General features: G+C 42.2%; 6 protein-coding genes and 1 pseudogene across 13 annotated transcripts; all 7 read left to right on the forward strand.

The window, feature by feature from the left end:
* Positions 1-256: 256 nt before the first annotated feature.
* PCDHB4 (protocadherin beta 4) lies at positions 257-3,471 on the forward strand. The gene has a single exon (XM_060179637.1). It carries the CDS (start codon positions 469-471, stop codon positions 2,929-2,931), a length of 2,463 nt encoding a protein of 820 aa, XP_060035620.1. The 5' UTR covers positions 257-468; the 3' UTR covers positions 2,932-3,471.
* A 7,421-nt stretch (positions 3,472-10,892) lies between these two features.
* Positions 10,893-13,936, forward strand: PCDHB5 (protocadherin beta 5). Its single transcript, XM_060179638.1, has one exon. It carries the CDS (start codon positions 11,205-11,207, stop codon positions 13,665-13,667), a length of 2,463 nt encoding a protein of 820 aa, XP_060035621.1. The 5' UTR covers positions 10,893-11,204; the 3' UTR covers positions 13,668-13,936.
* A 15,973-nt stretch (positions 13,937-29,909) lies between these two features.
* PCDHB6 (protocadherin beta 6) lies at positions 29,910-32,813 on the forward strand. The gene has a single exon (XM_060179641.1). It carries the CDS (start codon positions 30,097-30,099, stop codon positions 32,566-32,568), a length of 2,472 nt encoding a protein of 823 aa, XP_060035624.1. The 5' UTR covers positions 29,910-30,096; the 3' UTR covers positions 32,569-32,813.
* Positions 32,814-42,614: 9,801 nt separating this feature from the next.
* Positions 42,615-70,683, forward strand: LOC103108551 (protocadherin beta-17-like). Of its 4 annotated transcripts, none has more exons than XM_060179661.1 (2): positions 42,615-45,224; positions 70,085-70,683. In XM_060179661.1, exons 1-2 carry the CDS (start codon positions 42,800-42,802, stop codon positions 70,147-70,149), a joined length of 2,490 nt encoding a protein of 829 aa, XP_060035644.1. In that variant the 5' UTR covers positions 42,615-42,799; the 3' UTR covers positions 70,150-70,683. The 4 variants fall into 4 exon arrangements, with proteins under 4 accessions (XP_060035644.1, XP_060035639.1, XP_060035647.1 ...); XM_060179664.1 differs by lacking the exon at positions 42,615-45,224 and adding an exon at positions 67,708-69,198 and having other exon boundaries at positions 69,250-70,683; XM_060179670.1 differs by lacking the exon at positions 42,615-45,224 and adding an exon at positions 67,708-69,192 and having other exon boundaries at positions 69,250-70,683.
* LOC103108615 (protocadherin beta-7-like) lies at positions 60,452-62,835 on the forward strand (annotated as a pseudogene).
* Positions 70,684-80,920: 10,237 nt separating the features above from the next.
* Positions 80,921-103,048, forward strand: LOC103108614 (protocadherin beta-16-like). 5 transcript variants are annotated; one of them, XM_060179708.1, is made up of 2 exons: positions 80,921-83,223; positions 83,263-84,547. In XM_060179708.1, exons 1-2 carry the CDS (start codon positions 81,151-81,153, stop codon positions 83,617-83,619), a joined length of 2,430 nt encoding a protein of 809 aa, XP_060035691.1. In that variant the 5' UTR covers positions 80,921-81,150; the 3' UTR covers positions 83,620-84,547. The 5 variants fall into 5 exon arrangements, with proteins under 5 accessions (XP_060035691.1, XP_060035674.1, XP_060035682.1 ...); XM_060179691.1 differs by lacking the exon at positions 83,263-84,547 and adding an exon at positions 93,090-94,054 and having other exon boundaries at positions 80,922-83,233; XM_060179699.1 differs by lacking the exon at positions 83,263-84,547 and adding an exon at positions 100,560-103,048 and having other exon boundaries at positions 80,923-83,233.
* A 3,238-nt stretch (positions 103,049-106,286) lies between these two features.
* LOC103108611 (protocadherin beta-15-like) lies at positions 106,287-110,401 on the forward strand. The gene is given in 3 exon segments (XM_060179717.1): positions 106,287-107,967; positions 107,970-108,913; positions 108,915-110,401. Coding segments are annotated over 3 exon segments (1,566 nt in total). The 5' UTR covers positions 106,287-107,582; the 3' UTR covers positions 109,152-110,401.
* Positions 110,402-144,179: the final 33,778 nt, after the last annotated feature.

A 144,179-nucleotide genomic window follows, 5' to 3' on the forward strand; every position in this document is an offset into this window, starting at 1 on the left:
CTACTGGCTTGGGTGTAGGGAAATGTAGACCTCTGTCTCACATTATGCTAATAATTACCCTAGAATATATTTATAAAGAATACTATTTATTTAACGTTTTATGGAATATCAAAGTTTGTCAAAGTTCTGTACACTGTATAAAAAAGCATATATTTGAAGATTTCAAGGTATGTTTAGATTGGAAAATATTGTTGATAGTTTCTCAACCCAGACACGGGGTGGCGCTGCAGGCTAAGATTAGAGATAAATAGCTCTAAAAAAGCTTTCCTTTGCTGCATTACGAAATTAAAACACTCAGAAGAAGCTCTGACAACCGTGCTGGGTCACCTATAAGTTTGGGCAGCAATAAACTAAATTAACTTAATATTTAAAGCAACAACGTGAGGATTACAGCTAACAAGAAATCAAAATAGAATACCCTAAGCCTTTTTGTGGTTACTGAGAGGATTGCAACACAAGGACTCCAACATGGAGATGCTGGAGAAAATTCATCCAAACAGGCAAGTGATGTTCTTTATGTTGATGGTGTTCTCTCAGGTTTGTCCTGAGCCTGTTCATTATTCTGTGCTGGAAGAATCAGAGAGCGGCTCCTTTGTAGCCCATCTGACTAAGGACCTGGGCCTGACAATTGGGGAGCTGGACAGCCGATCTGCTCGGGTGGTGTCTGATGACGACAAGCTGCGTCTGCAGCTGGATCACCAGACTGGAGATTTGCTTTTGATGGAGAAATTGGACCGGGAAGAGATATGTGGTTCCACTGAACCATGTGTACTACATTTCCAAGTGGTCCTGGAAATTCCAGTGCAGTTTTTTGAAGGCAAATTATCAATCCAGGACATAAATGATCATTCCCCAGTTTTCCCAGCTAGGGAAATGATCTTGAAAATACCAGAAAACAGTCGGCCAGGGACTCTGTTCCCACTGAAATTGGCTCAGGATTTGGATGTGGGCAGCAATAGTCTTCAAAAATATACTATCAGCCCTACTTCTCATTTTCACATAGTCACTAGAAATAATAGCGAGGGCAAGAAGTACCCAGATTTGGTGCAGGATAAATCACTGGATCGAGAAGAGCAGGCTGAGTTCAGTTTAACTTTGACCGCGGTAGATGGTGGGTCTCCACCCAGGTCTGGCACCCTCACTATACAAATCGTGATCATGGATGTTAATGATAATGCTCCTGAGTTTGTGCACAGTCCATATAAGATTCAGGTCCTGGAAAACAGTCCTGTAGATTCCCCAATACTTACTGTCTTAGCTAGGGATATAGATGATGGAAACTTTGGGAGTATTTCGTACAGTTTGTTCCAACCATCAGATGACATTAAATTGATTTTCTCAGTAAGTGCACTCACAGGAGAAATCCGACTGACAAAGCAATTGGATTTTGAACAAGTTAAATCTTATCACTTGGAAATTGAAGCTACAGATGGAGGCGGCCTTTCTGGAAAAGGCATTGTAGTCATAGAGGTTGTGGATGTGAACGACAATATTCCTGAACTGATCATATCTTCACTTGTCAGCTCCATCCCAGAAAATGCCCCTGAAACTGTAGTTTCTATCTTCCGAATACGAGATAGAGACTCCGGAGATAATGGGAAAATGATATGTTCGATACCAGATAATGTACCATTTATATTAAAACCAACTTTCAAGAATTTCTACACCCTGGAAACAGAGAGGCCGCTAGACCGAGAAGAGAGAGCCGAGTACACCATCGTGATCACGGTGAGCGACCTGGGCAGCCCGCAGCTGCAGAGCCAGCACCAGGTGACTGTGCGCGTGTCCGACGTGAACGACAACGCCCCCGCCTTCAGCCAGCGCGCCTACACCCTGCGCGTGCGCGAGAACAACAGCCCCGGGCTGGCGCTGGGCAGCGTGCGCGCCTGGGACGCGGACGAGGGCGCCAACGCGCAGCTCAGCTACTCGCTGCTGCCATCGCCCTCGGCCCCGGCCTCGCCCTCGGCCTCGGCCTCGACCGGCCGCCCGCAGCAGCCGGCCCCGGGCGCGCTGGTGTCCATCGACACCGACAGCGGGCAGCTGTTCGCGCTGCGCGCCCTGGACTTCGAGGCGCTGCAGGCCTTCGAGTTCCTGGTGGGCGCCACGGACCGCGGGTCGCCGGCGCTGAGCAGCCAGGCGCGGGTGCGCGTGCTGGTGCTGGACGCCAACGACAACGCGCCCTTCGTGCTGCACCCGCTGCAGAACGGCTCCGCGCCCTGCACCGAGCTGCTGCCGCGCGCGGCCGGCGCGGGCTACCTGGTGAGCAAGGTGGTGGCGGTGGATGGCGACGCGGGCCAGAACGCCTGGCTGTCGTTCCAGCTGCTCAAGGCCACGGAGCCCGGGCTGTTCGGCGTGTGGGCGCACAGCGGCGAGGTGCGCACGGCGCGGGCGCTGAGCGAGCGCGACGCGCCGCGACACCGGCTGGTGGTGCTGGTGCGGGACAATGGCGACCCGCCGCTGTCGGCCAGCGTCACGCTGCACGTGCTGCTGGTCGATGGCTTCTCGCAGCCCTACCTGCCGCTGCCCGCCGCGCCCGACGCCGCCGCCGCCGCCGCGGGTGCCGCCGCCGCCGGAGCGCGGCCCGAGCGCCTGACGGTCTACCTGGTGGTGGCCTTGGCCGCCGTGTCGTCGCTCTTCCTGTGCTCGCTGCTGGCCTTCGTGGCCGCGCGCCTGTGCCGGCGGGCCGGGCGGGCTGAGGCGGCGGCGGGGGCTCTGGCGGGGCCCGAGGGACACTTTCCGGGACACCTGCTGGACGCGGGCGGCGCGGGGACCCTGTCGCACAGCTACCAGTATGAGGTGTGTCTCGCGGGGGACAATAGGAATGGTGAGTTTAATTTCCAGAAGCCAGTATTCCCCAAACTCTTTGTTCAGGACACTGAGAGAGACATTAAAGAAAACCCTGATAGCAGGAATAGCTTTATATTTACGTAAGTACTGTAGTTGGCCAGTTTTGGCAGTCTTAACTACCTTTGCCTTTCCAATCTTTTAAATACTGTATTGTCTAAATGTGTATACCAAGTCCAAATATGCATGTAACCGATTATACTAAATTTCCTCTGTAATAATACTGCGCTTTACATTTTAGTTGTACTGGCTCAAATATATATATATATATATATATATATATATACATATATATATATATATTCGATTTTTCCCCATGTCATTCTTTCTATAAATTAGTCAACTAGGCTTTGAAGTCATTTTACTTAAACCAACTTCTTAGTTAATACCAGCTTATGAAACGTCTTAAAGCTAACTTATAACCTGGCAATTTTAAATATAGTGGTACTTTCCTTTTCTTTAAAGTTTTATCTTTGCAAATTGAGATTGTTTGAAAGTCTTTGTAACAACCTTTTTTCTTGTGGATTTTCTTGCTATGTCTCCTAATAGCTGAGACCATATACATACACATACTTATTTTTCCCAACTTGCATTGAGCATGTATTTCATTAAAGTATTACTACACAACAGGATTGTGATTTTCTCTTATCGTTAACAGCAAATTAGTGACAGATTAACATAGTTATTTAGTTGATATTTACCTAGTACATTGTTAGTATTCCATATTTACTGATATTAAATGTTTCTTTTCATTTATTAATGGAGAGAGGGTCTTTTGCAATGGCATGTTCACCAAATGAATTTGTCAATCCATTAATAAAACTATTTTAAAAATCTTAAAACTTGGGTTATGGAAGAGATAGTAGTGGTTATACAAAGAGACTCATGCTTGAGGCACCAAAGTCTCAGGTTCAGCCCCACACACAACTATAAACCAGAGTGGAGAAGTGCTCAGAGTAATAATAAAGTAATAATAAAATAAAACAAAAAAGAACTAGGTCGGCAAAATACCTCACTTGTATAGTACATTGCTTTGCGTGTGGGAGTCCCAGGTTTGAGCCCATTCTCCACTGCATTGAAAGAAGCTTAGGTTCTGTGGCTTCTTTCCCCCTTGCTGCCTCTCTCTATTTGAAGAAAAGTCAGTATGGAGTAGCAAAGCCTTAGAGATATCTCTCTCACACACACACACACACACACACACACACACACACACACACACACACACACATCATACTGCTTTATAATAAAGATTAATTTAATGCAAGGGAATGAACCACACCTAGAGCATCATTCTGGCATATGTGGTACCGGGTATTGAACTCAGGACCTAGTGCATATGCACTCTATACATTGAATGACCTCACTGGCAGCAAGATTAATTTTAGACCTTTAAAAGCTAAAGGCTTCAATACTCTGGAGGGGATTATATTTTCTTTTGCCGTATTAACAGCAATTCAAATGTAGCTTAATATATTCTCTTGATTTTCCTGTTACTTCTTCCCATGTTTCAAAAGAAACATAATTTCTTCCAAGTTTATCCTAATCTATTCATATTTGATTATCAAGTGGTAATATAATTTCACCTTAAACTATTATGCAAATATGGACAGCCTTTTATCAATAAAATGATGTTTTTTAAAGATAGATAAGAGGCAGAGAGTGAGAGAGACAGAGAGCATACATCAAAGCTTCCGTCTGTGTGGTGCAGGCCACGTGAAACTTATGGAAAAGCAGCACACTATATAAGTGAGCTATTTCACCAGACTACTGGTGATGGTGATGATAATGATTTTGCCACTAGGGTTATTGCTGAGACTGCATTTCAGCATTAGGAATCCACTGTTATGGCTGCAATTTTTTTTCTTTTTTTTGTTTTCATTTTTTACAGCTTTCTATTATATCTGATAGGACAGAGAAATTGAAAGGCAAGTAGGAGATAGAAAGGGAGAGAGCACTTTAAAAGGATGCATTACCAGAAATAGACAATAAAATGTTCATGCCTAAGTTGTCTGAAATATATTCATTATCCCTAAAAGAAATAATAAGATGTACAAATTTAAACTGTGGGCTAAAGAGGTAGGTAGCAGTTACTTGTGGGAGGGACTCACATGTGTGAGTTCCCAAATTCAATTCCTAGTAGTACCACAGCTGAGTGGTGTTTTGGTAAAAAATAGTTAAACTGAGATATCATAGGTGAGAAATAGGCAAATTAACAATCAAAAGGAAACTTGATATAACTTTCTTAATTCCTTTATAAAAAACATGCATTGAAAATATAGAAGATATGAACACACAATTTATTTAAGATAAATACAATGTAAAAGATATAAACAATATGCAAACTCACATATGTAACACATCAGAGAGAACACACATCATTTCATGTTTATATAGAATATATAAGTAATAGATATTCTGGGTCATAAAGCAAACTTGAAAACATTTTTAACAATTGAAATTTTTCAGAATGTGTCTTTTAACTACAGTGATAATAAAAAAATAAAAATATTGTAAATCCCAAAATGTTTCAAGACTAAATGCTATATCCATGGGTCAGAGAAGTCATAGAATAGATTTCATATATGGTCTTGAATTTATCAAAACAGAACTTAGAGGGAAATTTTAGATATCGAAATGCCTGTTAATAAAAAAAAGACTAAAAATATCAATAATATAATATTGCATCTGATGAGATTAGGAAAGTAACCAATCAAATGCAAATAATGAAGGAAGATAATAATACAGAGCATGTGAGTATGAATAAGTAAATACACCAGAACTGGGCCTTGGAGATAAAACAGTGGTTATGTGAAGACCCTTATGCCTAAGGCTCCAAGGTCCCAGGCTAAATTCCTGGAACCACCATAAGCCAACGCTGAGCATTGCTTTGGTAAATAGAATAAAAAAATAAAAAGACAGGGTGGGGGAGAGTCAGCATGATTGTTATACAAACAGACTCTCATGCGGGCCGGGTGGTGGCGCACCTGGTTAAGCATGCATGTTAGAAACAGACTCTCATGCCTGAAACAACCAAATTCAATCCCCCAACCACCATAAGCCAGAGCTGGGGAAGAAAATAATTATAATCATAGGGGGCCAGGCAGTGGCACACTCGATTAAGGTTAAGGGCGCATAGTGCTAAGAGCAAGGATCGAACGCAAATATCCGGGTTTGAGCCCAGGCATCTCCACCTGCAGGGTGCTCGCTTTATGGGCAGTGAAGCCAGTCTACAGGTGCCTACCTTTCCGCCCTCTCTCTCTCTTCCCCATCCCTCTCGGTTTCTCTCTGACCTGTCAAAAATGGAAGGAATGACCTCCAATAGCAGTGGATTTGTGGTGCCAGCACTGAGTGCTCCAGTTGTAACCCTGGAGGCAAAAAGGATATATATAGAGAGATTATATATAATCTATATACATATCCTAGAGGTGGTGGTGCATCAGCTTAAGTACAAATATTACTATGCACAGGGAGTCGGGAGCGGTAGTGCAGCAGATTAAGCTCACGTGGCGCGAAGCGCAAGGACTGGCATAAGAATCCAGGTTCGAGGCCCCAGCTCCTCACCTGCCGGGGAGTTGCTTCACAGGCCGTGAAGCAGGTCTGCAGGTGTCTTTCTCTCCCCCTCTGTCTTCCCCATCTCTCCATTTCTCTCTGTCCTATCTAATAATGACAACATCAATAACAAAAACAATAATAACTACAACAATAAAAAACAAGGGCAACAAAAGGGAAAATAAATAAAATTTAAAAAAATATATTACTATGCACAAGGACTTAGGTTCAAACCTCTGGCCCCCCATCTATTGGGGGAAGCTTTATAAGCAGTGAACTGGAAATGTCTGTATCTGTCTTTCTCTTTATCAATTTCTCAATGCATCTATTCAGTATATATATATATATATGTCTATATATATATATAAATAAAAGGCAATTCCACCAAGTCACAATTATACACCAAGAATATCATGTGTCAACAACTGTACTGTAAACCGTTAGCCTCCCAGTAAAGTGATATTAGACAAAAGAATATCAGTAAGACTGAACACTGGATATTTGTGGTAATTATCAGAAGTAAAAACTTAAGTGGCCCAGGAGGTTGTGAAGCAGGTAGAGTACTGGGCTTGCAAGCATGATGTCCCAAGTTTGACTTCTGGCACCACAAGTGTCATAGTAATGCTCTGGTTCTCTCTTTTCTCATGTTAAAAATATATACCTATTTTTAAAATAAATCTTGTAAGATTAGTAAAGAAAAAAAAAGTAAACACCAATATCAGGATAAGAAAAGAATATCCCTAGCAATCCTGAAGAAATTAAGAAAACAAGAAAGGGATACTAGGAACAACATCATATCAAAATATTTGATTATTTATGGAAAATGGAAAACATGTCTTACAGCACAAATTATTAATCTGAAATAAGAATATAGAAAACCTGACTAGTAATATTTACTAAGTAAATATTTCACTAAAAGCTTGACCAGTCCAATTGACACTGTAAACTCTTCGAAGTACATTTGGGATATCTGGTAGAAAATTATATGAACTCTCTTAGAATAAAGAAATGTCTCAAATAATTTTTGTGCTAGCCTAACTTGAAGTAAGTCATGACATTTAGACTTGAATAGGACATTATAGTAAAGGAAAATGTAGATCTTTATCTTTTATAAACAGGTGAAAATTTTCTAAATAAAACAGAAGGTAGTATTATTTGGAAATATATAAAATGTAAGTAGTAAATAGGAATTCCACATTTTGAGAATACAAATGCAATATTTGAAAATGAATAAGTATACTCCATCAAACTAACAGATAATGGAAAAATAATATGATAATCTGAATGCATACAGAAAAAGTGATTTGATAAAATTCAGCATTCATTCATGGTAAAATTGTTAGCAAAAAATGAAAGGAAAGTTTGAAAATATATCTGAAACCTGTATTAAATATTATTCTAATGGTAAATTGTTGAATTTACCTCAGTCAAACAAGGAGCAAGTGTTCTTGTCTCTACTATTTGACTTCAGGATTTTACTATGGGTCCTACCAGTGAAATAAGGTAAAGAATAAATAATAACACAATTGTTAGAAAGGAAGACTTGAGAATGTCTTTTTAAAATGACATGATGTTATACATAAAGTACAATGAACCTATAACTTTGATCTAGTAGGATTAATAAATGAAGTTAGCAATAGCATGGGATATAAGGTGCATTTGAATACAAATTATATTTCTGTTTTTAATATTTATGTATTCCTTCTTGTTGCCCTTGCTTTATTGTTGTAGTTATTGTTGTTGTTATTGATGTCCTTGTTGTTGGGTAGAACAGAGAGAAATGGAGAGAGGAGGGGAAGACAGAGAGGGAGAGAAAGATAGATACCTGCAGACCTGCTTCACCGCCTGTGAAGCGACTCCCCTACAGGTGCTGAGCTGGGGGTTCGAACCGGGATCCTTATGCCGGTCCTTGCTCTTTGCACCGCTTTGCGCCAATTGCGCTTAACCCACTGCACTACTGCCCGACTCCCACAAATAATATTTCTCTATAGTAACAAATACCAGAAAGTTTAAAAGTCTCAATTGCCATATAATTGCTTCAAAAACATAAAATACCCAAATTCAACATAAACCACATCAGACTTTTACATTGAAAAATAAAGTATCATTGAGAAAATGCCCTAAATAAATATATGTGTATATGTTTCCTACTTATAAGACTCAGTGTTGGAACTAAGTCAGTTCTCTTCAACCTATATATGTAATTACATCCTAAGTTCAGCAGATATTTCTTTGTGAAAATTCACACGCTCAATCTAAAGTTTATATGAAAAAAAGGGACAACAATAACCAAAATGATCTTGTGAAAAATTTACAAAACTGGAGGACTTGTTTGCCAGGCAACAAGACTTTTCATAAAGTTATAGTAATTAAGACAACATGGTATTGCAGATCAAGTAGAGAAATGGAAAATGTATTGAATAAGGTTACTTAATACTTCAGAAACAATGAGGAGAATGGACTGTCTTTTCAATAAGTGGAAAACAGTCATTTGAATATTAATATGGAAAAATGATTACTTTTTCAATCATATGGAAAAATTAATTTCAGGAAGATTATAACTCTAAATGTGAAAATTAAAATAATTATTTTTTTCAACACACACCAACCCAGAATGATTTTGTTATCTGAAGGTACAAGTACTTAAATAGGACACATGATATCCTAACCATAAATTTTAAAAAAATTGACAATATTAAAAGTTTTATTTATTGGGAGTCGGGCGGTAGTACAGTGGGTTAAGCGCAGGTGGCGCAATTGCAAGGACCTGCAAAAGGATCCCGGTTCGAGGCCCCGGCTCCCCACCTGCAGGGGTGTCACTTCACAGGCAGTGAAGCAGGTCTGCAGGTGTCTATCTTTCTCTCCCCTTCTCTGTCTTCCCCTCCTCTCTCCATTTCTCTCTGTCCTATCCAACAACAATAAAAAAGTTTTATTTATTAAAGATACGTTTATGGAGTTCAAATATAAGCCATAGAATTGGAGAAGATATTTGTAACACATACATCTAAAAAAAAAAATCTATATCAAAAGTATATAAGAAATTCTAGAGATCAGTAAGGAAAAAAACCAAAAGTCTTAAATACACAAAAGGCTTGATAAGCACTTCATAATTCTTATCACATTTATGGGACAAAAAATAATATATTCAGTTAATTAGTGATGGAAATGCTATTCCTAATTAAAGTTATAATATATAACAGGGGAGCTAGCATAATTGTTATTCAAAAAGACTTTCATGCCTAAAGCTCCAGAGCTCCCAGTTTCAATCGCCTGCACCACTATAAGCCAGAGCTGAGCAGTGCTCTGGTAAAAAAAATTTTTTTAAATATATTATTCTATATATGTTATATTGTACATATGATATTACATATATTAAATTATATATATATATATTACTACCACACATCAGAGTGCTTAACATTAAAGACAGTATTCAATTTTGACAAGGATATGGAACAGCTTAAATTTTCACTCCTGGCTTATTTTCACAAAAATGGCATGTGAAATATATGTAAACATATTAATCGACAATAATTTAAGTCCTAGAAATATATTCTACATGAATGCACACATAGACACTGAAAGATCTGTACAGGAATGCTGCAGTGGGGCACAGCAGAGGCACACACAGTAGAGCATACACATGACCATGAGCAAGAACTCAGGTTCAAACTCTAGGTGACCACATGCAAGGAGGAAACTTCACAACCAGTAGAACAGTTCCACAGGAGTCTCTCTTTCTCCCTATCTCTCTCTGTGTCTTTATCAGAAAAGAAAGAAAAAGGAATAATAAAAAGACTGCAACAGCTTACTTCTTGATATAATCAGCATGCAGGCAGAGTCTCAGCCATAACTATAGTTATGGTTACATAGGATGATATAGCAGCATTATATGTATACCAACTGGATAATGGAGAAGTAAATCATGGCTAGTCATAAAATGGAATAATACTAAGCATGAGTATAAAATAAACAATAATATGCAGCAGGTTGTCTCCAAATACAGTACTGAGTGAAAGAAGCCAAATTCATACAAATTCCATTTGTATGAAAGCTTACAAAACTCACAAACCATACAATAACTGCAGTCAGGAGTGTACTTACTTTTAAGGGGGATGCCAGTGATCAGATGCCAATGGAAGGGTTTCTGGGGCTTTGGTAATGTTTTTGTTTTAATTTCATAGTGTGATACAGGAAGGTGTTCAGTCCTTGAAAATTCATTCAGTTGTACACATGAAATTTGCACTTTTTTGTGATATATGTTTCTAAGCAAAAATCATTCTATTAAATTGTAAACAAAAAAAAGCTTCTTACTATAATCAAATAAGAAATCCACAAGATAAAGCTTATTTCTATACTCAAAAGACACTTCTGTGAGGAACACTAATTTATTATTTGTTTATTCTGAAAAGTATTCTTTCACCGAAAGTTAATTTGACTGATGATTATTAGAACACTCCATAAAAAAAAACTTTTAAAAAATACTGATACACACTGAGGTTATAATTTGGAGTGAAATGACAAATGCTGTTTGCACTAGTGAAAAAGCAAACGCCTGGTGGCGCTGCAGGCTAGGAGAATGAATGAAGGGGCTACTCCGTCGCTACTCCGGACGCCATTAAGCTGGAAATTAGAACACTGAATACTTCCTAGGAGAAGGAAACATTTTAGGAATCATCTAATGACAGAAATCTTCAGAAAAGCATCCGTCTAGTACAAAGGGCAGAAAGATTTAACTTCAGATTATTTAGCAGATGATCTAGGCTGATTATGCACCTAATTTCCACACACACGTGGATCGGGTCTGAACAATGGAGACTGCGCTAGCAAACATGACATGGAAAAGGCAAGTTATCTTTCTTGCTATATTGTTGTTGTTGTGGAAGGCTGACTCTGCAACAATTAGATATTCCATGCCAGAAGAAATAGAAAGTGGCTCCTTTGTGGCCAACTTGGCAAAAGACCTGGGGCTCAGGGTGGCGGAACTAGCCACCCGGGGTGCGCGAATTCACTACAAAGGAAACAGGCAGCTCTTGCAGCTAGATACAAAGACCGGGGATTTACTTCTCTTTGAAAAACTAGACCGGGAGATCCTCTGCGGGCCAAAAGATCCTTGTTTACTGCATTTCCAACTGTTATTGGAAAACCCAGTGCAGTTTTTTCAAGCTGATTTGCAGCTTACAGATATAAATGACCACTCTCCAGAGTTCCTAGAGAGGGAAATGCTCCTCAAAATTCCAGAAAATGTCTTACCAGGGTCTGTGTTTCCTCTGAAAATAGCTAAGGATTTTGACATAGGCAGTAACACTATTCAGAACTATACAATTAGCCCGAACACCTACTTCCATGTTGTCACTCATAATCGTGGAGAAGGCAAGAAATACCCAGAGCTGGTGCTGGATAGAGCTCTGGACCGGGAAGAGCAGTCTGAACTTAGTTTAACCCTAATGGCGCTGGATGGGGGGACTCCCCCCAGGTCGGGGACCACTGCAGTCCATATTGAAGTACTAGACATCAATGATAATGCCCCTGAGTTCTTACAGTCGCTCTATGAGGTAAAGGTTGCCGAGGACAGTCCGCTAAACTCTTTAGTTCTCGCTGTTTCTGCTAGAGATTTGGATGAAGGGACAAACGGGAATTTAGCCTACACTCTCTTTCAAGGTGATAAAAGTCAACCTTTTGCAATAGACGAAGTAACAGGAGAAATTCGACTGAAAAGAGCATTAGATTTCGAGGCAATTCAATATTACAGCTTGGAAACTGCAGCAACAGATGGCGGGGGCCTTTCAGGAAAATGCACTGTGGCTATAGAGGTGTTGGATGTGAATGACAATGCCCCAGAATTGACTATGTCTACGCTCAGCAATTCTACTCCAGAAAATTCCCCAGAGACTGTAGTAGCTGTATTCAGTGTTTCAGATCCTGACTCCGGGGACAACGGGAGGTTGACCTGCTCCATCCCGAATGATCTTCCCTTTCTCTTGAAGCCCAAGTTGGAAAATTTTTATATGTTAGTGACAGAGAGGCCGCTGGACCGAGAAGAGAGAGCCGAGTACACCATCGTGATCACGGTGAGCGACCTGGGCAGCCCGCGGCTGCAGAGCCAGCACCAGGTGACTGTGCGCGTGTCCGACGTGAACGACAACGCCCCCGCCTTCAGCCAGCGCGCCTACACCCTGCGCGTGCGCGAGAACAACAGCCCCGGGCTGGCGCTGGGCAGCGTGCGCGCCTGGGACGCGGACGAGGGCGCCAACGCGCAGCTCAGCTACTCGCTGCTGCCATCGCCCTCGGCCCCGGCCTCGCCCTCGGCCTCGGCCTCGACCGGCCGCCCGCAGCAGCCGGCCCCGGGCGCGCTGGTGTCCATCGACGCCGACAGCGGGCAGCTGTTCGCGCTGCGCGCCCTGGACTTCGAGGCGCTGCAGGCCTTCGAGTTCCTGGTGGGCGCCACGGACCGCGGGTCGCCGGCGCTGAGCAGCCAGGCGCGGGTGCGCGTGCTGGTGCTGGACGCCAACGACAACGCGCCCTTCGTGCTGCACCCGCTGCAGAACGGCTCCGCGCCCTGCACCGAGCTGCTGCCGCGCGCGGCCGGCGCGGGCTACCTGGTGAGCAAGGTGGTGGCGGTGGACGGCGACGCGGGCCAGAACGCCTGGCTGTCGTTCCAGCTGCTCAAGGCCACGGAGCCCGGGCTGTTCGGCGTGTGGGCGCACAGCGGCGAGGTGCGCACGGCGCGGGCGCTGAGCGAGCGCGACGCGCCGCGACACCGGCTGGTGGTGCTGGTGCGGGACAATGGCGACCCGCCGCTGTCGGCCAGCGTCACGCTGCACGTGCTGCTGGTCGATGGCTTCTCGCAGCCCTACCTGCCGCTGCCCGCCGCGCCCGACGCCGCCGCCGCCGCCGCGGGTGCCGCCGCCGCCGGAGCGCGGCCCGAGCGCCTGACCGTCTACCTGGTGGTGGCCTTGGCCGCCGTGTCGTCGCTCTTCCTGTGCTCGCTGCTGGCCTTCGTGGCCGCGTGCCTGTGCCGGCGGGCCGGGCGGGCTGAGGCGGCGGCGGGGGCGCTGGCGGGGCCCGAGGGACACTTTCCGGGACACCTGCTGGACGCGGGCGGCGCGGGGACCCTGTCGCACAGCTACCAGTATGAGGTGTGTCTCGCGGGGGGCACCGGGACTAATGAGTTTAGGTTTCTGAAGCCCATTCTACCCAATCTCCCATCCCAGTGCCCTGGCGAAGAAATAGAGGAAAACGCAGTTATTCCAGTTAATTTTGGGGTCAATTAAAGAATGTGATCATGATGCTATGTATTTTGACAAATATCTCTATTTTACCCCCTAAATATACAGTTTGAGACCATCATAGATAACATTCTCATTTATGATATAATGCTTATTTTCCTCTTGTATTGAGTATGTCTTCTATACTTTATAGTGCCTTTTTCACTCAATGCTTTTAATCACACAATGCTATTCTAAATCCATGCATGCTCTTGATTCTCCTTAAAACTCTGTTGCTTTTATTATTTGTTGTAATAAACTGTCTTGAAATCAAATGTTAGTTCTCTCTCTTGTGGCAATGTGGTCATACCACTCTGGGTTTTTTTTTTTTTTTTTTTTGGGGGGGCGAGTCATTCGAGCCCTGAATCTTCCTCTTGTGACATATACCCTCCCTTGGTTCTATGGGACTTCCTTCAGGTACCTTACCTAATTATGCAAATATAATAGAGTATAATGAATGTTTTGTGTCTAGCTACTACCTCTCAAAGATCACCAGAAACACTAACAGAATAAAGTTGGGTTAACTGATTTGTAATGAGTTCTGTGGGACACTATAGGAACAAGAAGTTTTGGCCAGGAGTTTGCACAACTGGTAAAGCACACGTTACAGCAAGTTCCAAGTTCCCTGTTCTCAACTGCAGGGAAGAGGCTTCACTACTAACAAAACACTGCTGCAGGTGTTCCTCTCTCTCCCCCCATCTCTTTCTCTCTCTCTACCTCTTCCCCTCTCTCCTCAATTTCTTTTTGCCCTTATCCAAAATAAATTAATAAAATATTAAAAGTTACAGAAATTGAGGGCGGGTGGTGGTGGTGCATCTGGTTTAGCACACATATTACCATGTGCAAGGGCCCCAGATGGAGCTTAAGGAATTATGTTAAATGAGACAAGCCAAAATGAGAAGGATGAATATGGGAAGATTTCACTCGTGAGCAGAATTTATGAAACAAGGAAAAAAAAAAAAAAGGAAAACGTAAAGTAAAACTTGGACTAGTTTGGTGTATTGCACCAAAGCAAAGGACTCTGGGGAAGGAGGACAGGGAGAAGGAAAGGGGGTGGGAGGACTTTTCAGGCCCAAGTACATGATAATGGACCTAATTTGGGTTTAAAGTGTTTTGAGACACCTATCTTGGTGAAATGAGAAATTGTACTCATGAAGGCTGGGTACCTGGTTGAGCGCACTTGCTACAATGTGTAAGGACCCTGGTTTCAGCCCCCAGCCACTATCTGCAGGGGGAAAGCTCTGCGAGTGGTGAAGTTGTGCTGCAGGTGTCTGTCACTTTTTCTTTCTGTCACCCTCTTCCCTCTTGATTTCTGCTTGTCTATCCAATAAATAAATAAAGATAAAAATTATATAAAAGTTGTACCCATGTGCCAAAAACTGTACTGTAAACCATTAATCTCCCAATTAAAAATACATTAGATTTTACTTTAGGTTACACTGAAATAAATGGTCAGAGAACTAATTCTTTAGGATGTGGCTCTGATAATGGCAGGATACATATTTTCATATACTTTGTTTTTATATTTGTTTCAAGGATGTATCTATGTTAACTTTTTTTAAAAAATTACCATTTTTATCTAGACTATATTTTAAGCATATACTATTTAATGCTCAACATTATGGCACAACTAGTACTCCCATTTTAGATATAAACAAATTGAGACATACAGTGTTAAAATAACTTGCCTAATGGTAGTGGAAAGAATAGTCATAATGCAAAAGGCTTTCATACGCGAGGTTCTGAGATCCCAGGTCCAATATCCAGCACCAGCATAAGCCAGAGCCAAGCACTGCTCTAGTTTAAAAATAAATAAGTAAATAATTGGTCCAAGGTCACCATGCTAGTAAGTAGCAGAATCAGGATCAGGATCAGAATCCAGACAGCCTAACATAAAAACTACTGTTTTTTTTAAAAAAAGTTTTAACTCTGTTTTGAAATATATTCAATATTTTTAAAAGTTATATAATGTATATGTGCAATTTATCAAAAAATATTCACCCATTCAGAATGTTTAGCAGAAAAAGGAGAAATTCTACACATGTACTAACAACTGTATTTGTTGTTTATTGTAAACCATTAATTCCCCCCCCAAAAAAAACTAAAGGAGTTTGCCACTTGCAAGTTACTAGTGCCACAGAGAAAGAAACAAGGAGAATTTAACTCTCAACAAGGAGAAACACAATAAAGTAGACGCAGAAACACAAGCCATAGAAATATGAGACAACCTTAAAATATGAAAGTGGAGAAAGAAATGAAAATAGGATGTTCAAGCAAAGAATGGTGAGACAAGAATTGTTTAAGAAAGACTCTTTTAGATGCATTTACATATAATAATATGTATGAATTATATGTATATACCTTTATATATAACACACTTATATGTAAAAATATTTACCCAGGTACCTATTGCCTTGTCTAAGAGTTCCAGCAATGCCAAGGCCTTGGAAATCCTTATGTGCGTCTATTATAACATCTCTGATATTCATGAAAAGCATCAACTAGCCTGAATGTTTATTAAGTATTTGTTCTTCTTTACATCAGTAACATATATACATTTGTTTCTAAACAACACATTATTTAGTTGCTTTTAAAAATTTTTTATATTTATTTTTCCCTTTTGTTGCCCTATTTTTATTATTGTTATAGTTATTGTTGTTGATGAAGCTTCCTCCCTGCAGGTGAAGACTGGAGGCTTGAACTGAGGTCCTAGAGGATGATAATATGTGTGCTCTATTGGGTGTGCCGGTCGGTATACCCTATATGAGTGTATATTATTACTAATTCGTTTTGGCTTTCTGAAGAGTTTTGTTACTATGAACAATGCAGTTATAAGCATTATTGAATATATTTCCTCATGCTCTTGGAGAGGAATTCCTTTTGAGTACATTGACATCTAGGAAGGCACTCTGTACTAAATCAAGAACAAAACAGTTAGAAAAGCATTCTGCCAGTATTTTCTTCTAAGTATTTTTTTCCCTTCAGGGTTATTGCTGGGCTCTGTGCCTGCACCATGAATCCACTGCTCCTGGAGGCCATTTTCCCCCCTTTTGTTGCCCTTGTTCTTGTAGCCTCCTTGTGGTTATTATTATTGCCATTGTTGTTGTTCGTTGTTGGCTAGGACAGAGAGAAATGGAGAGAGGAGGGGAAGATAGAGGGGGGCAAGAAAGATAGACACCTGCAGACCTGCTTCACTGCCTGTGAAGCGACTCCCCTGCAGGTGGGGAGCTGGGGGCTCGAACCTGGATCCTTACGCCCCTCCTTGCGCTTTTTGCCACATGTGCTTAACCCACTGCGCCACCGCCCAACCCCTTCTTCTAAGTATTTTATCATTCCTGGTCTAACATTCAAGTTCTTGATCTATTTAGAGTTTGCTTTTGTGTGTGGTGAAATGTAGTGGTTCAGTTTCGTTTGTTAGCATGTTTAAACCCAATTTTCCCAACACAATTTGTTAAAGATACTGTTCTTTCCCCATTTAATTCCCCTTTGTCAAAAAGTCCATAGTAGTGGAGGCCTACTTCTGGGCTCTCAGTTCTATTCCATTGGTCAATGTGTCTTTTTTTGTTCCTGTTCCAGACAATTTTCATTACAATGGCCCTATAATACAGTTTGAGATATGGGAGTATGATATCTCCAGTTCTGTATGTTTTTCTGAGGATTACTTTGGTGATTCTAGGTATTTTCTAGTTCCAGATAATCTTTTGTAGTTTTTGTTCTATTCTCTTAAAAAGATAGGTGGTATCTTGATGGAGATGGGATTTAATTTGTATAGGGCTCGTTTGATCATGTTAATTCTTCCAATCCATGAACATGGGATATATTTCCATTTTTCTTTTGTTATCTTCTTTTTCCTTGAATAGTGGCTCATAATTTTCACTATATAAATGTTTCATTTCTTTTTTTTTTTTAAAAAAAGATTTACTCTTAGATATTTTTTTCTGCTGCTATAGTGAATGGGACTGATTTCTCTATATCTTCTTCTTCTGACTTAGTGTTCAAATAAAGGAATGTCAAATTTTCATATTAATATTGTTGCCTGACACGTTAACTATATTGCTTGACACTTTTCCATCTTTAAAACACCAAGTTTTATAGGCATTTCCAATGTCCAATTGCAAGGATGACAAAACCAGAAATAAACCAATGGGACTATATCAAATTGAAAAACCTCTGCATAGCAAAAGAAACCACCACACAAAGAGAATCCTTACAGAATGAGAGAAGATCTTTGCAAGCCATATATCAAGACAAAAAGCTAATAACCAAAATACATTAAGAACTCACTAACTCAGCAATACAATAAACAAATGACCTCCTCCATCAGTGAGGAGGTGCTATGAATTAAATATTCACCAAAGAAGAGACCTAAAAGGCTAGTTGACATGAAAAAATGCTCCAAGTTATTGATTATTAGAAAAAAATGAAATTTAGACACCAACAATATTCACTCCTATGAGAATGTCATACATCAGAAATGATAACAAATGCTGGAGAGGTTGTGGGAGCAAAGGAACCCTCGTGCATAAATTGGTGGCATTTAAAAAATTTTATTTATAAAAAGGAAACACTGGAAAAAAAACATAGGATAAGAGGGGTACAACTCCACACAATTCCTATTACAAGAACTCTGTATTCCATCCCCTACCCTGATAGCTTTCCTTTTCTTTATCCCTCTGGGAGTATGGACCCAGAGTCATTATGGGGTGCAGAAGGTGGAAGGTCTGGCTTCTGTAATTGCTTCCCCGCTAAACATGGCATTGACAGGTCAATCCATACTCCTAGCCTGTCTCTCTTTCCCTAATGGGGTGGGGCTCTGGGGAATCCGGACTCCAGGACACACTGGTGGGATTGTCTGTCCAGGGAAGTCTGGTTGGCATCATGCTAGCATCTGGAACCTGGTGGCTGAAAAGAGAGTTAACATATAAAGCCAAACAAATTATTGATTAATCATGAACCTAAAGGCTGGAATAGTGCAGATGAAGAATGGGGGAGTGTCTCCATTTTGTAGATAGCTAGTAGGCGTATTTTAGATATATTCCAAAGGGCCCCTGACTGTACCAGTTTTTTTTCCCTGATCCTGAAACCTGGTATGTAGGTGGATCCAAGTTATTGACTGGGGAGTTGATGTCATGGCTGGCAAAAGTACCAGAAAGCGAGTGCTCAATGTGAAGAGCTTTCAACAAAGACTACTGTATCCTGCTAGGCTGTAATTGAGACTAGATGGAGGCATAAAAATCTTCTCAGACAAGCAACAGTTGAAAGAATCAACTATCACCAACCCTGCTCTGAAAAAATTTCTGAAAAGTCTCCTATAAACAGACCACCATAAATAAGCCATATGTCAGAACACATTAAAAATCTATAAGAATGGCATTAAAATATCTACAATCTTTGACATCAATGTTAATGGCCTGAATTTACCTATTAAAAGGTACAGAGTAGAAAGATGGATCAGAAAACACAACCCAACAATGTGCTGTCTACAGGAAACCCATCTAACTTAACAAGACAAGCACAGACTCAAAGTGAAAGGACAAGCACAGACTCAAAGTGAAAGGATGGAAAACTATCATACAAGCCAATGACCCACAAAAAAGGGCAGAAACATCTATTCTTATATCTGACATGATACACTTTAAAATAAATAAAATTTAAAAAGATAGGGATGGACACCACTTAATGCTCATTGGATCATTCAATCAAGAGGACTTCACAATTGCTAACATCTGTGCACCCAATGAAAAGCCAACTAAATACATCAAACATCTACTGAAAGAGCTACAGCAATATATTAACAGCAACACAGTCATACTAAGGAACTTCAACACCCCACTCTCTCAACTTGACAGAATATCCAGGCAGAAAATCAATAAAGACATAAGGGAGCTAAATGAGGAGATAGATAAACAAGAACTATTGGACATTTTCAGAGTCATTCATCCCAAGAAACTGGAATACACATTATACTCAAGTCCACATGGGTCATTCTCAAGGATAGATCATATATTAGGCTACAAAGACAGCATCAGCGAATTCAAGAGCATTGAAATTGTCCCAAGCATCTTCTCAGACCACAGTGGAATTAAACACTTAACAATCAACAAAGGACTAGGAATAGTCCCAAAATGTGGAAGCTCAACAGTATACTACTTAACAGCTACTGGGTCAAAGAGGAAATCAAGGAAGAAATCAAAATGTTTCGAGAGTTCAATGAAAGTGAAGACACAGCTATCAAAATATTTGGGACACAGCTAAAGTAGTTCTGAGAGGGAAGTTCATAGCCATACAAGCACACAATAGGAAACAAGAAAAAGCACAAACAGCCTGATTGCACATCTTAAATACCTAGAAGAAGAACAACAAAGGAACCCTAAAGCAACCAGAAGGACAGAAATCACTAAAGTTAGGGCAAAAATCAATAACATTTAAAATAAGAAAACCACACAAAAGATCAATGAAAGTAAATGTTGGTTCTTCGAAAAAGTGAACAATATCGACAAAACTTTAGCCAGACTCAAAAAAAAAAATGGAGAAGACCAAAATAAATTGGCTTGTAAATGAAAGAGGAGATATCACAACAGACAACACAGAAATTCAACATATCATGTGAGGCTTCTATGGACAACTATATACCACCAAGCTAGAGAACCTGGAAGAAATGGATGATTTCCTAGATACCTACCAATTTGCAAAACTAAGTAAAGAGGAACTAGATAACATGAACAGGCCCATCACAGCTAATGAAATTGAAACAGCTATCAAAAACTTTCCCAAGAATAAAAGTCCTGGACCAGATGGTTTTACAAATGAATTCTACAAAATCTTCAAAGAAGAACTAATATCTCTACTTTTAAGTTTTCCAGAAGATTGAAGACACTGGAATACTCCCTTCCAGCTTCTATGAAGCCAACATCACTTTGACATCAAAAGCAGACAGGGACACAACCAATAAAGAAAAGTATAGACAAATATCTCTGATGAACATAGATGCTAAAATATTGAACAAAATTCTAGTCAATAGGATACAGCAGTATATTAAAAAGAGTTTTCATCATGACCTAGTGGGGTTTATCCCAGGGATGCAAGGTTGGTTTAATATATGTAAATCAATCAATGTGATCCACCATATCAACAAAAGCAAGACCAAAAGCCACATGGCCATATCAATAGATGCAGAGAAAGCTGACAAAATACAACATCCCTTTATGATCAAAACACTACAAAAAATGGGAATAGATGGAAAATTCCTCAAGAGAGTGCAGTTTATATATAGTGAACCTACAGCCAACAACATACTCAATGGTGGAAAACTGGAATCATTTCCCCTCAGATCAGATACTAGACAGGGCTGACCACTATCACCGTTACTATTCAACATAGTGTTGGAAGTTCTTGTCATAGCAATCAGGCTGGAGCAAGGAATTAAAGGCATACAGATTGGAAGAGAAGAAGTCAAACTCGCCTTATTTGCAGATGACATGATAGTATACATAGAAAATCCTAAGGAAATCAGCAAGAAGCTTTTGGAAAGTATCAGGCAATACAGTAAGGTGTCAGGCTACAAAATTAACATTCAAGAGACAGTAGCGTTCCTCTATGCAAACACTAAGCTAGAAGAAATTGAAATCCAGAAATCAATTCCTTTTACTATAGCAACAAAAACAATAAAATGTCTAGGAATAAACCTAACCAAAGAAGTGAAAGACTTGTATACTGAAAATTATGAGTCACTACTCAAGGAAATTGAAAAAGACACAAAGAATACTTAGAGGACAATATTGGCAGAACTCTTTTCCGCATAAATTTTAAAGACATCTGTCGTATGCTTTACATCGGTTTGTTCCAGCCCTCCCCCGCCAAGAGAATTGGATCAGTCCTGTTAATTTCGCGGGCCTGCTTGGCCCCGCCCCAAGGAACCCCGAGAGAGGGTTCCTGAGTCTGAGAGTTCCTGAGTTCCTGAGTTGGAGAGTTTCAGGGTTACAGAGTAAGAGAGAGTTCCACAGTGGAAGAGTTTCAGAGGGTTCCCCAGTACGAGAGTTCCAGAGTTCCAGAGTTGGAGAGTTCCCGAGTTACAGAGTAAGAGGGAGTGCTTGTGCCGCCGCAAAGAGACAGCAGAGTTCTGTTTGGTGATTAGTTTGTCTGAGTTTATGAATCGTTGTTCCTGAATAAAGAAATACAGCTTCCCTGCCCAGCCGTTGTCTCCGCGTCTCTGTTACCCACCCGTGAAGCTAGCCAGCCAGAGCTTCCGAGAATTTTAACAACAAATGGCGCCCAACGTGGGGCTGACCTGCGCATCTCTCAGATAAGTAAAGACAATTTGGCTACCTATGCACGATGGCCTTCTCTTCTGCTTGTGAAGAGATCTCCAAAGGCCTCTGCTCTTTCTTCACGAGACTGTTTTGCTGTTTCTGGAACATTTATCTCTGGACCACTCTGTGGTTTCCACTCGCTCGGACGAACTCAGAACAGTCAGCGGGAAGAGCCAGCGGGAGGGAGGCGAGGCGCGGAGCTGCCGTTTCCACCTGGTTAAACAGCCAGCCAGCCGGCTGCGCCCAGACAACCCCGCGCACCACGCTAGCAGCCCCGCAGCCCGCAGGAGGCTGATGCCAGCCCGCAGGAGCCCGATGCCACCATGCAAGAGCCCGATGCCAGCACGCTAGAGCCCGATGCCAACACGCTAGAACCCGATGCCAACACGCTAGAGCCCAATGCCGCCACGCAAGAGCCCGAGGCCAGCCCACAGGAGCCGGCTCTCCACCGCGTGGATGCATGATCCCTCCACGCTGCTCACCCACTGCGAGCAGGGCAGCAGACATGTCAGGGCCATGGGGCAGGGCCACGGCGGCCTATCATGGCCGCCACCCCTGGGCACCTAGGCTCACGCCTTCTATAAAGATGGCCTGCCTGCCCTCTTTCTATGAATTCTGGAACCATCCCGGGCCTCCCGGGCCCCCGGGCTCCCTGCCGAAACTGGGCACACGAGATCTCCAGCCACTGGTCCGGTCTAAAGGCAGACAAGCTGGAGTACGCAGAGATTTGTGCAGAGATCGCAACCTGCAATTCCTAAAAGTGAAGCTGCGCGGGAAGCCACCTCCGGATGGTGAACCCCCCCCCCCAACAACTAAGACAGTACAGATTTAAATTCGTGTTTAAAATGACATGTCTTCGTAACAAAGGTTTCTCTCCTTGTGTATTAATGACCATGTTTATGTGTATGTTTAAAGTTTGGTAAACAGTAACTTTAAGGCTAAATTCTTACTAGACAAAGTTAAATGAAAAAGGTTTTCAACGTAATTCTCATAAAGATAAAATTAACTTACATTTAAAGTCTGAGGTAAAAATTAGTTAACAAGCAATATATTTTGACTAAGTTAGGCTAAACAAAAGGTTAAATAGACTTGTTGATGTGTAAAACTCGCCATTACCTTCTCTATTAGAAATGGTAGATCGAACAATGGCTATGCTAATTATTCTCATGCCTGAGGTTTCCTCTCCGGCCCACACCTAGGGTGTGTCTCCATCTTGAATGGGTGTAACAAAAGGTTAAAAGACGTTGTTGATAGGTAAAAGTCTCAAATTCCTTCTCTATTAGAAACGTTGGATCGTGCAGTAGATATGCTAATAACAAGTTTTGTTTCATAAGTAAGTAAGTTGCAGCCAGCTGCCTGTGGGACTCTAGGCCGTTCCCCGCCCCCATGCAAATGCCCGTCAAGGCAAGTAGCCCCCCAGAGGCAAGAAATGTTTTTTTTTTTCAGATATGGCCCCTCAGGCCTTCCCTTGGCAACATGCTGGTTTTTGTTATATATGTTTCTGTTCACCCCACACCCTTGATACTATAGTCATTTAGTTAAAAAGAAAAGGGGGAATTGTCGTATGCTTTACATTGGTTTGTTCTAGCCCTCCCCCGCCAAGAGAATTGGATCAGTCCTGTTAATTTCGCGGGCCTGCTTGGCCCCACCCCAAGGAACCCCGAGAGAGGGTTCCTGAGTCCGAGAGTTCCTGAGTTCCTGAGTTGGAGAGTTTCAGGGTTACAGAGTAAGAGAGAGTTCCACAGTGGAAGAGTTTCAGAGGGTTCCCCAGTACGAGAGTTCCAGAGTTCCAGAGTTGGAGAGTTCCCGAGTTACAGAGTAAGAGGGAGTGCTTGTGCCGCCGCAAAGAGACAGCAGAGTTCTGTTTGGTGATTAGTTTGTCTGAGTTTATGAATCGTTGTTCCTGAATAAAGAAATACAGCTTCCCTGCCCAGCCATTTTCTCCGCGTCTCTGTTACTCACCCATGAAGCTAGCCAGCCCGGCCAGAGCTTCCGAAAATTTTAACAACAGACATCTTCAATGAAACAAATCCAATTACAAGGAAGACTAAGGCAAGCATAAACCTATAGGACTACATCAAATTAAAAAGCTTCTACACAGCAAAAGAAACCACTACCCAAACCAAGAGACCCCTCACAGAATGGGAGAAGATTTTTTACATGCCATACATCAGACAAGAGGCTAATAACCAGAATATATAAAGAGTTTTCCAAACCCAACAACAAGACAACAAATAACCCCATCCAAAAATGGGGAGAGGACCTGGACAGAATATTCACCACAGAAGAGATCCAAAAGGCTGAGAAACACATTTAAAAATGCTCCAAGTCTTTGATTGTTAGAGAAAAGCAAAGACAACAATGAGTTACCACTTCACTCCTGTGAGAATGTCATACATCAGAAAAGGTAACAGTAGCAAATGCTGGAGAGGATGTGGGATTAAAGGAACCCTCCTGCACTGCTGGTGGGAATGTAAATTGGTCCAACCTTTGTGGATACCCACTTGGAGAATTCTCAGAAGGCTAGAAATGGACTTACCCTATGATCCTGCAATTCCTTTCCTTGGAATGTATCTTACGGAACACAACACACCCACCCAAAATGATCTGTGTACACATATGTTCTCAGCAGCACAATTTGTAATAGCCAAAACCTGGAAGCAACCCAGGTGTCCAACAACAGATGAGTTAGGCTGAGCAAGTTGTAGTATATATACACAATGGAATACTACTCAGCTGTAAAAAATGGTGACTTCACCGTTTTCAGCTGATCTTGGATGGACCTTGAAAAATTCATGTTAAGTGAAATAGGTCAGAAACAGAAGGATGAATATGGGATGATCTCACTCTCAGGCAGAAGTTAATAAACAAGTTCTGAAGAGAAAATTCAAGTAGAATCTGAACTGGAGTTTACATATTGCACCAAAATAAAAGACCATGGGGTTCATTGGGGAGGGGGAGAGAATACACATCCAAAAAGGATGACAGATGACCTAGTGGGTATTGTACTGTTATATGGAAAACTGAAAAATGTTATACATTTACAAAGTATTGTATTTACTGTCGAATGTTAAACATTCATTCCCCAATAAAAATTTTTTTTTAAAAAAGGCAATTTCAGTGACTGGGAGAAGTTACCTGCACATCTGACAAGAGGTTTATATCAAACATTATAAAAAATCATACACTTCAACAACAAAAAATAAATAACTCAAAAGTGGACAAAAATATAATAGCAGTTTTCTAAAGAAGGTATGTAGATGACCCACAGACATGTGAAGAAAATGTTTCACTTCACTTATCATTAGAGAAGTGCACATTAAAACTACAATGAGATACTACCCCACACCTCTGAGAATGGCCAACATCAAGAAAATGGGAAATGACAAATGCTGTCCAAAATTTTAAGAAAAAAGAAATATATTACACTATTGATGGAAATGCAAGATAACAGAGGACCATTTGGACAAGAAGAGTATGGAGAATCCTTAAACAAATAAAAATGAAAATACCTTATGATCATGCAGTTCACGCCTTTACATATATCCAAAAGACATGAAAGCACTGATTTAAAGGTACAGATGTACCCTTATGTTAATGCTGCTTTATTAACAATTGCCAAGGAGTGGAAACAACCTAAATCTCCTTCAACAGACTACTGAATGAAGAAATTATGGAACATATATTCAATTGGGGATACTACCCTGCAATTAAAAAATTTATAATTCAAAGTGAATAGAACTGGAGATGTTTTTGCTTAGTGAAGTAAGGAATGACAACTACCAAGTGGTTTCACTTACATATGTAATATAGGAATTGAAATTCATAAAACCACAAAAAAGGTGACTGAACTATCTCTAAGTCTTTATGAGAAGTAAGGTGGGTTATCATGGAGTGGGAGTATACTGGGTGGGTCACAGAATTTTGTTAGTGGTGTGGTGTGGAAATATAACCCTGTGCTTTTGTAATTTTGTTTGTTTTAAAATACTTTAATTTACTTACAACTATTTGAAGACTCATTTTTCAGCTTTTAGAGAATTTGTAAGATGACCTAACTTCACTGAAAAGAAAGACCTTCTACTGCTACTTTCCAGAGAGCAGCAAGTGATTGGCAGGTGTTATCAAAATTTACTATAACTTTAAGGTGAAATGAAAATATTCATTTCTCTCCTTGGTTAATCAGTTCCCTGAGCATAAATATGTCAGCTTGAAGAAAAAGTAACTTGTCTTAAAACATCAAAATGTTCTTTCAGTGAGGTAAGCTTACAATAAATATTCACTATCTTCTATGTGCTGATAAATTTACTGGGAAACCCAAATGTGCTTAATTTATAAAGCGGTATTAATACCTGGAACTCTGGTCGAGGGTTGGTGCAACTGGTTGAGCGTGCATGCTACCATGCAGGAGGATCTGGGTTCCAACCTTTGGTCTCCACCTGCAGGAGAAAGCTTCACAAGTGGTGAAACAGGTCTGCAGGTGTCTCTCTACCTCTCTGTAACCCCCTTCCTTCTTGATTTCTGGCTGTCTCTATCCAATAAATGAAAATAATAAAAAGTTAAAAAATACTTTATTTTTAATAAGAAAGAAAGTGGTCTGGGAGGTGGCAAGATGGATAAAGCATTGGATTCTCAAGCATGAAGTCCTGAGTTTAATCCCTGCCAGCACATGTAGCAGAGTGATGTCTGGTTCTTTCTCTCTCTCTCTCTCCTTCTTTCTTCATGAATAATTAAATAAATTTGAGAGAGAGAGAGAAAGATACAGAGAGAAAGACCAGAGCAATGCTGAGCTATGGTTTATGGTGTTGCTGGGGATTGAACCTGGGACATCAGAGCCTCAGGCATGAAAACATCTTGTATAACCATTATGCTATTCACCCAGCTCAAATCTTGTAAACCATTATTAAAGCACTAATAAAAAAAACTATTGTCGGGGCTGGGTGGTGGCACACCTGGTTAAGCACACACATACTAGCGTGTACAAGGATCCAAGTTCCAGCCCGCAGTCCCCACCTTCAGGGGGAAAGCTTCACAAGTGATAAATCAGGGGTACAGGTGTCTCTTTGACTCCTCTCTCCTCTGTCCCCCCTTCCTCTCAATTTCTCTCTGTCCTATCAAATTAAAGTTAAAAAAAAACTATTGTCACTTCAAATAAACATATATAAGCATAAAAATGGGTTGTGATGCTGTTTTTACATTGTTTGCCTTTCCATATTGTGTCCAGAGTAGATCAAGATTTTTCCCCTTAATTTAAAATTAAAACTAAGCTAAAATGGGATAAATACAACTACCAGTGAATGATGGAAATATTCTATATCTTGAAACAGGTATGGGTAACATGGATAAATCTATTTGTTCAAATGGTACCATTAAAATTGGTGTATAGCTAAATTCTAGCTATGTAAGCACTATCTTGAGAAAATAATCACATAAAATCACCATTCATTGTGAGGAACAGAATAGAGAACTGATAAAACTGAAAAGACAGCATAATGGTTATGCAAAGAGACTCAGATGCCTGAGACTCCAAAGTCCCAAATTCAATCCCCTGCACCACCATAAGCCAGAGTTGATCAGTGCTCTGGAAAAATAAAAAAGAAATTATTTCCTAGAACTGAAAAAGATAGATGCCCAAAATTGGAAACTTCAACAGCTTTTATCAACAATTGATAAACAACTAGAAAACAAGCAAGGAAACAGAAGAACTCACAGTGTGGGAAAAACAAGTCCGAATGTTATAAAGTTGAATACTGTATACACAGAAATTTGTGTTGTGGGGGTCGGGCGGTAGCTCAGCGGGTTAAGCACACGTGGCGCAAAGCACAAGGACTGGCATAAGGACCCTGGTTCCAGCCCCTGCTCCCCAACTGCAGGGGAGTCACTTCACAGGCCGTGAAGCAGGTCTGCAGGTGTCTATCTTTCTCTCCCCCTCTCTGTCTTCCCCTCCTCTCTCCATTTCTCTCTGTCCTAGCCAACAACGAATGACATCAACAACAATAATAACCACAATAAGGCTACAACAAGGGCAACAAAAACGGGGAAAAAAAGGCCTCCAGGAGCAGTGGATTCATGATGCAGGCACTGAACCCCAGCAATAACCCTGGAGGCAAAAAAAAAAAAAAGAAATTCATGTTGTTTGGTTTGCATATGTTGAACTTTTTTCACAATAAAAATATTTTAAAGTCAATGATTTCCTGTAAGATATGTCCATAAAAGCAAAATCAGTTCAACTCTAAGCAAAGTGAATAAAACAGAGAAGCATTCTCCCAAGGAATCAATTATACCCTATTTTACATAAAAGCCAGTTTTTTTTGTTTACTCAACTGAGCCCTTTTGATATTATTAAAATATTAGTGTCTGTCATAACAACCAATAGTCTCAAGACATTTCAGTAATATAAACTTTTCTTTAAAATTAAAAACAATTCAATGAACTGTATTTGAAGGTACCCCCTGGTGCTGAAGGCAAAGAGAGTGAAGGAAGGAGTCTTCGGATGCAAGTGATATTAAATAGGGTCAGACTGTCCACTGAAAGACGTGAAGCATTTAGAACTGAGGTGAAAATAGCTTTGTTTTAGAAAAGAAACTAAACTTACTCAAGGTGCCTATGTGTTCATCATTTATTTTGCTATTCATATCAACTAGTAAGTTATTCTCACTAACATTTAACAAGTGAATCATAGAAGTTTGTCAAAGTGATATTTTTCTTTCTCAATAGAGGTACTTTTTAAAACTATTTTTAAAATATTTATTTATTCCCTGTTGCCCTTGTTGTTTTATTGTTGTAGTTATTGAATAGGACAGAGAGAAATAGAGAGAGGAGGGGAAGATAGAAGGAGAGAAGAATACCTGTAAACCTGCTTTATCGCCTGTGAAGGGACTCCCTTGCAGGTGACTCCCCTGCAGGTGGGGAGCCGGGGGCTCGAACCAGGATCCTTACACTAGTCCTTGTGCTTAGCGCCACCTGTGCTTAACCCGCTGTGCTACCGCCCAACTCCCAACTTTTCAAGTATAAAATTAGGTAATGTTTAAGGATTAAATTTAACTTTATGTACCCCTCCTACCTTATGCTAATCCTTTCTTAAATAAAAAATTTAAAAAAAATAAATAAATTTAACTTTATTTTACCTAGAGTAGAAGTATTCTGGAAATTACTCTCATTATTAACCTATCGTTTTGGCTCTTACTGAAGTGAATTTTGAACTCAACTGATCTCTTGTCTCAATAAATATAAACTCAATTATATCTGGCATAGCCCATCTTCTTATGTATTCACTAACCCATTTCCTGTTTTCAGCACATTTAGAGATGTTATTCCCAATTTATCTGAGCTAATACTAGTCGTAACCACAATGTCCCATCACTGAATTTCATGGTAATCAGGCAAATGTAATTCACATTACTTACTAGGCTAGGTGTAAATTTTTTGCCATATTTTGAGGCATGTAACTTAGAGAAATTGTTTATTTTACCACTGGTGTTACTAATCAACCTGTTAATTTTATGTAATTTGTGGATGATGTTTGTTGGGACATTTAACCAATGGACTTCCAGGATTCACATAAATTACATTAAGATAAAATTCACTGTTAACAAAGATTTGATAATAGGATATTTACATTAGGTAAATTCATGTTCATAAACAAGAATATGTGTGAGAATCCCTTAGAAACTGAAGTGCAGATTTTTGTTAGCACTACCAGGTGGTTTCATAAAATCTCAAGGGGGACCAGAAATTGACTGTAGAAAAAAGAACAATATTTCAGGCAAATACTATAGTTTGAGAAAAACTGACTTGATCTAATAATACTTAGATCTTGTAAGGTTTTGAGAAAGTGCCTCATACATGAAGTTATTTGTTTGAACACGTGGTGGCAGTGCAGGCTAAGAGAGCGAATTGGAACTCTGAAGATTGGGTGGAGTCCATTTTACCGAGAAATTCAAGAAACAAAAATAGTACAGAACGCATTTCCAGCTGAAGGGTGGATAGAAATGTTTATGAAGGCAGCTGTCACAAGACAACTTACAAGAACCAATTTGAAATTCTATAGCAAGAACGATTCAGAAGGGCAACAATGGTGATTAGGAACTAAAAGGACTCCCTCTCTGGAATCAAGCATAATAGCAGAGATGGCACAAGCAAAAGCACACTGCAAGAAAAGGCAAGTGACAATCTTCATTATATCGCTGTTTTGGTGGGAGACAGGTTCAGAATTGATTCAGTATTCTGTTATGGAGGAGACAGAGAGTGGCACATTTGTGGCCAACTTGACAAAGGATCTGGGTCTTAGAATGGGAGAGTTAGCTACTCGGGGGGGCCGGGTTGTTTTCAAAGGGAATACACAGCATTTACAAATTGATCCACAGACCTATGATTTGTTGCTAAATGAGAAACTGGACCGGGAGGCGCTGTGTGGTGCCACCGAGCCATGTATGATACCTTTCCAAGTGTTATTGGAAAATCCCCTGCAGTTTTTTCAGGCTTCACTAAGAGTGGAAGATGTAAATGATCATGCCCCAGAGTTCCCCTCCAGAGAAATGCTACTAAAAATATCAGAAATTACTATCCCTGGAAAAGCATTCCCATTGAAAATGGCGCAGGACTTAGATGTTGGTAGGAACAGTCTTCAGAGCTACACAATCAACTCCAATCTTCACTTCCACGTTCTCACTCAGAATCGCAGCGATGGCAGGAAGTTCCCTGAGCTGGTACTGGACAAAGCCTTGGACCGCGAGGAGCAGCCCCAGCTTAGGCTAACCCTCACAGCCCTGGATGGCGGGTCTCCACCACGGTTAGGTACTACAGAGATTAAGATCCTGGTTCTAGACATCAATGACAACGCCCCTGAATTTTCACAGGAACAATATCAGGTGGAGATCCCTGAAAACTACCCCCTTGCCTCTCTGGTGATCACAGTTTCAGCAAAAGACTTAGACGAAGGATCCTTTGGGGATGTATCCTATGCCCTTTTTCAAGTCGATGACATTAAGCAACCCTTCGAAATTAATACAGCTACAGGAGAAATCCGACTGAGAAAGATGCTGGATTTTGAGGAATTTCAATTTTATCACGTGGATGTTGAGGCCACAGACGGTGGTGGACTATCAGGAAAATGCTCTGTACTTATCAAGGTCTTGGACGTGAACGACAACGCCCCAGAGCTGACCATTTCATCTATCATCAGCCCTGTCCCTGAAAACATGCCCGACGTCATGGTGGCAGTATTCAGTGTGTCAGATGCAGATTCTGGACAAAATCAGCAGGTCGTTTGTTCCACAGATGACAATATCCCCTTCCTCTTAAAATCATCTGAACAGAATTTCTACACTCTAGTCACAAATGGACCGCTGGACCGAGAAGAGAGAGCCGAGTACACCATCGTGATCACGGTGAAGGACCTGGGCAGCCCGCGGCTGCAGAGCCAGCACCAGGTGACTGTGCGCGTGTCCGACGTGAACGACAACGCCCCCGCCTTCAGCCAGCGCGCCTACACCCTGCGCGTGCGCGAGAACAACAGCCCCGGGCTGGCGCTGGGCAGCGTGCGCGCCTGGGACGCGGACGAGGGCGCCAACGCGCAGCTCAGCTACTCGCTGCTGCCATCGCCCTCGGCCCCGGCCTCGCCCTCGGCCTCGGCCTCGACCGGCCGCCCGCAGCAGCCGGCCCCGGGCGCGCTGGTGTCCATCGACGCCGACAGCGGGCAGCTGTTCGCGCTGCGCGCCCTGGACTTCGAGGCGCTGCAGGCCTTCGAGTTCCTGGTGGGCGCCACGGACCGCGGGTCGCCGGCGCTGAGCAGCCAGGCGCGGGTGCGCGTGCTGGTGCTGGACGCCAACGACAACGCGCCCTTCGTGCTGCACCCGCTGCAGAACGGCTCCGCGCCCTGCACCGAGCTGCTGCCGCGCGCGGCCGGCGCGGGCTACCTGGTGAGCAAGGTGGTGGCGGTGGACGGCGACGCGGGCCAGAACGCCTGGCTGTCGTTCCAGCTGCTCAAGGCCACGGAGCCCGGGCTGTTCGGCGTGTGGGCGCACAGCGGCGAGGTGCGCACGGCGCGGGCGCTGAGCGAGCGCGACGCGCCGCGACACCGGCTGGTGGTGCTGGTGCGGGACAATGGCGACCCGCCGCTGTCGGCCAGCGTCACGCTGCACGTGCTGCTGGTCGATGGCTTCTCGCAGCCCTACCTGCCGCTGCCCGCCGCGCCCGACGCCGCCGCCGCCGCCGCGGGTGCCGCCGCCGCCGGAGCGCGGCCCGAGCGCCTGACCGTCTACCTGGTGGTGGCCTTGGCCGCCGTGTCGTCGCTCTTCCTGTGCTCGCTGCTGGCCTTCGTGGCCGCGCGCCTGTGCCGGCGGGCCGGGCGGGCTGAGACGGCGGCGGCGGCGGCGGGGGCGCTGGCGGGGTCCGAGGGACACTTTCCGGGACACCTGCTGGACGCGGGCGGTGCGGGGACCCTGTCGCACAGCTACCAGTATGAGGTGTGTCTCGCGGGGGGCACCGGGACCACCGACTTCAAGTTCCTGAAGCCGGTTGTGACTGACTTTCCTCCCCAGGCTAATGGAGCTGAAGTGGAGGAAAACCCCAACTTTCAGAATAGCTTCCTATTTAGTTAAGTACTTGACCATGCTAGTAAACCCTATTTAATCCTTTGGAATCTTCTTTATTTTGGCACTATATGTTATTGATGATAGTTCTCGTTCACTTTATTACTGTAGCTAGGGTGTGATTATTTAAAAATTACGCTGTTTACCAACAGTTTTTTTTTTCTTAATCACTACTTGGTAGATCTTACTGCTCTTTAAGCTCTATTTGATAATCTGAACACATTTTTATGTACATAATTAAACTGCGAACTTCCTTCTCTTGTGTTTTTTTTTCAAATATGTATACCTTATATTTCTAATCTATGGTCCTCACTACTACCACGTAGATAAAAAGTTTAAATAGGGGGCCAAATGCAGTAACACATTACTATGAGCCTATAATCTCCACCTGCAGGGAGGGATGCTTCACTAGAGGTGCAGCAGGTCTGCAGGTGTCTTCCTCCCTACCTCCTCCTTCCCTCTCAATCTCTGTCCCATCAAATAAAAATACAAAGGAATAAAAGAAAAAGAGAAGAAAAATGGCCGCTATGTGCAGTGGATTCTACCTGCAACCACGGAGCCCCAGCGACAACTCTAGTGGCAATTTAAAAGTGTAAGTAATAATATTTAATCTGCCCATGTCTGTCTGTCTGTCTCACTGGTATATTTTGTAAACACAATATTAAGAAAAGTGTAATAATAAGTATGTATTTTCTGTAGGTTTGTACAAGTGTCAACACCTAGTTGTTGAGACTATAAAAAGAAAATTTTGGTCTGTTAACAACATTAGGTAAAATGTGTACTCAATTGTAACATTCCAATATTGATTAGGGAAAATTCAAAATAGAAAGATGTTAATAGCTCTCTTTTAAAAATATTTTACTTATGTCTTTATTATTGGCTAGAACAGAGAGAAGGTAAGAAGGAAGGGAGAGATAAGAGAGGGAGAGGGACAGAGAGAGGCACTTGCAGCCCTGCTTCACCACTCGTGAAGTTTTCCCCTGCAGGTGGGGACCAGGGGCTTGAAGCTGGGTCCTTGTGCACTGTAATGTGTGCAATCAACCAGGTGCACCACCACCTGGATCCCAAGATGTTAATATCTCTTTATTTTACTTTTTCTTTCTTGTTTTAATATTTTATTTATTTATTTGAAAGATAGGGTGAGAAAGAGAAAGAACCAGTCATCACTCTGGTACATGTGCTGCCAGGGATAGAACTTGGGACCTCATGCTCAAGATGAGTCCAATGATTTTTTTTTAATTATTCATTGGGGAATAATGGTCTACATTATAAAGTAAATAAAATAGATTGTACATACATAACATTTCCCAGTTTTCCATATAACAGTACAACGCCCACGAGATCCTCTATCATCCTTTTTGGGCCTGTATTCTCTACACCACCACCCAGTCTTTTACTTTGGTACAATATACCAACTTTTGTTTTCTCTTCTGATCTTGTTTTTCAACTTCTGCCTGAGAGTGAGATCACCCCATATTCATCCATCTATTTCTGACCTATTTCCTTAACCTCATTTTTTTTCAAGCTCCATCCAAGATCTGCTGAAAACGGTGAAGTCACCATATTTTACAGCTGAGTAGTATTCCATTGTGTATATATACTACAACTTGCTCAGCCTAACTCATCTGTTGTTGGACACCTGGGTTGCTTCCAGGTTTTGGCTATTACAAATTGTGCTGCTGAGAACATATGTGTACACAGATCATTTTGGGTGGGTGTGTTGTGTTCCGTAAGATACATTCCAAGGAAAGGAATTGCAGGATCATAGGGTAAGTTCATTTCTAGCCTTCTGAGAATTCTCCAAGTGGGTATCCACAGAGGTTGGACCAATTTACATTCCCACCAGCAGTGCAGGAGGGTTCCTTTAATCCTACATCCTCTCCAGCATTTGCTACTGTTTGTTACCTTTTCTGATGTATGACATTCTCACAGGAGTGAAGTGGTAACTCATTGTTGTCTTTATTTGCTTTTCTCTAACAGTCAAAGACTTGGAGCATTTTTAAATGTGTTTCTCAGCCTTTTGGATCTCTTCTGTGGTGAATATTCTGTCCAGGTCCTCTCCCCATTTTTGGATGGGGTTATTTGTTGTCTTGTTGTTGGGTTTGGAAAACTCTTTATATATTCTGGTTATTAGCCTCTTGTCTGATGTATGGCATGTAAAAAAATCTTCTCCCATTCTGTGAGGGGTCTCTTGGTTTGGGTAGTGGTTTCTTTTGCTGTGTAGAAGCTTTTTAATTTGATGTAGTCCTATAGGTTTATGCTTGCCTTAGTCTTCCTTGTAATTGGATTTGTTTCATTGAAGATGTCTTTAAAATTTATGCGGAAAAGAGTTCTGCCAATATTGTCCTCTAAGTATCTGATAGTTTCAGGTCTGACATCCAAGCCCTTGATCCACTTGGGATTTATTTTTGTGTTTGGTGAAATATAGTGGTTCAATTTCATTCTTCTGCATGTTTCAACCCATTTTTTCCTACACCATTTGTTGAATAGAGTCTGCTTTCCCCATTTAATAATCTGGGCAGCTTTGTCAAGGAAGATTAGATGTCCATAGGTGTGGGGGGCTTACTTCTGGGCTCTCAATTCTATTCCACTGGTCATTGTTTCTATTCATGTTCCAGTACCAAGCAGTTTTGATGACAATGGTGACCCTGTGATACAGTTTGAGATTTGGGAGTGTGATGCCTCCAATTCTGTTCTTTCTTCTCAAGATTATTTTGGCAATTCTAGGTCTTTTCTGGTACCATATAAACATCTGTAGCATTTGTTCTATTCTTCTAAAAAAATGTGGTTGGGATCTTGATGGGGATAGCATTAAATTTGTATATGGCTCTGGGTAATATATTCATTTTGATGATGTTAATTCTTCCAACCCATGAACATGGAATATCTTTCCACTTCTTTGTGTCTTTTTCAATTTCCTTGAGTAGTGACTCATAATTTTCAGTATACAAGTCTTTCACTTCTTTGGTTAGGTTTATTCCTAGACATTTTATTGTTTTTGTTGCTATAGTAAAAGGAATTGATTTCTGGATTTCAATTTCTTCTAGCTTAGTGTTTGCATAGAGGAACGCTACTGTCTCTTGAATGTTAATTTTGTAGCCTGACACCTTACTGTATTGCCTGATACTTTCCAAAAGCTTCTTGCTGATTTCCTTAGGATTTTCTATGTATACTATCATGTCATCTGCAAATAAGGTGAGTTTGACTTCTTCTCTTCCAATCTGTATGCCTTTAATTCCTTGCTCCAGCCTGATTGCTATGACAAGAACTTCCAACACTATGTTGAATAGTAACGGTGATAGTGGTCAGCCCTGTCTAGTATCTGATCTGAGGGGAAATGCTTCCAGTTTTCCACCATTGAGTATGTTGTTGGCTGTAGGTTTGTTATATATAAACTGCACTCTCTTGAGGAATTTTCCATCTATTCTCATTTTTTGTAGTTGTTGTATTTTGTCAAAGGCTTTCTCTGCATCTATTGATATGACCATGTGGTTTTTGGACTTGCTTTACTGATGTGGTGGAATTAAATCAACTGATGTGGTGGAATTAAATCAACCTTGCATCCCTGGGATAAACCCCACTTGGTCATGATGAACAACTTTTGGGACTATGTATAAGCTTGATAGAGCTTAGGGAGAACCACCCCCGTCTTTGGATGGAGGTCTGAGAAGATACCCTCTTGGTTAGTCTCTCTCAACCGAGGTGAGCAAAGGGGAGAAGCTCAGACTTAGTTCTTTCCTTCTTGACTCTCAGGCCCACAGAAACTCCAATACTTCTCCCCTTTAACTGTAGGCTACATGGCCGCCTACTTTAAGATTCACTTACTCAAAGTCACCTTACCTTCTGATCACAGAAGAACACAACTTATCACATACTCCATCTAATACCTCAGACCCCAGACAAGAGAAATTCCAAACTATATGGCCTTTTGATATCCATCTTCTCTCTGTCTCACCCTACTGGTTTTACCCCTATGCTTCTCTCAAATACCTTTGGATAATTAAGTTGCTTGTGTTATGGAGAATAGCTGTCTTGTATCTTATCAATTCCTGTCATACCAACCCCCTACCATAAAGGCAAGCTGATCTTTAAGAAACCTGTAATTTCTGACATATTTCAATAATTCCCTTTGTTTGGTTTTCTATTTAACTCATGTCCACCTGCTAATAAACGAGACCTGAGACTTGAGATCTGAGGTCTGAGCACGCTGCAGGTCTCCCTGGTGTCTTTTACTTCGTGTCGTCCTCTTAGTGAGTGAGAAAGAACTGGTCCATTACCTTTCCCCTGGAGATCACCCCGCCAGAGACACGACAAAAAGCCTTTTTATTTTTTATTATTTTTTAATATTTTATTATTTATTAATGAGAAATATAGGAGAGAGAGAAAGAACCAGATATAACTCTGGTACATGTGCTGCCAGGGATTGAACTCAGAACTTAATGCCTGAGAGTTTATTGCCTTAGCCATTGTGCTTCCCCCTGGACCACTGAACAACATTATTAATACTGTTGTATCCAGTTCGTTAGAGTTTTGTTCAATATTTTAGCATCTATGTTCATCAGAGGTATTGGTCTATAGTTTTCTTTTTTGGTTGTGTCCCTGTCTGCTTTTGGTATCAGACTTAGTTTCATATAAGGTGGAAGGGAGTCTTCCAGTGTCTGGAAGACTTTTATAAGTAGAGGTAGTTGGGGTCAGGCCGTAGCACAGTGGGTTAAGTGCACGTGGCGCTAAGCCCAAGGACCCGTGTAAGGATCCTCGTTCGAGCCCCTGGCTCCCCACCTGCAGGGGAGTCCCTTCATAGGTGGTGAAGCAGGTCTGCAGGTGTCTGTCTTTCTCTCCCCCTCTCTGTCTTCCCCTCCTCCTCTCCATTTTTCTCTGTCCTATCCAACAACAACAGCATCAACAACAATGATAACCACAACAAGGCTACAACAACAAGGGCAACAAAAGGGAGAAAATGGCCTCCAGGAGCCCTGGATTCATAGTGCAGACACTGAGCCCCAGCAATAACCGTGGAGGCAAAAAAAAAACTAGAGTTATTAGTTCTTTGTTGAAGGTTTTGTAGAATTCATTTGTAAAACCGTCTGGTCCCTGACTTCTATTCTTGGGAAGATTTTTGATAACTGCTTCAATTTCATTAGCTGTGATGGGCCTGTTCATGTTATCTAGTTCCTCTTTACTTAGTTTTGCAAATTGGTAGGTATCTAGGAAATCATCCATTTCTTCCAGGTTCTCTAGCTTGGTGGTATATAGTTGTCCATAGAAGCCTCATATGATATGTTGAATTTCTGTGTTGTCTGTTGTGATATCTCCTCTTTCATTTACAAGCCAATTTATTTTGGTCTTCTCCATTTTTTTTTTGAGTCTGGCTAAAGTTTTGTCGATATTGTTCACTTTTTCGAAGAACCAACATTTACTTTCATTGATCTTTTGTGTGGTTTTCTTATTTTAAATGTTATTGATTTCTGCCCTAACTTTAGTGATTTCTGTCCTTCTGGTTGCTTTAGGGTTCCTTTGTTCTTCTACTTCTAGGTCTTTAAGATGTGCAATCAGGCTGTTTGTTTGTGCTTTTTCTTGTTTCCTATTGTGTGCTTGTATGGCTATGAACTTCCCTCTCAGAACTACTTTAGCTGTGTCCCAAATATTTTGATAGCTTGTGTCTTCATTTTCATTGAACTCTTGAAACATTTTGATTTCTTCCTTGATTTCCTCTTTGACCCAGTAGCTGTTAAGTAGTATACTGTTGAGATTCCAATTTTTGGACTATTCCTAATCTTTTGTTGATTGTTAAGTGTTAGTTTAATTCCACTGTGATCTGAAGAGATGCTTTGGATGATTTCAATGCTCTTGAATTTGCTGATGCTATCTTTGTGGCCTAACATGTGGTCTATCCTTGAAAATGACCCATGTAGACTTGAGTAGAATGTGTATTCCAGTTTCTTGGGATGAATGACTCTGAAAATGTCCAGTAGTTCTAGTTTATCTATCTCCTCAGTTAGCTCCCTCATGTCTTTATTAATTTTCTGCCTGGATGTTCTGTCAAATTGAGAGAGTGGGGTTTTGAAGTCCCCTACTATGACTGTGTTGCTGCTACTATATTGCTGTAGCTTTTAGTAGATGTTTCATGTATTAGATGGCTTCGCATTTGGTGCATAGACGTTAATAATTTTTAAATCCTCTTGATTGACTGATCCACTGAGCATTAAGTAGTATCCATCCCTATCTTTTAAAATTTTATTTATTTTAAAGTCTGTCATGTCAGATATGAGAATAGCTGTTCCTGCCCTTTTTTGTGGGCTACTGGCTTCTATGATAGTTTTCCATCCTTTCACTTTGAGTTTGGTTTTGTCTTGTTGAGTTAAGTGAGTTTCCTGTAGACAACATATTGTTCGGTTATGTTTTCTGATCCATCTTCCTACTCTGTGTATTTTAATAAGTGAATTCAGGCCATCGACATTTATTGATATCAAAGATTGAAGATATTTTAACACCATTCTTGTAGAGTTTTAGAATGTTTTGATATATGGCATATTTATGGTGGTCTGACTGTTTATAGGAGACTTTTCAGAACTTCTTTCAGGGCAGGCTTGGTGATAGTTGATTCTTTCAACTGTTGCTTGTCTGAGAAGATTTCTATGCCTCCATCTGGTCTCAATGACAGCCTAGCAGGATACAGTAGTCTTGTTTGAAAGCCTTTATCATAGAGCACTTGATAAATATCTTTCCATTCTCTTCTGGCCTGTAGTGTTTGTGTGGAGAAGTCTGCTGCTAATCTTATGGGTTTTCCTCTGTAGGTGACTCTTTGTTTTTCTTTTGCAGCCTTCAGGATCTTTTCTTTATCCTTATTCCTTTCCATTTTAAATATGATGTGTCTTAGTGTCTTTAAATCTGGGTTAATTCTGTTTGGGATCCCCTAGGCTCCTTGAATCTTTATATCTTTTATGTTATCCAGACTAGAGAAGTTTTCAGCTATTATGTCCTGAAGAATGCTTTCTTCCCCTCACTCTCTTTCTTCCTCTTGTAAGCCAATAATGCGCATATAATTTCTTTTGAAGTCATCCCATAGGTCTCTGTTGTTGTTTTCCATATCTCTTAATCTCTTTTTGAGATCTCTTACTTCTTTTTTAGTTGTCTCTAATTCATCCTCAATCTTGCTAATTCTGTTTTCAGCCTCATTTATTCTATTCTCTCCCCTCTACTGTTTTTCTGGAGTTCATCTATTTTGTTACCCTGTTCTGTTACTATTTTAGCTTGTTCAGCTAACTGTGTTTCAGCCTTCAGCTCTTTAATAACCTTGAGTAAATTAGTGTTTTTTTCCAGAGTCTCATTTGTTGTTTCTGCATTTCTGATGACAATTCTTTCAAACTCTTTATTCACTCTTGTGATTATTTCTTTAACTAGCATTTGGATGTTGACCTCATTATTTTGTGCTTCAACCTTTGAGGGGCTTTTAGGTGGAATTTTTGTCCTGGTTCATTTCGCCAATATTTCTTCTTATTGGTTTAACCATTCTATATAGTAGTATGTTATGAGGTCCCTCTTTCAGTACTTTTCAAATTACTGATCACTCTTGCTTGGCTTATCTTGTGTCTAAGTAAGGTAAATAAAGTGTTCACAGTTTTGGAAATTGACAGTTGTTTCAATATTATTTTAATCCCTGAGTTGGAACTCAGTGGCTTAAAAGCCTCTTTCATTCTTTTTCTTCCCTGTAGGCTATGGGAGCCTGAGGGCTTTTAAACCATAAGTAAACTTCTTAGCTTAATCCCTTACTCCTGACCAAGAGATAAAGTAGGGTGTGGCAGAGATAATCCAGTGGTTATGCTAAGAGACTCTCACACCCCAAGGATCCAAAGTTTCAGGTCAATTCAGGTTCTCTGCCAAGTGGGGCAGCACTGCTGGGCCCTGTGAGTTTCTAATGAAGTCCTGTATATAGTCTGTAGTTTCTAAGGAAATTCACCATATTCTCATCAGGAGAACAACATGGAAAGGCTCCCACCACAGCCCAACTGCTAGGCCACCAAAGTGTAGATTTTATCCTGAGTTTCCTCGTTCATTCTCTGTTTCCTGGTGTCAGCACAGGGCCTTCCCTCTGCTGCTCCAGACTCTCAGGGGAGTAGCAATGGAGGCTCACAATAGCATTTGGTGACTCTTAGGGGAGTCCTCTCCTCCCTTCAGCCATCTTTTTGTTGGTAAAACAGACTGGAGGTGGTGCCTCAACTGGTAAACTGTGGGACTATTACCAGCCACTTAATCTCTCTGGAGGCTCCTCTCTGTTCAGGAGCCACATGTATTTGCACTCACTGGTGATTTGGTGGGTTCCTGAAGTCGTTCTTGTCCTGACTTTTGTGGTACAAGATGATCTCCTTTGGTATTCCTAGTTGACCCAGGAGAGGAGAGAAACACAGGTCAAGAGTCCAATGCTTTATCCACTACACCTCCTCTACTTTTTCTAATAAGTGAAATAATTCAATGTAACTTATACTGTCTCTCTAAAAAGAAAGCAACTTCCATTCAAACTAATATCTTACAGAATTTAAATACTTGAGACAATATTTTATCTCAATTTGAGAAGAAAATATATTCTTTAGTCAAATCTAAATTATATATTTCAATTCCTCATTCAAGTTATGAAACTCCTATACATGTGAATATGTGCCATGACATAAATATGTTACTACTGACAAGCTATTAGTTAAGATGAGACTTTGCTTTCTAGTGCTGTGTATTCAATATTTTTGCCTTTATTAACCATAAAATTTCCTTTCGCAATTTACTCACAGCTGATTTTATTTGTGCTGGTTTCACTGTAAATTTTGTGAATAATTCTGGGTTCAAGCCCCTGGTCCCCTTCTTCAGGGGAAAAGCTTCACAGGGGAAAAGCTTCACAAAAGGTAAAGTAGGGCTGCAGGTATCTGTCTCTCTTTCCTTCTTTAGCTCCCCTATCTTCTCAATTTCTCTCTTTCTCCAATAATAAATAAAAAAGTTAAAATGGAACTGATATTAACTACAATATATTTGTCAAATAAGTGAACTATAACCGCTCTTTTGTCAAAAATGATTGCCAAGCATCAGTGACTGTAGGGAATATTTAAGGTTCTGTATTCTCACACATTTACCCTTCTCTCCTTAAAATATCATTCTTTGTGGAAAATACTGATTTTTATATTATCATTCTAATTACATGGTTTTAGCTGGTTGGTTTTCAATAAGTCCATCTCAGTAGTTCCAGAGAATGTACAATAAATGCCCCCCAACCTAAGCTGATGTGCCAAAACTATTCCCTAGGAAGTGGATCTTTGATTTAATTTACTTTATTACATTTTTTCAGAGCACTGCTCAGCTCTGGATTATGATGGTGCAGGAAACTGAAACTAGGACTTTAGAGCCGGAGGTATGGAAGTCCTCTGTATAGACATTATGCTATCATCCATGCCCTTTATTACATTACACCCTTGTTTGTAGGAAAAAAACACACCAAATTCTGAGTTTATACTGGTTTTCTATTCAAATGACCATTTACTTTCCACTTTACTTTGCACATATCAAATTTATGAAAAAAAATTACAAAGTGCTATGTAGCTAAGAAACTAAGAGGAAATCACTCTTTTCCTTCCAGGCATTACAAATACATGAAAAGTTCCAGTAGTATCGACTGATTCTAAAAATAATAATTTCTTTCAAGGCAGTAATAAATTACTATTTTTTCTAAGGGCACGATTCTTTTTCACTATTTTACCTCCAGAAGCTAGAAAAATCTATTCTCAGGGAAAGATTTGTTTGACGAATAAATGAATTTATCTAAAGTCAGGTTTTATGTACTGCGCTTGTATCTTTATAAGTATCATGCATGTAAAAATAAGTATACATTACCTTCACTTTCACAACTATATGCTAGCTAAGTAAACAACAAGAAATATACATTAAGAGGGAACACTATAACATGCTACTGTCCCAAAGGCATTCAATTTCATGAAAGCTGCCTGAAATTGTAAAGCTGACCGCTTGGTGGCGCTGCAGGATAAGAGTGAAAAAAAAACCGGCAGCCTCCATAAAACCTGAGCCATTTCTGGAAAATAACAAAGGAAACATTTTCTACAACTGGGGCTAGGTTTCAGAGAGGCAGCTATCCCTATGCCAATATTCAGATGAATAAATGTAAGATTATTGAACAAGACGGGTCCATTGGCTGAGAAGTAATTATTTTGTGATTAAATATTGTATCTTTTGGACTGGGAGAACAATGGAGACCCTGCTACCAGAAACCTGGCTACCCAAAGCGCCACAAAAAAGGCAAGTTACTGCCATTGTTATTCTATTATTATTGTGGGAGGTGGGCTGCACGACCATTAAGTATTCTGTTCTAGAGGAGAGGGAAAGCAGCTTTTTTGTGGCCAATCTAGCAAAAGATCTGGGGCTGGGACTAGGGGAGCTCACAGCACGGGGCGCCCAGATTGTCTCCAAAGGGAATAAACAGCATTTTCAGCTCCAGCAGAAGAGTGGGAATTTGCTACTAAAAGAAAGACTGGACCGGGAGGAGTTGTGCGGTGACACAGATCCCTGTATACTGCATTTCCAGGTGTTACTGAAAAGTCCAGTACAGTTTATTCAGGGTGAGCTACAGCTCCAAGACATAAATGACCATGGCCCAGAATTTATGGAAAATGAAATCATCCTGAAGATTTCAGAAAGTAGTCTTCCGGGGACTGCATTTCCTTTGAAAATAGCTCAAGATTTAGACGTGGGCAACAACACAATTCAGAACTACACCATTAGCACCAACTCCCATTTCCACCTTTTCACTCGCAGTCACAATGGCGGCAGGAAATACCCTGAGCTGGTGCTGAACAGAGCACTGGACCGGGAGGAGGAGCCAGAGCTCAGACTAACCCTCACTGCACTAGATGGTGGATCACCACCAAGAATTGGGACGTGCCAGGTTCTTATTACGGTCCTGGACATAAATGACAACGCACCTGAATTTGTTCAGATGCTTTATGAGGTGCAAGTCCCAGAGAATAGCCCTATAGGCTCCTCTATCTTAACTGTCTCCGCTAGAGACTTAGATGCTGGGACATATGGAGAGCTCGCCTACTCATTTTTTCAATTGTCAAATCAAGTTATTCAGGCTTTTGAGCTAGATGCATTCACGGGAGAAATTCGCCTGAAAAAAAAATTAGATTTTGAGGAAATCCGAGCATACCACATGGAAATAGAGGCCTTAGACGGTGGGGGACTTTCAGGAAAATGCACGGTAGCCATAAAAGTCACAGACGTAAATGACAATGCCCCCCAACTGACAATGTCTTCACTCATCAATGCTATCCCAGAAAATTCCCCGGATACGGTGGTCGCTATTTTTGGAATTTCAGATCCAGACTCCGGGGACAATGGCAAAATAATGTGTTCTATCCAAGGCAATCTCCCATTCCTTCTGAAACGTACCGTAGAGAATTTCTACACGTTAGTCACGGAGGGACCTCTGGACAGAGAGAAGCAGGCTGAGTACACCATCGTGATCACGGTGAGCGACCTGGGCAGCCCGCGGCTGCAGAGCCAGCACCAGGTGACTGTGCGCGTGTCCGACGTGAACGACAACGCCCCCGCCTTCAGCCAGCGCGCCTACACCCTGCGCGTGCGCGAGAACAACAGCCCCGGGCTGGCGCTGGGCAGCGTGCGCGCCTGGGACGCGGACGAGGGCGCCAACGCGCAGCTCAGCTACTCGCTGCTGTCATCGCCTTCGGCCTCGCCATCGCCCTCGCCCTCGGCCCCGGCCCCGGCCCCGGCCTCGGCCCCGGCCTCGTCCGGCCGCCCGCAGCAGCCGGCCCCGGGCGCGCTGGTGTCCATCGACGCCGACAGCGGGCAGCTGTTCGCGCTGCGCGCCCTGGACTTCGAGGCGCTGCAGGCCTTCGAGTTCCTGGTGGGCGCCACGGACCGCGGGTCGCCGGCGCTGAGCAGCCAGGCGCGGGTGCGCGTGCTGGTGCTGGACGCCAACGACAACGCGCCCTTCGTGCTGCACCCGCTGCAGAACGGCTCCACGCCCTGCACCGAGCTGCTGCCGCGCGCGGCCGGCGCGGGCTACCTGGTGAGCAAGGTGGTGGCGGTGGACGGCGACGCGGGCCAGAACGCCTGGCTGTCGTTCCAGCTGCTCAAGGCCACGGAGCCCGGGCTGTTCGGCGTGTGGGCGCACAGCGGCGAGGTGCGCACGGCGCGGGCGCTGAGCGAGCGCGACGCGCCGCGACACCGGCTGGTGGTGCTGGTGCGGGACAATGGCGACCCGCCGCTGTCGGCCAGCGTCACGCTGCACGTGCTGCTGGTCGATGGCTTCTCGCAGCCCTACCTGCCGCTGCCCGCCGCGCCCGACGCCGCCGCCGCCGCCGCCGCGGGTGCCGCCGCCGCCGGAGCGCGGCCCGAGCGCCTGACCGTCTACCTGGTGGTGGCCTTGGCCGCAGTGTCGTCGCTCTTCCTGTGCTCGCTGCTGGCCTTCGTGGCCGCGCGCCTGTGCCGGCGGGCCGGGCAGGCTGAGGCGGTGGCGGCGGGGGCGCTGGCGGGGCCCGAGGGACACTTTCCGGGACACCTGCTGGACGCGGGCGGCGCGGGGACCCTGTCGCACAGCTACCAGTATGAGGTGTGTCTCGCGGGGGGCACAGGGACTAATGAGTTTAAATGTCTGAAGCCCATTCTCCCTAACTTCGTGGATGTAGCAGTTACTAAGGACACTGATGAAAACTCTCAGTTTGGACATCAGTTTGTGTTCAATTAAGGTGTAGGCAGTATATACATTTACTAATGTTAATCCTCAATCTGTCCATTCATATGAAGCTTATACTTTGCCCTCTTTCATAATTATTGTATTTATAGTTATGCTAACTTTTTACAATGCTTTACATTGTGAATGTCTAGGACTTTTTCTTTTTTTTCCCCTCCTTTCAGTTTAAGTCCACCACATTTTGCATGTTTTCATCATGACAGATAAATAGTTTTTCTCAGGTTTTGCGGGGCGGGTGAGTTTTCTGGAAGTCACAAATACTTTCAATTTTCTGAAACTTGTTCAATGATATCTTGTTATTACTAAAAAGAATTGTTTATTATTAGTAGTAGTCATTGCATGAGTATTAACCATAATCTCTGATGATTTTCAGTCTTCAAATATTACATTGATGCAAAATGGTTTTCTTTTTTTTTATTTAAGAAAGGATTAATGAACAAAACCATAGGGTAGGAGGGGTACAACTCCACACAATTCCCACCACCCAATATCCATATCCCATCCCTTCCCCTGATAGCTTTCCCACTCTCTATCCCTCTGGGAGCATGGACCCAGGGTCATTGTGGGTTGTAGAAGGTGGAAGGTCTGGCTTCTGTAACTGCTTCCCAGCTGAACATGAGCGTTGACTGGTCCATCCATACTCCCAGTCTGCCCCTCTCTTTCCCTGGTAGGGTGGGTCTCTGGGGAAGCTGAGCTCCAGGACACATTGGTGGGGTCTTCAGTCCAGGGAAGCCTGACCAGCATCCTGATGACATCTGGAACCTGGTGACTGAAAAGAGAGTTAACATACAAAGCCAAACAAATTGTTGAGCAATCATGGACCCAAAGCTTGGAATAGTGGAGAGGAAGTGTTAGGGGGGTACTCACTGCAAACTCTAGTGTACTTCTGCTTTCAGGTATATATTTTGCAGTAGTTTACGGATACGTGTGAACATATGCTCTCTCTCACAGAAACTGGTGTATGTCTAGGTTTTGGGACTTTGTTAGAAAGTGAATAAGATGGAATTAGAGTATACTATGAAAGGAAAGGTCTCACCCGAGTAATGAAGCTGAAAGGTTGTCATTCCAAACGTGAAGTCTCTGGACACAGTCTGAAGTGAAGCATGTTGAGGTGGCAATCGTTGCGTTGGTGCAAAAATGGTTTTCTGATTCTGTAAGTTATCAGATTTTTTTTGTAGTGCTCTCCAGAAAATCCTTGTATTTCTTCAAACAAACATATTTTATCTGAATTTTTTCTGAGTAATTTCTTTTAAAATTAATATACAATTTAAAATAGCTATTATTATTTTTTCTTTCTTTTTTTCTTTTTTATTTATTTAAGAAAGGAGACATTGGGAGTCGGGTGGTAGCCCAATGGGTTAAGCACACGTGTCGCAATGTGAAAGGACCTGCGTAGGGGTCCCGGTTCTAGCCCCCCCCAATTGCAGTGGAGTCACTTCACAGGTGGTGAAGTAGGTCTGCAGGTGTCTATCTTTCTCTCCCCCTCTCTGTCTACCCCTCCTTTCTCCATTTCTCTCTGTCCTATCCAATAATGACATCAACAACGATAAAAACAACAAAGGCAACAAAAAGGAAATAAATAAATAAACATTTAATTTTTTTTAAAAAAGGAGACATTAACAAAATTATAGGATGAGGGGTACAACTCCATAGAATTCCCGTCACCCAATCTCCATATCCCATCCCCTCCCCAATAGCTTTCCCATTCTCTATTCCTCTGGAAGCATGGACCCAGGGTCCTTTTGGGTTGCAGAAGGTGGGAGGTCTGGCTTCTGTAATTGCTCTCCCACTGAACATGGGCATTGACTGGTCCATCCATACTCCCAGTCTGCCTCTCTCTCTCCCTAGTAGGGTGGGTCTCTGGGGAAGTGGAGCTCCAGGACACATTGGTGGGGTCTTCAGTCCAGGGAAGCCTGGCCAGCATCCTGATGGCATCTGAAACCTGGTGGCTGAAAAGAGAGTTAACATACAAAGCCAAACAAATTGTTGAAGAATCATAGACCCAAAGGTTGGAATAATGGAGATGAAGTGTTGGGGGGTACTCACTGCAAACTCTAGTGTACTACTGCTTTCAGGTATATATTTGCCCTAGTTTATGGATACGTGTGAACATATGCTCTATCTCCTGGAACCTGGTCTATATCTAGGTTTTGGGACTTTTTTAGGAAGTGAACCACCAAGGATGGAATTAGAGAATACTATGAAAGGAAAGGTCTCACCCGAGTGATGAAGCTGAAGGGTTGTCATTCCACACCTGAAGTCTCTGGACACAGTCTGAAGTGAAGCATGCTGGGGTGGCACTCGCTGCGTTGATTAGGTTGCAATCAGCGGATGCAATATTATTTGGATAAGAATTGGGAGAAGCATACTGGCAAGTGGGCCCTACCCTAGGGTCCCAGGACTGGGGAAACTTTTGGCTTTATAGTGGAAATGTGAGGTTCCTGCTGTTTTAGGGTTCAAGAAGACAATGGGTGGTAGCACAGCGGGTTAAGCACACATGGCGCAAAACGAAAGGACAGGCATGAGCCCCTGGCTCCCCACCTGCAGGGGAGTCGCTTCACAGGCGGTGAAGCAGGTCTGCAGGTGTCTATCTTTCTCTCCCCCTCTCTATCTTCCTCTCCTCTCTCCATTTCTCTCTGTCCTGTCCAACAATGACAACATTAACAACAATGACAACTACTACAACAATTAAAAAACAAGGGCAACGAAAAGGAAATTTAAAAAAAGAATAGTGAAGCTTTCAAGGTAGGGGACAGGATACGGAATTCTGTTGGTGGGAATTGTGTGGAATTGTACCCCTCTTATCCTATGGTCTTGTCAATATTTCCATTTTATAGAGAAATGAAGGCAAATTGACAAATATTCTACATTTCAGAAATAATTCACATCAAAATATTGTTTTTTAAAGATAGGGAGATAAAGAGAGAGAAAGAGAAAGAACAACACTGAAATTTCCTTCAATATGATGTGAGCCAAGCCTTTAGACTACTTTAGTAGGATTACACATATGGCAAATCAGCATACTATTAACATATTCTAAAGATATTTCTATAATTGTATGTAGTAGATGAAAATAACTTGAAAAATCAACCTATAGTAAATTAAAAGTCATTTGAATCATTAGAATTTGCATAAACTTAGATAAATAATCCTCCTAGGATTAGAGAGCAATATTTTGGTGCACATTTACAATGTTAGCATAAATTCATTGCCTATACAATATGAATAAATATTCTATACTTCCTTTCCTCACTTTATACCTTTTGTTATCTATAATTACCTTTTCAATATCTATAACATGGTGATGCATTTAAATGCCATAATTGTATGAGGGTAGTGTGTCTTTAACTTTTAAGTTAAAGTTATACCCGAATATATATATATATATATATATATATTTACTTCAGGATTGTAACTGGGGCTCAGTGCCAGCACTATGAATCCACTGCTCCTGAAGCTATTTTTCCTATTTCATTGCCCTTATTGTGGTTGTTATTGCTGTTATACCTGTTCTTGTTGTTGGATAGGACAGAGATATGGGGAAGACAGGAGGAGAGAAAGACACCTGCAGACCTGCTTCATGGCTTGTGAAGTGACCTGTTCCTTATAGGTGGGGAGCTGGGGGCTCCAACTGGGATCCTTTCTCTGGTGCTTGCACTTTGTGTCATGTGTGCTTAACCTGTTGCGCTACCGCCCAACCCTCCCCTGCTATATTTTTTCACTTTATTCAAGTGTGATTATTCAGGGACATAAACCTTTAAAACTATTTTTTATGCTAAGATCCTTTTTCTCAAAATTTAATGTTTAGATATAGATTTACTACTACTACCACTACTTCATTTTTGCTATCATCACTGTGACTTCACAGCTTTTGGCCAAAGTTTTCAGGTAGAAACAGAGACCATGGCACTGAAACTTCTTCCTGTGCAGTGGGGGCTAGACTTGTACCTGGGTCACACATATGGCAAAGCAAGAACAGTATCTAGGTATGCTATTTTGTTGGTCTAATTTATTTCTCTCCTATGAGGCATAAATGTAGATGCATGCACACACATTTCCTCCTTTTAATAATCTATTGGCAATATAATTTTGCATATTTGACAGTACATACTGCTATTACTGAACTTCCTGATACACTATTTTTTTTTCTGATACACTATTTTGTTTCACTACCTTTAATAATTACCTATCTCTCATTACATTTCTTTGTACATATTTTAAGCCATGCTCATTGTTTTTTTAAAACTTAAAAAAACTTTATTCCTTTTTGTTGCCCTTGTTTATCATCATTGTTGTTATTGCTGTCGTTGTTGTTGGATAGGACAGAGAAAAAAATCAAGATAGGAAGGTAAGATGGGGGAAAGAAAGACACCTGCAGACCTGCTTCACTGCCTGTGAAGCGAACCTCCTGCAGGTGGGGAGCAGGGCCTAGAACCAGGATCCTGATGCAGGTGATGCGCTTTCTGACATGTGCGCTTAACCCACTACACCACCATCCAGCTCCCATCGTCATTTTTTTTTAATTTGTTTTTTGTTTCCTCCAGTGTTATTGCTGGGGCTCGGTGCCTGCACCATGAATCCACTGTTCCTGGAGGCCACTTTTTACCATTTTGTTGCTTTCACTGTTGCCCTTATTGTTGTTTTTGCCATTGATGTTGTTGTTCTTGGATAGGACAGAGAAATAGAGAGAAGAGGGGAAGACGGAGGGGGAGAGAAAGACAGACACCTGCAGACCTGCTTCACTGCTTGTTAAGCAAACCCCCACCCCCACAAGTGGGGGGCCAGGGACTCTAACCTGGATCCCTATGCCAGTCCTTGTGCTTTGTGCCACGTGTACTACCGCCCAACCCCCGTCAAATCCTGGTCAACCCTCCCATCATTGCTTTTAATCCCTTCATTGTGTTACTAAACTCACAAAGAAATCTCTCCTTTCTGTTCTGCTTTTTCTTGCATCTATCCAGATTCCTGCTCAATTATATTCTATTTTCTTTCTAGATCCATTGCACAACTGGTAGTTTGGACTTGATTTACCTATCACATTGGACATTTCTTCACTTTCCTGAATTTTCTTTCTTTTTTAAAAAATATTTTATTATTAGTATTATTATTATTTGCTTCCAGGGTTATTGCTGGGGCTTGGTGCCTGCACCACGAATCCACTGCTTCTGGAGGCTATTTTTTCCCTTTTGTTGCCCTTGTTTATCGTTGTTACTGTTATTTGTATTATGGCTGTCATTGTTACATAAGACAGAAAGAAATGGAGAGAGGGGGAGAGAAAGACAGACACCTACAGACCTACTTCACTGCTCCTTAAGCGACCCCACTGCAGGATCCTTACACGGTCCTTGCACTTTGCGCCACTAACCCACTGCGTTACTGCCCAGCCCCCCTGAATTTTCTTTCAATTTGAGGACCTTTTGTCTTCTTATTTTGTTTACTTCCTTTAATTTTTGGAAAATATTGGTATTACATTCATTAAGAACTTGGAAAAGTTTTCAAGTAAGATAAAACCCAATGTTGACTTGATTTTGTTAGTATGGAATTATAGGCCAGGTATTATTTACTGCTAGTATTTTAAAGTCATTATTTCATATGTTTTAATTGCTAGAGTTAAGATATCCAACATTCTGACCCACTTTTTTGAGATCTGCTTTTTTATCTCTAGTCTTTGCTTCTCAGTAAATGACAATATTTTCACTCAGAAATTTTTTATCATGTCTGATTGTTACAGTTGGAGAACAAGGTGCTACTGGCATCTGGTGGGTAGAGACCAGGTGTATTTTATCATCTTATATCATTATTTCTTTAAATGTAATATTCCCTTTAAATCTGTCCAATTTGGATAATTTCATTTTGTTACATAATATTTATTTATTTTGTTACATAATATTCATTTTGTTACATAATATTTATTTATATATTGTAAGTAAAATTGGTTACTTTATAGAATGCATTTATTGTTATTAGGTAGAAGAACACACAGATAGACAGACTGAAGCACCAGTCAAGTCTGGCATATGATGGTACTGTGTTTTGAACCTGGGGCTTCAGTTATGCAAGTCATGTTTTTTTTTTTTTTTGACTTATTGCTTGGGCTCAGTGCCTGCACCACGAATCCACTGCTCCTGGAGGCCACTTTTTCCCATTTTGTTGCCCTCATTGTTGTCCTTATTGTTGTTTTTGCCATTGATGTTGTCATTGTTGTTGGGTAGGACAGAGAAATTGAGAGAGGAGGGGGAGAGAAAGACAGACATCTGCAGACTTGCTTCACCTGGGACTGCAACAAGACAGGATTAGAACGACTTCAGGAACCCACCAAATCACCAGTGAGTGGAAACACATGTAGCTCGTGGACAGAGAGGAGTCTAAGGAGAGATTGAGCTGCTGGTAATAGTATGGCAGTTTACCAGTTGAGGCACTACCTCCAGTCTGTTTTACCAACAAAAAGATGGATGAAGGGAGGAGAGGACTCCCCTAAGACTCACCAAATGCAACTGTGAGTCTCCATTTCTACTGTTCTCAGAGGCTGGAGCAGCAGGGGGGATGCCCTGTGCTGACATCAGGAGACAGAGAACTAACCATGAAACTCAGGATAAGAGCTACACTTGGGTGGCCTAGCAGTGGGGCTTTATAGTGGGAGCCTTTCCACATTGTTCTTCTGATGAGAACATGGTGAGTAATTGCCTCAGAACCTACAGACTATAAAGGAGACTTGTTTAAAAACTCCCAGCAGTGCTGCTACACTTGGCAGAGAAGCTGAACTGAGCCTGGAGCTTTAGATCCTTGGGTTGTGGGGGTCTCTTTGCATAACCACTGTATTATCTATCCCCTACACCCTGCTTTATCTCTTGGTCAGGCATGAATGACTAAGCTAAAAAACCTACTAATAGGTAAAAAGCTCTTAGGCTCCCATAGCCTACAGTGAAGAAAAAGAACAAAAGCAGCTTTAAGAGCCACTGAGCTCCAACTCAGGGATTGAAATAATATTGAAATAACTGTTAATTTCTAATACTGTGAATTCTTTAAGTACCTTATTTAGACACAAGTCAATCCAGGCAAGAGTGATCAGTAACTTGAAAAATACCAAGAGAGGAACCTTATAACATACTATATAGAATGGTTAAACCTACAGGAAGAAATACTGGAAAAATGAACCAGGACAAGAGTCCAGCTAAAAGTTCCCCAAAGGTTGAACCACAAAATAGTGAGGTCAATATCCAAACACTAGTCAAGGAAATAATCACAGGAGTGAGTAAAGAGTTTGAAAGAATTGCCATCAGAAGTGCAGAAACAACAAATGAGACACTGAAAGGAAACACTAATTATCTCAAGGTTATTAGAGAGCTGAAAGCTGAACTAGCTGAGCTAAGAACACAACTAGTTGAACAAGCTAAAACAGTATCAGAACAGGGTAACAAAATAGCTGAACACCAGAAAACAGTAGAGGGGAGAGAGAATAGAATAAATGAGGCTAAAGACAGAATTAGGAAGATCGAGGATGAACTAGAGATAACTAAAAAAGAAGTAAGAGGATATGGGGAGTCCTGAGATTCCCAAACAGACATGATGGGCCTAGACCTCAAATAAATCCCTCTCTCCATTGATACAGGTCATCTCTATCAGGAAGAACAAAAAAGACCACTTTGTGGGCCCCCCATAGGACCTTGCCCTCACCTTGGATCAGCAACAGTAGAGAATGTTGAGGATGGACAACATACTCTATGCTACACCTGAGGAAGATGGGTTGATACTGGGGCAGCTTGGAATGTTCCTACTCATGACCACAGAATGCGAGCTCAGATCCATAGGGATGCAGAGACCATATAAGCTCCTAAACTGAATATGGGCCCCAGACCAAATCAAATTGATGGGGTTTACAGTCAACAATATTTATACCCCTTCCCCATATTAGGGAGTCTTCCCTGATCCAGCTTTCTGTCCCTTTTCCAGCCATGACATCAACTCCCCAGATAATAATTAGGATCCACCTGCATATCAGATTTCAGACTCAGAGAAAAAAAAAGAAACTAGTATAGCTACAGGCCCTTTGAAATATAACTAAAATATGCCTACTACCTATCTACAAAATGGAGGACCCCCCTAGCACTTCATCTGCACTATTCCAGCCTTTAGGTCCACAATTGTTAAAAATTTGTTTGGCTTTGTGACTTAACTCTCTTTTCAGCTACCAGCCTCCAGATGTTAGCATGATGCTGACCAAGACTTCCCTGGACAGAGGACCCCACCAGTGTATCCTGGAGCTCTGCTTCCCCAGAGCTCCACCCTTTTAAGGAAGGAGAGAGACAGGCTGGGAGTATGGATCAACCAGTCAATGCCCATGTTCAAGTGGGGAAGCAATTACAGAAGCCAGACCTTCCAACTTCTGCATCTCACAATGACCATACTCCCAGAAGGATAAAGAATACGAAAGCTGGGTGCCGGGTGTTAGTGCAGTGGGTTAAGCACATGTGGTGCAAGGACTGGCGTAAGGATCTCACTTTGAGCCCCAGCTCCCCACCAACAACGGAGTCGCTTCACAAGTGGTGAAGCAGTTCTGCAGGTGTCTATCTTTCTCTCCCACTCTCTGTCTTCCCCTCCTCTCTCCATTTCTCTCTGTCCTATCCAACAATGACAACATCAGTAACAACTACAACAATAAACAACAAGGTAAACAAAAGGGAATAAATAAATTTAAAAAAACAAAGAATAGGAAAGCTATCAGAGGAGGGGATGGGATATGGTGTTCTGGTGGTGGGAATTGTGTGGGGTTGTACCCCTCTTATCTTATGGTTTTGTTAATGTCTCCTTTTTTAAATAAAGAAATTTTTAAAAAGAAAAAAAGGAAGAGGGGGTTCAGGTGGTAACACAGTGGGATAAGCTCACAGGGTGTGAAACTCGAGGACAGGCTCAAGGATCCCGGTTTAAGCCCCCCAGCTCCCCACCTGCAGGGGGATTACTTCATGAGCAATGAAGCTGGTTTCCAGGTGTCTTTCTTTCTCTTCCCCTGTCTGTCTCCCCATCCTCTCTCCATTCCTCTCTATATTATACAACAACAACAACAATAATAATAATTACAAAAAAGATAAAACTACAAAGGCAACAAAAGTGAAAAAAATAGCATGCAGGAGCACCGGATTTGTGTTGCATGCAAAGAGCCCCAGCAATAACTCTGGAGGCAAAAAAAAAAGTAAGAGATTAAGAGATACTGAAAACAATAACAGAGACCTATGGTATTATTTGAAAAGAAATAATATATGCATTGTTGTCTTACCAGCGGAAGAAAGAGAGGGAGAAGAATGCATTCTTTAAAATGTATTTTTTAATTTTTTTATATTTATTTTCCCTTTTATTGCCCTTGTTGTTTTTCATTGTTCTTGTAGTTACTATTGTTGTTGTTATTGATGTCGTAATTGTTTGGATATGACACGGAGAGATGGAGAGAGGACGGGAAAGCAGAGAGGGGGAGAGAATGATAGACACCTGCAAACCTGCTTCATGCCTGTGAAGTGACTCCCCTACAGGTGGGGTGCTGTGGGCTTCAACTGGGATCTTTGGGCCAGTCCTTGGGCTTTGCTCCACATGTGCTTAACCCGCTGTGCTACTGCCTGACTTCCAGAAGAATGCATTCTACAGAACATAATAGCTGAGAACTTCTCTAGTCTGGACAACATAAAAGATATAAAGGTACAGAATCCCAGAGGATCCCAAACAGAACCCAGACTGAAAGACACATAATATTTAGAATGGAAAGGAATAAGGATAAAGAAAGGATCCTGAAAGCTGCAAAAGAAAAACAAGCGTCACCTACAGAGGAAAACCCATAAAATTAGCAGCAAACTACTCCAAACAAACACTACAGGCCAGAAGAGAATGGCAAGATATCTATTGAGTGCTCAATGAGAAAGGCTTTCAAACAAGACTACTGTATCCTGCTAGACTGCCATTCAGACTAGATGGAGGCATAAAACCTCTGCAGACAAGCAACAGTTGAAGGAATCAGCTATCACCAAGCCTGCCCTGAAAGAAGTTCTGAAAGGTCTCCTGTAAATAGTCAGACACCATAAATATGCCATATATCAGAACACTCTAAAAATCTATAAGAATGGTGTTAAAATATCTTCAATCTTTGATATCAATAAATGTCAGTGCCCTGAATTCACCTGTTAAAAGGCACAGAGTAGGAAGATGGATCAGAAAACACAACCCAACATTATGCTGTCTACAGTAAACCCACCTAACTTAACAAGACAAGCACAGACTCAAAGTGAACAGATGGAAAACTATCATACAAGCCAATGGCCCACAAAAAGGGGCAGGAACAGCTTCTCATATCTGACACGATAGACTTTAAAATAAATAAAATTTTAACAGATAAGGATTGACATTACTTAGTGCTCAGAGACTCAATCAATCAAGAGGACTTAATAAATGCTAACATCTATGCACCCAATGAGAAGCCATCTAAATACATAAAACATCTACTGAAAGAGCTACAGCATTATATTAACAGCAACACAGTCATAGTAGGGGACTTCAAAACCCCACTCTCTCAACTTGACAGATCATCCAGGCAGAAAATCAATAAAGAAATGAGGGAGCTAAGGGGGTCTGGCAGTAGCGCCCCAGGTTATGCACACATGGTGCAAAGCACAAGGACCGCACAAGGATCCCAGTTGGAGCCCTGGAATCCACAACTGCAGGGGGTCACTTCACAAGCAGTGAAGCAGGTCTGCAGGTGTCTATCTTTCTTTCCCACTGTCTGTCTTACTCTCCTCCATTTATTTTTGTCCTGTCCAACACAATGACATCAATAGCAACAATAATAATAACCACAACAATGATTAAAATCAACAAGGGCAACAGATGGGAAAGAAATAGCCTCCAAGGGCAGTGGATTTGTGGTGCAGGCACCGAGCCCCAGAAATAACCCTGGAGTCAATAAATAAATAAATAAATAAAAGAAATGAGGGAGCTAAATGAGGAGATAGATAAACTAGAACTATTGGACATTTTCAGAGTTATTCACTCCAAGAAATTGGAATACACATTCTACTCAAGTCCACATGGGTCATTCTCAAGGTTAGACCATATGTTAGGTCACAAAGACAGCATCAGCAAATTCAAGAGCATTGAAATTGTCCCAAGCATCTTCTCAGACCACAGTGGAATTAAACAATTAACAATCAACGAAAGATTAGGAATAGTCCCAAAATGTGGAAGCTCAACAGTATAGTACTTAACAGCTACTGGGTCAAAGAGGAAATAAAGGAAGAAATCAAAATATTTCAACAGTTCAATGAAAGTGAAGACACAAGCTATCAAAATATTTGGGGCAGTACTGAGAAGGAAGTTCATAGCCATACAAGCACACAATAGGAAACAAGAAAAAGCATAAACAGCCTGATTGCACATCTTAAAAACCTAGAAGTAGAAGAACAAAGGAACCCTAAAGCAACCAGAAGGACAGAAATCACTAAAGTTAGGGCAGAAATCAATAACATTTAAAATAAGAAAACCACACAAAAGATCAATGAAAGTAAATGTTGGTTCTTCGAAAAAGTGAACAATATCGACAAAACTTTAGCCAGACTCAAAAAAAGAAAAATGGAGAAGACCAAAATAAATTGGCTTGTAAATAAAAGAGGAGATATCACAACAGACAACACAGAAATTCAACATATCATGTGAGGCTTCTATGGACAACTATATACCACCAAGCTAGAGAACCTGGAAGAAATGGATGATTTCCTAGATACCTACCAATTTGCAAAACTAAGTAAAGAGGAACTAGATAACATGAACAGGCCCATCACAGCTAATGAAATTGAACCAATTATCAAAAACTTTTCCAAGAATAAAAGATACAAAGAAGTAGAAACATATTCCATGTTCATGGGCTGGAAGAATTAACATCATCAAAATGAATATACTGGGAGTTGGGCTATAGCACAGTGGGTTAAGTGCACGTGGTACAAAGTGCAAGGACCAGTATAAGGATCCCGGTTTAAGCCCCTGGCTCCTGACCTGCAGGGGAAGTCGCTTCATAGGCAGTGAAGCGGGTTTACAGGTGTCTGTCTTTTTCTGTCTCTCTCTCTCTGTCTTCATTTCTTTCTTCATTTCTGTCTTCATTTATTTCTTCATGTCTCTCTGTCTCCATTTCTCTCTGTCCTATCCAACGACATCAACAACAACAATAACTACAACTACAAAACAACAAGGGCAACAAAAGGGAAAATAAATAAATAAATAAATGAATATACTACCCAGAGCCATCTACAAATTTAATGCTATCCCCATCAAGATCCCAACCACATTTTTTAGGAGAATAGAACAAATGCTACAAATGTTTATCTGGAACCAGAAAGAACTAGAATTGCCAAAACAATCTTGAGAAGAAATAACAGATTTGGAGGCATCACACTCCCAGATCTCAAATTGTATCATAGAGCCATTGCAATCAAAATTGCTTGGTCACAAGGACTGGTGTAAGGATCTCAGTTTGAGCCCCCGGCTCCCCACCTGCAGGGGAATCACTTCACAGGCGGTGAAGCAGATCTGCAGGTGTCTATCTTTCTCTCCCCCAGTCTTCCCCTCCTCTCTCCATTTCTCTCTGTCCTATCCAAAACAACGACATCAATAAGAACAATAGTAATACTACAACAATAAAACAACCAGGACAACAAAAGGGAATAAATACTTTTAAAAACTGCTTGGTACTGGAACATGAATAGACACACTGACCAGTGGAATAGAATTCAGAATCCAGAAGTAAGACCCCACAACTATGGACATCTAATTTTTAAAAAAAACTATTTATTCCCTTATGTTGCCCTTGTTGTTTTATTGTTGTAGTTATCATGATTGTTGTTGTTGTTATTGAATAGGACAGACAAAAATGTAGAGAGGAGGGAAAGACAGAGAGGGGGAGAGAAAGACAGACACCTGCAGACCTGCTTCACTGCTTGTGAAGCGAACCCCCGCAGATGGGGAGCGGGGGACTCAAACCGGGGTCTTTATGCTAGTCCTTGCACTTTGTGCCACCTGTGATTAATGCACTGAGCTACCGCTGGACTCCCTTATGTCTTTTTTTTTTTCCTGGAACAGTGAACCACCAGCTTCTGGGGAGAATAGGCTTTGAACATGAAGCCCTGTCTGCCTACTTCAGAGTCCACTGGCAGAAGCACTACAGAGCCAGCTTGGAAGTCTGGACATCTAATCTTTGACAAAGGTGCCCATACTATTAAATGGGGAAAGCAGAGTCTCTTCAACAAATGGTGTTGGAAAAAATGGGTTGAAACATGCAGAAGAATGAAACTGAACCACTGTATTTCACCAAATACAATTTGTAAATTTACAAAAAGTAAATTCCAAGTGGATCAAGGACTTGGATGTCAGACCTGAAACTATGAAATACTTAGAGGAAAATACTGGTAGAACTCTTTTCCACATAAATTTTAAAGACATCTTCAATGAAACAAATCCAATTACAGAGAAGACTATGGCAAGTATAAACTTACTTGCCATAAAAAAAACTTCTGCACAGCAAAAGGAACTGCTACCCAAACCAAGAGACCCCTCACAGAATGGGAGAAGATCTTTACATGACATACATCAGACAAGAGGCTTATAACCATAATATATAAAGAACCTGCAAATCTCAACAACAAGAAAACAAATGAACCCATCCAAAAATGGGGAGAGGACATGGACAGAATATTTACCACAGAAGAGATTCAAAAGGCTGTGAAACACATTAAAAAATGCTCCAAGTCTTTGATTGTTAGAGAAAAGCAAATAAAGACAACAATGAGATACCACTTCACTCCTGTGAGAATGTCATATATCAGAAAGGGTAGCAGTAATAAATGCTGGAGAGGTTTGTGGGTCAAAGAAACCCTCCTGCACTGCTGGTGGGAATGTAAATTGGTCCAACCTCTGTGGCTCTGTGGAGAACTATTTGGAGAACTCTGAGAAGGCTAGAAATGGACCTACCCTATGATCCTGTAATTCCTCTCCTGGGGTATATCCTAAGGAACCCAACACATCCATCCAAAAAGATCTGTGTACACATATGTTCTCAGCAGCATAATTTGTAATAGCCAAAACCTGGAAGCAACCCAGGTGTCCAACAACAGATGAGTGGCTGAGCAAGTTGTGGTATATATACACAGTGGAATACTACTCAGTCATAAAAAATGGTGACTTCACCGTGTTCAGCCGATCTTGGATGGACTGTGAAAAATTCATGTTAAGTGAAATAGGTCAGAAATAGAAGGATGAATATGGGATGATCTCACTCTCAGGCAGAAGTTGAAAAACAAGATCCTAAGAGAAAACACAAGTAGAACCTCAACTAGAATTGGCATACTGCACCAAAATAAAAGACTATGGGGTGGGTGGGTTGGGGGGAGAATACAGGTCCAAGAAGGATGACAGAGGACCTAGTGGGGATTGTATTGTTATATGGAGCAGTGAAAAATGTTACACATTTTCAAACTATTGTATTTACTGTCAACTATAAAACATTAATCTCCCAATAAAGAAATTAAAAAAGAAGTTTCCGAATAAATGACATGTCCTCCATCAGTACTTGTTGAGTTTTTAATGGAAATTTCATTTTCTTGTATAATCTTTACTAACAATTTTAAAAGCAGGAGCTTTTTCTCTTTAACCCCCTGCTCTGGTTTAAGACAAATCAACAATTTTGTTACTTACAAACTAAGATTATGGGTAGGGAAATGATGTTAGCGGTTACCAGCAATACTGTGACTATTTGAAGCAAAAGATGAAATGGAATAACAAAAATCACTCTTTGCAGTTCTTTTAATCTGCCATCTTTATATTCTGGTTTTTAAAAATAGGAATGGTAGTCACAAAAACAAGGTGGCACTGTTGACTAAAGAGAAAAAATGCTCCCATAGAGGATATAACAGATTTCATTGTAAAGGAGAAAAGTGGTCAAACAGGAAGAGTGGGAGAAAGGAAACCATGGTTATAGCAGTTGGGGAAAATGTAGATCCCTTTCCACATCACTATTATAAACTCATATCTAAGGATTCTTTTGCTGCCATTTCTGAGAGATGCCTGAGAACAGTGCGAGTGTTTGATAAACTGGCTAAATGAAGAATGGGAGCTAGAGTGGACCATGTAGTGCAAAAAATGGCAAGTCCTATTCCTCTGTGTATTCCTGGGAATGTCTTGGGCTGCTGTGGAGCCGCTTAGATATTTTGTGATGGAGAAAAAAGAGAGAGGCACCTTTCTAAGCAACCTAGCAAATGACCTGGGGCTGGGGGTGGGAGAAGTAGCAGCTCCAGGATCTAGAATTGCTTCAGGCCAAAACACACTCCTTTTTACTACTCAGCCCGCTTAAGGGTGACTTACTTCTAAATGAGAAATTAGATAGAGAGGAACTCTGCAACTCCAAAGAGCCTTGTGTATTGCCTTTCCAGATGTTACTAGAAAAAACTTTTCAGATATTCAGTGCTGAACTATGGATAGGAGACATGAATGATAATTCTCCAATCTTTCTAGAGAAAGAGATTCCATAAAATATTAGAAAATATTAGAAAGCACTGCTCCTGGGGCAGTATTTCTCCTAGAAAGTGCACAGGATCTAGATGTTGGAAGTAACAATGTGAAAAATTATACAGTAAGCCCTAATGCCTTATTTCCATATTAATGTCCATACCAGTGGGGAGGGGAGTATTTACCCCGAATTGGTGCTGGATAGAGTGCTGGATCTAGAAGAGTTGCCAGAGCTCAGTTTCACCCTCACATCTTGGGATGGTGGCACTCCAGTCAGATCAGGGACTGCCATGGTGCATATCCAGGTGATGGACATATAAACACACTGGAATTTGTGCAGTCACTCTACAAGTTACAGTTGCCTGAGAACACAGCAGTTGACTCCCTGGTTCACACTGTGTCAGCTAGAGATTTAGATACCAGAAGTTACGGGGGAAATCTTTTGTGCTTTCTTTTATGCTAGTGAAAGAATTCTCAAAACATTTCAAATAAGCCCAACGTCGGGCAGTCTATCTTAAGGCTGAAATCAACTATGAGAACATACAAACTTACAGTTTAACAATTCAAGCAAGAGACGGTGGAGGACTCTCTGGCAAATGTATTGTGGTGGTAAATGTCATAGACATAAATGACTATCCAACAGAAATGCTTATGTTAAAACTCATTAGCCCAATCCCAGAAAACATCTCCGAGATTGTCGTGCCTATTTTTAAGATAAGAGACAGGCATTCAGGGGACAATGCAAAAATGGTGTGCTCCATCCAAGACAACCTCCCCTTTGTCTTGAAGCAATCTGTAGAAAATTACTACATAGTGGAAAAGACCTCTGGACCGAGAAGAGAGAGCCGAGTACACCATCGTGATCACGGTGAACGACCTGGGCAGCCCGCGGCTGCAGAGCCAGCACCAGGTGACTGTGCGCGTGTCCGACGTGAACGACAACGCCCCGGCCTTTAGCCAGCGCGCCTACACCCTGCGCGTGCGTGAGAACAACAGCCCCGGGCTGGCGCTGGGCAGCGTGCGCGCCTGGGACGCGGACGAGGGCGCCAGCTACTCGCTGCTGCCATCGCCCTCGCCCTCGGCCTCGGCCTCGACCGGCCGCCCGCAGCAGCCGGCCCCGGGCGCGCTGGTGTCCATCGACGCCGACAGCGGGCAGCTGTTCGCGCTGCGCGCCCTGGACTTCGAGGCGCTGCAGGCCTTCGAGTTCCTGGTGGGCGCCACGGACCGCGGGTCGCCGGCGCTGAGCAGCCAGGCGCGGGTGCGCGTGCTGGTGCTGGACGCCAACGACAACGCGCCCTTCGTGCTGCACCCGCTGCAGAACGGCTCCGCGCCCTGCACCGAGCTGCTGCCGCGCGCGGCCGGCGCGGGCTACCTGGTGAGCAAGGTGGTGGCGGTGGACGGCGACGCGGGCCAGAACGCCTGGCTGTCGTTCCAGCTGCTCAAGGCCACGGAGCCCGGGCTGTTCGGCGTGTGGGCGCACAGCGGCGAGGTGCGCACGGCGCGGGCGCTGAGCGAGCGCGACGCGCCGCGACACCGGCTGGTGGTGCTGGTGCGGGACAATGGCGACCCGCCGCTGTCGGCCAGCGTCACGCTGCACGTGCTTCTCGCAGCCCTACCTGCCGCTGCCCGCCGCGCCCGACGCAGGTGCCGCCGCCGCCGGAGCGCGGCCCGAGCGCCTGACCGTCTACCTGGTGGTGGCCTTGGCCGCAGTGTCGTCGCTCTTCCTGTGCTCGCTGCTGGCCTTCGTGGCCGCGCGCCTGTGCCGGCGGGCCGGGCGGGCTGAGGCGGTGGCGGCGGGGGCTCTGGCGGGGCCCGAGGGACACTTTCCGGGACACCTGCTGGACGCGGGCGGCGCGGGGACCCTGTCGCACAGCTACCAGTATGAGGTGTGTCTCGCGGGGGGCACCGGAACTAATGAGTTTAAATTTCTGATGCCCATTGTACCTAATAGGCAGTCCCAGAGCATAGGAAAGGAAGTAGAATAATATCCCTCAGTTGGAAATGAACTGGGTTTCTGATAAAAGATCGAAAAAATAGGGAGTTGGTGGTAGCGCAGTGGCTTAAGTGCAGGTGGTGCGCAAAGGGCAAGGACCTGCATAAGGACCCTGGTTTGAGCTCTAGGTTCCCCACCTGCAGGGGAGTTGCTTCACAAGCAGTGAAGCAGGTCTGCAGGTGTCTATCTTTCTCTCCCCCCTTTGTCTTCCCCTGCTCTCTACATTTCTCTCTGTCCTGTCCAACAACGACCACATCAATAACAACAATAACTACAACAATAAAACAACAAAGGCAACAAAAGGAAATATTAAAATTTTTTTTTAAAGATCAGAAAAATAGAAGCCTGCCTTTGTCTACAAATTATTCCTATTAAGAAACTTACTCTGTCTGTTGAGGGTTGCTTTTATGTTATTAAATTTTTTTCTAGTCAAAAGACAAAACATGCTTAAAAGAATCCAGAGTTTGCCCAGCATGAAATGCATGTATTTTGTTTTGTGTCAGTTATGCATTTGTGCCTACTAGTACAGGGCAGATATTGCTTCATATATTTACATTGGTTTTCACTACCTTCAAATGTTATTTCTACTGATTAGAGTATGCTCAGTGTTAGAAAAATAACACTTGTTATTTGTCATTTATGATTCAACCCTAAATCTTAGAAGTAACTTATAAGAGAAGTTCTTCTAAAAATGAGCAAATTGATACTAATAGAGCTTCAGTGAGATTTCAGTTTTCACTATTAAATGGCAGGGCAAGCATCTCTCCTCGATCAGTCTGATTCTGGGACTATCTATTTATGTTCGGTCTGTCATTGCATAACATCGTTGCATGTTCCTCTAAGAAGAAATATTTCTTGTTAAGGCATCTTTTGTTCTCTACTTGGAAATAATAGTATGTACATTAGTGTGTGGCTTCCTTAGCTTCCAAGATCAGAGGAGATCGGGCGTATTCAGGGTGGTATGGCCGTAGACTGTGTGGCTTTCTTTTCTTATTAACCAGTCTAGCTTTTCTGGGTTTTACTTCATAGTTTGTTTATGTTTTACTCCATTACTCATTATGCAGTTTATTACTATTAAAGCACCCGCCTAGCCAAAATCTCAAGTTAAAAAGTTTAGGGGGTTGGACGGTAGGGTTAAATGCACATGGTGCGAAGCTCAAGGACTGGCCTAGGTATCCTGGTTGGAGCACCCAGCTCCCCAACTGCAGGGGGTCCTTTCACAAGAGGTGAAGCTAGTCTGCAGGTGTCTATGTTTCTCTCCCCCCTTCCCTTCCTCTGTCCTATCAAACAACAACGACATCAATAACAACAATAATAACCACAACAACAATAAAAACAAGGGCAACAAAAGGGGGAAAATAGCCTCCAGAAGCAGAGGATTAGTGGTGCAGACACTGAGCTCCAGCAATAACCCTGGAGGCAAAAAAAGAAAGTTTAAAAAGCCATCTGTACTTTCTCCTTGTTTTTGTGAATTTATTTTACAAACAAGACTAGTGGCCCTGAATAGAAATGTTACAAAGTTTTGATTGCTTCAGTTAATCATATTTCTAACATTGCAGCAACTTCCACATAGTTGCCCCGATTTACTTTTTTAAATAATCTCTTTACTGTATGGAGAGATATCAAAAGGGAAGGAGATAGGGAAAGAAAAAGAGAAAGACCTGCAGCACTTCTTTCCCTTTGCAAGTGGGAACTGGAAGCTTGAACATTGATCCTTGACCATTGTAACGTGTGTTCCCACTGGGTGTGCCACTGTCTGCCCTCCTCCCCACCTACTTTCAAAAGCAGCTTTCCTCCTTTAATTTGAACATTTATTTTTAAAGTTTTCTATTCAATTTAGTGTAGTGAAAAACCTAAAATATTTTTTAAAATTTATTTATTGGGGAATTAACGTTTTACATTCAACAGTAAATACAATAGTTTGTACATGCATAACATTCCCCAGTTTCCCATTTAACAATACAACCCCCACTATGTCATTTATCATCCTTCATGGACCTGTATTCTCCCAACCCACCCACCCCAGAGTCTTTTACTTTGGTGCAATACGCCAATTCCATTTCAGGTTCTACTTGTGTTTTCTTTTCTGATCTTAAAACCTAAAATATTTAAGAACAGTTTTAAATGTGTAAAGTTAAAGAATAGTAAATTGTCATTAGTCTACTGAGAGATTCTGGGGAGTAATTTAAGCCTTCTTAAGCTAATCTGTAAATTATTTCTCCACATTTTTAAAAAAATTATAGTTGTATTGTCAAGTGTTTGGTAGCTCTTAAACTAATCCTACTATCGTTAATTGATAGTGGGATAGTTCCCAAGGACTAAAGAAGCCCTCACAGCAGTAAAATCTTAAGCTGTTTTCATGGTGTTATGATGAAATTCTTCATTTTTTCCAAGAAATCAGTGACATGATAAAAGGGAGGGTGGGGTTGGTAAGTAGCTTACCTGCATAGTGTGTTGCTTTACCTTGTGCCTAAACCAGGTTTAAGCCTGTCCCTCACTTCATTGAGGAAATTTTGCTGCTGTGGTCTCTATATTTCTTCTGCTCCCTCTCCATCTTTCTGTCTCTGGGGAAGGAAGGAAACAGGATGAAAAAACTTTGGGACCTTGTTGTGTCTCCTAGATGCCAATCAAGGAGGAGTTGGAGGTTGTGTATATGTGTTAAAGACTATAGTGTAAACCATTAATTCCCTAATTAAAAAAAAATTGGGGGTGGGGAAGAGTGGCACTTTAAACAGTTGAAATAATAAAGAGACATGCCAAATGTCTTATGCATGAAAAAAAATGTATGACTTATCTCAGTTGAATCTTGATGCAAATGACCATAACTTTGAAAGAGTTGGAGAAATGTGAATACGATATTCATAAATATAAATACCACTAATTAATTTCCACAATGTAATGGCTTTGTAGTTTAAGTCACTAAAAATTTGAGATGTATCACTAAGTACTTGTGTGAAATTTTAGTTTGTGATAAGAAAATATTTGAGGGCGTCAGGCAGTAGCACAGTGGGTTAAATGTAGGTGGCGCAAAGTACAAGGACCACCATAAGGATACTGGTTTGGGCCATTGGCTCTCCACCTGCAGGGGGGTCGCTTCACAAGCAGTGAAGCAGGTCTGCAGATGTCTATCTTTTTCTCCTCCTGTGTCTTCCCCTCCTCTCTCCATTTCTCTCTGTCCTGTCCAACAACAAAGACATTAGAAACAACAACAATAATGATAACTACAACAACAATAAAACAACAATGGCAACAAAAGGAAATAAGTATTTTTAAAAGGTGAATATTTGATAGATAACTACTATGTGCAGTACTGATGGTTGTTGAAGCTGGTTGAAAATGTTCAGAGTTCAATATACTAACCTACTTTGTTTAATGGAAGACCAGAGCCCCGCTCTGCCATTTACCATGTTCTATTTGAATTTTGCATTTCTTGTTTTTAAGCAGAGCTGGGATAGAACACATGTTCTCATGCACCCAATACATACATCATACTGCTCAGTCAATTCACAGGTCTTAATCTCCTTCTTTGTTGGTTTTGTAAATGTTCAAATAAAAAGAAAAGTGGTGAGATAACATAATGCTTATACAAAACACATTCATACCTAAGGCTCTGATGTCTCAGGTTCAATTCCCCACACCACCATTACCCAGAACTGAACAGTGTACTCTGGTTAAAAATAAAATAAAGATAAAATTTTACAACAGAGAAGTGTAGTTAACAAAACTATAGCATTCTTCTCAGATAGGATCACCACTGCTGTCATACATACCTTCATTAAATAAACTTAGAAACTAGACAGCATTTTCTTATTTAATAACTTTACATAATAACTTCTGCATTCATCTACCAAATGAATCTTGAGGGCTGGGGAGACAGCATAATTGTTATGCAAATGACTCTCATGCCTGAGACTGAGTTCTCAGGTTCAGTCTCCAGCACCAACATAAGCCAGAGCTGAGTAGTCTCTGGCCTGTCACTTTGAGTATCTTTTTCATGAAAATAAATAAGTAATATCCAAATGAATCCTGAGTGTTTTTCTAGTCATGGCAATGAGCTTATTCAAACTCAACTACTTGGAAACATCAAATTACCTGCAAGGTATGCATGTATGTCTGTATGCACATGTATTTATAAGGTTAATTTCTCTCTTCCTCCATTCCTCACCCAGAAGGTGGGGAACTCTCAGTAGCAATACCTGGTAGGTAGTGTTATTACCTCCATTTTACAAATGAGGGAATGAAGTCAAAGGTTAAATAATTTGGCCAATAAAGAAATTTAAAAAAATAATTTGGCCAAACTACTGATTATCTCACAATTAATGGCAATAAAGTATGTAATTCTGAAAGCTTTCTATGCGGCATGTATATGCATTTTATGCATAATTTTTTCCTTAGCCAAGGTGCTTCATATTTTCTTTTTGCTCTAAAAACAACACTGGCTGAAGACAAAAGTGCCTGGATATAGCATCCCTTCTGTGTGTCCCTCACATAGCTCTTTTGTATCACCAGCTATGTAAAGCCTTCTGAGAGTATGGGTCCTGTTTTAAGTTTGGTGGTACTTGTAAACAAGAGAAGAATCTTGAATCCCTTTTCATCTCCAAAAAGTGTGTGATCCTGTGAGGACACATGGTGGCGCTGCAGGATAAGAAGGTAAATTCCAGACCTCAACTGCAGTACCACTAACATGCAAAATTTATGACAAAGCCTGAAAGCCATGGGGGACCTGGGACCCGAATAAACTGGATATCCTGAAAAGGACTGCTCATTGGAATTTGGGGCATCTTGATAGTAAGCTGTCTTTAATACTGAGGTCTTAACAGATCAGGAGAAAATTTCTCCCAGTAGGCTAAAGCAAGCAAGAACAATGGAGGCCAGCGGGAAGGTCCTTTATAGACAAAGGCAAGTCTTCTTTTTCTTTCTTTTGGGTTTGTCCCTGGTGGCGGGCTCAGAACCCAGACGCTATTCTGTGGTGGAGGAAGCTGAAGGAACCTCCTTTGTAACCAATTTAGCTGAAGACCTAGGTCTGGGGAAGGAAGAGCTCTCTAGTCGGTGGCCTAAGGTCATTTCCAAAGGTAATAGATTGCATTTCCAACTGAACCATGAGACTGGGGATTTAGTGCTAAATGAGAAACTGGATCGGGAGGAGTTTTGCGGTTACACAGAACCCTGTGTGTTGCGTTTTCAGGTGTTGCTAGAGAATCCTTTAGAATTTTTTCAAGCTGAACTACAAATAATAGATAGAAATGACCATACTCCAGTGTTCTCAGACAAAGATATAGTGCTTAAAATATCAGAAAGCAGTGCTCCTGGGACTACATTTCCTCTGAATAACGCTCAGGATATGGATGTAGGCCAAAATAATATTGAGAACTATATTATCAGTCCCAACTCCTATTTTCGGGTTCTCACCCGCATACGCAATGATGGCAGGAAATATCCTGAGTTGGTGATGGACAAGGCATTGGATCGAGAGGAGGAAGCTGAGCTCAGGTTAACCCTCACTGCTCAGGATGGCGGCTCTCCACCCAGGTCTGGTACCACTCAGGTCTACATCAAGGTCATGGATGTGAATGATAATGCCCCTAAATTTGAGCAGCCTTTGTATAGGGTGCAGATACATGAGGACAGTCCCATAGGTTCCCTGGTCACCACAGTGGTTGCTACGGATGTTGACATAGGAATCAATGGAGAGGTTTCCTACTCACTTTTCCAGGCTTCAGAGGAGATTACAAAAACCTTTGACATCAACCAAAAGACAGGGGAAATTGTATTGAAAAAACAACTTGATTTTGAAATAGCTCAGTTCTATGAGGTTAATGTAGAGGCTAGAGATGGTGGAAGCTTATCGGGAAAATGTACTGTTCTGACCCAAGTCACGGATGTCAATGACAATGTCCCAGAAATCACTATATCTGCATATACCAAAGAAGTACCTGAGAACTCGCCTGAAACTGTGGTGGCAGTTTTTAGTGTTTCAGATGTGGATTCCGAAGAAAATGGGAAAGTAATTTGCTTCATTCAGGACGGACTCCCCTTTTTCCTGAAATCGTCCTCGGAAAACTTTTTCACCCTCCTAACAGAGGGGCCTCTGGACCGAGAAGAGAGAGCTGAATACACCATCGTGATCACGGTGAGCGACCTGGGCAGCCCGCGGCTGCAGAGCCAGCACCAGGTGACTGTGCGCGTGTCCGACGTGAACGACAACGCCCCCGCCTTCAGCCAGCGCGCCTACACCCTGCGCGTGCGTGAGAACAACAGCCCCGGGCTGGCGCTGGGCAGCGTGCGCGCCTGGGACGCGGACGAGGGCACCAACGCGCAGCTCAGCTACTCGCTGCTGCCATCGCCCTCGGCCCCGGCCTCGCCCTCGCCCTCGGCCTCGGCCTCATCCTCGTCCGGCCGCCCGCAGCAGCCGGCCCCGGGCGCGCTGGTGTCCATCGACGCCGACAGCGGGCAGCTGTTCGCGCTGCGCGCCCTGGACTTCGAGGCGCTGCAGGCCTTCGAGTTCCTGGTGGGCGCCACGGACCGCGGGTCGCCGGCGCTGAGCAGCCAGGCGCGGGTGCGCGTGCTGGTGCTGGACGCCAACGACAACGCGCCCTTCGTGCTGCACCCGCTGCAGAACGGCTCCGCGCCCTGCACCGAGCTGCTGCCGCGCGCGGCCGGCGCGGGCTACCTGGTGAGCAAGGTGGTGGCGGTGGACGGCGACGCGGGCCAGAACGCCTGGCTGTCGTTCCAGCTGCTCAAGGCCACGGAGCCCGGGCTGTTCGGCGTGTGGGCGCACAGCGGCGAGGTGCGCACGGCGCGGGCGCTGAGCGAGCGCGACGCGCCGCGACACCGGCTGGTGGTGCTGGTGCGGGACAATGGCGACCCGCCGCTGTCGGCCAGCGTCACGCTGCACGTGCTGCTGGTCGATGGCTTCTCGCAGCCCTACCTGCCGCTGCCCGCCGCGCCCGACGCCGCCGCCGCCGCCACTGGAGCGCGGCCTGAGCGCCTGACCGTCTACCTGGTGGTGGCCTTGGCCGCAGTGTCGTCGCTCTTCCTGTGCTCGCTGCTGGCCTTCGTGGCCGCGCGCCTGTGCCGGCGGGCCGGGCGGGCTGAGGCGGCGGCGGCGGCGGCGGGGGCGCTGGCGGGGCCCGAGGGACACTTTCCGGGACACCTGCTGGACGCGGGCGGTGCGGGGACCCTGTCGCACAGCTACCAGTATGAGGTGTGTGCGGGGGCCACCGGGACCACCGACTTCAAAGTCCTGAAGCCTATTTTGCCATATTTCCAGGGCCATACTCCAGGGCCAGAAATACAAGAAAACTAACGTTAGTAGTGACCTCAATTTCAGTCTCCAGTGATTACACAGGAAACCCTTTCCCACTCATTTGTTATACCTGGCTTAGAAAAGCCAGAACCAGCCTGTTTTGTAAGAGTGCAGTTTACGTTTTATTTTAAGACTCTGAAAAAATAAGTTGATTTTGCACCAGTCCTCAGCGAGGCAGCGCACATGAAACTGAGGCAGTGGTACCAAACTTCCTCCCTGGAAAGTACTTTCATTGGTCTTTGTTTCTGTATCATCCTGAATGACTGTATGGTAATGCTGTTCTAGGTTTTTTTCCCTGGTGCTTGGTGTGACTTAATAGGGCATTTTGATGTCGGAACAACAATAGTTTTTCATACAAAATAGTGGTAATTATTTTCATGTCATTTTGGCTTGGGAGATTATTCATTTGTGTTATACTTTTGGGTTAGAACAATTTTTTTTTAAGTTCTAAATATTTAAAACTGAAAAGTTCTAGGTTATGGTGTTTCTGGAAACTGATGATTTTTAAAAATTAAACTAATCTTACTTGCAGAATTTCTTGTTGTATTTTTGCTTTTAAAAAATACAAAGTAAGCTTAAGAAATGAGAGTTGAGTCTCATTGGTGGTAGTGCAGCGGGTTAAGAGCACATGGCGCAAAGCCCAAGGGCTGTCTTGTAAGGATCCGGGTTCCAGCCCCAGGCCCCTCCCCCTGCAGGAGGTCGCTTGGCAAGCAGTGAAGCAGGTCTGCAGGTGTTTATCTTTCTCTCCTCTCTGTCTTCCTCTCCTCTCTCCATTTCTCTCTGTCCTCTCCAACAACAACAATAGTTATGACAACAATAACTACTACAACAAGCACAACAAGGGCAACAGAATGGGAAAAATAGCCTCCCGGAACAGTGGATTCGTAGTGTAGGCACCGAGCCCCAGCGATAACCCTGGAGGAAACAAGAAAGAAAGAAAGAAGAGTTATTGATGATCACAGTCAGTCATGCCATATCTGAACTTTTTGACATATCTTTTGACAATATTTTTATTAAAAATTCTAATTTTATTCATTTCTTGAGAGAGAAAAAGAGGGAGATGCCAGATCTAACTTAAGACCTCATGCTTCCAAGCTCAGAATTGTAGCATTGTTTCACCTCAACCCCCCAGTCCAAAATTTTGAACTTTATTTTTTAAATTTTTTTTTATTTATTTAAGAAAGGAGACATTAACAAAACCGTAGGATAAGAGGGGTACAACTCCACACAATTCCCACCACCCAATCTTCATATCCCATCTCCTCCCCTGATAGCTTTTCCATTCTCTATCCCTCTGGGAGTATGGACCCAGGGTCCTCGTGGGTTGCAGAAAGTGGAAGGTCTGGCATCTGTAATTGCTTCCCCACTGAACATGGGCGTTGACTGGTTGATCCATACTACTGGTCTGCCTCTCTTTCCCTAGTAGGGTGGGTCTCTGGGGAAGCAGAGCTCCAGGACACATTGGTGGGGTTGTCAGTCCAGGGAAGTCTGGTTGGCATCATGCTGGCATCCGGAACCTGGTGGCTGAAAAGAGAGTTAACATATTTTAAACTTTCTAACTTGAGGAGAAAAAGAAGCCTCTAACTCATTTAAGTTACCAGTGTTTTTGGTGTCAGTGCTATGTTGAGTGAAATCCAGTCGTAATATTTCTAAAAGTTATATTGAGCATTTTAAACAGCTATATTTACTTTAAATGAGAGAAAAGGGAGAATCAGAGCATCACTCTGGAATACACAATGTTGGAGATCTAACCTGGGACTTATGGTTGAGAATCCAACTCTCTTTATGCACATGTGTGTGTGTCTGTGTGTGTCTGTCTGTGTGTGTGTGTGTGTGTGTGTGTGTGTGTGTATGTGTGTGTTTACTTTTGCCACCAGTGTTAGGTGGGCTCAGTGTCAGCATGAAGAATCCAGCACACTGTGACTATTTTGCCTTCTTCTTCTCCTTCTTCTTCTTCTTCTTCTTCTTCTTCTTCTTCTTCTTCTTCTTCTTCTTCTTCTCCTCCTCCTCCTCCTCCTCCTCCTCCTCCTCCTCCTCCTCCTCCTCCTCCTCCTCCTCCTTCTCCTCCTTTTTGTCTTTCTATTTTATTTGATAGTACAGAGAGAAATTGAGAGAGGCAGGGGAGATAGAGAGGGAGAGAGATAGACACCTGCACACTTGTTGCATAACAGGTAGTAATGGTGGCTTGAACCCAGGTCTCTGCACATGAAAACATGTGTGTTTAACAGGTGCATCAACACCTGCCCCTCTGAGAGTCCAGCTCTTTAGCTGCTGCGCTACCTTCTAGGTTGCCCAACTTTCATGCTTTAATGGTATGAATTTTACATTAAATGTTATATGATGCATCAAAATGTACAGATTGTAAGTGTATAGCTTCGTCTAACAGATCATAGTTGAAGCTTACTTATTTTAAACTCAGTTTACAGCACTATACAAAGTGTTTTACATTTGTTATTTTACCTTTTTTCTGCCCAACCCTCAGGGAATTGGCAATGTTATCCCCTTATTTAAATATAATATAGGCTTAGAAAATTTAAGTAACTTACTCAGAATTTTGATAACAAAAGAAAAAATTAAGTATATCCTAAATCTATTTATAATCCGCAGATTATATTTGTTCCTCTACCAATGGCTACAGTGCACTTCACCAGTGAACCCAATGTTCTTACAGAACCCTAACCTAATCTAAGTTATTGAGTCAGACTCTAGAATTGAGCTTCGAATAAACTTGAGAATATTTCTTTATTTTCTCAACATATTCATTATATCTAAATTCATGCATATATAGGCAGTAGAATTAAGCTATGATTGTATTTCTTGAATTTCTATTTTTATTAAATCATTTTATTGGGGGAAATAATGGCTTACACATGGATATAATTTCTTATGTCCCCATAATAGGTGTCTGCACACCACTCTCCCACCACCAGCTTAGTCCCTCTTAAGGATCATGCAAAGGTCCTCTAATGCTTTTTTTTTTTTGCCTCCAGGGTTGTTGCTGGGACTCAGTGCCAGCACTTTAAATCCACTGCTCCTAGAGGCCATTTTTTCCTCTGCTTTGTTGCTCTTGTTGTTACTCTTGTTGTCATTATTATTGTTGTTGTCATTGCTGTTGTTGCTGTTGTTAGATAGGACCGAGAGAAACTAAGAGAGGGGAGACAGAGAGGGGGAGAGAAAGATAGACCCCTGCAGACCTGCTTCACTGTCCAGAAGCGACCCCCCTGCAGGTGGGGAGCTGAGCACCATGTGTGCTTAACGTGCTGTGCTACAGTCAGATCCCCCTCTAATGCTCTTTTAACCCCCACCCGTCTCCCCCTAGCTTAGAAGTCTTTGCTTTGCTGGAATACACGAAACTCAGTCCAAGATGCACCCTGTGTTTCCCTTTTCTTTCCTTATTTCCTAAGTTCCACCTAAAAGTGACATCATCTTGTATTTGCGTGGCTCCTTCTGGCTTATCTCACTTAACATGATTCTTTCACGTTTCCTCCAAGATATAAAAAGCAAGATTTCATAATGTATATAGCTGAGTGGTATTCCACTGTGCATATACACCGAACTTTCTTTTTTTCATTTTTAACGCTGATTTTTTATTAGTGGTTTAATACTGATTTACAAAATTATAAGACAACAGGGGTAGAATTCTACACACTTCTCATCCCCATTCCTTCCATTAGAAACGGCAGCAGTTCTCCTAATATGGGTTAACTATTATTTCTGTAACTATCTATTTATATTTAATTATTTGCTCGTTATCTATGGCCCTGCATTCTCTTCCTTCCTTTTTTTTTTTTTAGAAAACCCGTTCTTTTATTTTAAATTTTTTTCCCTTTTGTTGACCTTGTTGTTTACCATCATTGTTGTTACTATTGTTGTTGTTATTGATGTCGTTGTTGGATAGGACAGAGAGAAATGGAGAGAGGAGAGGAAGGCAGAGAGGGAGACAAAGACACCTGTAGACCTGCTTTCACTGCCTGTGCAGCAAACCCCATGCAGGTGGGGGAGCCAGGGCTCGAACCCCCCTCCTTCCTTCCTTCCTTCCTTCCTTCCTTCCTTCCTTTTCTTTTATCAAGGGATTAATGATTTACATTTGACAGTAAATACAATAGTTTGTACATGCATTACATTTCTCAGTTTTCCACATAACAATACATCATCCACTGGGTCCTCTGTCATCCTCTTCTATGATCTGTACTCTCCCCTCACTCCCCCATCCCAGAGTCTTACCTTGGTGCAATACACCAACTCCAGTGTAGGTTCACACCAGAACTTTCTTTCTTTTTTTTTTTTTTTAATTTTTTTTATATTTATTTTATTTATTTATTCTCTTTTGTTGCCCTTGTTGTTTTATTGTTGTAGTTATTATTGTTGTTGTCGTTGTTGGATAGGACAGAGAGAAAGGGAGAGAGGAGGGGAAGACAGAGAGGAGGAGAGAAAGACAGACACCTGCAGACCTGCTTCACCGCCTGTGAAGCGACTCCCCTGCAGGTGGGGAGCCGGGGTTCGAACCGGGACACCAGAACTTTCTTAACCACTTGTCTGTCATTGGACATCAGGGTTGCTTCCAGGTTTGGAAATTGTGCTGCTGTAAGCTTAGGTATACATAGAACTTTTTAAAAAAAAAATTGTATTATCTTTATTTATTGGACATACAGCCAGAAATTGAGAGGGAAGGGGGAGACAAAGAGGGAAAGAGACAGGAGACACCTACAGCCTGCTTCACCACTCATGAATCTTTCCCCCTGCAGGTGGGGACCAGGGGTTCGAGCCTGGGTCCTTGCACACTGTAATGTGTGCTTAATCAGGTGCACCACCACCTGCCCCATAGATCTTTTTAGATAAGTGTTTTTGTGTTATTTCAATAGATACTTAAGAAAGGAACTTCCAGATCAGAGTAGATTCATGTGTAGTGGTTTTTGTAACCTCCAGATCATCTCCCGGCACCACCAACAGTGTAGAATTGTTCATATTCTCATATCTTTTTTATTATATTTATTTATTTTCTCTTTTGTTGCCCTTGTTTTTTTATGTTGTCGTTGTTGGATAGGACAGAGAGAAATTGAGAGAGGAGGGGACGACAGAGAGGGGGAGAGAAAGACAGACACCTGCAGACCTGCTTCACCGCTTGTGAATTGACTCCCCTGCAGGTGGGGAGCCGGGGGCTCAAACCGGGATCCTTACATGGGTCCTTGCGCTTTGCACCAAGTGCACTTAACCCGTTGTGCTACTGCCCAATTCCCTTTTCCCATATCTTGGTAGCTTATTATCCTTTCTAGTGCATTATTACAGGTATGAAGTAGTATCTCTTTGTTGTAAAGATGTGCATTTCTCTAGTAGGCAGTGTTTTTTGAGCACTTTTTCATATGTTGATCATATCAACATTTTTTCTTTTTTAAATTTCTTTATTGGGGAATTAATGTTTTACATTCAACAGTGAATACAATAGTTTGTACATGCATAACATCCCCCAGTTTCCCATATAACAATACAACCACCACTAGGTCCTCTGTCACCCTTCTTGGACCTGTATTCTCCCCACCCACCCACCCCAGAGTCTGTTACTTTGGTGCGATACACTAATTCCATTTCAGGTTCTACTTTTTTTTTTTTTTTCTGATCTTGTTTTTGAACTTCTGCCAGAGAATGAGATCATCCCATATTCATCCTTCTTTTTCTGAATTTTTTCACTTAACATGAATTTTTCAAGGTCCATCCAAGATCAGCTGAAAATGGTGAAGTCACCATTTTTTACAGCTGAGTAGTATTCCATTGTGTATATATAACACAACTTGCTCAGTCACTCATCTGTTGTTGGACACCTGGGTTGCTTCCAGGTTTTGGCTATTACAAATTGTGCTGCCAAAAACCTATGTGTACACAGATCTTTTTGGATGCATGTGTTAGGATATATCCCCAGGAGAGGACCCTTCTGAGAGTTCTCCAGACTGTTCTCCACAGAGGTTGGACCAATTGACATTCCCACCAGCAGTGCAGGAGGGTTCCTTTGACCCCACACCCTCTCCAGCATTTTCTGCTGTTACCTTTTCTGATATATGACATTCTCACAGGAGTGAAGTGGTATCTCATTGTTGTCTTTATTTGCATTTCTCTGACAATCAGAGACTTAGATCATTTTTAAATGTGTTTCAGCCTTTTGGATCTCTTCTGTGATGAATATTCTATGTCATCCCTCCATTTTTGGATGGGGTTATTTGTTGTCTTGTTGTTGAGTTTGGCAAGCTCTTTATATATGTTGGTTATTAAACTCTTGTCTGATGTATGGCATGTAAAGATCTTCTCCCATTCTGTGAGGGGTCTCTTGGTTTGGGTAGTGGTTTCTTTTGCTGTGAAGAAGCTTTTTAATTTGATGTAGTCCCATAGGTTTATACTTGCCTTAGTCTTCTTTGTAATTGGATTCGTTTCATTGAAGATGTTTTTAAAATCTATGCAGAAGAGTTCTGCCAATATTGTCCTCTAAGTATCTGATAGTTTCAGGTCTGATATCCAAGTCCTTGATCCACTTGGAATTTACTTTTGTATTTGGTGAAATACAGTGGTTCAGTTTCATTCTTCTGCATGTTTCAACCCTTTTTGTCCAACACCATTTGTTGGAGAGTCTGCTCTCCCCATTTAATAGTCTGGGCACCTTTGTCAAAGATTAGATGTCCACAGGTGTGGGGGGACATTTTTTCATTAACGTTCTGTTCATATCACCTCCCAATTTTAATGGTTTTTTTCCCTTGAGTTTTATATTTTGGTTATTATCCCTTTGCCTGATATATAACATGTAATCAGTCACCTCCTCCCATTAAATAGGACATCTTTCTGTTTAGATAATGACTCCTTTTGCTGTGTAGAAGCTTTTCAGTTTTATGTAGTCCCATTAGTCTATTTTTGCTTTTGTTTTCCTTGCTGTTGGGCTCAAGTCTTCCAAGACATTTTCAAAGGAAATATCATGGAGTGGTCTACACTTTTTTCCTTCTCTATACTTGGTGCCTTCTAGTTTCCATGTCTCTGATCCATTTGGAGTTGACTTTTGTGTAAGGTGATTTGTGGTGGTCCAGTTTCATTCTTTTGTACATTTTAACTAATTTCCTTCCCAGCTCCATTTGTTCAAATAATTCATTCCACCACTTAATGTATCTGGTCTACTTGTCATAAATTATTTATTTGTACATTTCTTAAATTTCTTATATTACCCCTATACCCTTTTCCTTTCATTCCTAATGCAAAAATTTCATGCCTGTGTTTATACAGGAATTACTCTCTAGGTATAGTTTTGTAATAGTGTTGTTTAGATTAAACATACTGTATTTTACCATATTATTTGTTTAAAAGTTGTACAATTCTAAGTAAAATAGTTTCAAAAAGTATAGGCAATATTGTAGAAGAATTTTATCATCAAACAGTTCAGAAAACCTGGGAATGTAGCAGGAGAAAACTGATGGACTCCAGTTACATTCTGTTGAGAGTAACCCTCTGTTTAAAGTAACTATTCTTTTAAAAATATGTGAAAATGGGAGAGGTCATCATTGAAAGCATATCTTACTAGAACTGAATAAATCACTTTTCAGCACTTGCTATAACAATGTCATTATGACAGAATGACAAAATTTTCTTGACCTAGATGCTGTGTGCATGAGTACCTATGCTTTTATTCTGTATTGGTTTTTAATTGCTGCTGTTGAAAATACCAAGGGGAGGCTGTGTGGTGGTGTACCTGGTTAAACACACATGTGATAATGTGCAAGGACCAAAGTTTGAGCCCCCCACTTCGTACTTACAGAGGGAAATCCTTGCAAGTGGTGAAATGGTGCTGCAGGTGTCTCTCTGCCTCTCTCCCTCTCTATCCCCCCACTCTTCCTTCTTGATTTCTGGTTGTCTCCACCCAATAAATAGACAAAGATAATTTAAAAAGCAAAACTACCAAAAGGTAGTTGCTTTAAAAACAAAATTATTGGGGGGGAGGGTGGGCAGTAATGCACCTGTTAAAGGGCAAAGCATAAGGACCAATGCAATGAACCCACCCAACAGGGATGACCCTTTGCTAGCTGTGAAACAGGTCTGCAAGTCCCTATCTTTCTCTCCCCCTCTGTCTTCCCCATCTCTCTCAGTTTCTCTCTGTTCTATCCAACAATAACAACAGCAGCAACAAAACAACAACAATAATAACATCAACAACAATGGGAAAAAAAGATGCCCGCCAGGAGCAGTGGATTTGTAATGCAGCATTGAGCCCCAGTGATAACCCTGGAGGCAAATAATGATAATAATAATAACAATAACAACAGTGATAATAAGTATTGGGGTGTGGGTGGTGGCACACCTGGTTGAGTGTTATCATGCACAAGGAACCACATTCAATCCCCCAGTCCCCGCCTTCAGGGGAGAAGCTTCACAAGTAGTGAAGTAGTGCCTTAGGTCTCTCTTTTTCTCCTTCTCTTTATCCTCTTTCCCTCTTAGTTTTTAATGTCAGATTAAAAATAAAAATAGATATTTTTAAAAGAAATAAAATGTCAATGGCCCAGGGGGTAGTGCAGTGGATAAAACATTGGATTCACAAGCATAAGGTCCTGAGTTTATCCCTAACATCACATGGTCTGGTACACTCTTCATGAAATAAATATTAAAAATTATAAAATAAAAATTTCGGCCAGGGAAATAGGTCAGCCTGTTAAAATCCAGTAATTATATGCTTGAGACCCCAGAAGCCCCATGTTCAATCACTCTTATCATTTAATACTAGATCTTAGAGGTGCTCTGGTCTCTCAGTCTCTCTCTCTGTCTCCTTTCTCCTCAAATACTAAATAAATAAAATTTAGAAAGAAATGTGAGGATGAGATGGTAGCTCACCAAGTAGAGTACACATGTTACCCTGTACCAAACCCATAGTCCCTACCCACTGAGGGGTAGCTTCATCAGTAGTGGACAGTACTGCATGTGTCTCCCCCTCTCTCTGTCTCTTATCTCTTTATCATCCTCTATAGAGAGGGAGAGGGAGAGGGAGAAGGAGAGCGTGAGAGAGAATCAACTGGGAGTGATGTCATGTAGCCACTGAGTACCAGTAATAATTGGTGTCAGGCAGGTAGGCAGGCAGGCAGACATCTGATATATGAGTCTTATAGGTTAAGTCAAAGCATCAGAAGAGATGCCTTCCTTTATGGTGGCTAAATAGGAAAATCCATTTTTTAATCTTATTCACCTTCTGGATGCTGTCTTTATTAGTTTACTCATGCTACATTGCACTCATTTTCTAAGGCAACTAATTGTTACCTCTTTGACCAGTTATTCTTCTATAGCCATAGCTCCCTCTGACCCTAGACAGTTCTGGCCTACTCTGATACTCCAGGGTTCTATTTTCTTCACAAAGTCTTGTCCAATTATATCTATGAATTACATACATATATGCATAAATGTGTTTTTAAATGAATGATAGCATGTTTATAGACTTTGGGAATTAGGCCTTGCACATATTTGAAGGATGGGCCATTGTTTCTCCTATCCTATACTGTCTGCTTGGATGAAATTATCCAGTTTAGTAGTATCACTTATAGCCAGAGGAATTCTCATAAATGCCCAGTGTATGAAGGGTTTATGCCTCATTGATCATGTCATTTAACTTCAGGCAAAGTAATAAAAAAATCTTCTTAAAATTACTAGCAAGAATGCTGAATTTTTACTACAGTTGAAGTCAAATTATAGAAATGGGAAATATAAATAATACAAATCTGATAAAGGACTGGGATATATACAGTATACTCTTACAACTGAATTATATAAAGACAACCTAATTTGAAAATGAATGAAGGTATGAACATACATAATTCTCTAAGAAAGAAATAATTAGTAGTCACAGTATACATAATAGCCAAAAAGGTGAAAACAACCCATATGTCAACCAATATACAAAGGGATTATCAAATACAATGTACATAGCACAACTTAGATGAGCCCTGAAAAACAAGCTAAGTGAAAGAATCCAGTGACAAAACTCCACATATTATATTTCTCCACTCAAATGAAAATAGATAATAGGGAGTTACATAGAGATGAAAGGAATAGAGGGGTGGTAGCTAAGGAGTATAGAACATTTTAGATAAGGGAAATGTTCTAAAATTGACCTAAGTAATGGATGCACTATTGTAAATATGCTGAAACCACTGAATTACATGCTTTAAATGGGAATTGTATGGTATATGAATTATATAATAAAACAGCCATGATTTTAAAAAAGGAATCTAAAATACTGAGGCATATTTTGGGAAAATGTGTTCAGCCACTTGAAAATACTGAAAATCCACAATTGTCAGGCTTATATACTGGAAAAGAGCAAATAATATACTCTTTAATAAAGTGTTGGCTAAATACTTTCTTTAAAGCTACCATTGATGGTGATTTTGCAGTGCCTACTCATTTGTAATTCTGTTAACATATATGTACCCAAAAAAGGAGAGGCATTTGTGAAACTTTTCCCATATTATTTAGGAAATATGTTGCTCCAAGAAGTGTATTATTTTACCTGAAATGTTAATTAAATTATTTTATATAACCATCAATCCTTTACAGGTTTGAACAGTCAATAACGTATAAATGACTTGTCAATTATGTTTGTACTTGTCCTGTTTAATAGCGCAATTCTCTCTCTCTGAACTCACAAAATTTACACCAACACAGAACTTAGTGTTTTATATTTGTGAAGACAATTTACATAACCAGTTTGGTACTTGGTGAAAACTTTTGCATCCTGTTGAAACATAATTTGTAAGACAAAGCAGGGACACATGGTGGCGCTGCAGGTTAAGAGGACCAAAAACAGATTTACTGTATGCCAGAACCTAGCCAGTTTCACACTGCCAGGAAGCTTTGTCAGAACAAAGGTGAGCAAGAAGCCTCTTAAACTCTATTTCACAGTGTAGTTCACGGCCTTCTGGACTAAAGGACCAGGATTACTAGAATTCATGGCATATACGAAGTTCCTGTGATCTGAATTTTAAGGAAAAAGCAATGGAGATCGGATGGGTGCATAATCAGGTACAAAGACAAGCCCTGGTTCTCTTTATTCTGCTCAGCATGTCTGGGGTGGGCTCGGACTTGGGTCCCTATTCAGTCGTGGAAGAAACCGAGCGAGGATCATTTGTGGCAAATCTAGGGAAAGACCTGGGGTTGGGGTTGACTGAGTTGTCCACCCGCAGAACCCGGGTAATTTTCCCAGGAGACAAAGAGCATTTGCACTTAAGTACGAAGACTGGGGATTTGCTCATAAATGAGAAACTAGACCGAGAGAAGCTATGTGGTCCAACTGAACCTTGTGTAGTGCATTTCCAAGTGTTAATGGAAAAGCCCTTTGAGATAGTTCAGGCTGAACTAAAGGTGAAAGACATAAATGACCATGCTCCCGTCTTCTCTGAAAGAAAAATGACTCTAAAAATACCAGAAAACAGTCCTCTGGGAACTGCATTTCCTTTGAGCAATGCTGTGGACTTGGATGTAGGCAGTAACGATGTTGACAACTATAAGATCAGCTCCAGCTCCCACTTTCGTGTTCTAACTCGCAGGCGTAGTGATGGCAGAAAATACCCTGAGCTGGTGTTGGACAAGGAGCTAGATCGGGAGGAAGAGCTTGAAATCTCTTTAACTCTGATAGCTCTGGATGGCGGTTCTCCGCCTCGCTTTGGTACTGCCCAGGTGTACATTGAGGTGGTGGATATCAACGACAATGCCCCCGAGTTTGAGCAGCTGCTTTACAAACAGCAGATTCCTGAGAACAGCCCTATAGGATCTATGGTTGTCACTGTCTCTGCTAGAGATTTAGACAGTGGAGTCAATGGAAAGATATCATACACACTCTTTCAACCTTCAGAAGATATTAGCAAAACTTTGGAGGTGAATCCAGTGACAGGAGAAATTCAATTGAGAAAACAATTAGATTTTGAAACAGTTCCCTACTATGAAGCTGACATCAAGGTCACTGATGGGGGAGGTCTTTCCGGAAAGTGCACTCTTATGTTGGAAGTGGTGGATGTGAATGACAACCCCCCTGAAGTGACCCTGACCACATTTACAAGTCCCATCCCAGAGAACTCCCCAGAGGTTGTAGTTGCCGTTTTCAGTGTTTCAGATAAGGACTCTGGAGACAATGGGAAAACTATTTGCACCATACAGGATGACCTTCCTTTTCATCTAAAACCCTCAGTCAAGAACTTTTATACCTTGGTTACTGATAAGCCACTAGACCGAGAAGAGAGAGCCGAGTACACCATCGTGATCACGGTGAGCGACCTGGGCAGCCCGCGGCTGCAGAGCCAGCACCAGGTGACTGTGCGCGTGTCCGACGTGAACGACAACGCCCCCGCCTTCAGCCAGCGCGCCTACACCCTGCGCGTGCGCGAGAACAACAGCCCCGGGCTGGCGCTGGGCAGCGTGCGCGCCTGGGACGCGGACGAGGGCGCCAACGCGCAGCTCAGCTACTCGCTGCTGCCATCGCCCTCGCCCTCGGCCTCGGCCTCGACCGGCCGCCCGCAGCAGCCGGCCCCGGGCGCGCTGGTGTCCATCGACGCCGACAGCGGGCAGCTGTTCGCGCTGCGCGCCCTGGACTTCGAGGCGCTGCAGGCCTTCGAGTTCCTGGTGGGCGCCACGGACCGCGGGTCGCCGGCGCTGAGCAGCCAGGCGCGGGTGCGCGTGCTGGTGCTGGACGCCAACGACAACGCGCCCTTCGTGCTGCACCCGCTGCAGAACGGCTCCGCGCCCTGCACCGAGCTGCTGCCGCGCGCGGCCGGCGCGGGCTACCTGGTGAGCAAGGTGGTGGCGGTGGACGGCGACGCGGGCCAGAACGCCTGGCTGTCGTTCCAGCTGCTCAAGGCCACGGAGCCCGGGCTGTTCGGCGTGTGGGCGCACAGCGGCGAGGTGCGCACGGCTCGGGCGCTGAGCGAGCGCGACGCGCCGCGACACCGGCTGGTGGTGCTGGTGCGGGACAATGGCGACCCGCCGCTGTCGGCCAGCGTCACGCTGCACGTGCTGCTGGTCGATGGCTTCTCGCAGCCCTACCTGCCGCTGCCCGCCGCGCCCGACGCCGCCGCCGCCGCCGCGGGTGCCGCCGCCGCCGGAGCGCGGCCCGAGCGCCTGACCGTCTACCTGGTGGTGGCCTTGGCCGCAGTGTCGTCGCTCTTCCTGTGCTCGCTGCTGGCCTTCGTGGCCGCGCGCCTGTGCCGGCGGGCCGGGCGGACTGAGGCGGCGGCGGGGGCGCTGGCGGGGCCCGAGGGACACTTTCCGGGACACCTGCTGGACGCGGGCGGCGCGGGGACCCTGTCGCACAGCTACCAGTATGAGGTGTGTTTGACTGCAGGTACAAGGAACAGCGATAGTGAATTCAAATTTTTGAAGCCCACTATTCCCAGTGTACATGCACAGGGTCCTGGAGAGAATATTGAAGAAAACCTCACCTTTGGAGAGAGCCCTGCATTTAATTTTCATTAAATATTATTATTTCTCAGTTATTTTTCAAGTAGTATGTAACCTTATTTAGGGTATCTTAATATTAAGTTTTAAAGATTTTTAAAGATTATTATGCAAATTCCAGCTTAATCACCAATTACATTTCTGTTTTGTATAGTTATATGTCACAGTAATTAACAGTTTCAATTACCACTCTTCTAAGTAACAAACTTACAGTTTCATCTTTCAAATTATAGACTTAACTTTTTAATTCTGAAAGCTGAGCTTTTGAGTTTTCTTCTATTATCTGTCTTGACCTGCATTTTATGACACTACCCTTTTGTACTCCACGCCTGCACCTCTGACCTACTTTAGCATTTTGTTAATCATGTTCACACTTAATATTTATGAAGTATTTCTCTATTGGACACACATAAAATGATACATCATTATCAACATTTAAAACCCCAATAATACTCTATCTTATTTATTTTTCTAAATGCACTTTCTTAGTTGATATTTTTCTAATCACGTGACCTGATATATAAAACACTCCATTTATGTCAACAGAAATGTAACAACCAGCATGACAATGAATAAAAATTAAAACATTTCAAAATCAGAGAATTCTGGTAGAGTGAAGAATATTCGCTTTTATTTTACTTTGTAAATTCAGTTTATCAAACTTGAAAGTCAAATTGATATAGTCATAAAGAAAATAAGTTCAGGGCGGTGTCCCACCTGGATAAGCGCACGTTACAGTGCTCAAGGACCCGGGTTCGAGCCCCCGTCCCCACCTGCGGAGGGAAAGCTTCTCGAGTGGTGAAGCAGGGCTGCAGGTGCCTCTCTGGCTCTCTCCTCCCTATTCCCCCCTTCCTTCTCGATTTCTGGCTGTCTCTATCCAATAAGTAAATAAAGATAATTAAAAATTTTTAAAAAAGAAAAGTTTTTCAGTCTCCAAATCTCTTCTATACAGTGATTCCTTTAGAATTTACCTCAATATTTCTATTTTATTTGTTCTATATTTTATTATTATACATGTGCTGCTATGTCTTGACATTCAGTTTTATACTTTAATTACTTCTTGTGATAAGAGTGAACTTTCTTACTGTACAACAAAATACACATCACATTGTATATACCTCCTTTGTCTTATTCTTTCAACGGTGTTATCTTTTGTGCATTTTTTTAAATGTTAAACTAGTAATTTTGCTCTATATTGCCAAGACTACTTCAAAATACAAATTTGTGTTGAAAAATCTTTACTAAAGATGGCCATTGATTTTATGTGGTTCTTTTTATATCTAATTTGTTGATTTTTTCATATTTCTCATTTGACTATCAATTTTTTAAGTATTAAAATGCCATACATCTACTATTTATTTCCTTAAGATCTTCATACTTATTTTTTCCTGTCTTTGTTTCATTTATATAATTGCTCTAAAAGCTGTCACATTATGACTTTTCCTTTAATAAACATGGTCCAGGGCATTTTTCTTTCTTAGTTTTCCCCATTATTTAGCTTACACAAATGTCTCATCACCTTCATAAAAATATAAGCAGAGGAGGTAACTTTTTAAAGATTTTTGCTCTGAAATAGTCTTTTTATTATCCCTTGATAGCTTTATGGGATATAAAATTCAGAACTGAAAACAGTTTTCCCAAAAATTTGGAAAACAGCATTTATTTTTCTGATTGCATATAAAGTTGCCATTATGTAGACTGACGCCACTCTAATATTTGTTTTTTCTTTCTTTTTTGATTTAATTTTTCTTAGTGATTTACAAAATTACAAAATAACACTGTTAACCACCACCAGAGTTCTTTCTATCCCCATTCCCTCCATTGGAAACTACAGTCATTCTCCCATGATCGCAGATACGGGTTGGCTAGTCTATAATTGTCTATCTATTCCATTTTCCTCTGTGGTTCTGCTTTTCTTCCATTTAAGTCACAGGTATACCTATTACTATTTCCGTGTGCCTTTCCTTTTTTCCTCTTATCTCGCTGGGTTCTGATAGAACTGAATTTCAGAGCGCTGTAGTCATCATCTCCTAACACCCCTTTCCCCCCACAGGAGTATGGACCAAAATTATTTTTAGGGTGCAAAAAGTGTCTGGCTTCTGTAATTGGTTCTCTGCTGAACATGGGCTTTGGCAGATTCTGTTTTTCTTCTTTTTTCTTTTTGTTGCTAGTACTTCATCACCCTAGACTGACTTTACCAGATAGAAAGAGACAAAGGGTGAGAGGGGGAAAAAAAGGGTGAGAGAGAAAGGCATCACACAGCACCTAAGCTTTCCCCAGTTCAGACTCAAATCTAGGTTTTGCCAGCCCTGATTTCCACTTTAATGTAGCTCCCCCCCCATTTTGGAAGCATGGAAACCTCATATTAAAAGATAATGTGTCAGAAATTTACATATATATGCATGAATTTGGTCATATCAGTGTATCATGTTAATATCTAAATCTTTTTCAGTTCTGAGGAATTTTCTTATTTTTTATCATAATGTAGCCCTTGAATTTTTCCATATTCTCACTTTAATCAGAGATTCATCAGGTTACTGTTAGATCTTCTGAACTGAAGTTTTCCTAAGATTCTGATTTTCCTTCCTTTTTTCCTTGCTCTCTGTCTCTTCTACTTATTCAATAATTTGGATAATTTATTATATGGTCTTTATATCAAGATTTTTTTTTACTGGCAAACATATTAAAAACTCTTGGTTTTTTCAGTGTTTTTCATGCTGATAGCATGCTTTTTTATTTAAAAAATAGGTTATAAGATTTTAGGATAACAGAGTATAGTTCTACACCACACCCGCCACTAAAGATCTGTGTTCCCATCCTCCCACCTCCTAAAGAATACTACCATAGTTTTCAAAAGTCAAGAACAGTTTTCTTACTTTTTTTAGTGATTTAATATTGATTTATAAAATTTTGAGATAATGGGTATAATCCCACACCTTTCTCACCACCGAACATCTGTGTGTCTGTTTCCTCCATTGGAAACTGCAGTAGTTCTCCCAAGGTCATAGATGTGAGTTGGCTATTGTATATATATTTGCTCATTTTAAAAAATATGATCCTGCCTTCTCTTCCTTTTTAAAATTTCTTTATTGATGAATTAATGTTTTACATTCAACAGTAAATACAATAGTTTGTACATGCATAACATTTTTGTTTTCCATGTAACAATACAACCCCCACTAGGTCCTCTGTCTTCCTTTCTAAGTCACACCTACACCTATTGCTACTTCTTAGTGTCCTTCCTTATTTCATCTTCTCTCTCTGGGTCATGATGGAATTGCAGTTCAGAGCCTCCTGGCCATCTTCAGCTAACATTTCTCCCCCTCTGGATTGAGTTTTTTTGATAGCCTCCTGTGACATATGCAAAAGTAACACTTTCTTTCATCAATAATCAATCCATTAATTATTTTAAATGCATCTTATGAAAATGCCATGCAGTAAAAACTAGTATGTGCCTATTTTAGAAATAAAAAAGTTGATAATCTGCCCAAAGTGTATTAACTAGTGAGGGGGCACTTAAGTCTCATCTTATAGCAAGAGCATGTATTTCAAACATTTACTATTCAGATTAAATGGGTGAACAATGGAAAGTACAGAATTCTCAATGATTGTTAGCGCTTAACATATTTCACTACTCTGGGGATATTACTCAGTAATTTTAAAAGACTTTTTTCTTTTTTCTCAATTATACCAGTTTCCTGATATTCCTTTTTGTTTTGGGTTTTACAGTGATGGTTTTGGCCTTTTTAATGTTACATTGTAGTTGTTTGCTTAAACATCTATAATCTTTGGCTATCTCCTCATATTCAACAATAATTAGATATTATAGGGCAGTAGTCTTGGGGTTTTTTGTGATTAAATGGGGCATGTTGATTACAGGGTTTCACTGTAATGTAACAATTGTAGAATAGGGATATTAACTTGGAAGTCCTCCAAATATCAGTATTGTAAATTTTTACCTAAGCATTTCACATTGTATTGGCTAGAATTGTACAGTATTTTAATACCAGGGAGAGAATGATACATAAAGTTTGTAACTTCCAAAGAATATTGCTATGTGGAGAGCTAGAAATATCACAGTTCAAGATATGTAATTTTGCTCTATTGCTTTTTTTAAGTTTATACATCCTACTTCACTCAATTCTGTATAGAACCTTCTGTAAAAACTAGTACTAGAGATAGTACTATTTAGATTTTCCATAGAATAAACTTCCTAGTCTCTCATCTTGAATTATTTTTCTGTCCACAGAGGATGATGTGATGATCAGAGAATTCAGTTTTCCTCCTTTAGTTATTAACTAAAGGATACTTCATTCTTACATGCTAAATCCCTTTGAATCTTGCATTTAAATGGGATAATGTGGGGAAAACCCACTAATACTTGTAAATGCATTCAGTACAGAAATTTTAGCTGTTTATTAAACTGCTAGCTCAACTGCTTTTCCACCTGTTTTCTGTCATCTAACGTGTGTTTATTTGTGCATTTAAGTCTTTGTGAGCTTGTACAGTGTTACTATTTTCTGTAATTTGTGGGGTATTTTAAAGGGGAGAGGATAATTGGGCAGTTGATTTATTTACATTTTAAAGTCTACCATTTTGAATGACTGACTTCCTTTTTAAAATTCTTATTTATTCATTTATTTGTATTATTATTACTTATGAAATTATTGCTCAGCCCCAATGGTGGTGTGGGGGATTGTACCTCGGACCTCAGAGCCTCAGGCATGAATGTCATTTTCCAAAAACATTATGCTATCTCCCCTGCCCCATTTTTTTTATTGCCACCAGGGTTATCATGGACTCTGCCTGCATGAGGAATTCACCACACTTTGACAGCCCCTCCCCCCCTTATTTGAGAGAACAGAGAGAAATTGATAATAGAGGAGATAGGGAGCCAGGAGGTGGTGAACCTGGTTAAGCACGAACATTACAGTGCACAAGAACCCAGGATCAAGCCCTTGGTCCCCATCTTTAGGGGGAAAGCTTCACGAGTGTGAGGCAAGACCACAGGTGTCTCTTTTTCACTCTACCTTCTTCTCCCCTCTCAATTTCTCTTTGTCTCTATCAAATAATAGATAAAATATAAAAACAGAGGGAGAGAAAACAAGAGACAACTGCAGCACTTGTTTCACCACTTCTGAAGCTTCCCACCTTCAGATGGGTCTTTGAGCATGATAACATGTATACTCAAAACAAGTGTGCTATTGTTGAGCCCCAAAAGTGAGATTTTCAACTCTGTATCTTACTTTTTCAGGCATGTAATTTGAGTTTAACATTTTTAATGTGAATACATTAGATTCCCTCACATATTTTATTTGCCACCAGGGTTGTCACAGGCTAGGTTTCTGCATGACTTCACCATCCTCACAGCCATTTTTTTCTCTCACTTTTTAAAAAAAATTTTATAAAAAGAAAACACTAACAAAAACCATAGGATAAGAGGGGTACAACTCCACACAATTCCCACCACCATCTTTTTAAAGTGGTTAATAAAATGTAAGTTTATCCATGGCAAGTGGTTGTGACCCTATAGGATAGCAGAAAAATGTATGTAATTATTCTTTGGAATCATGAAATATGCATAACATTATTGAATGTCTTTGCTCAAATGGGCTTTAGGGATCACCTTCATTTTTTAAATTTCTTTACTGGGGCATCAGTGGTTTACAGTCAACAGTAAAATACAATACTTTGTACATGAGTAACATTTCCCAGTTTTCCACATAACAATTCAACCCCCCCACTAGGTCCTCCTTTCTTTTACTTTTTTTTTTTTTGGAGGTTGAGAGATAAAATTTGAGAGCAATGGAGATAGAAACACCTATACTGATTTACCACTTGTGAAGCTTCTTTCCTGTAGATGGAGGCCAGGAGTATAAACCTGTGTCCTCACACATAGCAATATGTATTCTATCAGGTGAGCCACCATATGCTTCCTATCCATTCTTGAGAGTATTTTTAAAATTTCTTATAAAAGACATAATTGGTGAGCCCCTATCATCAATTACTGTCTTCCCCATTCTATAACAACTATGTACTTTGGTTAGGGCTACAGCTACCTAAAGATTAAGATGTGGTCTCAGGTATGATCAAAATGATGCAAAGGCCTAAGATGGATATTTAGATTGAGAAACTAAAATTTTGTTATACCATAGCATGGCTCAGCTTTGGCTTATGGTGGTGTTAGGGACTGAATCTGGGACCTTTGGAGCCTCAGGCATGAAAGACTTTTTGCATAACCATTATGCTATTTCCCCAGTTCTGAAACGAGACTCTTCACCTATAATTCTAAAGCTCTAGAAACAGTGTAGTAGATACATGATCTTGGTTTAGTTAGAGTAAAATTAAGTCTTTGATCTATAACTGGGTAAGAGAATATGTCTCACTTTTCATTCCTATACTCAAATAGAATATGGCCATTATTATAGCTGGAATAAATCTTGTAAGTTTCAGCAAAGCCATTTTTAGGAGTAAGCCTGATTTAACTGAGGATAAAATGTTTGTGTTTGAGTAATACAGAATATTTTTGCAACTTATGAGAAACTGGAACTAAATTCTGGATATAATGTGTTCCACCCAATATTTTACTTACCGCTGTTCACAGTTCATTGGTATCAAGGAAATGCACAGAAATATCTCCTTGTGCAATAATACACACACACACATTCATTTCCTTGTTAATCAGATTGCACATCCTCTGAGAGGACTTCTGAAATGAATTGTTTCATTTCTCTTATCACCCAACAAAACCAAGTCATGATGAAATTTTGTTCATTTTTACAGTCATTTACATGCATTTTCTCTCAAATTCTCAACCCTTTCTGAAAGATTACAAACCTTTGGGACCCAGGAGTTACATTTTATATTTCTATTTTCACCACAACTGAGCACCTCTGGTTACGCTAAGATTGGAGAGGGATACTTAGATGTTTTAGAAACAAGTCTTAGAGTATCACAAAATACAATAAATAAATAAATAAATAACAGTTTTATGGAAGATAGATTATATGTCTGATTAACTAAACACAATATGTAAAAAAAAAAAAGATTTGCTTCTGGAGGACACTTATGCAAGTAGAACTTAGGTAACTTTCACCTAAACCTGAAAATCTGTAGAGACACATGGTGGCGCTGCAGGATAACACAGAAGAAAACACCAACTAGGTGACATTCTGGGCAGTGTTATCCAGTGCACAAAGAGCATTGGGAAGACTGCAAGAACAAGCTTTCAAGAGGCAAACTAGTAGCTAGTCAACAGAGGCCTGAAGATTCAGTGGCTATTATCTGTGGTTATATCGGAGCCAAGGTTCCCTGAACTGTGGAGTGAAGCTTTTCTGCCTTTGGAAAAGTGGCTATGGAGATCAGAGGGGCAGATACTCGAAGGATAAGGATAAGGATAAGGCAAGTCTTGTTTCTTTTTGTCGTGCTGGGGTTGCCTCAGGCAAGCTCCCACATTGGGCAATTTTCAGTGGCTGAGGAAATGCTGAGTGGGAGCTTTGTTGGTAATTTGGCGAAGGACCTGGGACTGGAAGTGAGTGAGCTGTCTAGTAGGGGAGCACAGTTGGTCTCTACTGATAATATACAGTGTTTGCAACTGGACATAAATTCGGGGGATTTGCTCTTAAGCAAAGCTCTAGATCGGGAGGAGCTCTGTGGCTCCACGGAGCCCTGTGTGTTGCACTTCCAGGTACTAATGAAAAATCCCTTGCAGTTTTTACAGATTGAACTCCAGGTCAGGGATATAAATGACCACACCCCTGTCTTCTTAGAGAAGGAAATACTCCTAGAAATCCCAGAAAACAGTCCCATTGGTGCTGTGTTCTTACTAGAGAGTGCAAGGGATTTTGATGTAGGAAACAACAGTGTGAAAAGCTACACACTAAGCAGCAACTCTCACTTCCACATGAAAATGAGAGTCAATCCAGACAACAAGAAATACCCAGAGTTAATTCTCCACAAGTCACTGGATTATGAAAAGCAGCCGCAGCTCAGTTTCCTCCTCACTGCTCTGGATGGAGGGTCTCCACCCAGGTCTGGGACTGCATTTGTTAGGGTCCTGGTGGTGGACATTAATGACAACTCCCCTGAGTTTGAGCAGTCATTTTATGAGGTGAAGATTCCTGAGAATTGTATAACAGGCTCACTGGTTCTTAATGTGTCAGCTTGGGATTTAGACTCCGGAAAAAATGGTGAAATATCATATAGCTTTTCCCATGCCTCAGAAGATATTCTCAAGATATTTGAAATAAATAAAAAATCTGGAGAAGTCCGTTTAAGGGCATCCTTGGATTTCGAAACCACTGAATCATACTCCATAATAGTTCAAGCAACTGATGGGGGCGGACTCTTTGGAAAATCAACAGTAAGAATTCAGGTGATGGATGTGAATGACAATGTTCCAGAAGTCACTGTGTCATCAGTTACCAGTTCAATACCAGAAAATTCACCTGAAATTGTGGTTATGGTTTTTAGTACCCGAGACAGAGACTCTGGGGACAATGGAAGAATGATTTGCACTATCTCAGAAGATAATCCATTTGTGCTAAAGTCTTCCATTATGAATTACTACACATTAGAAACAGAGAGGCCACTGGACCGAGAAGAGAGAGCCGAGTACACCATCGTGATCACGGTGAGCGACCTGGGCAGCCCGCGGCTGCAGAGCCAGCACCAGGTGACTGTGCGCGTGTCCGACGTGAACGACAACGCCCCCGCCTTCAGCCAGCGCGCCTACACCCTGCGCGTGCGCGAGAACAACAGCCCCGGGCTGGCGCTGGGCAGCGTGCGCGCCTGGGACGCGGACGAGGGCGCCAACGCGCAGCTCAGCTACTCGCTGCTGCCATCGCCCTCGGCCCCGGCCTCGCCCTCGGCCTCGGCCTCGACCGGCCGCCCGCAGCAGCCGGCCCCGGGCGCGCTGGTGTCCATCGACGCCGACAGCGGGCAGCTGTTCGCGCTGCGCGCCCTGGACTTCGAGGCGCTGCAGGCCTTCGAGTTCCTGGTGGGCGCCACGGACCGCGGGTCGCCGGCGCTGAGCAGCCAGGCGCGGGTGCGCGTGCTGGTGCTGGACGCCAACGACAACGCGCCCTTCGTGCTGCACCCGCTGCAGAACGGCTCCGCGCCCTGCACCGAGCTGCTGCCGCGCGCGGCCGGCGCGGGCTACCTGGTGAGCAAGGTGGTGGCGGTGGACGGCGACGCGGGCCAGAACGCCTGGCTGTCGTTCCAGCTGCTCAAGGCCACGGAGCCCGGGCTGTTCGGCGTGTGGGCGCACAGCGGCGAGGTGCGCACGGCTCGGGCGCTGAGCGAGCGCGACGCGCCGCGACACCGGCTGGTGGTGCTGGTGCGGGACAATGGCGACCCGCCGCTGTCGGCCAGCGTCACGCTGCACGTGCTGCTGGTCGATGGCTTCTCGCAGCCCTACCTGCCGCTGCGCGCCGCGCCCGACGCCGCCGCCGCCGCCGCCGCCGCCGCGGGTGCCGCCGCCGCCGGAGTGCGGCCCGAGCGCCTGACCGTCTACCTGGTGGTGGCCTTGGCCGCCGTGTCGTCGCTCTTCCTGTGCTCGCTGCTGGCCTTCGTGGCCGCGCGCCTGTGCCGGCGGGCAGGGCGGGCTGAGGCGGCGGCGGTGGCGGCGGGGGCGCTGGCGGGGCCCGAGGGACACTTTCCGGGACACCTGCTGGACGCGGGCGGTGCGGGGGCCCTGTCGCACAGCTACCAGTATGAGGTGTGTCTCGCGGGGGGCACCGGGACTAATGAGTTTAAGTTTCTGAAGCCCGTCCTCCCCAATCTCCCATCCCTGTGCCCTGGTCAGGAAATGGAGGATAATCCTACCTTTCAAAGTAGCTTTGAGTTTAATATTAAGTGACCATAACTAGTTTTTAAATTCCGTATTGTACTTTACTGATAATGCTTTCAAACTGATTATTTCCTCCATATGGAACTGAAATTCCTTTTATATTTTGCATGTTCTACCTTTCTTTACTTTTTACTAGTGAACTGTAATTTGTGGCTTTAATGAATTGGTGATCTTTTATCCCATAGCAGGGATAAAAAATCTGTAATATTGGGCGGTAGCACAGCGGATTAAGCGCACGTGGAGCAAAGCGCAAGGACCTGCTTAAAGACACCCCCCCCCTGCTCCCCACCTGCAGGGGAATCGCTTCACAGGCGGTGAAGCAGGTATGCTGGTGTCTTTCTCTCCCTCTCTCTGTCTTCCTCTCCTTTCTCCATTTCTCTCTGTCCTGTCTAAGAACGATGACATCAATAACAACAACAACAATAATAACTATAACAACAATCAAAAACAAGGGCAACAAAAGGGAAAATAAATAAAAGTTAGAAATCTAAAATTTTAAATATTACAAAATATGTAATATTTTGCTTTCTTAAAACACAACACCATGTCACTTTTAGTCCTACTTATACTTATGGTAAAATAAAGAATTAGAAGAATGTCAAATGTTTTAGCATCTTTTCCATTCGATTTATTTATGTACTTTTTTGTTGTTAAAGCTCACTTAAGAAATGTCGTTTCCATTCTTTTTTTAAAGGATTTGTTGTAGTTATCACATATGTAATAGAAAATTTCGCTATAGAGAGAGGAAGAGGAGGGAGGGAGGGAGAAAAGAAAATGCTCTGCTACCTGGGACATCAGGGATACATTTGGATTCTCAGATATGCAAGTCTGATATTCTACCTGATAACCTATTTATCCACCTTCATAATCTTAATTTAACATTTTATTATCTTTATTTATTGAATAGAGAGCCAGAAATCAAGAGGGAAGGGGGCTATAGAGAGGGAGAGAGCAGACAGACACCTGCAGCTCTGCTTCACCACTTGCAAAGCTTTCCCCCTGCAGGTGGGAACTGGGGGCTCAAACCCGGGTCCTTGCACACTGTAATGCATGCACTTAACCAGGTGTGCCACCACCCGGCCCCTTGATTTAAGATTTAAAATGTGTTTATTATTTTGAAAGTAATCCTGAAATGCTGTATCCTATTACACAGCCTTGTTAGAGTCAGAAAGCAATTTTCTTAGCATCTCTTCTTTATTTATCCTGGAAAATGTTTGTGAAGGATATTACTATTGTGTCCACCCACAGAATCTTGGAATATGCAGCTGTTTTTCCATATGTCTCATTAATGCTGTGCACTTACAGCACAATCCAGCTAAGTTCATTTTATATTCATGTGTTCTCCAATTAAGTTATAATGTAGTACTTATAAATACAGTATAATGTTTATTTAAGGACTAATTTATTCATTTATTTATGAGAGAGGTGGGACACAGAAAGAGAAGGAGAGAGAGGGGGAGAGAAAGAATACACCAGAGCTTTACTCTGGCACATTCAATGCCAGGGATCAAACCTAAGATATTATCCCTGAAAGTCCAACACTTCATTCATTGCACCACCTCTCCTGCCAGGATACATGTTTCATGAACAATGCTTAGCTTTTTAACTGTGAACTAGCCATAATTATAAAATTAACAAATGTGATTCCTATGTACTGGTTATAGTTAACTTTAAATTAGGTATTTAAAACGCCCAGGTAGGGGTGGGGGTAGATATCATAATGGTTATGCAAAGAAAATCTCGTGCCTGAGGCTCCAAAGTCCCAGGTTCAGTCCCCCACACCACCATAAGCCAGAGCTGAGCAATGCTCTGGTTAAAGAAGGAGAGAAAAGAAAAATAAATAAAACACCCAGGTGGTGTGGTACACTCTGTTGAGTTCACACATTACCATGCTCAAAGATCTGTGTAGTTCACTACCAACTCCCCACTTGCAGGAAGGAAGCTTCATGAGTATTGGAACAATGCTGCAAGTGTCTCTATTTCTCTCTGTATCTCTCACCCTCTATGAAAAAGAAAAAAAACTGACTTGCAGGGACAGGGGCACCATGCTGACATGATGGGGAAAAGATAATATATATATATATATATATATATATATATATATATATATATATATATGTATATATATATATATAATAGCATTTGAAACATAAGAACAATTTGTGTATAGCAATACATTTTTTGCCACCAGCATTATTTTGGGGGCTCAATGTCTGCACTATTGTACCATGCCTAGAAGCTATTTTAAGATAAAAGTTGAGAGATAAAGAGAGTCTTGACACCATTGTACTGCTCTATGGCCAGTGCAGAGATTTCCGTCTCTTATAAAATAGAATATATGTACATTGCCATAAGGTAAATGTACATTTAGAAGAAGATAATATGTTAGAATTATAATATTTAAAATTTTAGGGGCTTAATAGGTATCTCAACATATAGAACATGTCTTTTATGAGTGAGGTCCTGGGTTAGATTCCCAGTGTACTTAAAAATGTACAAGTAAAATTCCATGGATGGTGAAATAGTGTTTTGTTGATTCTTCTCTTTTTTCTACCCCCATAAGTACAATAATCATGATGAGAAAATAGTAAAGTAGTAGAGTACCACTCTACTGTAACTGCTACATAAAGATCATCAAGAGTTTCTATTTAATGACTTTCATGCCTGAGGTTCTGAGGCCCTAGGTTCAATCTCCAGCATCACCATAAACCAGAGCTCAGCAGTGCTCTGGTAATCAAAGAAAAGAAAGCTTCTATACACTATGTAATACTCAGCAGTTAAGAATGATGGCACCATCTCTTTTGCTTCATGTTGGATAAAGTTTGAAGAAATCATGTTAACTGAGATAAACCAAGAGGAGAAGGATGAATACAAACCAGATTATTTCACTCATAGGTGGAATTTAAGAAACAAGAAAGGGAAAACAAAGCTCAGACTGGATTTTGTGTGTTGCACCATAGCAAAGAACTTTACTAGAGTGTAGGTGGGGTTTGGAATCCTGGTGCACGATGGTGGAAAGGACCTAAGTTGGGAATGAGAGTGTTTTATAGGCACCTATTGTGGGGAGATAAAAAATTGTACCCCTGTTTCAACAACTATAGTGTAAACCATTAATCGTCTAGTAAAATGATTAAAAAGATGTGATTCCATGGTCATGTTATCAGAAGGAATAATTTCCTTTTTTAAACATTCTTTTAAATTTATTTTTTATTAGGTAGAGATAGAAATTGAGAAGGGAGAGGGCAATAGGAAGAGAAACAGAAAGACATCTGCAGCCTGCTTCACTACTTGTGAAGCTTTCCCCCTGCAGTTGGGAACCAGCGGTTTGAACCCCAGGCCCTTGTACACTGTAACATGTGTGCTCAGCCATGTGTGCCACCACCTGGCCCCCCAAAATAATTTCTTATATGCACTAATTTTGTAAGCGATCTTTATGGATGAATAAAAGAATTTTATTTCATTTAGATAAGGTTATACTGCTGACAAAGAGGTGCGATTATACAATGACTTATAAAAGACTTGTATAGTATTCTAGTGTAAATGAACAGATAGACAAGACAGCTTTGCATCTCATGACTCCTCTGTTACCAGTTTTTATTCCAAGCAATTGCTTCAGCGTTTCCTATTGCAATGTCTTAAGCCATATTACTTTATCTGGGTCATAACTCATTTGGAATCTTGCTGGATGACATCCACTTGTCTCTAGTCTAGGCCCAGTAGTGGCACACAGACATTTTGTTTACAAACCGTCTGTGAGAACTTAATTCAGCTGCCACCACTAACAACAAGGAATGCTCAAATAGGCAATCTAAGTAGCCCAGTATCTAAGTATAGTCTGATTATTATGAAGAATGAGGGACAGGTCTTGACAAATATCTATCAGAATATTTCCCAAAGACTATCTTCTTGAATTCATTTTAATACTGTTTTCTTGACTTTTTTTCATAAGGATTTGCTACTGTTAATCTTACCTCAATGAAATTCTATTATTTTGATTACAGTATATACTTAAATGTACAAGTAGAAAAACTCATGACATTAATATTACTGACTGAACTCAACAAGTATTTACAAGAGTGGAGGAGAAAATATATTTGTAAATTACTTGAGAAATTTTCCTGAATTAATATTTATTCAGTTTAGGACATTTAAACAGATTCTTTCAAACATTTTTTAAAAACCTTGATTAAATGCACTTTATACACCCTGTTTAGATCTTGACTGAAATAAGCCAGCAGTAAAAATATATTTTGGGGAAGTCAAGCACAAATTTAGTAGAAATTATATTGTGTTATTGCTAAGTGTGTGGATTAGGATAATGGATTACTGTAGTTATATTTTTTGTATTTATTTATTTACCCTTTTGTTGCCCTTGTTGTTTAACATTGTTGTGGTTATTGATGTCATCGTTGTTGGATAGGACAGAGAGAAATGGAGAGAGGAGGGGAAGACCGAGAGGGAGAGAGAAAGACAGACACCTGCAGACCTGCTTCACCGCTTATGAAATGACTCCCCTGCAGGTGGGGAGCTGGGGGCTCGAACCAGAATCCTTACGCAGGTCCTTGTGCTTTGTGCCACGTGCGCTTAACCTGCTGTGCCACCACCTGACTCCCACTGTAGCTATATTCTAAAATTCCTTTTCTACTAGAGATATTTTGTGAAGTATTTATAAGTAAAAAATATACTTAATCTGGGAGTTGGTTCAGGACATTCCCAGTATATTCATGAATTACTTGCTCAAAGGCAGGAAAAAGTTACTAAAAAAGTAAAAATTCACAGAGACACATGGTGGCGCTGTAGGATAACAGTAGCACAGTGCCTGAGCTGTGGGCTCCATTATTCAGGAAAAGAGAACACCCAGCCAATAGGGGAAATATAAAAAGGTCTGCAGAGAGAGCTGTCTGAGTTACACACTACAAGAGCTTCCTATTTTTAAATCATAGATCCAGCTTTCAAAATTAGGACTGGGCTTAATTTTTTTTTTTTCCACAAAAGAGGCTGCTGGAAGGAACCATGGAGATCATTGCTCAACTGAAAAGGCAAGTCCTAATTCTTTTTGTTTTACTGGGATTATCTCAGGCACGTCCTGAATCTATTCAGTATTCTGTGGCAGAGGAAACAGAAGTTGGCTCTTTTGTGGCCAATCTAGCTAAGGATCTGGGGCTAGGACTGAAGGAGTTGTCCTCACGGGAGGCCAGAGTAGTGTCTGATGACAATGAAAAATATTTGCACCTCAGTTTGCTCACTGGGAATTTGCTTGTAAATGAGAAATTAGACCGAGAAGAGTTGTGTGGCTCCACCGAACCTTGTGTGTTGCATTTTCAGGTGGTATTGGAAAACCCTTTACAGTTTTTTCAGGCTGAGCTGCATGTAAAAGATATAAATGATCATTCCCCTACATTCTTTGACAAGGAAATGCTTTTAAAAATATCAGAAAGCACCACTATTGGAACTACATTTCTAATGGAGAGTGCTCAAGATTTGGACATAGGAATTAACAGTCTCCAAAACTACACAGTCAGCCACAATTCTCACTTCTACATTAAAATTCGAGACAAAGGTGATGGAAAGATATACCCAGAACTAGTCCTGGATAGAAACTTAGATCATGAGGAGGAGCCGGAAATCAGACTAACACTCATAGCACTGGATGGTGGGTCCCCACCCAGGTCTGGGACCACTCTGGTTCTCATCAAGGTCTTGGACATCAATGACAATGCTCCAGAGTTTCCACAGAAGCTCCATGAGGTGCAGCTTCTGGAAGACACACCCATTGGTTCCTTGATTACCACCATCTCTGCAAAAGATGTGGATGCAGGAAATTATGGGAAAATATCTTACACATTTCTGCATGTATCAGAGGATACTCGTAAAACATTTGAAATCAACGCAACATCTGGGGAAGTTCATTTGAGATGGAGCCTGGATTTTGAAGCTATACAATCCTACACTATAAATATTCAGGCAATAGATGGTGGAGGACTTTCAGAAGAATGTACTCTTTTGGTTAAAGTAATGGATATAAATGACAATCCACCAGAAATTACCATATCCTCAATTACAAAGACTATTCCAGAGAACACCTCAGAGACACTCGTGGTCCTTTTTAGTGTCCGAGATATAGATATTGGTGAGAATGGGAGGATAGTTTGTTCTATTCAAGATGAGATCCCATTTTTTCTGAAACACACCTTCAAAAATTTTTTCACTGTAGTTTCTGAAAAAGATCTGGACAGAGAGAAGCAGGCTGAGTACACCATCGTGATCACGGTGAGCGACCTGGGCAGCCCGCGGCTGCAGAGCCAGCACCAGGTGACTGTGCGCGTGTCCGACGTGAACGACAACGCCCCCGCCTTCAGCCAGCGCGCCTACACCCTGCGCGTGCGCGAGAACAACAGCCCCGGGCTGGCGCTGGGCAGCGTGCGCGCCTGGGACGCGGACGAGGGCGCCAACGCGCAGCTCAGCTACTCGCTGCTGCCATCGCCCTCGGCTCCGGCCTCGCCATCGCCCTCGGCCTCGGCCTCGTCCGGCCACCCGCAGCAGCCGGCCTCGGGCGCGCTGGTGTCCATCGACGCCGACAGCGGGCAGCTGTTCGCGCTGCGCGCCCTGGACTTCGAGGCGCTGCAGGCCTTCGAGTTCCTGGTGGGCGCCACGGACCGCGGGTCGCCGGCGCTGAGCAGCCAGGCGCGGGTGCGCGTGCTGGTGCTGGACGCCAACGACAACGCGCCCTTCGTGCTGCACCCGCTGCAGAACGGCTCCGCGCCCTGCACCGAGCTGCTGCCGCGCGCGGCCGGCGCGGGCTACTTGGTGAGCAAGGTGGTGGCGGTGGACGGCGACGCGGGCCAGAACGCCTGGCTGTCGTTCCAGCTGCTCAAGGCCACGGAGCCCGGGCTGTTCGGCGTGTGGGCGCACAGCGGCGAGGTGCGCACGGCTCGGGCGCTGAGCGAGCGCGACGCGCCGCGACACCGGCTGGTGGTGCTGGTGCGGGACAATGGCGACCCGCCGCTGTCGGCCAGTGTCACGCTGCACGTGCTGCTGGTCGATGGCTTCTCGCAGCCCTACCTGCCGCTGCCCGCCGCGCCCGACGCCGCCGCCGCCGCCGCCGGAGCGCGGCCCGAGCGCCTGACCGTCTACCTGGTGGTGGCCTTGGCCGCCGTGTCATCGCTCTTCCTGTGCTCGCTGCTGGCCTTCGTGGCCGCGCGCCTGTGCCGGCGGGCCGGATGGGCTGAGGCGGTGGCGGCGGGGGCGGGGTCGGGGCCCGAGGGACACTTTCCGGGACACCTGCTGGACGCGGGCGGCGGGGGGACCCTGTCGCACAGCTACCAGTATGAGGTGTGTCTCGCGGGGGCCCCTGGGACCAAGGACTTCAAATTCCTGAAGCCGGTTGTGACTGACTTTCCTCCCCAGGCTAATGGAGCCGAAGTGGAGGTAAATCCCACCTTTCGAAATAGTTTCCTATTCAGTTAGGTATTTGATCATTCTAGTAATCTCTGTTTAGTCCTAGTAATCTCTGTTTAATCCTAGAAATCGCCTAGTATTTTTATAATATTTTTATTTTATTTCTTTACTATTGGATGGAGTTAGAGAAATTGAGAAGGGAAGAGATTGGGGTCCTGTAAATTGTAATGTGTGCCCTTAACCTGTTGCGCCACCTCCTGGCCTCCAGTAGTATGTTACTGATAATCTGTTGTTCACTTCTTATGGGGAAATTATTCTAAAGTTACATACTGTGTCTACAACAGTGGTTTCCCTATAATTTCTTAGTAGATTTTCTTACACTCACTCAACTCTCTTTGACAATCTGAATAAAAATTATGTATTAGCATGGTTAAATTTGAATTTCATTCATCTATCAGTTTTTACAAATGTCTTGAAAGTCTTAATTATGCTGTGTTTCTAACCAATTGTCCTTATTACAGTTATGTTGTCATGTAAACATATTAAAATATTATAATGATATTTAATCTTCCAGTTCCTGGTGCGAGTCACTCCTGACCTTCCACCCAAAGAACCTTTTTATTTTCTTTAAGATTTTTAACTTTATTTAAATACTTTGACAGGACAGAGAGAAGTTGAGCATGAACGGAGAGGGGGAAGAGAGAGGCATCTCTTATGTTTGGTAAAAGAGAATGGTATCTAGAGAGGAAAGAAAGTAAAAGTGAGAAGGGACAGGAAATTGAGGCAGAAAACTAATAACACTAAGAATTGGTTATAAATTTATCAGTTTGGTTTGGTGGTGTTGCCCACCCCCATTTTATGGTGATACTTGGGTTTGAACTTGAGACATTTGGTGTGTCAGGGATGGAAGTCTTTTTGCATAACCGTTATATTATTTCCCCAGCTCTTAGACCTGTCAGTTCTCAATGTCAATGTCTTCTAAGTCCACAATGTAATTATCTTTGACTATAACAATAAAGCTTCTGTTTTTTATTAATACAACTTCTTTATTTAACCAGTCTTGAAGAGGGAGATCTTTCTTGAAACAAAAAGACAGGAAAGATACAGTCTTGACTATTTATTAGACTATATGCCATCAAACCTATCTTCCATTTACTCTTTTAAATAATAACTCAGTCAACAAATGGAATAAAAGATTCTTAAGTTAGTATCAACTAATTTATACTAGGGGATTTTGTTATGGACTTGATTTTGTATATGACAGCAAAAGGTGACAAGGTTTTATGAAATGTATTGATGTTAAAAAGATTTCCTTTAATTTTTCTGCCACAGGGTCAGTTAAAAAGTACTTATTTGCTTTTATAAAGGACAGGGTCACCAGAACATCACTTAGTTCTGACATATGGTGGTGCCAGGAATGGAAGCTGGGGTCTCTGGCATGCAAGTTCTATGCTTTAATAATGCACAGTTTCCCTTGCCCCGGTACTGATTTCTAATAATTTTATTTATATTTTAGTAGAGCAGGAAATTTGCCCCAAAATAACTGATGGAAATAAAAAACTAACTTTGTTCTGTTTGCTTACTGACACAGATATCAGGTTTATGTAATATAATAAAGCACTGTGTAACACAATCTTTACACCTTGGTCCATGCTATTTTCCTAGTCAGTCAGGTAACTGCTATGTCAGGATATATAGTACAGTGTATTACTTAAGTTTTATTATTAAAATAGAGGCTATAGTTTGTTTTTATCCTTAGGAATAAATGATTTTCAGTTCCATGTTAAGATATCAGGATTCTATAATCACAAGAGGTATATGCACTGCTTGCTAAGAATGAGTTGTGGTCTTTCCTAATTGATAATAAGTTTAACCTGCTGTCAGAAGAATCTTATTTTCTTTGCTGTTTAACTTTTTTTCTCTTTAACTTCAGCCCTTTATCTTTGTGGGATTTAATGACTTCAGTAAATCTCAGCTTCTATGTATAGAACTTGCATATTAAATATGTATATTTAAATTAATTTTAATAATGTAATTAGTAACAAATGTGGGTGCTTCTTACAAGTTGTCTTGGATAATGGAACAAAATGCATGTACACAGAGCTACAGAGGCATTCTTCTTAGATAATCTTTTCAAATGAGTTATCTACAACTCCTTAAGCTGTCTATTGATTCTGTTGAGTATGTATAATAAACTGATTCTCACTATTCTATCACTTAATTTTATACTGCTGAAGCATGTGAATGATCTCTTTATCTAATGTCCTAGCAGTGAGTTAGGAGTGTGTTCTTTTTTGGGAACATTTTGTTAACTACACATACTTCCCTACTCAATTTCTCCTCAGCTAAGGCTACACAGGATAATACACATTATAAACTCTTTGAGATTAAAGAAGGCATTTGTCTTCCCAGCATGTATTATAGAATAGTACCTGACAGTAATGTCAGATCAATGCATACTTGTTGAAAAAAGATATGGTTATCATTGTTATTGTATCATTTCCACAAGAACTGTAGCAAGGGCACTCTACTGGTTGGTTTACTGCCAGCCCCCACCTCCTGAGATTTTTAACAGAGTTGGTAGGAGACATTACTCATCTAAATTGCACCACTCTGATATTCTCTTTGTTTAGCAAATGAGTTTAGAATCCAAAATAGTCTAGGAATTTTAGAAATCTGTCTCATGTTGGCTAAATACATTGAAGGAAGCACATAAAGTCAATATACTTCAAGTCAAGAAAGAAAGATGCCTACAAAAACTTACCTCTAATTATAAGATTACTATATCAGCTTTCTCCCATTTTTATTAAAAGCATGTTTAGATAGTCTAACATGGGGCTGGGGAAATAATACAATGGCTTATGAAAGCAGTCTTTCATACCAGAGGTGCCAATGGTTCCAGGTTCAATCTCCAGCACTGCCATGTGCAAGAGCTGAGCAGTGCTGTGAACAACAACAGAAAACCCCTAAAACTAGATATTCTTTTTTAAAATATTTATTTATTCCCCTTTTTTGCTCTTGTTGTTTTATTCTTGTAGTTATTATTGTTGTTTTTATTGATGTCATCGTTGTTGGATAGGACAGAGAGAAATGGAGAGGGGAGGGGAAGATAGAGGGGGAGAGAAAGATAGACACCTGCAGACCTGCTTCACTGTCTGTGAAGTGACTCCCCTGCAGGTGGGGAGCCAGCTGAATGCCATTATATAATAGCCTTATGAGGGTCCTTGCGCTTTGCACCACGTGGGCTTAACCTGCTGTGCTACCACCTGACTCCCTTAAAACTAGATATTCTTGCACACAAAAGATCTTATTGCTGATTTGAGATATTAAATTGTTCTCATATTATTTGAATCAGAAGTCTGGAATATTACTCTGTGCCCTGTAAGGGACAAGCATGTGGGTTTTTATTAAAAGATCTATCAGAAAAAAGGAGTGGGACAGAGACAGAGAACTACCACTCAGAACATCACTCCAACACATGCAGTGCCTGGGATTGAACTTGAGAACTTTCTCAAGCATAAAAGTTTAGTACTTTACCTACTGTGCTACCTGTTGGGTCACAAGCAGATGGTTCACATGGTTTTATTTTTTTTTTAATTTTTTTATTTTCCCTTTTGTTGCCCTTGTTTTTTTTTACTGTTGTAGTTATTGTTATTGATGTCATTGTTGTTGGATAGGACAGAGAGAAATGGAGAGAGAAGAGGAAGACAGAGAAGGGGAGAGAAAGACACCTGCAGACCTGCTTCACTGTTTTTGAAGCGATTCCCCTGCAGGGAGCCTGGGCTCGAACCGGGATCCTTATGCAGGTCCTTGTGCTTCACGCCACATGTGCTTAACCTGCTGCGCTACCACCCGACTCCTTTTTTTTTTTTCCAAAATGTAATTTAGAGAAACTGATAGATATTTCTAAATTGTATGGTATTTGCATGTTTAACAGAAATTATTTTCCACTTTATAAGAAAGTTTCTGAATGCCATTATATAATAGCCTCCATATGCAATGCCACCGATAATAAAAAGTGTGTAGTAAAAGCATATTGTTCACTCTATTATGTTAAATTAATACGCAAGAAAGTACTATTCAGGGTTGGGTGATAGAATAACAACTATGCAAAAGACTTGTGCCTGAGGCTCAGAGATCTCAGTTTAAACGCCGAGCAGTGCTTTGGTATCTATCTATCTATCTGTCATATATATATATATATATATATATATATATATATATATATATATATATACACACACACACACACACACACATAGCACTGCTTGGCTTATGGTGGTGTTAGGATTGAACCTGGGACTTTGGAGCCTGAGGCATAAGAGGCTCTTTGCATAACCAGTATGCTATCTTCCTCATGCAATAAATAAAACATTTTAAAAAGTGTAATATTCAAAAGATAACATAAAATATCTACTTGTGAATATAGTGTGAATACATTATATTGTTTACCTATGTTACATAATCAGCTAGGATCCCAGTATAAAAGGTTCTTTACCTTAGGAAGAAGAACTATCTGCTAGACTTTTTTTTTTTAGACTTTTAAAATGAGTTGTGACTTAACCATTGATCTATTCAACAAATATCTGTTGGCTACCTATTATATATTAGGGACTATTCTAAAAGCTGGGATGTAGAAGTGAACAAAGGAGGATAGAGCTCTCACAAAGCTCAGCCTGTTAGAGCTTATATGCCACAAAGCTGAGCCATGCTCTGTTGTGTGTTCATTATTTTTCTCTCTTTTTCCTTTACAGTCTCTTTTTCATATTAAGTAATTTTTGTTTTTGTTTGTTTTAATTTTATTAGTGACTGGATAATACCTTACAAGTTTATAAAATTACAGTTGTATTGTTCCATCCACCATCCAAGTTCTATGACACCCAACCCAAGGATAACCAACATAGTTCTCATTAAAGTCTTAGGGACAGTTTAGTTACTTTTATGCTCAATAAATAATAAAAAAATTATAAAAATAAGAACAAAATTCAATGATGACACTAGGGAAACTATTGATATGTACATGTATGCTATGTCAGATGGAAATTAATATTTATGAGAAAGAAAAGGTAGAAGATATAGGAAGTGCTGGCTTTTGAATTTTCCCTGAGTTTGAAATTTTCTCTTAATTATAACTCTAATCTTATATAGAAAGAATGTCATAATACAGGAGTTTCCCGGATTGTGGGAACCACAATTCTGAAATTAAGGCTTAGAATTTGAAATAAAATCTAGACAATTCATTGTTTTTGTTGAAATTTTTAAAGGAATTACATGGGCATATGTCATTCTTTGTACAAGATGACTAATCGCTGGTAAGTTTTCTTTCACTTCTCAGTACTAAAGGCATTTCATCCAGATTACAGAATGAACATGTCTACGTTGTTTATTGAAGAATTTCAGAACTAGTAAATAGATATTAATGACATTTAAATTTAAATTAATTTAAATGAATGAAAAAATAACATTGTATGTTTTCTGCTTACATAATTCTTCCCTAAACTATTTTCAAACTTCTGAGAGCCAACTAATGCTATCTATGTTAAGAAAAGACAATAGTTGCAGGTTTTTTTTGAAGAAACCGCTTGGTGGCGATGCAGGCTAAGGCATTAAAAAAAGCCTGCTAAGCATTCTACCTGGTATCTCTAGCTGAAAGAGAAAAGCCTGCAAACTGAGTTTACGACCAGTAAGTCTCCAGTGCATGTTTCTCAGCGGCATTTCTAGCCAGGTTACCAAGTGAGAGATCCTCACTATCTCAATTCCATCGCTTCTACTGTGGAGCTGGAGCCAGATCTGCAAAGTCAAGCCATTTGCAGAGATCAAGATGGAGACGGGGGGGGGGGGGGGGGGGGGAGTGCTTTCCTCAACAAAGGCAAGACCTGATTCATTATCTCTTGCTGGGAGGGGCTCTGGCAGGTGGGGAATCCCGTCGCTATTCTGTGCTGGAGGAAACCGAGAGAGGCTCAGTTGTGGTTAACCTAGCCAAGGACCTGGGACTGGGAATAGGAGAGTTAACCACAAGGAGAGCCCAGGTGATCTCTGAGGATCAGGACCCCTGCTTGCAGTTTAATCTGCAGACCGAAAGTTGATAGTAAATGAAAAACTGGACCGAGAGGAGATATGTGGCTCCACTGACCCATGCATACTGCATTTCCAAGTGTTACTAAAAAAACCTTTAGAAGTATTTCGAGCAGAGTTACTGATAAAAGACATAAATGATCATTCTCCCGAATTTCCTGAAAGGGAAACAACACTGAAAATCCCAGAGACAAGCCCTCCTGGAACTGTGTTTTCTCTGAATAAAGCCCAAGATAAGGACGTGGGCAACAACAATATCCAGAACTACAGTATCAGTTCCAACTCGAATTTCCATGTTTTCATTCAAAATCGGGGGGGGGGGGGGATGGCAGAAAATACCCAGAGTTGGTTTTGGACGGAGAGCTGGATCTGAAGGAGCAGGAGGAGTTTAGATTAACCCTCACAGCACTGGATGGAGGTTCTCCACCTCGGTCTGGTACCACTCAGGTACACATCTTGGTCTTGGATGTCAATGATAACACCCCCGAGTTTGCACAGACGCTCTACAAGGTGCAGATCCCAGAAAACAGCCCTGTGGGCTCTCTAGTTGTCAAGGTATCTGCCAGAGATTTAGACATCAGAACAAATGGATAAATATCATACTCCCTTTTTTATAGTTCTCCAAACATAAGCACGACTTTTGAGATAAACAGGCTATATGGAGAAGTACGACTACTTAAAAATCTGGATTTTGAGAACATCTTCATATGAACTGGATATAGCTGCGTCTGATGGTGGCAGTCTTTCAGGAAAATGTTCTGTTTCCATTGAGGTGGTGGATGTTAATGATAATTCTCCAGAAATAACTATGACATCACTAAGTAGCTACATTTCTGAAAATTCGCCTGAAACTGAAGTGGCCTTGTTTAGAATTCGAGACCGGGACTCCGGGAAAAACGGAAAGATGACTTGTTCCATCCCTGATGATCTCCCCTTCCTCTTAAAACCATCTGAACAGAATTTCTACACTCTAGTCACAAATGGACCGCTGGACCGAGAAGAGAGAGCTGAGTACACCATCGTGATCCCGATGAGCGACCTGGGCAGCCGCGGCTGCAGAGCCAGCACCAGGTGACTGTGCGCGTGTCCGACGTGAACGACAACGCCCCCGCCTTCAGCCAGCGCGCCTACACCCTGCGCGTGCGCGAGAACAACAGCCCCGGGCTGGCGCTGGGCAGCGTGCGCGCCTGGGACGCGGACGAGGGCGCCAACGCGCAGCTCAGCTACTCGCTGCTGCCATCGCCCTCGGCTCCGGCCTCGCCATCGCCCTCGGCCTCGGCCTCGTCCGGCCACCCGCAGCAGCCGGCCTCGGGCGCGCTGGTGTCCATCGACGCCGACAGCGGGCAGCTGTTCGCGCTGCGCGCCCTGGACTTCGAGGCGCTGCAGGCCTTCGAGTTCCTGGTGGGCGCCACGGACCGCGGGTCGCCGGCGCTGAGCAGCCAGGCGCGGGTGCGCGTGCTGGTGCTGGACGCCAACGACAACGCGCCCTTCGTGCTGCACCCGCTGCAGAACGGCTCCGCGCCCTGCACCGAGCTGCTGCCGCGCGCGGCCGGCGCGGGCTACTTGGTGAGCAAGGTGGTGGCGGTGGACGGCGACGCGGGCCAGAACGCCTGGCTGTCGTTCCAGCTGCTCAAGGCCACGGAGCCCGGGCTGTTCGGCGTGTGGGCGCACAGCGGCGAGGTGCGCACGGCTCGGGCGCTGAGCGAGCGCGACGCGCCGCGACACCGGCTGGTGGTGCTGGTGCGGGACAATGGCGACCCGCCGCTGTCGGCCAGTGTCACGCTGCACGTGCTGCTGGTCGATGGCTTCTCGCAGCCCTACCTGCCGCTGCCCGCCGCGCCCGACGCCGCCGCCGCCGCCGCGGGTGCCGCCGCCGCCGGAGCGCGGCCCGAGCGCCTGACCGTCTACCTGGTGGTGGCCTTGGCCGCCGTGTCATCGCTCTTCCTGTGCTCGCTGCTGGCCTTCGTGGCCGCGCGCCTGTGCCGGCGGGCCGGGGGGCGGAGCTGAGGCGGTGGCGGCGGGGGCTCTGGCGGGGCCCGAGGGACACTTTCCGGGACACCTGCTGGACGCGGGCGGCGGGGGGACCCTGTCGCACAGCTACCAGTATGAGGTGTGTCTCGCGGGGGACTCTGGAAGCAATGAATTAAAATTCTTGAAACCTGTTTTGCCCAATATTCTAAACCAAGATTTTGGGAGAAAGGCAGAGAGAAGTTCAAACCTTCGTTAATAGTTTAGATATCTGAAACTCGCCTAGTATGTACATCATTTTTTGTCCCCTTCACTGTCGCTTTTCATCTCAATTTTAGTATTTAGTGATACTTCTTGGTATTCATTTTTCTTAATGATGTAACATGGTTTTGTTGGACTCATTGTCTTATAATTATTTACCAGCTGTTTATTTCTTTATTGGGGGATTAGTCGTTTACAGTTGACAGCAAAACACAATAGTCTGTACATGCATAACATTTCCACAGAACAATACAACCCCCACTAGGCCTTCCCTTGCCATTATGTTCCAGAACCCGAACCCTACCGCCCCACACACCCCAGTGTCTTTTACTTTGGTGCAGTACACCAACTCCAGTCCAAGTTCTGCTTAGTGTTTTCTCTTCTGATTATGTTTTTCAGTTTCTGCTTATGAGTGAGATCATCCCATATTCATCCTTTTGCTTCTTACTTATCTCAATATGATATCGTTGAGCTCGATCCAAGATAGGGTAAAGAAGGTGAATTCACCATGAACCTGAAACCTCGGAGCCTCAGGAAAAAGTCTTTGCATGACCCTTATGCCCTGTTCACATTTCTCAGTTTTCCACATAACAGTTCAACCCCCACTAGGTCCTTCTCTGCCATCATGTTCCAGGTCCATCATAAACCACCCCCATCCAGTGTCTTATTTTGGTGCAATACACCAAGGTTTTTTTATATATAATTTTCTTTATTTATTCATGAGAAAGATAGAAGAGAAAGAACCAGCCATCACTCTGGTACATGTGCTGCTGGGGATCGAACTCAGGACCTCATGCTTGAGAGTCTAGTACCTTAACCACTGTGTCACCTCCCAGACCACTTTTTAAAAAATTGTCTCCATGGTTATAGTTGGGGCTAGGTGCCAGCGCTACAAATCCACTGCTCCTGATGGCCTTTTTTCCCCCACATTTTATTTTTTATTTATTTTTTTTAAAATATTTTATTTTATTTATTTATTCCCTTTTGTTGCCCTTGTTGTTTTATTGTTGTAGTTATTATTATTGTTGTCGTCATTGTTGGATAGGACAGAGAGAAACGGAGAGAGGAGGGGAAGACAGAGAGGGGGAGAGAAAGATAGACACCTGCAGACCTGCTTCACCGCCTGTGAAGCGACTCCCCTGCAGGTGGGGAGCCAGGGTTCGAACCAGGATCCTTATGCTGGTCCTTGTGCTTTGCGCCACCTGCGCTTAACCTGCTGCGCTACAGCCCGACTCCCTCCCCCACATTTTATTTGATAGACCAGAGGAGAGAATGAGATGAGATAGGGAGAGGGAAAGACACACAGCTTGCCCAACTGCTTCACCACTTGTGAAGCGTTCCTTGCAAGTGGGGAGCAGAAGGGAGGAGGGACTTTACACAGGTCCCTGGGCATACTATTATGTGGGCTTCACTGGGTGCCTCACTACCCAGCCCCCCAGAAGGTTTTTTTGTTGTTGTTGTTTATCTGTTTGTTTTAGGTACAGCTAATCTTCTCTAAGGTGAAGGAAAATTTCTACCTGTGAGCAGCACATTTAGTTTGTATACCAAGTCTCAAGCTTGCCTTTTATAAGTGTTTCACAGATTTTTGGTCTTGCTAAACTAGTGCCCATAATCTAACTATTAATTTCCTTTCGATTTGTATCTCTTAATCTCTGTCTCCTGGTATTTCTGTTGATGAACCTTAAATGATAACTGATTTTGCTATATGAAAGTTGAGCACATCTATAACAAGTAACTGGCAGTAGCCATATACTGGAAGTCAAGCTTATTTTGTGTAGACTATTAGTAAAAATATGGATATTAGCAACTTTCTAGTGAACACTCAAAGAAAGAACTAACATGGTAGAGAAAATATTGTAATATGCTTTATAATATATACTTTATAAATACTTTATAAAAGGTCTAGTTCAATACCCAAAGAGGTTATTAGTAGAAATATAAGATGGTTAAATCACTACTGAAGAGGATTCCATAAAAAATGAAGAAAATATTTTGGAAACTGGAGAAAGGTGAATCTTTGTTATTGTAAACTGGAGGGAAGTGAATCCTCTTCCATTTTATTATTGGGAATTAGAAGAAAGTTAATCCCTGCTAAACAGTGACAATAATAATAATTGTGTCCTGCAGAGGAAATAAAAAGGACTTAAAGTAATATACTTGATTTTTTTTTTTTTTAATCTTTGGAAATGACAGGGAAAAGGTTGGAGATACATCCTGGCTTATACTTGTGGGTTGTAGTACAATGTGAAAGGAAATTAATAGTTTGGTGGAAGAGCTATTAAATAAGAGGCAACTTATTCAAAATTCTAAGCCTGGGGGCCAGGCAGTGGCACACCCAGTGAAGTGCACATAATATTAAGTGCAAGGACAGGCACAGGATCTGGGTTCAAGCCTCTGGCTCTGCACCTGCAGGGAGGACACCTCACAGACAGTGAAGCAGGTCTATGGGTGTCTCTCTTTTTCTGTCTCTATGTCCTTCTCTTTAAATTTCTCTTTTATCCAATAAAATGGCCACCAGGGGTAATGGATTTATAGTGCACACACGGAGTCCCAGTGATAACCATTGAGACAAAAAAAAAAGAGAGAGAGAGAGATGATCTAATTAGGAAATTTACTATTGGAAAGCATGTTCAAGAGAGAAAACCAGTAGAGTTTCAGGAGAACTTTTGCTAGTGCCTTAAAAAGATTATCTGAACAGATTAGGGATGCAGTTCAGTGATATTCTGACTCACAAAAAAAAAAAAGTGAGGAAGAGATGAGAGTATATAGGAAGTAATTGTAAAGCTGCTGCTACCATAATGAAATGAATTCCTGTGATTATATAAGAAACCCATCAGGTTATTTATAATGGTGTGCCCACAGACACATTATCAGTTTGAACTGAAAGGGCAATAAAAGATGAAGTGGAAGAAGGCTATTATAACCTCCAAAATTTTGTAATCAAGGAACAGATTGGTAAGACCATTTTGTCCTACATACTTCCTAATCTGCTTTGAAACAGTATAGTTATTAAGAAAGAGACTTCCCAAGTGCAGTGACCACAACCTTCAGATTTAGGCCACACGTGCTGGCCAACTAATATAACGGGAATAGTAGGGAAGGTACTTTTAAAAGTTTCTTTATTGGGGAATTAATGTTTTATATTTGACAGTAAATACTATTTGTACATGCTGTTGATATGCTTCACATTGGTTCCGTCTCACTCCCCTGCCTCCGGGAGATTGTGGTTTAGTCTTTGCCTTTCCGGCCTCTCCCTTCTCCCCGCCCCCTACCCTACGTACTTCTGGAGTCCCTCTCTGCCGCTGGAGGAGAAAGATGGAAGAGCACATTGCCCGCTCATGAATAAAGATTAAACTGCGTTCTCAGCTCAGCCGTGTGTCTCTGGTCATCTCTGTTACCCAGCCGTGAAGCCAGCCTCAGCGAAAACAATATATGGCACTCCACGTGGGACCTAACCTGCGCAACCCCCAGATAAGTGAATCCATTTTGGGCTGCTTATCTGACTGAAGAGGTTTCCAAAGGCCTCTGCCCTTTCTTCATGAGACTGTTTTTCTGTTTCTGGAACATTTCTCGCTGGGCTACACACTGCTTTCTGCCTGCTGCCCGGGCTACACATGTTGTTTTCACCGGGGCTGGCTTCACTGGCGGGTAACAGAGACGACCAGAGAGGTTAATTTTCCCATTTTGTTGCCCTTGTTGTTGTTATAGCTGTTGTTGGGTAGGACATAGAGAAATGGAGAGAGATGAGGAAGACAGAGGGGGAGAGAAAGACACCTGTAGACTTACTTCACCACTTGTGAAGTGACCCCCTGCAGGAGGGGAGCTGGGGTCTTGAACCAGGATCCTTACACTGGTCCTTTAGCTTTGTGTTATGTACACTTAACCCACTGTGCTACCACCCATTCCCCGGTAACTTTTTTTAAAAAACACTAAAGCAGAGAATAGAATATGGAGACCAGGCAGTGGACCTGGTAGAGTGCTTACATTATAGTGTGCAAGGACCCAGGTTCAAGCCTCTGATCCTCACCTGCAGGGGGAACGATTTATGAGTGGTGAAGCAGTGCTGCAGGTGTTTCTCTTTTTCCCTCTCTTTCACCCCTCCCCCTTTAATTCCTCTGTCTCTATCCAATAATAAATAAAAATTAAAAAAAGAGAATAGAATATAAACAGTGGCAGAGATGGATCAGCAGGCAGAGTGCATGACTTAAGTACTGGATATGTCAGAGTAAGGTAGTGGGTGGATTAGCCTCTCTCATAAGTATTTAAATAAGTATTTAAAATACAAGATAACTACTTTCTGGACACAAGTATTCTCATGAAAATATAAGGATGACTTAGTGGACAAAACATGGAGTCTGTGCTTCAAACAAGGACCTTTGAAAACAAACCCAAATTTTCCTGGATATATTTCTTGGGACAAGTGATTTCTTTTTCCTTTCCATTTTCTCTGGTTTTGAATTAGAATGTCCATATCTGGGAGTCGGGTGGTAGTGCAGCGGGTTAAGCACAGGTGATGCAAAGCAAAAGGACAGGCAGAAGGATCCTGGTTCAAGCCCCCGGCTCTTCACCTGCAGGGGAGTCGCTTCACGGTTGGTGAAGCAAGTCTGCAGATGTCTATCTTTCTCTCCTCTCTGTCTTCCCCATCTCTCTCCATTTCTCTCTGTCCTATCCAACAATTGTGACATCAATAACTACAATAATAAAACAACAAGGGCAACAAAAGGGAATAAGTAAATAAATATTTAAAAAAGTGTCCATATCTGTTATCCCATGCCTTTACTATAACTATATGATATAAAGAAAAAATTATGGGGCTGGACAGTGGCACACCGAATTGAGTGCACACATTAATTACCATGCACAAGGACCCAGGTTCCAGGCTCTGCTTCCCACCTGCTGGGGGGGGGGGTGGTGTTTCACAGCAGTAAAGTTCAGGTGTCTCTTTTACTCTAAGTCTTACATTGTCAGTTTTTCTCTGTCCTATCAAATAAAATAGAAAGAAAAAAGAGGGAAAAAGGCCACCGGGGATGGTGAATTTATAGTGGTAACATTGAGCTCTAGTGATAACCCTGGTGGCAATAAAATACATACATATTAGATAATATGGTTAGTTTCACAAGTCCACAGAGAGGCATTATGCCAGAATTAATAGTTATATGAACTGCTCATATCTGGGTTAGATGATATTTAGGATTTCTTAGTTTATGAGACCGAGAATAAATTTTGGAGTAAGTTGATACTTTAACTGATATTTTTGCATGATGGAGCTGAACGTTTCAGATCAAAGGATAAACTGCGGTAAGGGGAATAGTGGTCCTATCAAGCACCCATGTTCTAGTCTCTGGATACTATAAATGTTATTTCTTAGTCAGCATGTGTAGTGAGTTAATTCAACTTTCAACATAAGATGAATACCACCAAGCAAATATCTGTATATAGCAAGTATGATAAACTAGACAACCCTTATTTTTTTTCCTTTTGTGGAGCAGAAGCCTGCTGTATGTGTGATCTCACTGTTTTAAGTCATGCATTCATAACCTCTATGCTATCTCTCCAGAACACATAATTTGTTCTTTCAGATAAAGAGAGACACCACAAAACCAAAAGCCCTATCACTTTTTTGGTACCATGACTTGAACCTGGCCTGAGCATGACAAGGCACACACTCTACCTAGTGAGCTATCTTCAATGCTTGGATTTCATATGACATTATTAAGTTGATCAAACAACTATTTCCTCCCCAGTGTTGTGGTACCTGGGAAATAAACTAATGTGTTATTAAACAGCTATACATGAATTTTCCATTGATGACAGACAGATGTATTATAAACTGGCACATTTCTCCTCCTATCCAACAACAATGACATCAATAACAATAATAACTACAACAATAAAAACAACAAGGGCAACAAAAGGAAATAAATAAATGCTTTAAAAAATTTAAGGGTGGGGAGTCGGGCTGTAGCGCAGCGGTTAAGCGCAGGTGGCACAAAGCACAAGGGCCAGCATAAGGATCCCGGTTCAAACCCCGGCTCCCCACCTGCAGGGGAGTCGCTTCACAGGCGGTGAAGCAGGTCTGCAGGTGTCTATCTTTCTCTCCCCCTCTCTGTCTTCCCCTCCTCTCTCCATTTCTCTCTGTCCTATCCAACAACGACAACAACAATAATAACTACAACAATAATATAACAAGGGCAACAAAAGGGAATAAATAAAATAAATATTAAAAAAAAATTTTTTAAGGGTGGAGGGTAGATAGCATAATGGTTATGCAAACAGACTCTCATGCCTGAGGCTCCAAAGTCCCAGGTTCAGGCCCCCGTACCACCATAAGCCAGAGCTGAACAGTGCTCTGGTTTAAAAAAAAAAAAATTTAGTACATTATGTCAGTTAGAATTTATCTATATGTTAACTTCCTTGAGCTAGAATTTTATTTTTCAAAATTATCTTTATTTATTTATTGAATAGAGACAGATAGAAATTAAGAGGGAGGAGAGTGATAGAGAGTTAGACAGACAGACACCTGGAACACTGCTTCAGCATTTGCAAATCTTTCCCTCTGCAGGTGGGGACCAGGGCCTTGTACCTGGGTTTTTGTGCACTGTAACATGTGAACTCAACTAGATGTGCCACCACCCAGCCCCTAGGCTGTATTGTTTAATTTCAAAATATTTAGTGGTATCATTTTTGAAGCATTTTTGGTTTTGTCTGAGAACATACTCTATTATTTTAATCCTTTGAAATGTGTTGAGGGTTGTTGTTGTTATATAACATATAAGCAACTTTGGTGGCTTTCCATTGTAAAATGTATTTGAAACACAATTGTCTGTACTACTACTGTATAATAATTAAACTAGTTTATAATAATTTTATTGTTATGTAAATCTTTGTTCTTACCATTTTTCCTACACATTCTATTAATTACTTAAAGATGTTAAATTCTTTAACTATTATCCTGAACTTTTCTATTCCACCTTTCAAATATTGCATTTTTGAAACCAAATGATTTTTAAACTCTTACTATATTTGCATACTGATAGAATTATTTTAGCGTCCTGATGAATTGTCACTATTCACTAGAAAATAACACCATGAGTCTACAGTAATAATTTTAATATTATATTAGCAGATTTGTGTTTCTTTTTCTAGCATGATTTAATTTATAGAAATTATAGAGTTAGTATAGTAAATAGCTTATTGTTCATGGATTTGTTTTTATTTTGTTTTTTGCCTCCAGTGTTATCACTGGGGCTCAGTGCCTGCACCATGAATGGCCACTGTTCCTGGAGGCTAATTTTTCCCTTTTTTTTTTTTTTGTCCTTGTTGTTTATCATTCTTGTTGTGATTGTTATTGTTGTCACTGCTGTCATTGTTGTTGGATAGGACAGACAGAAATTGATAAAGGAGGGGAAGAAATTGATAAAGGAGAGAAGGAGACCTGCTTCACCACTTGTGAAGGCTGGAATATTGCGGGAGAAATTTGGGGTCTCAGTTTTAGAAATAGCTAGTTAGGTCTATTTTAGGTATAGTACAAAGGGCCCATGACTTTATTAGTTTTTGCCTGAGCCTGACATCTGATATGCAGGTGGACCCAAGTTATTGTCTGGGAAGATGATGTCATGGCTGGAAAAGGGACCAGAAAGCTGGATCAGGAAGGAGAGTATCTCCCAAATATGGGAAAGACGTATAAATATTGTTGACTGTAAACCCTATCAATTTGATGTGATCTGGGGCCCATATTCAGCTTAGGAGCCTATGTGACCTCTGCATCTCTGTAGATCTTAGCTCATATTCTGTGGTCATGAGTAGGAACATTCCAAGCTGCCCCAATATCAGGAACCATCTTTCTCCGGTGTAGTATAGAATATGTTGTCCAGCCTCCCTTTTGAGGGGAATATTTATGTTTTTTGTGTTTAGAGTTTGTATTACATATATTTTACATGTGTGTCTATGTTTACGTGTATGGCACCAAGAAGAAAATCCTTGTATATATGCAAAACATCTGTTTATCCAGTGAGCTACATTCCCCAGCCCCCGCCTTTTTTTTACCATCATGGTTATCACTGGGGCTCAGTGACCACACTATGAATTCACTGCTCCAAGTGTCTTTTTTTCTTTCTATTTTTATTTGACAGGACAGAAAGAAATTGAGAGGGGAGTGGAGACAGACAGATGGAGAGAAAGGCACATGCAGAGGTACTTCACTGTTTATGAAGCATTCCCCCTGCAAGTGGCAAGTGGGGGCTGGAACTGGGTCCTAGCACATGGTGATATGTGCACTTAGCTAGATACACCCCTGCCTGACCCTCCCCTCAGCTTCTTGTCTTTATATTTTATTATTTTTATATGACACTGGGGAATAAATCAAGGGCTTCATGAGTATTAAAAACCACTCCCCAACCAAAATTTATATTTTTAAAATTTTGAAGAAAAAGACAGCGTGAGAAGTATGTACAGATAGAAAATTAAAAGAGACACCATAGCATTATTCCACCAGCCATAGATTTTCCTCCACCTCATGCTATCCATAGTGTTTCCATAGAGTACCAAGATTCCAGCTCAGGTCTTAATGCACAATAAGATGTAAAATGGGGGTAGGGGAGAAATGGAATTTCTAAAATAATGGTCTCTATTATGTGACCTATCCCATCCCATCTTTATACTTTAAATGCATCTTTTGTAAACTACACAGAGGTTAATTGTTCCTTTTTATCTAGTCTTATCATGGTTGCCATTTAAGTCCAGTCATTTATTGTACTTAATGTACTGGCTTAATTTTTATGTGTACCCTCTGTTTTTAACCCTCCATTTTCTTTTTATAAATTAGTTTATTGGAGAATTGTTTACAATCAATAGTAAAATATAATAGTTTGTATATGTATAACATTTCCACATAACAATACAACCCCCACTAGGTCCTCCTCTGCCATCATATTCCATGGCCTGAACTATCCCCCACACTCGAGAGTCTTACTTTGGTGCAAGACACCAACTCCAATCTAATTCTGCTTAGTGTTTTCCCTTCTGATCTTGTTTTTCAACTTCTACATATGAGTGAGATCATCCCATATTCATCCTTTTGCTTATGACTTATCTCACTTAATATGATTCCTTCAAGCTCCATCCAAAATGGGATAAAGAAGGTGAATTCACATTTTTTAATAGCTGAGTAATATTCTATTGTGTATATACACCACGTCTTACTCAGCCACTCATCTATTGTTGGACACCTGGGTTGCATCCAGGTTTTGGCTACTACAAATTGTGTTTCTATGAATATAGGTGTACACAAATCTTTCTGGATAGGTATGTTTGGTTCCATAGGCTATATCCCCAGGAGAGGAATTGCAGGGTCATAGGGTAGGCACATTTCTAGCCTCCTTTTTTTTTTCTTTTTGTCTCCAGGGATATCACTGGGCTCAGTGCCTGCACTACAAATCCACTGCTCCTGGAGGCTATTTTTTCTCTTTTGTTGCCCTTGTTATTGCTGTCATTGTTGCTGAATAGGAAAGAGAGATTTCTAGTCTTCTGAGAGTTCTCCAGACTGCTCTCCATAGGGATTGGACCAATTTACATTCCCACCAATAGTGTAAAATTTTCTTCTGTTTCATTTAGCTTAAATGTATACTGTTTGTCTTCCATTTAATATCTGAAATTAACTTCTAATATATTTGGAGGCATTCTCTCTGGATAAGAATACACAGTATTTACTTATCATAGTTTATCATTAAATTAGTTTTATATTGCTTCATCTACAATGTGAAAAAACGTTCCTATCATATAATTCTCATCTTTTTGCCATGGAGTAAATCAGTGTAAGGCAGAAGAGAGGTATTTAAGAATTCATCCACCATACCTGAATACAACTAAGGGGACCCAGACCATTAAATGGAGGAGCGTCTCTTCAATAAATGCTGTTGGTAAATTGGGTTGAACCATGCAAACTAATTAAACTGTAAACCATTAATGTGCCCCAACAGAATTATTTGAAAAAAGTAAAACTATATACCTGTGACAAATGCTTTGTAAATGATTATCTCCCCCAACAGAGTGATTTTTTTATAAAAAGAATTCATATAGTATATTTTTAAAGAGAGAAAGGAATTTATTGGGTAGAGAACATCTCTGAATATAATCAAGTGTGAGAATATTTCAGAAATATTTGAATATATACTATGTAGGAGCTACCCTATATTGGATAAATCCATGTGCCAAAAAAAAAAAATCCTCCAGTCAGATTTCAAATTTAAATGTTCATAAGAGAACTCATACTGAAGAACAATCCTATGAACTCATTTGATCTAAGAAAACCTTTATTAAGCATTATTGGGACATACATGGGATAATATATTGAACACAGATCTTACAACATAATGACTACAGTTTTTTTTTTTTAGTTTTTCTTTATATCTTAGGGCTTATGTGAACATTCACATTGGAGAATGCTATAAATACATAAGATGTGGGAGATCCTTTATCCATTCTTTATCCGTTAGTATAGATAAAAGAACTCATGGTAAAGAAAAGCCTTACATTCACAAATTTAGAAAAGCCCATTTTTTTTCTTTTACCTCTTAGAAAATGTAAAAATACAAAATAATTTTATGAAGGAAAAATGTGTGAAAATCTTCAATAGTCCAATAGGATGCTTTAGGGAATATATGAGAACTCATATTAAAGATATTTCCTGTGAATTAAAAGAATGTGAGAAAGTCCTTATCTACTAAACTTCCCTTCTTGTACAGTTAGAACTCAGACTGAAGAAAAGCATTATAAATCTAAGAAATATGGAAAAGCCTTCACTTATTTTTCCAAGCTTAAGTTTACAAATTAAGTATACCAGAAACCAGAAGTGGAAACATTGAATAATGTTAGAAAGTCTAGTTCTCCGTCTCCTAAACTACATGACTACAAACACTTATAATTTTACATAAAATGACAAATGATTATATTTTCCCATTTCATTGTATATGTGATAATGCACATTTATAAAGCATTGTGAGTGTATGAAATGCAGGATACCTTCAGCTATTCCTTATCATTCTGGAGACCTTTGAGAACTGCTATTAAAGGGAAACTACTAAGATTTGAAGTATAGGAACATCTTAATTTTTATTTTTTTCAAGATAAAATTCACTGGGGGGACACAGACATTTGGTGGTGAGAAAGGTATTAATATATACTTCTATTAACTTATAGTTTCACAAATCACTTATTAATATGAGAGTGGAAAATGGATCAAATGTCTCAAAATTTTTGATGCATAGACCATAGTTCCTTCAATCTAAGCATTTAAAACTTCAAACTGGGAATCAGATTGAATTTTAGCAGTGGACTCAAATTGTTAGTACATTTCTAATAATAACTTGCTCTTTGAAATATTAACTCTCCTAAAAGCTTAGACCAAGGAGAACAGAAGCCACTTGTTGCCGTGGACCACCACAGTGGATGAGCAGCAGGAGGGTCAGGGGTCTTGAAGGCAACCTCCCCGGTGGGTCAGGAGTCGGCACAAGGGAGAACAGATAGACACCACACTCTATTGGAGGGTGAATCTGGACTCATTTTAATAGTGAAACTGCTTTAGCTTTTTTCTTCAGGTTACATTCAGGTTGCTTAAGCAACCAGCTTAGTCTTGTGTCTTTGGCAGGCTACATGTTACTCCCTTATAACTGTAAAGAATGATACAATACTTTGTATTGTCCTGTTCTCAGGGAAGGTCATACCCAGAATTGTTTTAGACTTTTGCTGAGGGCTATCTCTACCATTAATCTTCTATGGGGGGCATACAGATCTTTGCCTAGTCGTGGACCACTGCTAATCTAGGTCTGGTACAGTTTAACTATTAATCTTTCTTTGTTTCAATACGTCAACTTGTACCTGGGAGGCCTCAATCTCTGCATTCTTTCTTTGAGGGGCAGGTCATAACATGACTTGTTTTGTCCATCTATGTTGACCCACCTTCCCCACTTTCATAATGTAACTTTCAAATATGCCCCTGTGTAAAGGAGAGGGGGTGCTTCTGACTCTCCATTCTCACCAGGCACTGCCAAAGCACTATTAATCTATTGTGACAGTATAATTATTTGTAACAATGGGGGGGAGACTGCGTCGTCCCATTCTCATCCTCCTGCCCAGCTTCCTTAAAGTCTGAATGCAGGTCCAGAGGAGATGACCCTGTCAGGATCCCTGGTGAACTTTGATGGGGCGCCGCAACTTGTGGTGTTAAGTTATAAGATACAGCTATATGTAAATAGCATAAAAGGACATAAAGTATGATGAAGTCTTATATGATACAGCAAATACGAACAACAAAATTTTCAAAGTAAACTCAATTGCCAAATAACTTGGTTATAGCAACAACTATCTGTTGCCTTCCTAAACCCTAAAACAGCAGGAACCTTCCCCATTCTCTCTCACCTCTTTTCTCCTTCTCCTCCTCCTTCTTCTTCTTTCTCTCTCTCTCTCTGTCTATCTCTCTCTTCCTTCCTCCCTCCCTCCAGGATTACTGCTGGGGTTCAGTGCCAGCACGATGAATCCACTGCTCCTGGAGACCATTTTCCCATTTTGTTGCCCTTGTTGTTATTGTTGCCATTGCTGTTGTTGTTGGATAGGACAGAGAGAAATCGAGAGACAAGAGGGAAAGAAAGACACCTGCAGACCAGCTTCAAATGGGATCCTTATGCCACTCCTTGCAGTTAGGGCCATGTGTGCTTAATCTACTGTGCTACCGATTGGCCCCCTTCCCCATTCACTATAAAGCCCGTATTTCTTCCAGTCCTGGAACATCTAGGATGGGCTCACTTACCTGCATTCTAACCAACTGGTCATCCTCAATTCATACCAACTGATACTGCATCTGTTGAGACCAACTTAATCAATGCAACCAGTATCACCTCAGCATGCTTCACTTTGGACTATTTCCAGAGAATTCAGGTATGGAATGTCAACCCTTCAGCTTCATTACTCTGGTAAGACCTTCCCTGGCTCATAGGACTCCTTAGTTCCATTTCAGGTGGTGTACTTCTTAGCAAAACCTCAAAATCTAGATATAGACCAGGGCCCATGAGATAGGGTATATGTACATGTATCCATAAGTTAGGGGAAAATATATACCTTAAAACAAAAGTGAACAATAGTTTGCAGTGAATCAATAGAAGCAAACAAGTAGAAAAAGTAGAAAGACCTAAAAAGACACCATAAAGTCCATAATGAAACAGTTTCTACTTAGATAACCTCCTCACCTACCTCCTATGTCTCTCAATCACTCCAAAGCTAACCTTATTAGAACAAGTAAGGACTACAAAAGCTGAATAAGGACAAAAGACTGGCATACTTTGATGATGACTCTTTAGTCACTACCAGCCTACCCATCATCTGGGCCCCTAGTCAGGGAGTCCTAGGATTCCCACACAGACATGATGGACCTAGACCCCTAACCCTCTTTCCACTGTCACTGGTCATCTCCACCAGAAACAACATAATGAACCCCTTTTCAGGCCCCTGTAATACTTTGCCCGCAATGTGGATCAACAATAGTAGGGGCTTTTCCATTCTCAAAAGGTTGGATAACACACTCTACTTATCACCTGAGGAAGATGGGTCCTGAAATTAGTGCAGCCTGGAATGTTCATAACTGTGGCCACAGAATTCAAGCTCAGCCCCACAGAGATGCAGAAATTACATAGACTCCTGTGCTGAATATAAGCCTCAGATCAAATCAATGGGGTTTACAGTGAACAATATTTATATACTTTTCCCATATTTGGGAGCTATTTTATTCCCTGATCCAGCTTTCTAGCCCTTTTTCCAACTATGACACCACCTCCCCAGACAATAACCTGTGTCCACCTGCATATTCGATATCAGGCTCAGGCAAAAACTAGTAAAGTCATGGGTGCCTTGGTCTATTTTGTACCTAAAATAGTCCTACTAGCTTTTTCCAAAATGGAGACCCCAAATCTTCATCTGTAAAATTCTTGCCATTAGGTTAATGATTATTCAACAATTTGTTCTGCTTTATATCTTAACTCTTTTTCAGCCAACAGGTTCCAGATGCTGCCATGATGCCAACCTGACTTCCCTGTGCAGACAACCCCACTGGTGTGTCCTGGAATCCTGCCTCTCCAAAGCCCTGGCCCACTAGGGAAAGAAAGAGATAGGCTGGGAGTATGGATCGACCTGCCAATGCCCATGTTCAGTGGGGAATCAATTACAGAAGCCAGACCTCTCACCTTCTGCACCCCATAATGATCCTGAGTCCATACTCCCAGAAGGATAAAGAATAGGGAAGCTGTCAAGGGCGGGGATTGGATACGGAGTTCTGGTGGTGGGAACTGTGTAAATTATTCTATAGTATTGTCAATACCTCCATTTTATTAAAAAAAAAAACCAGGTTGGGGGTCGGGCGGTTGGGCAGTGGGTTAAGCGCATGTGGCGCAAAGCGCAGGGACCGGCGTAAGGATCCCGGTTCGAGCCCCCGCTCCCCACCTGCAGGGGAGTCGCTTCACAGGCGGTGAAGCAGGTCTGCAGGTGTCTTTCTCTCCCCTTCTCTGTCTTCCCCTCCTCTCTCCATTTCTCTCTGTCCTATCCAACAACGAATTGCGTCAACAAGGGCAATAGTAATAACCACAACGAAGCTACAACAAGGGCAACAAAAGGGGGAAAAAAAATGGCCTCCAGGAGAGGTGGATTCATGGTGCAGGCACCGAGCCCAGCAATAACCCTGGAGGAGGAAAAAAAAAAAAAAACAGGTTAATTTGGTGCACTCATTAGAGTGTACGTTACCATGCACAAGGACCAAGATGAAACCCCTTTTTAACCCCCTTCCTTCGCTCTCAGTTTCTCTCTGACCACATCAAATAAATAACACTAAAAATGAGGTCAGGCAACAGTGCACCTGGTTGAGTGTACATGTTACCATGCTCGAGGACCTGGGTTCAAGCTCCCACCTGCAGGAAGAAAGCTTTGTAAACAGTGAAGCAGTGTTGCAGGTGTCTCTATTCTTCTGTATCTCTCCCTTTCTCTTTTTTAGGTATGAAATAGACCAAGGGGCCTATGACTTTACTAGTTCTTGCCTGAGCTTGATAGCTAACATGCAGATGGATATAGTGGAGTGGTACAGTATGTAGGAAGTCCTGGGTTTGACTTCCATATCCAAGAAAACACAAAAATCTGACAGATACAAATGCTCAAAAGACAGTAGATAAAAGGAATCCTAAGTGTATATATAGTAAGCATATTAATTAATGCAAATACTTTGTAAAACAATTGTCAGTATCTACTAAATGCAACTGATGTAGAGTCTTAAATGTATGTGTGTAGTACAAAATAGGAAAACATACTTACAAAATGGAATATTTTACAATAGTCAATATAAATAAACTATGTTGACATATCATTGGGTTTTTTAAAAAAAATTTATTATCTTTATTTACTGATTGGATATAGATAGTCAGAAATTAAGAAGGAAGATAGGGTGAGAGATAGACACCTACAGCACTGCTTCACCACTTGTGAAGCTTTCCCCCTGTGGTAGGGACTGGGGGCTCAAACCCAGGTCCTTGCACATTATAACATGTGCACTCAGCCAGGTGCGTCAATACCCGGCCCCTATCATTGGGTTTTAACAATAAATTTTAAGCAAAAAAAAAAAAGTATGAAATAGGGGTTTGGGCAGTAGCCCTAAGTGTACATGGCGCAAAGCGCAAAGACCGTGGTAAGGATCCCGGTTTGAGCCCCTTCCTCCTCACCTGTATTAGGGGGTCGCTTCACTGGCAATGAAGCAGGTCTGCAGGTATCTGTCTTTCTTTCCCCCTCTCTGTCTCCCCTCCTCTCTCGATCTCTCTCTGTTCTATCCAACAACAACAGCAATGACAACAATAATGACAACAACAAGGGCAACAAAATGGGAAAAATGGCCTCTAGGAGCAGTGGCTCATAGTGCAGGCATTGAGCCCCAGGAATAACCCTGGAGGCAAAAAAAAAAAAAAAAAAAAGGTATTAAGTATTACACACAGAGTTTTATCCTTAATATAAAGTTTAAAACTACATGGAAAATAATATCAGTGGATTGGTGGAATAATATCACACAATTAAAGTATATTCAGAGGAGCTAGGCATAGTGCATCTAGTTAAGCACACACATTATCCTGCCGAATGACCTTGCTTCCCACCTGCAAGAGGGACTTTCATGAGCGGTGAAACAGGTCTGCAGGTGTCTTTCTCGTTTCCTCTCTACCTTCCCCTCCTCTCTCAGTTTCACTCTATCTTATTCAATAAGATAGAAAAAAAATTAAAAACAAAAAAATTGGCTGCTGGGGGTGGTGGATTCATAGTGCCAGCACTAAGCTTCAGTGATAACCCTGGTAGCAATACAAATAAATAAATATAAAAAAGAGAATTAACAAACATACAAACAAAAGAAAACTTTGTTGACATGAGGTGAGCAAAATAGCTCACTCTGGGCCTGACTCAGGTTCAAGCCCATTCCCCACCACGCTGAGGGAAGCTACTGCTATGGTGTTTTCCTATCTGTTTCTGTCTCCCTCTCTGGAAAAGTTGACCTGGATCACTGTGAAACCAGTGATGACCAAAACCAAAACAAAACATCTTTATTAAGGCTAAACATTTTTGGCAAGAACACTTCTGTGTGGTCCTGTGTGCTTCATATTGTCATATTTTGCCTTTTCTTTAAAATCTAGTTGAACCTCAGGTTCACCAAAATTGAAATATGGTAAGCTCTTATCATTAGTCCATACATGATCTGTTTTACTTATCCAACATCTGCCTATCTATGTATGCATTTGTTTACATAAATAGTGGTAAGAATTCATGAATATGTCAGTGTTTCCTTTTTATAAATAAAAATAAAAAAAATTCATGAATAGAGCCCTGGTAATTTGCATCTAAACATAAATATGGTTTCTCATAAGCCATCCTCTACCAATGGAAGATCACATTCTTTGTGCATCTTTTTTTTTTGTTTCTTTGTTGTTTTTATTTGTTTGCTCATTAATGTTGGTCAGAGCTGAGGCACCTCTGGCCTACTTTAAACAGAGAGCAAGAAAGAATTACAGCAACCATAGCTTCCTCCAATGTGCTGGGGACAGGCCTGCAACCCAGGTCACTGGTTTTATTTATATGGGGGAGATGACTCAGTGGTAGAGTGTAGTATTTACATGACGGAGGTTCTGAGTTTGGTTCATGGCACCACACATGTCAGAGTGATGCTCTGGCTTACTTCATCTCCCTCTCCCTCTCAGTTGTTCTAATCAACAAATGAACTAATCTAAACAGATTTATTTATTTATTTATTTTATTAGAATAAAAAAGACAGAGACAGATATACCACAACATCACTTGGCTATATGCAGTGCTAAGTATTGAACCAGGGGTCCCAGGCTTATCAGGAATGGTCTCTAATGGATGAGAAGGTAGTGACTCAGCTGTTTGAATATACTTACAATTTATTATTATTACTGAGCCCAGGTCTTTGCACATGGGAGCATGTGTGCCACTGCCTGCTCCCTGCCCCTCCCCCCTTTTTTAAACCAGCACCGCTGGTGCCAAGATTCGAGCCTGGGACCTTGGAACCTCAGGCATAAAACTCTTTTTGCATAACCATTGTGCTATCCTAGCAATCTCAACAACATTTTGATACCATATCTCTAGAGACAAAACCCAGGAAGTCTAGGGCCATTCCTACCTAGTTCTGTGGCAGTAAGGGCATACAATCTGGAGAAGAAATGGCTTGTACATAGAGCTAGTGTAAGTGTGACTCCTGGCTCGAGGTGTCATAGATCCCAGGTTCAATCCACTACTCTCACCCCTGCCCCCTCACTCCCACCACAAGCTCAAGCTGCTTACTCTGGTCAAAATATAATTCATATAATATATAATAAAATATAATATAACCTACTGTACTATAGCAGAACCATGGTGCCAGGTAAAAATGACCTGGGGTCACTTCTTCCTAGACAGGCCTAGACAACACGAGGCGAAGATTTTCTGTTGAACACAGTAGAAAAAAAAAGTAGCTAGGAGCCCTGAGTGTTGGCTGCAAAAGAGATGACCTTTTCTCCAAAGCCACAAAAAATATTTTGTGGGTGGAAGGTAGATAGCATAATGGTTATGCAAACAGACTCATATGCCTGAGGCTCCAAAGTCTCAGGTTCAAGCCCCCATACCACCATAAGCCAGAGCTGAACAGTGCTCTGGTAAAAAAAAAATGCTTAAAAAATATTTGTAAATCAAGGAGCAAGTTCCAGAAAAATAACCTCACTCACATGGGCACAGGTTACCCAGCAGCCATCTTCTGTTTCTTTGCCTTTCTTTGTGTAAATAGAAAAAAAAATGAGAGGGGAAGGAGAGAGAGGGAAAGAGACAAGATAGACACCTACAGCACTGCTTCACTGCTCCTAAAGTCCACTCCCCTCCTACAGGTGGGGACCTGGGGCTCAGACACTGTCTTTGTACATGGTGATGTGTGCACACAACAGGGTGTACCACCACTTGGCCCCTGAAATTTCTTTGCCTTCAGTTATAGGTGGGACTTGAGAAACAAGCTAGCTCAGACTAGCTGCGGTGTGGTGCTACAGAGCTCAAGACCCTAAGGGGGGAGCAGGACCCCTTTCCTGACCCAGGTTTGAATCCGGCCCCCATGTCTGTGACGGAAGCTTCAGTTCTGTGATGTCTCTGTTTCTCTCAGCCACTGTCTCTGAAAGAGGTGGAGACATTTTGATACCATATCTCTAGAGACAAAACCCAGGAAGTCTAGGGCCATTCCTACCTAGTTCTGTGGCAGTAAGGGCATACAGTCTGGAGAAGAAATGGCTTGTACATAGAGCTAGTGTAAGTGTGACTCCTGGCTTGAGGTGTCAAAGATCCCAGGTTCAATCCACTACTCTCACCCCTACCCCCTCATTCCCACCACAAGCTCAAGCTGCTTACTCTGGTCAAAATATAATTAATATAATATATAATAAAATATAATCTACTGTACTATAGCAGAACCATGGTAGAGACATAACAGGGCCCCACACAGGCCAGTGGAAGGCTACATTAGGAAGTAGGAATAGTGCTAACATCTGACACAGGGAGGTAAGAAGCTGTACATATGTGACAACTAACTAGTGTACTGTTATCTCCTTTAATACTGTGACTTTGAAAAAAGGGAAGAAAAAAGCTATATACCCAATATTTTGCTTCCCTGTGGACATGTTTTAATTCCCTGAAGTTGCTGAGTGTTAAGAGTTCTACAAGATGTACCCACCTGTGAAATGTCTCTTATCAGGGTGTGGATATTTGGATTAGTTTTGAAAAAGTCAGTGTGTGACAGGGAGGTGTCAGATGAAGCATTAGACTCTCAAGCATGAATCTCCAGCATTGAATGTGGGGGTTCAATCTCCAGCATTGAATGTGGGGGTTCTTTCTCACTAATATAAATATTTAAAAGATCCAGTGGTCCTCAAAAAAAAAAGGCAGCTGTTTTTGTCACCAGCAAATGGTTTTATTCAGACTGCCAGAGGAAGTATCAATATAATGCACAATGATAACCCTGGGTTACACCGCAAATACAAACCGAGCTTAAAGAGCTTGTTTTTCTAGAGGGGGAGGGGCAACACTTGAAGGAGATTGCTGGGATAGAGGGCAAAAGTGCTAGGTGGTCTAGGCTTCTCATTGGCTGAGCTATGGTTCTCACTCGTGGAGCTGTTGCTGGGCTGTATCAATCAATACTCAGGAAAACAAGCCATTTCCTTTCTGGAGTGCAAGGGCACCCTACTTTTGATCCTGCGGGCTTGGGGAGCCAGCTCACCTACTCGCCAGGTTCTAGACCACTGGAGCACCATGGGTGATGGAACAGAAGCTTGGGTGTCTCTGTCAGAAAGGGAAAACTATAAATAAGAGGATAAGAAGATAGTATTGAGATTTTTTTGTTTTGTTTTACAGAACTCTTTATTTCTCCTCTTTTTTTTTTCTTTTTCACCAGAACACTGCTCAGCTCTCACTTACAGTGATGCTGGGAACTGAACTAGGACTTTGAAGCCTCAGGCATGAGAATCTCTTTGGACAACCATTATGCTTCCTACCACCCCCCACCCCGCCCCAGCCTAGAGGTTTTGTGATGGACTTTCATGCCTGATGCTCTGAGGCCCCAACATAGCACCATCACAAACCAAAACTGAGCAGTACTTTTGCTGGGAGAAAGATGAGTGAATAAGTGAAATAAATTGAGCCAGGAAGTAGTATTATACATTAGTGAGGCCCTGGATTTATAGTTTTACAAAACAAAGTACCTACCTGTGAAATGTCTCTTCTCTCAGGTGTGGTTGTTATGAGGGGAAAAAGTGCTAGGACTGGGGCGACACAGGAAGGTAGAATTGTGGTTTTGCAAAACAACTTTTATGCTTGAGGCTCCTAAATTAAAAAATTTAATCTCTACACCACCACCATAGGCTACAGCTGGGCAGTACTCACGTTAAAAAAAATGGAGACTGGTTGATGGCTCACCTGGATAATGCCTAGCCAATGCACATGTTACAATGCACAAGGACCCAAGTTCAACCCCCTGGACCCCACCTGCAGGGGAAAACTTCATGAATAGTGAAGCAGTGTTGGAGGGCTCTCTCTACCCATTTTCCTCTTTGTTGTATGCTTTACATTGGTTTGGTCTAGCTCTCCCCCTGCCAGGAAAATTGGTTTAGTCCTGCTAGTTTTGCAGGCTGCTTGTCCCCGCCCCAAAAGAACCCCGACAGAGTTAGAGACTTTTTGGCGCCGCCATGTGAGAAGGATGCAGGAGAGTTCTGTTTGGTGATTAGTTTGGGTTAGTTTATGAATTGTTGTTCGTGAATAAAGAAATACAGCTTCCCGGCCCAGCCGCGTGTCTCTGGTTGTCTCTGTTACCCGCCCGTGAAGCCAGCTCGGTTAAAACAACATGGCACCTACAACGTGGGACTGGACCTGCACATCTCTCAGATAAGTGAAGACAATTTGGCTACCTATGCACTATGGCCTTCTCTTCTGCTTGTGAAGAGATCTCCAAAGGTGTCTGCCCTTTCTTCACAAGACTGTTTTGCTGTTTCTGGAACATTTATCTCTGGACCACTCTGTGGTTTCTGCCCAACGCCAGCCCGCAGGAGCCCAATGCCAGCCCACATGAGCTGGCTTTCCGCCGTGTGGTGCGGGGCACTGGGTGTGTGTCGGGCTGAGCTTCACTGACGGGAGACAGATGACCAGGGACTCATGGTTGAGCTGTACGCAGTATCTCTTTATTCATGCAGGACGCAGCGCAATCTATACCAAGCTAGACTAAACTAACAACTAACTAAAACGAACAATGTTGTCTTTATATATACTTCCCAAGTAGGGTGTGAATAGGATGTGATGCAGAGAGGGTGGAGAGAAAAGTAACTGGTGAAAATCAGAGTGTGACAAGGAGAGGGGGCGGAGCAGGCAAGAATTTTATCACTGAACCACCAATGCCCTGGAGGGAGGGTGGTGCTTGTTAACAGCGGTTATGTAAATAGAATGAAGTGGTTATGTAAATAGAATAGTGTTAAGCAGGGGGGATTAAACTAATGAAACAGAAGGGGTTTTTAGAAGCATACCAACAATTCCCCCTTTCTTTTTAACTAATGGCCATAGTATCAGGATTGTGGGGTGAACATAAACCTATATCATACATGCATTGTTGCTGAGGAGTTATTCTGATGCAGTCTCCGCCCCCAGGTTTTTCTATGCCCCGCTAAATCCTAGAGTGCCCCCTTTCAACCAATCCTGGCTCCGCCCCCAGGTTTTTCTATGCCCCGCTAAATCCTAGAGTGCCCCCTTTCAACCAATCCTGGCCCTACACGTCACCCCTGGTTGTCGCCCAATAAAAAGCCCCCTCACCCCTCCCCTCTCTCTCTCTGGGCTCTCGGCTCTCCCTCTCTGAGGTCTCGCTCCCTGCTCTCCCCCCGTGGTCGGCCATTGCTGGCTGGCTTCACGTGGTCTGAACCAAACCTCCCCCCCATCCTATAATAAAGATTTGTGTACCCCTTTGCTCTGGACGTCCGCTCTCTTCTCCGCGGTGCAGCCCGACACCAGACCACCGCAACAACATCTGGCGCCCATCATGTTCCGTACCCACACCACGCCCGGCCTGAGGTCTCCGAAACCGCCCAGACACAGGTAAGTGGCATCCGCCCACTTCTGTGGCCCCGCGTTTCCCTCCACCATGGGAAATTTCTTGTTTTATGAGGAGGTGTCCCAGTCATTATCTCTTGACCTGGGACATATTCCCGCTGTCATAAAAGGTTTAATTTTCGCTACCCCTTGGATTTTTTTAACTGTGGTCGCCACTTTCAAGATATGTAAAACGTGGTATGCCATAAGGATAAGTGACCTTGAGGCTGAGGTACGAGAGTTAAATCACATGTGCTTAAGACTTAGGCATCCTAAGCGATCAGCGGCTAAACCCAAGAATTCCGTTCCCACAGACACGCACACGTGTTCGGACGCTCCTCCTCTGACCCCACCCCCTTCCGCCCCGGTTTCAGCTCCGCCTGAGGCTTCTGCGTTTCTGAACCCCGCCCCTGACCCTGCCATCCCGGTTTCAGCTCCGCCCCCGGCCCCTGCCGTCCTGGCTTCAGCTCTGCCCCCGGCCCCTGTCGCCGCGTGGTTTCAGCTCTGCCTGCAGCTTCTGCGTTTCTGAACCCCGCCCCTGCCCCTGCTGTCCTGGTTTCAGCTCTGCCCCCAGCCCCTGCTGCCGTGGTTTCAGCTCCGCCTGCAGCTTCTGTTTTCCTGACCCCGCCCCCGGCCCCTGCTGCGGCGGTTTCAGCTCCACCTGAGGCTTCCTCGTCCCTGACCCCGCCCCCTGCTGATACGTCACCATTAAGGGACCTAGTGGCTGAGATACGAGAGCTGAAGGATATTTTTTCAGCATTTAAGGATTTTAAACCATGTGCAGTCCACCCCGGGAGCTCCGTCCCCGTAGATATGCGTTTAGTCTCCCCTGCACACATCTGAACCCCTGCACACCCTGACGTCACTCACTAGATGGCACGACTACTGTGGCACACCCCCCGAAACCCTAGATGTCACTCAACGCGATCTGAAGAACCTGATACACAAACTCCAAGGATAGAACTTTCTTCATGCCTGGTTACCGTTCCTGCTTCTGACCTGCTTGTTACGTGTTGGCAGTTCCAGCTAGCTATCTACAAAAGAGCAACATTCCAGCGGCTGACCTGCCTCATGCAGCGTTGCATCCCCTGCCAATTCTTCCCCTAGCCATCTACTTCGGACTGAGACTTGTATCAGACTTTCTGACATACCCTATATACATTTTACACAATTTTGAAGCAGCTTATTTCCCTTCACGCTGCTGGTTTTTCATAGACTGATCCTGAGTAATTCATAGACTTTTCAGACTGTTGCCTTGAGGACTATACAATGCCTCCCCCTCATTATGTACCCTTGCCCCTTTCCCCACCCAAACAGGGAATGTTCCTTTACACACCAATCCTTCCCTTCACACCACACTGGCTTTTACTACTCCCCTACTTGTCCCTTCCTATTTTGTTATATCATTTAGGCTTATGCCCAAAAGGTTTCTGCCCCATGATAGTCTTTTACAGACTTTGTACATCTTATGCAATTACTAGATAGAAAGATAGAAAAGATGTAGAGATATTGTGAAGAGATGGTTGAGCAGGCTGCGCTTAAACTTATGAGATGAGTCTCTCCAGGTAAGTCTCTCTCTCTAAAGAGGGGTTGAGCACAGGAGGACGCATAAATCTCACAAGGTGGCAGCCATTTAAGCCTTCCCTCCTCCACAGAAAGTCCTACATCTTCCCACCTGAGCATGGCATTCCTCTAAAACATTTAAGCCTGCTCCATTTTTCTTTACTGTGTCCATTTAGATATAAAGGGATAGGAGGAGATGTTGCTGAGGAGTTATTCTGATGCAGTCTCTGCCCCCAGGTTTTTCTATGCCCCGCTAAATCCTAGAGTGCCCCCTTTCAACCAATCCTGGCCCTACACGTCACCCCTGGTTGTCGCCCAATAAAAGGCCCCCTCACCCCTCCCCTCTCTCTCTCTGGGCTCTCGGCTCTCCCTCTCTGAGGTCTCACTCCCTGCTCTCTCCCCGTGGTCGGCCATTGCTGGCTGGCTCCACATGGTCTGAACCAAACCTCCCCCCCATCCTATAATAAAGATTTGTGTACCCCTTTGCTCTGGACGTCCGCTCTCTTCTCCGCGGTGCAGCCCGACACCAGACCACCACAACAACAATGCATTTTCAAAAGAACTGGCATAAGACATGGAAAACAAAATAGGCCAGCAGCAATAACCAGTGTGATGCCAAGGGGAACGTTTCTTGCCTCAAAGGGCAAGGCCTAGCAGGCGAAAGGGCATTTCTTGCCTCTGGGAGTGCTTCATGCCTCTGGGGGCATCTCTTGCCTCAAAGGGCGTTTCCTGCCTCTGTGGGCATCTCTTGCCTCTTGGGGTGCTTCATGCCTCTGTGGGCATAACCTAATGAGGGAGAGTTTTCTGCCTCTGGGGACAGAGCCTGCAGGCGAGGGGACATGGTCTATAAAGTCTCAAGGCAATTGGCTGAAGTTAGTCTTTGAGAAACACAGCAGCGTGTACCAGTAAGTCCGATGGAGGTGTCAGTCCAAAGTAGCTGACCACAGGAGAAAATGCCAAGGGATGAAACGCTGCATGTCTGTCTTGATGGGGAATGTCGGCCACCAGAATTCTGCTTTTATGTAGAGAGTGATCTTTGGAGTCTGTGAATCTGTTTCTTCAGGTTGTGCCAGGTCACATCATTGGTTTCTGGGGGTGTGTTGTAGTCATTCCATCTTGTGGGCGATGTCAGAGAACAGGATCCAAATGGATTTCCAGGAATTCCATTTGAGTAGATGCTTTTTCATGTGAAGACTTGACAGCTGAAATTCACTTATTTGTCAAACAAAACTTGTAGCACATTAGAAGTTTACTATAATTGATAACACCATTATAATTGGAAGTCCTTTCTAGTATGATTTTAAGGTTGTTTAAACAGTTTAAACTCAATAAAATGTGGAAAGATAAACAGAAGAACCACGGTAGAAGCCTCAGGCATGAGAATAATTAACATAATCATTGCACTACCTGCCCTGCCCATAACTCATACTGTTTCAGGATTAAACGTTTCAGATTTATGCCAAGACGTAAAAAAGAAATCAAAGGAGGGAAAAAACAAATTTTTGGATTGTTTCTAGATGTCTCTAGAAATCATGGCTGCGTCCAGCATTTTTTTTTTTTGTTAAGTCAATGTCAAACAAAAATTCAGTCATTCAAATCACTCTCTTACGAAACAGATCTCACCATGTAGTATCATGAGTCCCTGGAGGGCGTCCTAGTCCAAAAAGCTCCTCGAAATTCCATTTAGGGTGCTTCTGACTGTTCCTGCTGGATTGCTTCAGGCACCCATTTTTAAAAGTGTCTTCCCATCGAAGAAAGAATCCAATCAGCAGAGTAGAACTAACCATGTGTCTCCATTCTTGGGGACTGCCAGGGTACTGGAGAACGCTCCTCAAACTAGAGTAGTCCTTCTCCATGGGAAACATGCGAGAAGAAGTCCAGAAAGTCCCAGTGGAAATCCCCATGCATATCCCAAGGTCTACGATCACAGTCATAAAGAACCAAACTGTGGCCCGGAGAAAAACGTAGTCCTTCTCCTCGGGAAACATGGGCAAGGGAATCCAGAAATTCCAAGGAGAAATCTCAGTGTATCTCCCAAGCTCTATGATCCCAGTCATAAGAAACCAAAGTTCCCGGTCAGGGAACCGAAATGTGGCCCAGAGTAAAATGTTCCAGAGACAGAGAAACTGTCTCATAATGAAACAGTAGAGGCTTTGGCAAACCTCTTCATAAGTAGAAGAGAAGACCATAGTGCATAGGTAGGCAAAGTCTTCACTTATCTGGGAGTTGCGCAGGTCTGGTCCCACGTTGTTGCGCCATATGTTGTTTTCGATGGGTTATGTTGTTTTCGCCGGGCTGGCTTCACGGGCGGGTAACAGACAACCAGGGACTCATGGTTGAGCTGTAGGCAGTATCTCTTTATTCATGCAGGACACAGCACAATCTAAGACGAGCTAAGCTGAACTCAAGGTACTGTACTGTAAAACTCACAATGCTGTCTTTATATATACTTGTCAAATAAGGTGGAAACAGGATGTGACATAGAGAGGGTGGAGAGAAAAGTGACTGGTGAAAATCAGAGTGTGACAAAGAGGGGGCAGATTTGACGAGAATCCTATCACTAAACCACAAATGCCCTGGAGGGAGAGTGGAACTTGTTAACAGTGGTTATGTAAATAGAATGAAGTGGTTATGTAAATAGAATAGTGTTAAGCAGAGGGGATTTAAACCAAATGAAGGGAGTCGGGCTGTAGTACAGTGGGCTAAGCGCAGGTGGCGCAAAGCACAAAGACCGGCATAAGGATCCCGGTTTGAACCCCGGCTCCCCACCTGCAGGGGAGTCGCTTCACAGGCAGTGAAGCAGGTCTGCAGGTGTCTATCTTTCTCTCCTCCTCTCTGTCTTCCCCTACCTCTCTCCATTTCTCTCTGTCCTATCCAACAACAACAATAATAACTACAACAATAAAACAACAAGGGCAACAAAAGGGAAAAAATAAATAAAATAAATATAAAAAATAGTTAACAATCAATATATTTTAACTAAGTTGGTCTAAACAAAACCTGCGCACACCTAGGGTGTGTCTCCATCTTAAATGGGTGTAACAAAAGGTTAAATAGACGGTGTTGATATGTAAAACTCTCAAATTCCTTCTCAATTAGAAACGTTAGATTGCGCTATGGTTATGCTAATGACAAGTTTTGTTTCATAGTAAGTAAATTGCAGCTGTCAAGTTCTCTACAAAAAAGCAGAATTCCGATGGCTGACATCCCCCATAAAGACAACAAACACTGACTGCAGCCAGCTGCCTTTGGGACTCTAGGCCGTTCCCCGCCCCCATGCTAGAAAATGCCTGTTGAGGCAAGTACGCCCCCCAAAGGCAGGAAAATTTTTTTAAGCTGATAAAGTTTTGCCCACAGAGGCAAAAAAAATGGCCCCCTCAGGCCTTCCCTTGGCAGCACACTGGTTCTTGTTACTCACTTACATGTTTCTCCATGTTTGTGCCAGTTTCTTTTTTGAAAATGCCTGTACGATATAGGTTTCTGTTCACCCCATGCCCCTGATACTGTAGTCATTTAGTTAAAAAGAAAAGGGGGAATTGTTGTATGCTTTACATTGGTTTGGTCTAGCTCTCCCCCTGCCAGGAAAATTGGTTTAGTCCTGCTAGTTTCGCTGGCCCGCTTGTGCCCGCCCCAAAAGAAACCCGGCAGAGTTAGAGACTTTTTGGCCGCCATGTGAGAAGGATGCAGGAGAGTTCTGTTTGGTGATTAGTTTGGGTTAGTTTATGAATTGTTGTTCGTGAATAAAGAAATACAGCTTCCCGGCCCAGCCGCGTGTCTCTGGTCGTCTGTTATCCGCCCATGAAGCCAGCTCGGTTAAAACAACACCTCTTGATTTCTCTCTGTCACTAGTAAGTAATAAGTACAATAAAATTAAAAAATTAAAACATGCAGTGATAGTAGATGGTAATACCTAGGGATTCCCTTCACAGACTTTCCTCACTCTAGTTTTAGTTAAGGTGTCCTTATTTAATTTGCACATCCCTTATTAAACCCAGTGGAATTAGCAGAGAAACAGAATTGATACTGTTGGGACACAGTATGATGTTATCCTACCTTTTTAAAAAAAATTTAAATTTTATTTATAAAAAGGAAACACAGACAAAACCATAGGATAAGAGAGGTACAACTCCACACAGTTCCCACCACCAGAACTCCGTATCTCATCCCTACCTTTTAAACAATGTTGATAGGAGCCAATATTTAAGTGTTACTAGCACTTAAGAGGGTGCTGAGAACACTGTGAGCAGTGGAACTCACAAGGCATACATGCCACAGATGTGGATAATTACATTGAAATAATTCACTTTCTAAAAGGATTCTCAGAGATGTATAGGCTACTTCATACGAATCTGAAGAGATTAGTGATCAGGGATTTGATATTAACAATTTCAACACTCCGTGTTCAAGTTGGAAATTCAGGCTCTAGATAAAGGGATGGTTTCTGGCCTAAGCTAATAGTTTCCTTTAACTATTTTATTTATACAACAATTTTCTGGAATTACCACCCCTCCCTGGATCTCTTTACTTGGGAGGGTGGGGGAAAGGATGCACCTTTCCTTTTAAGTCCAGCAAGCTGGGAATATACTTGTTTGATAGAGAAATATGCAGCTTTGACACTCCATTTCCAGGTGTTATCCTTCTAAGACATCATACACTTAAAAGTTCTACAACTTGGTAACCCAAGACAAACAGGGCAAAGAATGAACTTTCAGCAACAGTATTAATATAACATTGCAAGATGAAGACCATCTGGTCCTGACAGCATATCAACTAGTGTAGCAAATACCAGAAGATTTTTTTATATTTATTTTATTTATTTTCCCTTTTGTTGCCCTTGTTTTTTATTGTTGTAGTTGTTGTTGATGTCGTTGTTGTTGGATAGGACAGAGAGAAATGGAGAGAGGAGGGGAAGACAGAGGGGAAGAGAAAGACAGACACCTGCAGACCTGCTTCACCACCTGTGAAGCGACTCCCCTGCAGGTGGGGAGCTGGGGGCTTGAACCGGAATCCTTATGCCGGCCCTTGTGGTTGGCGCCACCTGTGCTTAACCCGGTGCACTACCGCCCGGCTCCCAAATACCAGAAGATTTTTCAAAGTTAAACTGGCTTTTCAAAGTTAGGCTATATGGAAGTGAAGTTTAAAATAAGGCTAGCACTATGTAAACAAATAAATGCTTACATATAAAATAAGGGTATGAATCAGAAAAATGGATTTGATCGATTTAAGTTTAGAAAAAAACAGTACCACCCAATCACCACAAAATAAATAAGTAGATAGTAATTCTGTGAGTATGTTAATAGCCTTATTTTGGTAACCACTTTACAATATATACATATATAAACTATTACACTGTACACCTTAAGCTTATATGTTATTTGTCAATATGTCTCATTAAGAGTGGAGGAGGGAAACAAATATTGTGGTACTCATTTAAAGAATACCGAGAAAACCACAGTATAAAAACACTTTAAGCAACAGATAATTTTTTAGAGATTTCATCACTAATTTTACACCTACATAATTTAAATTCTAAATTGTATTTTATTTATTTATTTTGCTTCCAGGGTTATCACTGGGGCTCAGTGCCTGCACTACAAATCCACTGCTCCTGGCAGCCATTTTTCCCATTTTGTTGCCCTTGTTGTTGTTATTGTTGTCATTTCTATTGTTGTTGTTGTTAGGATAGAGAGAAATCTAGGGAGGAGGGGAAAACAGAGGGGGAAGTGTCAGGCTGTGCCGTGGAGAAGAGAGAAAGGAGATCCGGAGTGAAGAGGAAACACAAATCTTTATTTGTGCTGGCACCTCAGAGTTGGGTGAGAGAGAAACAGGTTGGGCCACGTGGAGGTACCAAAAATGGCCGCCTCAAGCAGTAACCTTTCCTGCGTCTAAACACTGAAGTGAAGCGCCGGCAAGAGAGAGAGGTGCAGAAGGAGAAGGGCTTTTATGGGAGCAGCTCTCTCGAGAATGGGAAGGTGCCGCCGACCACCCAACTGGGGGCTCAGCAGGCCGATCCAGGGAGAATGAGACTTATAGGTGGGAGGTGGATTCGGCGCGACAGACAACACTGAGACACATGAGTTTCAATGCTGCTGCAATCTTTTACTGATATAGAGATTCTTTTTATAATAGCATAACAAAGAAGCATAAATCAAAAGCTGGCCAAGTCAGTTGACCACAAAGTACGCAGGGTACATTTTTTATAAGTAACACAGACAGGAGGAACTGAAGGCATACAACTACCAGCAAAACGAAAGCACAGCCATACTGTTCTTTCATGGGTTATTAACCACATCCCTTTGGTTTCAGACAAAAGTCAATTTATCAGTAAGAACTAAATGCTTTCACTGCTCTCATTTATCCAAAGGGCTATTCTTTCTCCTTCCAAGCACTGGACCTTGATACCCAGAATAGGGGAGGCACTAGTGGGAACATGGCGTCTTGCTCTGATCCTTATGCCAAGCTCCCTTTCCTGTAATCTACCTAAGACAATATGCAGGTGCATTTCAGGGTTGCTATGTAACATGTTTCCTGGGAAAGCTAAAGGACCATTGTCTGTATGATTGAATGTAATATTTCTGAGAATAGTGCTCAGTCCTTGCTCAACCTGGATAGCCAAGTCATTGGGGCTTGAAGTGCTGGGATTTACTGTTGTAAGGGGCTTTTCATCCAGTGGGGTCCCATCTGGAATGTCCAGACTAGACTTGGGGGGTTGCACTGTAAGCGTCTCCGGAGTCTCCTGGACATTCCCTGGGTGGCCTGCATAAAGCATGATAAACAACAACAGTAAGCTTTCAGAAGCGAAACCAAGTCCACCTAGCCCTCCAAGGCCTTTCCGCCAACCGGGAGACCCAGGGATCCGTCCACACAAATATCCAGGCTTCTGTCCACCACCTATCTTGGGTACGGTCTTCCGTACGGGAGCTTGTAAGGCCCCTGTCCGGTTCCCTAACCAGGTCACCCGCACTGTTTTGTCACACCGCGGTCGTGGCCTGCCTATCTGGCCAGACAGGTGTGGCAGTTCCTGGTTTTTTGTTTTTAAGACGGAATTCCTCTAGGTCCCTCCGGGTGGTTTTGATGGCCAATAGGAGAGCTCTGAAAAGACAAGGAAACACCATGAAAACCACTATGATTATTATTAGGGCAACAGCTGCCACTATTGCATAATGCCACCAAGTGAAAGGATTGAGAGCAGAGACATTCTCATAGAGCTGCTGAGCTAGGGATTCGAATCCAAAATCATTTAAATGAGCAGTGCTGGTAGCAGTGATATAATCTTGCACCTCCTGAAAATCATGAGTTAAATCATTATCTTTCCAGATTCCTAGTAAATGTGCTTTTGTCTTATTCCAATTTTCTGTATCATTATATTTAGCTGGGGTGACACAAATGTACTTAAAGGAGACGTGACACTTTGTTGCCATTCTAGCTTTTATGTTAGCTACATCCTGCCCCAGGCCTATAACCACTTCCTCAAGAGCGTTGAGTTTTGCTTCTAACTTTTTATCTATAATATGCTGTTCAGCAAGTATTAAGGAAATGTTCCTATGCATGTCATTCACAAAATGGGCTGTTTGGATGTTTTTTACTAAAGCTATCGTCGAAACGGCGAAAGAGGTAAGGATAGCTATTAAGGCTGAAATTCCTAGGATAAGTGCTGCCACAAATCTTTTTGGCCGCAATAATTCATTTAGTCTTTGTACAACCATGAGTCCTGTATCCTCAAACCATGCTTCCTGTTTAAGGTCTACAGGCATCATAACATAAGCAGGTCTTTTTACTAACAGCATAACATCAAACTCCTTTTTGCAAGCAAGGAAAATATTAGCCATAGAAGGGGGTTTCCCCTCCTCATGCACTGCCCGCGTGGCCACTTGGATCAACCGCTGTATCTGGCTCATGGTTGGGAGCGATCCCGCCATCGGCTGCGGCGTCAGTGTGCACCTCTGCAGTTTCCTCCGTAGCTGCTTCATCTTCTTTCGGTTTCGGTTGGGGCGTCGCGACGTGCCTGATGAGTCGATCTGGGATCCAGATGGGAGATTCTCCATCCTGTGGAAAGACACAAGCATACCCTCGCCCTGAAGTTATAAGAGGGTCTGGCCCTTTCCACAGTCCTGTAAGTTGATCTTTCCATTTTACCAAGGGTTTGGGATTATCCTGGGAAGGATTCCAATGTCTCTCCATTCTTGACTGGCCTGTGTCATTGAGATTCAAATGGTTAAGAGTAAACAAGGCATGAGACAAAACATGGTGGGGGGTTAAATAAGGGCTGGCTTCTCGTAATTTCTTTATCTGTGCTTTCACATCCTGATGAGTTCTTTCAATTATAGCCTGTCCCTGCTTTTACAAATTCTATTATAGGGTGCTTGGGCAGATGATACTTAATCTGTCCTGTATATCCCATCAAGGCCAAACCCCAATCATCACTTTCTTGTAACAATTGTTCAAATTGTAACCTAGAGTAAGGAATTACTATTTCTTGCATATCTCTTCCAAATATTTCTTTTGATCTTGTCCTTCCCTTGACTATCAATTGGGCTACCAGGCTCGGATATGAGATGAGACCTTTTGATGGAGAGTGGGGCAGATGGACCCATTCTAGCAGAGCATCTTGCCACAGGCATCCTGTGGGTGTATAAGCAGTTTTCATTATGAGCAATGCCCAAGGTATGGCATAATTCACTTGATGCAGTCTAGCCTGTTCTAGCCTTTCCTCCACCAATTGTAGTGCAGCTGTGGCCTCAGGGGTCAGCTGTCTTTTTGACTTAGGATGTGAATCCCCATGTAATATATCAAATAGGGGGCTTAATTCTCCGGTTATGATTTTCAAATATGGTCTAACCCAATTAATGTTTCCCAGCAATTTCTGGAAGTCATTTAAAGTATTTAATTTGTCCCTACGAATGTGGGCATGCTGAGACGTTAAATATCCTTCATGTATCTTGTGTCCCAAATACTGAATTGGTCTATTTTCTTGTATCTTGTCTGGGGCTAGACTTAGCCCAAACTTTTCTAGAGACACAGTCATTTCTCTTAATATTTGTCTAGCCTGATTAATGTCTTCATGCCCAATCAAAATATCGTCCATAAAATGTATGATATATGCCTCTGGATATCCATGCCTAAGGGGGGACACAGCCATATCTACAAATTTCTGGCACAACGTAGGACTGTTTTTCATGCCTTGAGGCAACACCTGCCATTCATATCTTTTACAAGGCTCTTTATGATTAACTGAGGGAACAGAGAATGCAAACCTTTTACAATCTATGGGATTTAATTTGATAGTAAAGAAACAATCTTGCAAGTCTATAACTATAATATGATAATTTCTAGGAATAGCCACAGGAGAAGGAAGCCCCGGCTGCAGGGCTCCCATGTCTTCCATAGTGGCATTAACTGCTCTTAAGTCTTGCAGCAATCTCCATTTGCCTGATTTCTTTTTAATTACAAAAACCGGTGTATTCCAAGGACTATTGCTTTCTTTCAAATGTCCCTTATCCACTTGTTCTTTCACAATTTGTTGTATGGCTTCTATTTTTTCTATGGTGAGGGGCCATTGATTTTGCCATACAGGTTCAGATGACTTCCATGGAATGCTATCTGCATATAAATTATCAATGGCCCCTATGAAAAATATTGGTCCTCTACATTGTCAGTGGTCAGGGCGAGATTTAAGTCCTGCATAATGTCTCGCCCCCACAAAGAAAAAGGCAATGAGGGAATTACATAGGGCTGTATATGCCCTGTCTTTTTTCCATGTCTCCAGGGAATGATCCCAGAGCTTTTGGCCACATTAGCTGCCATCCCTAGACCCATTAAGGTTGAATCTGTTCTGATGACTGGCCATGCCTGAGGCCAGTCTTTTCCTGCTATACAGGTTTTATCTGCTCCTGTATCCAACAACCCTTTTATAGGTTTTCCCTGAATGTGTATTTCAAGAAACGGCCTTGCTGCAGTAATTTCCTGAGTCCATGCCACAACGTCAGAGGAGCCAAACTGCCCCTCTCTGGACTGCATCAAAATTGGATTGGGCAAATTTACATAGGGGAGCAATATGATCTGTGCAATCCTTTGTCCTTTTCTGATGATTACAGCCTCTCTCAGGGCTCTACACAAAATTTTTATATCATCCCGGGTATCTGCGTCTATCACTCCTGGTATGACTTCTACAGCTTTGTCCTTTCCAGAGCTTCTGCCTAAAATCAACCCAAACAGCCCTGGTGGTAAGGAGCCCTTAACCCAAGTCTCTATTACCACTATTCCATCCAGGGGTGACAACACATAGTCCTTCTGTGCTGCGAGATCAAGCCCTGCACTACCCGGGGTGGCTCGAGGAAGGTCATGAATAGTTTTAGAGGGGGGCTCAATCTGTGTCCCTGTGTCTGGACATTCTGTCCCTTTTGGATCCTCTCTTGGCGTGGGGCTGAGAGGCAGCCCCTCAATTAGTTTTTTGTCTCTGTTTCCTTTAAAGTGGTCCCATCTTTGTGGAACTTTGACCTGCATTCATTTTTCCAATGTCTCCCTTTATTACATCGGGGACATATTCCTGGTGCCACACCCTTACTGGCCGACTCTCTGTTCTGGCCTTTATTGGGACATGCTGCTCTTTTATGACCAGGCTTACCGCAACCAAAGCAGTTCAGGTCTTTGTCTGACCGCCCACCCCCATAAGTAGTCTTGATAAATTTGGTAATGGGGGTACGATGCATTGCAGCTGCATATGCCATTCCCTGTACCACCGCAGCTGAGGCATCAGCACAGGCTCGTATGTAATCCTGTAGGGACCCTGTCCTACGTATGGGATGAATTAGGTCCCGACACAGCTGATTGGCATTTTCCCAAGCCAATTGCTTTAATAATATGGCTGTCCCTTCACTTTGGGGCATCATCCTATTTATGGCTTCTTCTAACCTAGCAATAAAACTCTGATAAGGTTCCTCAAGTGACTGCTGGATACCTGCTAAGGCAGTACTTGTTGTTCCCGCAGGTGGAATGGCTCTCCATGCCAAAACAGCATTTGTAGTGATTTCCTTCAATACCTGTTTTGGTATTTTTACTTGTGCCTGCTGTTTTATGAAGTCTCCTGTACCCAACATCATGTCCATTGTGGGAGATTTACCTCTCCTGCCTGATATGCTCTTTTTTACTGAGTCTTTACATCTTTCCTCATAATCAGTGCGCCACAAAACATAATCTCCTGGGCTAAGCACCGATCTGGCTGTTTGATGCCAATCACTCGGGGTTAGCCATTGGCTAGCCACCAAATCTACCAGTTGCAATGTAAACGGCGCGGACGGCCCTGAGG

This window comes from Erinaceus europaeus, chromosome 2 (genome assembly GCF_950295315.1).
Source record: "Erinaceus europaeus chromosome 2, mEriEur2.1, whole genome shotgun sequence".
Taxonomy (NCBI): domain Eukaryota; kingdom Metazoa; phylum Chordata; class Mammalia; order Eulipotyphla; family Erinaceidae; genus Erinaceus; species Erinaceus europaeus.

Excerpts from the sequence above, each read along its gene's own strand:
- PCDHB4 (XM_060179637.1), top strand. The coding sequence starts at position 469 with ATGGAGATGCTGGAGAAAATTCATCCAAACAGGCAAGTGATGTTCTTT.
- PCDHB6 (XM_060179641.1), top strand. The coding sequence starts at position 30,097 with ATGGCACAAGCAAAAGCACACTGCAAGAAAAGGCAAGTGACAATCTTC.
- PCDHB5 (XM_060179638.1), top strand. The coding sequence starts at position 11,205 with ATGGAGACTGCGCTAGCAAACATGACATGGAAAAGGCAAGTTATCTTT.
- LOC103108551 (XM_060179656.1), top strand. The coding sequence starts at position 42,800 with ATGGAGACCCTGCTACCAGAAACCTGGCTACCCAAAGCGCCACAAAAA.
- LOC103108614 (XM_060179678.1), top strand. The coding sequence starts at position 90,956 with ATGGAGATCAGAGGGGCAGATACTCGAAGGATAAGGATAAGGATAAGG.